The 130,421-nt window shown below is 36.9% G+C and overlaps 7 protein-coding genes and 5 pseudogenes across 9 annotated transcripts; 7 read left to right on the plus strand and 5 right to left on the minus strand.

Moving 5' to 3' along the window:
- Nucleotides 1–1,318: 1,318 nt before the first annotated feature.
- LOC143558811 (putative E3 ubiquitin-protein ligase RHC2A pseudogene) lies at nt 1,319–2,791 on the minus strand (annotated as a pseudogene).
- Nucleotides 2,792–34,427: 31,636 nt separating this feature from the next.
- On the plus strand, nt 34,428–36,564 carry LOC143558792 (protein phosphatase 2C 37-like; annotated as a pseudogene). The gene is made up of 4 exons (XR_013139806.1): nt 34,428–34,838; nt 34,992–35,297; nt 35,389–35,494; nt 36,127–36,564. The product of XR_013139806.1 is annotated as a protein phosphatase 2C 37-like (transcript).
- A 13,222-nt stretch (nt 36,565–49,786) lies between these two features.
- LOC143558812 (ultraviolet-B receptor UVR8-like) lies at nt 49,787–55,324 on the plus strand. The gene is made up of 11 exons (XM_077047568.1): nt 49,787–50,261; nt 51,074–51,147; nt 51,240–51,324; nt 51,408–51,561; nt 51,614–51,831; nt 51,899–52,126; nt 52,199–52,242; nt 53,690–53,872; nt 54,670–54,760; nt 54,863–54,903; nt 54,978–55,324. Exons 1-11 carry the CDS (start codon nt 50,051–50,053, stop codon nt 55,098–55,100), a joined length of 1,452 nt encoding a protein of 483 aa, XP_076903683.1. The 5' UTR covers nt 49,787–50,050; the 3' UTR covers nt 55,101–55,324.
- A 485-nt stretch (nt 55,325–55,809) lies between these two features.
- Nucleotides 55,810–58,110, plus strand: LOC143558807 (wall-associated receptor kinase-like 20 pseudogene; annotated as a pseudogene).
- Nucleotides 58,111–63,971: 5,861 nt separating this feature from the next.
- Nucleotides 63,972–65,460, plus strand: LOC143558793 (leucine-rich repeat extensin-like protein 6). The gene has a single exon (XM_077047553.1). It carries the CDS (start codon nt 64,140–64,142, stop codon nt 65,289–65,291), a length of 1,152 nt encoding a protein of 383 aa, XP_076903668.1. The 5' UTR covers nt 63,972–64,139; the 3' UTR covers nt 65,292–65,460.
- Nucleotides 65,461–72,091: 6,631 nt separating this feature from the next.
- LOC143558813 (mannose-1-phosphate guanylyltransferase 1-like) lies at nt 72,092–75,087 on the plus strand. Its single transcript, XM_077047569.1, has 5 exons — nt 72,092–72,188; nt 73,634–73,758; nt 73,839–73,901; nt 73,973–74,212; nt 74,277–75,087. The coding sequence occupies exons 2-5, from the start codon at nt 73,648–73,650 to the stop codon at nt 74,946–74,948; spliced, it is 1,086 nt and encodes a 361-aa protein (XP_076903684.1). The 5' UTR covers nt 72,092–72,188; nt 73,634–73,647; the 3' UTR covers nt 74,949–75,087.
- A 53-nt stretch (nt 75,088–75,140) lies between these two features.
- On the minus strand, nt 75,141–76,278 carry LOC143558814 (CASP-like protein 5B1; annotated as a pseudogene).
- Nucleotides 76,279–77,250: 972 nt separating this feature from the next.
- Nucleotides 77,251–82,472, minus strand: LOC143558815 (delta-1-pyrroline-5-carboxylate synthase-like). Its single transcript, XM_077047570.1, has 19 exons — nt 82,299–82,472; nt 81,682–81,753; nt 81,476–81,579; nt 81,288–81,390; nt 81,038–81,199; nt 80,670–80,947; nt 80,428–80,578; nt 80,187–80,351; nt 80,032–80,109; nt 79,868–79,957; nt 79,680–79,766; nt 79,525–79,611; nt 79,345–79,441; nt 79,158–79,261; nt 78,853–79,079; nt 78,687–78,755; nt 78,540–78,606; nt 77,650–77,720; nt 77,251–77,551 (listed from the first exon to the last, which is right to left on the minus strand). The coding sequence occupies exons 1-19, from the start codon at nt 82,356–82,358 to the stop codon at nt 77,470–77,472; spliced, it is 2,154 nt and encodes a 717-aa protein (XP_076903685.1). The 5' UTR covers nt 82,359–82,472; the 3' UTR covers nt 77,251–77,469.
- A 5,521-nt stretch (nt 82,473–87,993) lies between these two features.
- On the plus strand, nt 87,994–92,640 carry LOC143558808 (protein NRT1/ PTR FAMILY 5.6 pseudogene; annotated as a pseudogene). The gene is made up of 3 exons (XR_013139814.1): nt 87,994–88,209; nt 90,179–90,396; nt 91,280–92,640. The product of XR_013139814.1 is annotated as a protein NRT1/ PTR FAMILY 5.6 pseudogene (transcript).
- A 6,650-nt stretch (nt 92,641–99,290) lies between these two features.
- LOC143558816 (protein DA1-related 2-like) lies at nt 99,291–102,409 on the plus strand. Its single transcript, XM_077047572.1, has 12 exons — nt 99,291–99,711; nt 99,929–100,071; nt 100,278–100,365; nt 100,444–100,558; nt 100,639–100,759; nt 100,849–100,932; nt 101,044–101,163; nt 101,252–101,464; nt 101,547–101,609; nt 101,689–101,804; nt 101,894–101,952; nt 102,035–102,409. Exons 1-12 carry the CDS (start codon nt 99,687–99,689, stop codon nt 102,343–102,345), a joined length of 1,458 nt encoding a protein of 485 aa, XP_076903687.1. The 5' UTR covers nt 99,291–99,686; the 3' UTR covers nt 102,346–102,409.
- A 20-nt stretch (nt 102,410–102,429) lies between these two features.
- LOC143558818 (uncharacterized) lies at nt 102,430–116,899 on the minus strand. The gene is made up of 7 exons (XM_077047573.1): nt 116,643–116,899; nt 104,671–104,847; nt 104,440–104,589; nt 104,252–104,353; nt 104,077–104,147; nt 103,930–103,997; nt 102,430–102,905 (listed from the first exon to the last, which is right to left on the minus strand). The coding sequence occupies exons 1-7, from the start codon at nt 116,826–116,828 to the stop codon at nt 102,667–102,669; spliced, it is 993 nt and encodes a 330-aa protein (XP_076903688.1). The 5' UTR covers nt 116,829–116,899; the 3' UTR covers nt 102,430–102,666.
- A 7,977-nt stretch (nt 116,900–124,876) lies between these two features.
- LOC143558794 (ras-related protein Rab11C-like) lies at nt 124,877–126,344 on the minus strand. Its single transcript, XM_077047554.1, has 2 exons — nt 126,113–126,344; nt 124,877–125,590 (listed from the first exon to the last, which is right to left on the minus strand). The coding sequence occupies exons 1-2, from the start codon at nt 126,275–126,277 to the stop codon at nt 125,120–125,122; spliced, it is 636 nt and encodes a 211-aa protein (XP_076903669.1). The 5' UTR covers nt 126,278–126,344; the 3' UTR covers nt 124,877–125,119.
- Between the last annotated feature and the right edge of the window lie 4,077 nt (nt 126,345–130,421).

A 130,421-nucleotide genomic window follows, 5' to 3' on the forward strand; every position in this document is an offset into this window, starting at 1 on the left:
CAATTCTCTTTCAGGAAGACAAATGTAATTAAAGGACATGTGTGTTAGTGTTAAAATAATACTAAACTTTTAGAAATTCTTTAGTTTTGATAATTGAAAGTTCATTTTAAATTTAACTTTATTTTAATTATTTTATAATGTAATGAAATATTCAGTTTCGAATTTTCAATGCATGTTTAACAAATTCAGGTAATCGAGTGGATATAATCTAATAACATACCGTCTTATATTCGTGAAGTTTTTGAAAGCAGTCTCATACTCTTATGCCAATTGTTTGAGGTTATGGTTTTTCTATCCCTATGACTACGACCGATCCTACGTATGAACAACATAACTAAAATTAAACATATTTTCTTGTTATTTTATGCATGTATCGAACACAATTCATATATTTGTGGCACCCTCTTAAATACGAGGTTGTGTGTTAAAAATTTTCCAATTAATTTATTGCTAAAAAGGATAACTGAATTACACAAGTGACTTTAGCCATTAAATATTAATAAAAATACTCGTGTATAGTGTTATTCAACACGCGCATGTTGCTGGTCATCTGATTAACACGACATTCCACATTTCATATCAATAAAACAGCTGTTTCCAGTCATCTTCAAGACACAAAATTCCAACAAAATGCTATTCATACCCACATCAGTCTCATTTTCTTATCAATTTAAAGTTTTAGACCCTTTAATATTTTATATAAGGTCAAATATTTTTGTATTATTTTAAAAACTTGTTTAATTATTGAGGAGCTTTAACTCAATTGATATTGGAGAAGAAATAAAGATTCAGGCTAGAGACCGGAATATTTTAAAGTTCGAATCTTATTTTAATCGGGTCTTATCGCAGTGGATCTTCAGGCGTCAGGTTTTCTCCGAAACAAGAGATAATGAGCCTCAGCTACACAACACTGTCTGCAATCGCGAGCGCATAAAATCCACCTTTTGCTATGGGGGTTATCCCGAATAGTCGGGCTTTATTTGTTAATAATTGAAAATTTTACTAAAATAAAGTACTTAAATAATGATTGAAAACTAATGTTAGGTTCAAACATAACACACCACCACACAATGAGTTATTGTGTTTCCTTTATTTTCTCTTTTTGTTATTTATTTATGCAATATCCAATTGGCATATCCAACTTTGTTTCTTTATGTTGTTTTTTATGCAGACAACCCACCACCACACAATCCAAAAAAAAAATCTTCCCAAATAGTCATTCCACTAGGACTATGCTCCAAAACATAGTTGAATTTGGTATCACTTTTGTGCACCCAAATTAACAGAGATGAAAGCAATAACAAGAATCCAAACTAAATTCAATTTAATGTTTCCTTTCTTATATAAAAGAGAACAAAAACAATATCTTAACATATTGAACAAAAATTAAGCTAAACTAATGAAAAAAAAATTGCAGATAAAATAAATATTCATATGTTGTAATCTCATCAAGTTTTAATATTTACATAAAAAGAGCCTTTAATTCTTGACCCAACCAAGCCATTTCACCATCTCCGCGGCTCGTTGGGCGAGTCAAGCGCTACAGCCAAGCGTCTAGACGACACGGACCTACTTCGTTGACTACCCCGATCATCCGAACTTGAGCTCGAGCTCGAAGCCAAAGCCCGTCTCCTACTTCTCGAAAACCCACCTCCAAAACACGAAAACAAATTCCTTATAACCCGACCCAACCCGCTTCGTTCTCGAGAAACGTGACCTCTCGAGGCCCATTGAATCCGCCTCGGAACCCCATTATGATTAAACCCACCATCCATCTCCGTAAAAACAACGGGTAACTCCCTCTCACCGCCCTGCCTCCCACCCGTAAACCTCCCAACCGCAAACCCCCCACCCGGTAATCGCCATATAGTCAACCCGGCCGCCTCTTCGTGGCCTGATTCGCTATTGGTATCCGAATGAGCCCGGTTCGGGTTCGATTCATCGACGGGGAGTTCGTGTCGACAAACGGGGCACGAATTCCGCAACGCGAGCCACGGGTGGATGCAATCGGGATGATACAAATGTAAACAAGGCATTTCTTTAGCTTCACATCCTAATTCAAAAGGCTCTTTACACACAGCACAATATGATTCAATCAAAATATGATCCTCTTGAATCTCAATTACAGGCATTGAATCAACAGCCGCCTTTGACGCCGGTGGATTATTATTATTATTATTATCAATCCTACCCAACCCATTACCCTCTATTTGGGCCAATTGATCCAATAACCGGTCAAAACCCGACCCCAGTAAAAACTCAGACATACTCGGCGGTAACGGTCTTAAACCCGACCCGGCCCCATCGTCATAAAACAATTCAAACGCGTTACCGTTACCGTTATTATTGCCGTTGCCGGAATATTCTTCTCCGGCGGCGGAATATTCCGGCGTGCTGGGTACACGGAGAACAATAACGGGATTAAACGGCGAACGTTCACCTCCGTTACCGGTTCTTCTACCTCGACGGAGTAACGGCGGCGAAGGGCGGCGAAGGTGAAACTCCGGTCCGGTGAATCTGGTGGGGGCTATTGATTTGCTCAATAAAGCCGCCGTTGCAATCGGGGCAAGATACGGGTGAGTCTTGGATGTGGGTTCGGATCCTAATGAATCGGTTGCATCTGTAGCACCAGTAAGACGATGATGAAGATCCAAGCGTTGACATCTATGGATGAAAATGAAACAGAACAAGTGTTGATTGTTGAAATGAAATTGAAATGGTATTTGGAAAAATTGAGGGGTGATAAGAATAACCCAGAAAGGAATTTGTGGAGAGTGGAGAGTGAATGAATCTCTCTGGAGAGAGAGAGAGAGAGTGGGTGTGAGAAAGAGAAGGAGAAAATATATGAAGGGAAAGTGAACGCGTGAGAGAGAGATTGGCGTGACATTAACGCCAGACACATCGGACGACTTTATTGGACGGAGTCAAACTTATCATTTCATGGTTTTTTTTAATTACGTGTTTATACCTTTGTTTATTGTGTCTTTAACTTGTTTGACCTTGTTTGTTTGTAACCTTCTGTTTAGGGCCATCATGATGTAAAAGTTATAGCTGGTCTTATGGTGGATTCGGGCTTAGTGGCGTGCCTCTTTATCACTCAGGTGTATGTAAATAACTTACATGTAGTTATAATCGTCCATTGTTACTTTAACGTTCAATGATGACATCAGTTTTGAACATTAAAATCAGTATGGACAATTAAATTTTTAAAGATTCACAAAAGTATTAACCGTATTATGGTTAGTTTTCAACACTATAAAAATGTTGTAGCAAAAAATGGTAATAAAAGTTTTTGAGACTGTTTAGATCAAACAATAGTTAAAGGGACCGTTAATGTAATTTACTCTTTGCTTTTGCTACTTGGATCTACTTTTTATCTTTTTTATTTAACGGTCAATGGTTGTTGCTTCTTTTCGTGCTATCCAAACTTTGGTGGAAGACCGAATGCACCGTTACGTATTTTGTTTTTATTTAATAGGTGGATACAAAGATGACATCATTACCAAGATTTAAACATAATACACTACTTTATGTTAAGATTATAATTCATTCCAACCATATATTTACTTTTACTAAATCAGTCATATCATGTCTTTACGTTTATACTCATATAAAGCGTGTTCAACGTATAAAGAAAAACATATGGTCATAAGAAAGACCGACACAAAATAAAACGTTTAGGTCTCCGAGTTTACGTCGTGTGGGTTTTCAGTTTTATGTTTGACTTAGAATGTTCGGTCTTGAAAAAACCGACACAAAATAATAAATTTGGGTCTTCAACTTTTTACCTAAACCTTTTTGTTGCCAACCCTATATTTTTCTTTCAACCACTTTATAAAATAATAACCAGGTTTTAAAATTGTTCCAATTATGTCACTCATAAAATATTTTGCTCAAATTAGGTCACTAAAGTTTCCTTTGTGTCATAATCCTAAATATATTACCTTGATAGCCGATTATGTAGGTTTTTTTTATTTATTTATTTTCTAAATAGTTTGACATTACAAAATATTTTTAAAATAATTGAGAGAAAAAATAATTGCAAATAAAATCTCAAAATTGGAAAAAAAAATTGCAAAAAAAAAACAATATTATTATTATTATTAGTTTTGTAATTTTTCAGATATTTTTTCTTTTTAATTTTTCAAAATTTAATTTTTTTTTGTCATTTTGATTTTTTTATTAATGGGAGATTTAATTTTTTGAAAAAAAAAATATTATTATTTTACTAATTTTGTCAATACTTTGCAATTTTTCGAAATTATAACTCAAAATATAATAAAAACCAAAAAAAATAAAAAAGTTAAAATGTTTTCCCCATCATTCCCGTTCAATTCAAAAACGACGAAATGACACAATGTTGAAAACAAATAAAAAACACAATGTAAATAAAAAAAAGTAGATCGCAAAATATAAAAAAATGCTAAGCAAAATATAATATAATGTTAAGTACTATAATACAATTTTACTTTATTTAGAACGCGCGGAAAATTGTGGAAACATGTTAGTGTTTTTACTCTTTTTTTCATTTCTTTATTAAATTTTGAGTTATAGTTTTTTTTTATTAATTTTTCATTTTTTATGGTTTTTTGTGTGGCTACAAATTATTTTTATCATTTTCATTTTTGGCTCAATTTGTAGAATAACCTGACACTCGAGATCATGTTAGGGGAAATTCCAAAAATAAGTATTTTCATAAACATGTTTCTAGTTTCAAGTATTATTTGCAAAAGTATCAAAAAATAAGTATTTTTAACAAGTCGTGACGACTAGATTTTTGGTGTTTACAAAATGGTCATTACGACTATTTTAGGCTAAGAAAATTTCAGAGACGGATATTTTGAAGCAATAAACTTGTCGGGACGGCTGTTTTATATTAAAAATAGTTTAGACGAGTTGTTTATGAAATTTTTTGTACTTGTCTTGATAGTATATTATTATATTTCATTTTACACATAAAATTCATAAAAATAACTCATCCAAAGTATTTTTTTTATTTTTCTAAAACAGTCATCTCGACTAGTTTAGCCTAAAAGAGTCGTCCCAACCACTTTTGTAAATTACTCGTTGACACAAAGAGTTTAGTCGTCATGACTAGTTAAAAATACTTATTTCTGGTTATCTTTGAATATGATATCTAAACTAGAAACTTGTTTATGAAAATAGATTGTTTAGAAAATTTCCATTCATGTTATATGTGGTCAGTATTATAAACAGCATCTTTTAGTTAATAAATGTTACATAAAGGTTTAATGTTTTAATTCTATAGGCGTAGTGTACGTCAAACCCGGTATGACCTTTTATATATTACATAACGTATTATGTTTATTATATTATTGTTATTGTCTACTAATTAGGCCAATTGGGCTGAGGTTTGTGGAGGTAACCCCTAACCGGGCCTGGCATAATAAAGGTTAGGGTTCATGATGGTAGTCATGGAGTCCCTATATAAGAAGCCTAGATCACTCATTGAAAGGACCTTCTCTTGGACCCTTGGCTCCCACATATTTTTGTGTCTGTAAACAACAGTTCATTCTCTTAGCAGTCACCTCCACTCCCCCACTTTTATATGACAGATCCGAGCAATTGGAGAAGAAGATCAAGGCGGTGGTTCGTTCATCTTGAAGACCGGGAAACTTGGACTTGGATCCGACCCGGATCCATTCCATGTTTCTTCATTGACGCCATCCGTGGGACACAAACCCACGACCACGTCTTGTCACCTGCCCACGCGCCTGCGAGTGGCCAACTTGTGCTTTTTCATGAGTATCCACAGTAACAAAAGATATTTCTCATTTACTTGCAGCATAAAAAACCCCCAAATACGCATTAAGTCCAAAATTTCACCCGCATAAAGTACTTCACGCGGAAGAAACACTGGACTGGGGGACTTATAGAGGTAGGGTACCAAAAAGACCCAAATACCCTTAGGTACCACCCGCGGGTCAATCAGAGGCCCCTCATAAGGCACCCGCGGGACACATTGATCACCCGCATAATCATATGAGGAAGAAGCACCCTCACGATACATACGGAAGCATCCTGGCACCCTCAGAAGTCATTCGCGAGACAGAATCCGTCCGCGTAAATGACCATGAGGTAATGCCCCGGGACAACTGTCAACAACTAAATACCTTCTGGAAGGTTTACCAAGATGCTTTCTTGGCAATACGTGATCTCTCACCCAATAAATAAAGGACACCTGGCAAAGCCGTTATAACTGTGCACATGGGCAGGGTTATTTATCACCTTATCCCGTGAAGACACGTGTCCAGGTTGTTATACAAGCACATGCAACGTATAACTGAACCTATCATATGAGGACACGTGTCCAGGTGGTTATGAGAGCATCTTCTAAAAATGATAGCACACCATTCGGCTATAAATACATTCTCAACCATCATGATGTATTCATATTCACTCCCACTGTACTCTCACTATTTACTTAAGTATTGTATCTTCGTCGGAACTGTACTTATTATCACGCCGGAAGGTGGTTACGGAAGACCCTAGGGATGGCAATGGGTCGGGTTTAGGTATTCCCAAACCCATACCTGGTTATGAAAAGTCCGTCCCAAACCCGTCAGGTTTTAATCGGGTAATTACCTGTCGGGTTTCGGGTTTTCCTATCGGGTTTCGGGTTTCTTATCGGGTTTTGATAAAATACTCATGGGGTATACCCGACTCAAAACTCGCTAAGTTGTTATCGGGTTTTGACAAAATATAGCTAATGGATTAAAAAGATGGTTACCATTAACTTAAAATGTTTCAAATAATTGACATAAACAAGTTTTGGCAAATAATATATATGGAATATAGTATATATATAATATAATAAGTTATATCGGGTACATCGGGTATATAATCGAGTAAATGGGTTTTTGTTATCGGGTAATCGGGTCGGGTAATCGGGTATATTAGAAATCCCAAACCCGTCCCAAACCCGCAAAAAATTTCAAAACTAATCCCAAACCCGTCCCAAACCCTAATGGGTCGGGTATTACCCGTCCCATTTATGTCGGGTTTCAGGTTTTTCCATCGGGTTCGGGTTTCATTGCCATCCTAGAAGACTCCCCCTCTTGTCCTTCCCGTAACGAGTTCACGGTGTCTGTTTTGCAGGTTCACGTCACTGGACTTTGGGAATTATGTTCATATCGTATCGGCCGTTATCCGTATCCTACCATGTGGACTCATTGGATCTAAGACCCGTCAAGAGGAGTAGATCCGTGTTTCTTCAAATTCTTTAAAAATTATTTATTTAAATTAGCTTTAGACAGGTTGATAGTCGTAACGAATTGTTTAAGAAAAGCCATGGGCTATAATTGGTTGATGGTTTGGGCATGTGGTAAGTGGGAGCATATGATATTAGTGACTAATTTGGGAACTTTACCAACCACATAATAGCTATCTTTAAAAGCTTATTTGGATCACATCATCACAGGCTCATTTGGTAATTTTTATTTCATTTGTAGAAAGACATCCCTCACAAGTTAGAAAACTGCCTAATTAAAACCTCTTTTTTTATTTCATATATTAGAGACAAAACTCAATATCTTTCACGCTATAAAAATCAACTTTTTGAATTCTCCACGCCAACCATTTAGATAGAGAATTATTGGCACACCACATATTAGTTATTACATTAATCTTTGTTTATAAACCGGAAAGCATATCATTAGTTAGAAGGCAACATTCACAACTCATTCCGTATTCATAAGACCATATCCGTATAATTACACTAAAAATATACTATATTTTCTCTATTATTTTCAATTAAAAAATATCTTTTATACCTTAATTATTAATATTTCTCCCCACTTCATTCACGGACACTTATAATAAAATATTAAAAAATTAAAGGAAATGAACATTGTATTCTTAAACTATGACGAACGATTTTTTTTCTCCTCCACTCACAATCATACAAAACTCAACTCACTCAAATTTCTTTTAGGGATGGATCATGAATGCTCTTATGCACGACCTCCACGCTTAAAGCCGCAAACCTTTAACAAGGAATTTTATCTAATATTTGATAAATTCGGTTTTAGTTGTTTGTATTATTTTAAATCGATACACAAACATATATCATATTATTATTAATTACTCTACGACATAAATAACATCAAATACCATAAATTCATAAGAAACGTGTGTTTGCAAATATTATCAACGTGTTATCTATGTTTGTATAGTTAACAATAAAGTAACTGAACAGCTAAACATGCTTCAGTTGTGAAATTCATAATTGATAACTTCGTGGAAGGTCATTACCCCAAAATTATGACAAAATTGTTTGTAGAGGCTGAATATTACACTTATATCAAGACGCTAATTGTTGGTTGTTTTCTTGTCAATTCTCGAAGCTACATCAATAACGTTCGATTTATTAAATACAATAATAGCACTCGCATCAAGCCTTACATTTTGTTGTGATCCCTATAGCATCACAAACCTTTTTAATGTTTGTTTTATATAAAGATAACATATTATGAGTCGATTCCTTCAATTTTACGAATACACAAGTTGATTTACATTTATGAAACAGATTAATCGATTCCTTCAAGTAATAATTCACTTCAGTTTTACAAACAAACAAGTTGATTTACTTTTCATAACTTTCTTAATAATTTATAGTGTAATAATATACCGACTTTATTATAGATATACATGCACGTTAAGCAATTACGAAATCAATTAAATAAACTTTATAAAAGTATACGTGTTTTCTCTTAATGAAGAAGTTGACATGATATTTTTAAGAGGATTGATATGATAAAAGTTTTACACTATACAACATATCGTATGGAGAGAGTCGCGATCCAAGTTTGTCAATGACATTAAATTAAATTACTCATCAAAGTCAAAATTTGGTTCACCGTAAACCTGTTTTGCAAGAAAATAAAATTTGTATATTGCTTCTAGATGTTCAACGCTAGATATAATAACGATATAATAACTATATATTAATGTTTATTTGATTCAAGATATTTGACTATCAAATATTTTAAGCATAGAAACATTGATGTCGAAATATATTTAGATTTGACTGAGCTTTTATTTGATGTTCATCTTTTTTAACTATTTTTAACGGAAATTTTTTATGTGTCAGACCATCACACTTTCAAATTTTAGAGAGCCCCGTTGTCTACTCCTACCAAACTTTATTTAATCATATATTAAATTAATAGTTAAGATTTATTAGACTATATTATTATTAGACATTACTTGTAATAGTGCAAGATTCCACATCAAGATATTGTCTGCTTTGTCCTCGATGGATTGCCTTCACGGTTTTGTTTTCACCCAACAAGTTTTTCGCCCAGGCAAAACACACTTTGGTATGGAAGGTATCCACATTCTTATAAAGAATGTTTCATTTTCCTCCTCAACCGATGTACCAACAGACTCACATTAAGTTTCCAAGATAATCTCGATCGCCATATTGTATAACAACCTTAATCAATAAAGAATATGGTGTTTTGCCATTATCTTACATGGTATCAACCTTATATATTATTACTAGACACTATTAGTATGAGCTCATGGACCATCTTAGGTTTCAGTTGGTTGATTCATCCTCTCTTAACCTTTGATCGAGCTCACAAAATTGTGAGTGCGCCTTAGCGTCTTCATTTTCACGAAAGCTCAGATCGTTTGTTTTCGTGAAAGCCCCGAATTTTGGTCGAAAATCAGCGGGGAGGTCACAACTTGGGGTGGATGATTGACAGGTGTGGGATTAGAGTTTGAGATCAATATCATATGAGAATATCGGGATATTTTAATTGATTTTATTGTTCCATTTAGTTTTATATTAATTTGTAAAACCCCACGGTCCAAATGTAAAAGATAACAAATCTTTTTGGATGAAACGGGCAATGTGACCAAACCTAATTTTTGCAATTTACTCTTTACTTTAGTAGCGTTATCATGTTTCGAATCTTGAAGATATTCAATTATCAAGTTTTTCAAGAGTCGAATTCAAATGCTCAATTACAAAAAATAACTACAATAAAATCACAAATATATTGATTGTCTCGGTAGTTCATATAGGTACTCTTTGGACGATAAAAATATGCTCATGAAAAAGACGTTTTCGTATCAACTAATAAATTAATAATATAGTTAATCTATTTGAGAAAGTCTATGTTTAATATGAAACAGCTAAACAAATTTTAAAAGATTTGATTTATTACCGTACCGACCGTCTTTAACGGTTTGATGGTTCAGTATGTCTGACTGGTTAGAATGATTTAAAATAATACAAGGTTAGAATGTAGAAACAAAATAAAACAATAAAAGCTTACAGCAGTAAAAATAAATAAAAACGAAACAGAAAACAATAATTCTTGATTCTTATTTGGTATGTGGAATATTGGAGTCCTCTTTTCTTTTAATCATTCGGTTTCTTTTTTGTTTTTTTTTTATTTTTGATTTTTGTTTAAATACTTTAGTTTATCGAAATTATAATCTGGGTTTGTTTTGGATACTATAACTAACTTATTTGACACCTATCGAATTCGAGTCAATTCGTTGTCACGATGTTCGGGTTTTACCAGTTAAATAAATGTCATTTTAAACATATTATTATTCGTATCATATGCATACACAATACGAGTGCCGCTATTATACCAAATTCACGTCAACTTGCCACCTCAAGGCGTGTTTTTACCAATGATTGGGATCGACAACCGTCGGGTTTAACAACGCTCAAGTTTCGACCTACGACGCCTCATTAGTCCACCTCCATTTTTTTAACTGTTTTGTTTTGTTTTTGGTATTTGTTCTGGTAAAATAACGCATGTAACCAAAACCGGCCAAATTCATATCGACTTATTTTCTTAACGTTTGTTTTTTTACCACCGCCTGATTTTACCTAATTCACTATTTCTAATAAAAACCAATAGTTTTTTGTCACTTCACCTTAATTCCTATGGTTTAAAATCAATTAAATCTCTAAAATAATTCATTACCATTTATTTTTATTTGAACACTATACTATAAGGATGAAAATAGTAAATAAATACTTAAATTGTTTTTAACACTATTTTATAACAACGGTCTCTTTATAATGTAGGAAAATTGGTTTTAAATAATCCCAACTATACTCTATTGGTAAATATCAGTTCCAACTTTAACCTTGCCTGATGGCAGTCCCAACTAAAGGGGCATTTGTTTATCACAGGCCGCGACTAACAGATGTTAACTCCGTTAGTCTGATGCTTACGTGGCATGCCTAGTTGTCAAGAAACTGATTATCTGGCAGCTTACGTGGCAACCAGTCATAATAATAATAATAATAATAAATTATTAATAATAATAATTAAACGCTAACTCCCCACCATCTTTCCCACCACAACCCAACCACCATCATCATCTTCATCAGAAATTTCCACCTACAATAATCATCAAATCAACCTCCGAATCATACATCCAACACTAATTCATGGTTTAGATTGTGTCTCCTTCAAGATCAACATTCATTTCCCCTCTTTTAACCCTAATTCAAGGTCTACATCGGGTCTAGATCTGAGATTCAGTTGAAGGGGTAAGAGATGGAGGTGTTTCCTGCAGACAAGGCGGTGGCAGCGGAGTGCCAATGTGGTGGCGGTACAGAGATCGAGCGGAAGTTGCATGTACAGAAGCCGAGCAATAGTTGAAGGGGCCGGAGAACATGTTGGTTTCCGACAGTTTTTGTTTAGATCTCCACCGCCGGTGGCCGACGAGTAAGATAATGGTGGTGGTCATGGGGTCCGGTGGTGGTTGTAGGGATGAACATGGTGGTGGTCATGGGTTCCGATGTTGGTTGATGGGAATAGACATGGTGTTGGTCGTGTGTTCCGGCGATGGTTGCAGGGGTGGTGTGGTGGTGGTGGGTTGCAAAGAGTGGATCTAACGAAGATGATAATAAGTTTGTATTTGTGGTGGGTTCAACAAGATAGCCTACTTAGCATCAAATGCCACGTAGTGCTGCCAACTAGACCTTTTTTGACACGTATGCATGCCAACTCAGCAATGGACTAACGGAGTTAGTAAACCGTTAGTCGCGACCTGTTAAAAACAAATGCCCTTTAGTTGGGACTGTCACCAAGCAAGGTTAAAGTTGAGACTGATATTTACCAATAGGGTATAATCAAGATTATTTAAAACCAATTTTCCTATAATGTATGATAAATTCATTGTTTTTTGCATCTCTCTTAATTGTTAAATATTTTTCTCATCAATTATACATGTGTAATATACGAGTCTCAAGCTAGTATCTGATAAATATATAACTCAAGGTTTTGATTTTGATACTTCTAATAATCAAATATTACATTTGTAGGTTTTCGGTTGTCACCACAAAACTTTCGTTTTAATACTACAAATAACGTCCTATTTTGAAGTCCAACTAAAACTTTCTTTCTGTCCATTTGAAGCCCAGGCCACTATAAGCCCATCCGCCTATTGCCCTGCAAAAAGAATACAAAACCCAAGAAATATTTTCTAGTTATTGAGTTAATATACTTCTTAAACTAATTTAAAGTAAAACCCTTCAAAGATCTTATTAAAAAGAGATGGAGAGAACTTCGCTTTTGATTCTTCTTGTTATCAATTTTGGTATAATAGTTTATTTTTGCTTGTATGGTACAATACTTTCATTTGACTATCAATTTTAGTCCGTCTTGCTAATACCATCCACCGACATTAGTTAATACAACTTTGAGGGTTTTTTTGTATTTTCACATATCAATAGGGATGGCAATGAAACCCGAACCCGATGGGAAAACCCGAAACCCGACATAATTGGGACGGGTAATACCCGACCCATTAGGGTTTGGGACGGGTTTGGGATTAATTTTGAAAATTTTCACGGGTTTGGGACGGGTTTGGGATTTGTAATATACCCGATTACTTGACCCGATTACCCGATAACATAAACTCATTTACCCGATTATATACCCGATATACCCGACATAACTTTTTTTTATGTTTATATATAGTATACTCTAAATATTTTAAATATATTGTATGTTGAAACTTGTTTATAACAATTATTTGAAACATTTTATTTTTATGGTAATCATTATTTGTGATCGATTAGTTATATTTTGTCAAAACCCGATGGGTTTTAGGTCGAGTATACCCAATGGGTCTTTGACAAAACCCGATTAGAAACCCGAAATCCAATGGGAAAACCCGAAACCCGACGGGTAATTACCCGACTAAAACCCGACGGGTTTGGGATGAACTTTCATAACCAGGTATGGGTTTGGGAATACCTAAACCCGACCCAAACCCGACCCATTGCCATCCCTACATATCAAACACTACCTTTGTATTGATGTGTAATTTTTGAATTGTGTTTTGGGACATCGTTATGCTATTAATAGAAAGCTTGACTTATAAAAAAAAAATAAAAACTCAAATGATTTTCACTTTCAAAATTTAGAAAGAGAGTTATTATATGAACTTTGTTATATTACGTTAGTGTACATATTAGGTGCCATGTTCAAGATTTTTAAAATTTTTTCTGCATTTGTACAGTGTACACACGAGTATGAAGTTTTTCATAACAATTTTCCAAGATAAAAGAGTTAGATAATTTTGGAACCCTTGGAACCCAATTGTTTCATTGAATCAGGATTATCTAGGGCATCAATACAAAATTGATTAAGTATTGCATCAGTGAGAATATCCCATGTGGTGAAGCCTGAACTCCGATTCCAACCATTGAACCACCATAATGGTTCATCAGCGAAGGGTTCAACAGCATAGGGAAACCGCTCGTCGTAGATCGCATAAAGTATAAAATATTGTTTGACTTGAGAGATCCATAGAGCGAGATTAGATCTAGTAAAAAGAGGTAACCATGGATAGTCCCACAAGAGTTCTTCTAAAGCCATCTAGGCTAAATATGAATTATTTTTTGTTCATTATGTAAACATCAAAACATTAAATATGACAAAGTAAGACTTCAAAGTCAAACCAAACATAATTAAAAATAAATAAATAATGAAATATAAATATTAAACTTATTGCGTAAGATTTTAGGTAACTATCGTCAATCCAAATAGAAGTTTGTATGATCTTATCACTTTTTTACAAAATAAGAACTAATTAACCAAACCTCTTAAAATTTGTAAAAAAAACTTACGGATAACAAGATAACGGAATGCAGGTCCAACACACGGAACAAATCATGTTTCACATTAGCCGTTGAGATGTTTCGTTCATTACTTGTAGGCCATTTCTTTTTGTCATTTTCTAGCTAGTTCATTTGACAATAGTTGATTAACTATAAGGGCTGTTTGTTTACATCTGAATGGAACCATTTAGATGTAAACATCTGATTCATTCAGACTTCAGACTGTTTGGTTCCAAACAAAAAAACATCTGAATGGTTAAAATTAGGTCTTAATCATTCAGACTTGTTGTTGCTGAATGAGACAGAGGTTCATTCAGACCTGACTCATTCAGATCTGAATGAACCAAACAGCCCCTAAGTCCACCAACTTGGTACCAATTAATATTAAATAAACAGAGTTAATGATTTAAGTTTCGGAATAAGAAAAAGGTAATTCAAAACCTTAATTTGGGTATAATGCAAGTACTCATGTTGATATTATATAGTTCATAGTTGGCACTCTCTTGAAGTGGCACTTCTTTCATTCCAATTTATGATCATGCTTCCATTGTTTCATAAACGAGTTTGTCACTGCAAGTCCACTAAACAAACAAGTATAACCGACAACCATATCTCTCAGTAATTCTAGATGATAATTCTTTTTCAAATATATTTCTTTGTTCAATTATTTGGTATATATAGTAGGGTGTGATTATGATTTATGGGTCTTTTAGGGGATGCTCTAGTGTCTATGAAACATAACATTATCTTCCAAGAGCTTGGAATATATGATAGTTGCATGAGAAGACCATTAATGCTTATACACAAACGTACATATGTATAACCCTATGACATATAGGGGTAAAAGTTTTTAGTTAAGGATAGTGATTGCTTATCAACCCTTACCTTAAAAAACTCAAGTGCCATCCAATGAAACAGCCAAATTAGGGTAACCACTTTAATCTATTAAAAAACCATCGTATCTGGCCTTTTCGTATAACCCTTATGTTCTTCTTTTTAGATTCTCTTGTACCTTTCATGCATTTATAATCCCATCCACCTAGCTAGTCATAAGTCACAACTATATCAATAACTATCACTCCTCTATATTAATATGTACCATCCATTGACCAGTTTGAAAATGGAGCAATATTCACAATACTTGATGTCAATGAAGAGGAATAACAATATCATCATGAACAAGTTTTCGAGCCAATCGTGGGAAGAACAAGCGTTCGCCGAAGACGCTCGAGGACCGCTAGGCAGTTTCGTTTGGCCACCGAGGTCGTATTCGTGTAGCTTTTGTAGAAGAGAGTTTAGGTCAGCTCAAGCACTTGGTGGTCACATGAATGTTCATAGGAGAGAAAAGGCCAAGTTCAAGCAAAGTGTAACCAATCCTTCTAGGGTTTCTTCGACACCGACATTAGGTCAAGAAAGTCTTGATAGTAGTTCTGACATGAAGAGTCGTGTTTATGATGATGGGATTGTAGGGGTTGTTGAAACAAGTTTAGTTTTAGGGTTTGATTTGGATTCGTGTTCGAATACTGGTACCGGCAGCGATGATGGTGGTGGTGGTAAGAGACAAAAGAGGCATCATGTTGCACCACCAATCATTGGTGGGTTAGATCTTGAGTTGAGGCTAGCTACCTTTCATGCATGCTGATTCACTGCTAAACAAATAAGTATGATTGAAGCGTAGTTATAGAAATTTAACAGTCTCTAATGTCGTGCTTTTGATGATTTCTCATGTTAACAATTTGATCTTTTGAGAATATTGGAAACAAGTTGATTAATGAAGTAGTTGTGTTTATCGTATTTAGATTCTAGTTTCTAGTTTCTTGTCTTTTGGTTGTATTATGTGAGAAAAATGGTTACGTTTATGGCCCCATTTGCTTTAATATTAGTTAATGTCTTTGTCTCATGTGATCAAGGACACAATATAGAGTAGTTAGCATTTGATTAGTAAACTTTTTATATGACCTTTAGATATTTTAATTATCAGAATACATACGGATAATAAAACGAATACAACGCGCTCGAGTGGGACGATCGACTACCAAACAATTTGCATGTTGTTCAAGAGTTCATGGGCGGCTTGACAATTGTGAGGTGCAAGTATCTTGCACTTCATATCACAAAGTTACAACACATTTCATTTATATAGATATAATCCAAATTAAAACATAAAAATGATATATTGGTGACATCTATAAATGTGTAGAAATAATAAGTCATTATACGAGTACTTTTTAATATATATGGAGATAATAAAAGCTCTTTGTTTACATATATATATATATATATATATATAAATGATAATAAGTCATTCTTACAGATTAATGTCTAAAAGTTCTTGAAGAGGATTAGTTAGGAAAAAGCCACACTAAAAAGTGATTGAAATATTTTAAGATCTACCTAATTTCTGCATATTTTAACTGTAGATATATTAGAGAACATGTTCAATGTTCATGCTTAAAGTTTATTTATTTATTTTTTGAACGGTTGTGTAAAGTTTAATTAGTTACCATTCTAACTTTTAAGTGTAGATATTGAAGAGGTAGGTCTCAGCAGAGCCCAGTTGGACCCGCAAGACTCACCTTGAAGAGGGACGTCTGCGCAAGGACCAACTGCTTCCGCAGGACCCACCATGCCCAGAGATGAAGACCTTACGCGCAGTACGCCAGCTGTTCCCGCAGGGAAAGCCTCCCAATGGTGAAGTACCCCGCTTGTTCCCGCAGCTGCGGATACAAGCCATCAGGGAAGGCTACCCGCACTAATAGCAAGGCTACACGCACAAGGCACTAACTCTTGATACTTCAGTAATGTCACCTGAAGGAATGAGCAAGGCGGGAATACTCCCGCCCAAATGAGCCAGTCCGTATGCTTCTGGAAGATCTTTTGTACTATACCTGCCAAGGTATGGGCAAAATAGACGATCTGACCAAAACAGCCCATGAACCAATCACAGGGTGACAGCTCACCGACAACAGTACGAGGAGGAGCACCCTCTAGTACTGTTTGTCACTATTAGCCGCTGCCTACTCACCAACCCTCACTGTGGGACGTGCGTAGCCTACAGTTGGTGGAACAGTGCATAGCCGGCAGTAAAGGAACAGTATACAGCCGGCCTTGTCACTATCGGTCGCAGCCTATCCACCAACCAGCATGGCTTGTGCGTAGCCCACTGTTGGTAGAACAGGAATACTATTCAGCCGGCTGTACCTTCTTGGAAACCTACCTTCGGCTATAAATACTCCAACACCTTGGAATGGTAAGGACATTATCTGATATCTCATTATCTTATCTTCTCTAGCAATCTCTTAATATACACTTATATTCAGAGCAATCTAGTCTGATTCTCACACCGGAGGGTGGTCACAAGGAGGAACCCCCCTTCTCAGTGACGAGCTTACAGTGTCTGTTTTGCAGGTCACCTGAAGAACAACTTTCTTTGCTGGACCTCATCCTCGTGGGAAACATCTATTTAACCCCCAGATTATCCGTAATCTGCCCGGGGTCAATTAGTGTTTCTTCATTTGCGCCATCCGTGCATAAAAGCTAGAACTAATTCTTAGTTTTTTTCAAAATTTCTGAAGAAATGGTTAACGTTACTCCGGTCCCAAGGCCAGTAAGTGACCAAGAAACCCCGGTAACCACAACCCCAGCAACTGGGGGGAACACCGGCGGTTATACAAATTTTACGAACACTACCCCGGTTACTCAAGCCGGGACAAGTGCAGTAAACAATATTTCACTGGGGTTCACTGATGCCCAGTTGGAGAAACGGGCGAGGCTCCCTCGCCAAACACTCGATCAAGTTAAGGCGTGGGCCGAAGCACGTCAGAAAGAGTTCCAAGCTGAGTTGGATGAACGCTTGCGTTCACTTCAACAGGCTAACGAATTCGGCAGTACTCGCCAACATCTCAACATGAACAGTGAGTGCGAGTACTCGGACGATGAGCGGGAAGAATCCGATACCGATGCAAACCCTCGCCATAAGGCGAAAGGGAAGCGTAAGGAAACGGACTTCCAACCGACAAGGAATTTTGGAGAAACCTTTAAACCAACGAACGCGGGGAGAAACCCACGTGACTTCTCCAAAACCATTAGACCAACTGCTGCAAATGCAGGAAAGTCCAAGTTTGCAAGGGATATTGCGGAAGCAATCGCCCCGAGAAGTGCCAAACAAATGTCCAACATCGGCACTTATGATGGTCTATCCGACCCAGACGATCACTTGAACAGATTCATTACGGGGGCAACCGTCAGCAACTGGACGGAACCCACGTGGTGTTATATGTTCCAGATGACACTGGTTGGAGCGGCCAGGGCATGGTTCGATCGTTTACCGGTCCACCACATCTATGATTGGGCGGACTTTCAGAACAAGTTCAGCCAACACTTCAGCCAACAGAGGAAATATACTGAAGAACAGTGGACGATCCTCAACTGCGTTAGAGAGGAGGATGAATCTTTACCAGACTTCATCACTCGCTTCAACTCCAAAAAGCTGAGTCTGGGCAACATAAGTGAAGATCTTGTTCGCGTCGCTTTCATCCAGGGCGCCGAATACCCAGAGCTTATCCGCACGTTGACGGGTAAGGACGGCATGCCATCCACATGGGATGCCATCATGACGGCGGCCAAGCGCTTTGCCGAGACAGAGAAGCAACTGGGTAGGGATCTTCCCCAGAGTACACACCTCTACACGCAGAGGACCAGAGAAAACAATGTTCGGATCGCCCGGCAGAACAAAAAGAGGAAGCTAGGTATTTGGCAGTCAAGGGTAAACTTTGACACCTCATCCAGCTCTCGCCCTCTTGTTGGCGGAGGGGATAACACACACCCTTCAAGCCGAAAACACCGGTGGACGCCACTCACCAAAAGCGTCACGGAGATATTTGCCACCGAAAAACTACCATGGCCAAAAGCTCCAATGATCCGGCAGCGACCTAAGGCGGATCAAAGCAAATCCTGTGACTTCCACAGGACAAAGGGTCATAGTACGGAGGAGTGTACATCCTTGAAGGATATTGTTGAAACATTCGTCAAGGATGGAAGACTTGCACACCTTGTGGCATCAATCAAGAAGGGAGGAAGGAATGATAACCGGTACAGAGGCAACGGACGAAAGCCCGTTGACATCAGCATCAACATGGTTCATGGCAACATCAGAGGAAGAAAAAGGCGAACGACAGAACTATGCGCGTGGAAGGAAGCTGAGGTGCGCTTCCCGCGAGTGCCAGGAGGACCCAGCAAAGAAGGCCCTATCGTCATCAAAAGCCAGCTGGGGCACTACATCACTTCCCGCACTCTTGCTGACAACGGCGCCTCGTCAACGGTGATGTACAGGCAGTTCTTCGACAAGCTAGATGACGAAGACAAGAAACGCCTGGAAACGGTCTACGCCTCGATGGAAGGGTTCGACGGCAGCACAAACACCCCCCTGGGTATCCTATCTTTCCCCGTCACTCTTACGGACGGGAAACACTCCCGCACAGAAGAGGTGGACTTTGTCGTGATGAGGAAGCCACACCACACATACGACATTCTCTTCGGGAGAGACGGGATGGCAAGATTCAACGCCGTGGTATCTTCAGTCCACGGCATGATGGGATGGCCAACAGCTGAGGGTGTAGCGATGATCACCGGCATTCCCCAGGTATGTATCGCATCTGTCTCATCTAAACCCAAACCAAAGATGGCTAAACCAACCATCACCGAACCGGAAAGATGGGCCTTCAATGGAAAATACCCTGACCAGGCCGTTACCATTGGCCCAACAGTCGTTGATCCCACGCGCACCTTACTCAAACGCTTACTACAGAAAAACGCTAACATCTTCGCGTGGACACCAGCTGACATGACTGGTGTACCCCGAAGTAAGGCAGAGCATAAGCTCAAGTGCGACCCAGCTGTTACGCCAGTCGTACAAAAGCGCAGAGTAATGGGGCCAGAACAAACTAACGCGTGTAGAACCCAAGTCAAGGAACTCCTTGACGCAGGCATCGTACGCGTTAGCAGATATCAAACATGGGTTGCAAATCCCGTTATGGTACCGAAGAATAACAAACAATGGCGCATGTGCATAGATTTCAAGGACTTAAACAAAGCATGCCCCAAAGATTGTTATCCGTTACCCGAAATTGATCTTAAGGTGGATTCGTTAGCACCGTTTCGCCTTAAGTGCTTCCTGGATGCGTATAAGGGGTACCATCAAATCCACATGGCCGTTGATGATCAGGACAAAACCGCTTTTCGGACGCCCGATGGCACATTTTGTTACCAAATGATGCCATTTGGACTTAAGAATGCCGGGTCCACATACCAACGCCTGATGGACAACCAGTTTCAGGCCCAAATTGGGAGGAACTTGGAAGTCTACATGGATGACTTGGTCATCAAAAGCCCTGACGCAGAAGCGATGTTGAAAGACATCGAAGAAACTTTCAACACGCTCAGGAAGATAAACATGAAGCTCAACCCGAGCAAGTGTTCCTTTGGGATGGAAGAAGGGAAGTTCTTGGGGGTCATCGTCACTAAAGATGGCTTCAGAGCGAACCCTGAAAAGGTTGAAGCCATTATCAAAATGGAATCACCTACTACCATCAAACAGGCTCAGACACTGAATGGACGACTAGTCGCACTTAATCGCTTTTTGGCAAACCACGCGGATAAGTCGTTTCCTTTCGTGTCAACATTGAGAAACTGTTTAAAGAAAACGCACTTCCGCTGGACACCAGAAGCGGAAGCAGCTTTTCAGGAGATTCGGTCACGCTTGATCGAACTCCCAACGCTCACAGCACCAGAAGCGGGGGAGGAGTTAATCCTATACCTTTCCGCAACAGATAGAGCAACCGGGGCGGTCCTGCTAGTTGAACGGAAAGGCATCCAGATGCCAATCTATTATGTCAGCCGTATCCTAACAGACGTAGAAACCCGATACTCTACCCTCGAAAAATTAGTCTTAGCACTTGTACACGCTTCACGCAGGTTAAGACGATATTTCCAGGGTCACCCAATCACCATTCTCACCAACTTCAAACTTGCAAACGTTCTACGCAAACCCGAGTTATCGGGACGCCTAGCCAAATGGGCAATTGAGTTGGGGGAATACGCGATAAAGTATAAGCCAAGACCAGCCATAAAAGGCCAGGTTTTGGCCGACTTTATTGCGGAAGGGCCTGCATCGCGAGAAAAAGAGTGCCAGGAAGAGGCTCAACCCTCTCCAGCACAGGACATCAATGATGTCTGGCGACTCTACACTGATGGAGCAGCCAGTAACGAGGGTTCAGACGCAGGGTTGAAACTAACCAACCCAGCAGGCCAAGAATACACTTACGCTATTCGACTGGATTTTCCAAGTACGAATAACGAAGCCGAGTATGAAGCATTCTTGGCCGGGCTGAGAATTGCGCGTAAGATGGGAGTGAAATACTTGGAAGCCCACGTGGATTCCATGTTATTAGCCAACCAAATAAACGGGACGTACACGGCCGTGAACGACACAATGGCCCTGTACCTCGCACAAGCAAAAACCCTTATGCGCGATTTTAACGATTGCAAAGTCATACACGTCAAGCGTAGCGAAAACAAATCTGTGGATGCGTTAAGCAAGCTTACATCATTAGCCTTCACCCACTTGGGAAAGGACATCCGCATTGAACTCCTCGGGGCACCTTCAGTCCCGCACAAGGAAATTTGTGTCATCCAAACCGGCACAGAAACGTGGATGACACCAATAATAAATTACCTTGCGGCTGGTATACTACCAGAGTCGAAAACACAGGCAAGAAAACTACGCTGTAAAGCACTGAATTATCAACTCATCGATGACATCCTTTACAGACGTAACTTTCTTGGCCCACTCTTAAGATGTGTGGACAACCAAGATGCTGACTACCTCCTAAGGGAAGTACACGAAGGCATCTGTGGAGTACACGCAGGTCCACGCGCTGTTGTAGCTAAGCTAAACAACGCGGGATACTTTTGGCCGGGGATGCATACGGATGCGTTGGCATACATCAGAAAGTGTAGGTCTTGCCAGCTCTACGCACCCAACACGCATCGCCCGAAGAATGAACTTGTTCCAGTCACCTCTTCATGGCCATTTCAGAAGTGGGCCATCGATGTGACAGGCCCATTTCCTACAGCAGCAGGAAACGTTCAGTTCCTAGTGGTAGCCATCGACTACTTCACCAAGTGGATAGAAGCAAAACCCTTAGCCCAAACAACCGCGAAACATATCAAAAAATTTATTTGGGAATTTATTATTTGTCGTTTTGGACTTCCACAGAATTTGGTGAGCGATAACGGAACCAACTTTGCTGACAAGAAGCTACAAAAGTGGCTGGAAGAACTTCAAATCACTCACACCTTTACCTCAGTGGCGCACCCGCAGGGTAATGGTGAGGTAGAAAGTGCAAATAAGAGCATCGTCGAAGGCATAAAGAAAAGACTCTTGGAACACAGATCCGGCTGGGTGGACGAGCTTCCGCACGTCCTTTGGGCAAACAGAACGCTGAAAAAGGCCAGTACGGGAGAAACCCCGTTCAGCCTCACTTATGGCACTGAAGCCATGGTCCCGGTCGAAATTGGTTTACCCTCACCAAGGGTCTTGATTCAGCCAGTAGACAATGATGCGGAAAGACGGTTAGACCTTATGCTAACCAAGGAACGCAGAGACTTAGCCGCAGCGCGTGAAGAGAACTACAAGCGGCAAATGCAAAAGTACTACAACACGCGGGTAAAACTCTGCAACTTCAATGTAGGAGACTACATACTGCGTAACAACGAGGCTTCGAACCAACAACGCCCAGGAAAACTGGCCCCGGTCTGGGAAGGGCCATACTTTATCAAAGAAGTTCTGAGAAAGGGCGCATACCGGCTCGAAAGGCTCGATGGCACTCCCATCCCAAGAACATGGAATGGAGCTCAATTACGCAAATGTTACATGTAGATCAATTCAAAACTTGTAAAGAAAAGACCTAGAGCCACTTCTAATGGAAACGATTCTCCTTTCACATTGTGTTGATAGCCTTACCTTTATACTTATGAACTTCCCACACTGATATGCGGTATTCACCGCATAAATATGGGAAGAAGTAAGTCGTTACGTGTGGAAGGCGGCAAAACCCGCATAAACACATAAAACGGTAAAAATTTCAAAAGAAAAGATAAGGAAAACCTTCACGCAGGTCAGTTATAGGTAAAGTTTGGTCATCCCACTAAATGAAAGTGACGGTCCTACCCGCACAATCATGATAGAGGAAACTGAACATTAACCTATTAACAACCGCGCGTACAAAGGCTAACTTATTCAAAATACTTAGAAAATTTCTAAGGAAAAGATGAGGAAAACTTCCACGCAGGACAGATATAAGTAAAGTTTAGCCATCCTACTAAGTGAAAGTGACAGTCATACCCGCACAATCACGAAAGAGGAAGCGAAACTTAAACTTATAATCTGCCACGTTAAAAAGTTAACTTATCTAAGTACTAAAGAAATTGCTAAGTTAAATCAAAATATGCGTAAAATAAACAAGGTAAGGAATTAGCAAATAATCTTTATTCCATCGAAATTCAAATATTACAGATTGCTGGGTACATACCCGCATACAAAAGAAGCTATACAAAAATAAAAATCTACTCTAATGGTGGAAAGGGATCTTCAGGATCAAGCTTCAGGACCACTTCCACTTGGACCCGCACCATCAGTAGAGCGTGGCGGTTCAAGGAAAGCTTTAAGGATAGCTAGCCCATCATCAGCAGCAGCAACTTCGTTCACCTTCTCCACCACCGGATGCGGGAAGGCGGCATACTGGTTCACTGCTTGGTCATATAAAGCTTCAGTATCCACATCAAATAAAGGGAAGTTGGAAGGCGGGATGCATTTCTCAACGAACCCTAGACCAAGCAGGAAGCCGGCCTTTTCCCCATCCTCATGAGAAGCGTTGAGGGCTGCGCTCATGGCATCGTCGTATGATGTGTCCGTGAAGACTCGATGCACAACCTACAAGAAAAAATACAAGTATCAAAACCTTTTCTATTTACAAAGAAAAGCGTAAAGATATTATGAAATTACGCATACCTGAGACAACGCTTCTCGAAGAAGCCATTCCTTGGCAACCAGAGCCTCCTGGAGGGCGGCTTGAGCTTGGTTACGGGCGCGTTCGGCTTCACTTTTATTAAGGTTGGCAAGCAACACTTCCTTTGCAGCAGCCTCTTCAACGCCCTTTAGCTTCCGCTCAGTGTGGTTAAGCACGCCCCTCTGGTCCAAGATCTCTTGGAGCTTCTTGGCGTCTTCCATAGCCAAGGCATCATGAGCCTGCTGGAGCCTCTCTAGCTTGGCTTAAAGCTCCTCGTTCTCAATGCGTAGAGGCTCAGCAACAGCTTCAGCCTTGGTGGCCCTCTCAGTTGCGTTCCGTGCAGTTTCCTTGGCCAGCCGAAGCTGTTCGATAACAGCTTGGGCAGCCTTGGAACGGGCCTCGAGACGGGCCTGAACTTCAACTTCAAGGGCCTTGAAGGCCTTCTCCTTCTCCGCAGCAACGGCGGAGAGCCTCCTATTCTCCTCCCGGACAGCCCGCGCCTGAGCTACTTCTTGGATACGAGCTGCTTTTAACTTGTCGTTTTCACGACAAAGCAGCTCGACGCGCGGCTGCATCCGGGCCAGAAGAATCCGAAGCTCATTGGTTAGCCTACCCTCCTGGTAGCTAGCCATTGATTCCCCCAACGCACCACTGGGAGCTGCGTGACGAGCCCACTCCACGCACTCCACAGGCGTGCGAAGGGTTGTTCCTCGGCGGATGTTCCATCGTGGAACATACACTTCATTGGAATCCGACACTGCAAAAAACAAAAAGCAGTTAGGAAAAGATGATAAAAAAAAAAGAAAAAAAAAGGCCAAAAGAACCCTACGCACCTGTAGGGTCGACAACAGGCCGATAGCCGCCAAACCCATCACCTGAACCCAAGGGAAATCCATCCAAGAGGTCAGGCAGATGGGAAGGAGGCAGAGGTTGGCGAGAAGCCCCAAGCATACCTGAAGGATCGGCCGTCGTTGCCGATGACGGAGGAGGCATGGTGGAGGCCGCCGCGGTAGAAACCAACGTAGGTGAACTCACCGTAGGTGAACTCACAACCGTGGTCGCCGCTGCGGAAGAGCCCGCAGAAATAGTCACCGCCGGCTCAGTGAACGATTCAGTAAATATGGCACTGATAGCCGGCGGAGATGTCGTCACAGTTGGAACAGTTGGCTCATCCGGGTGAGCAACTGAACCAACTGAAGCAGGCGCAGACGCCTGGGTCATCGCCTCAGGTAGGTTGACCAAACCTACCGTCATGGGTCCGGAGGTGCTCCTCCCCGCTCCACCCTGGAATGCGGTAGCATCCACGCCTGCACAAAGAAGATATATAAGTATAATGATGGAAAGCTATGAAGTTAAAAGTAAAGGAAGTTTGTACTTACGGGTTTTCTTGAGCCTAAAAGTGCGAACAGGCGGGGACGAACCCGATGGAGCCGGCCTCTTTACGCCGCTCACCGTCGTCATCCTGGGCTGCCCGGAGGTGACAGTCGTCGCAGCCTCCGGAGCAGTGGTCTTATCACCACCAGGGTTCCCCGCCACCTCCTCGCTTTCGGTCTCTGAATCAGACCGATTCACCGGATCGGCAGTGGAGGCAACCTTCGCCTTCCCCTTCCCGCCGGCAGCCTTCTTTTTCCGCACCAAAGGAGGACCATCTGCGGATTCCTCATCAGAAGACAAGATTAGAGGAATTCCAGCAGAGGTTTCAGCATTTAGAGGTCGAGGGTTGAATAACTCCTTACCTGGCCGCCTGGCGCTCAGGATCTCGTGGCCTGGCGGGTAGACCTCCACGAACCGATCCGCCGTCTGTTCAAGGATGGGCAACTCATTCTCATCTAGAGCACGAGTACCCATCCGAGCGGGACCATCAGCCTCCCGCGGATGCAGGAGCGACTGCAAGTCATTCCCCTCTGAAATAAAAAAATAAACAGTTAGAAGAAAAACCTATATCAACAAAGAAGACAGAGCATACCGTAAGGGACAGAGTTCAAACCGTATTCGAGGACGATGGGAACCTGCGACGCCTCCTTCCACACCCGGCTCATCCCAAGCATCACCATCACAGACTCCGCAAAGCGGTATACCGGAGTCTGGACCCGGGAGATCTTGGCGAACCACTCCGCCTCCTGGTAGTTGAGGGCGTGAAGGGCGGGGAGTGCTCTCCCATTCTTAAAGGTCATCGCAAGGGGGACGACGCGAGCGGAGATATAAAAAAACTCACGCTTCCACGACCGAAGACTGCGCTCGGTAGCGCAGGTCTTCAACCCCTTGATCCGATTGACCAAGGTGTACCACCCCTGGATGCACCTCCAGGAGTAGAAGGTCATCAACCGATCTACGTGGGGCTCCACACCCAGAATGAGGCACACCCGCTCAAAGTGGCGGATCTTGGCGATCGCCATCGGGTGTACCTCCGTCAGATGCACGCCGTGCCTCTCCAAGACACGGTATACAAACTTCGTCAATAGGAATCTGAGATTCCCATAAACGAAGAATGCAGCGTACACCCCTATCTTGCCCTTGGGGGCATCGTACACCGTCTGGTGTGGCTCCGGAAACTCAGGCTCGAACGGCTCGAGCATGAACTTCCGGACGATGTACCGATAGAGGTCGGCCGGAAGAGCACACTGGCACTTGCCAGCAGTACTCTTGTCATCCTTATCGGAAGTGGAAGACAGATTCTCGACGAACACGTCAGACTCCTCGGCAAAAGAAGACATGTTTCGGATGTACAGAAACGATTTCAGAAGAATGCTCGACGGAATAGTGAGTATTCGCCGGAAATCGTTTAGAAGATGAAGAGAGAAGTGAAAGTGTGGATTACAAAGGACCCTCTCCCCCTTTATATACTCATCGCAATTAATGCGATGAATTTAATGCGGAAGAGAGAAATCGCAGGTGCAATGAAACTATGACACGTGGCAAAGAGCAAGCTGGCAACAGCTGTTGAAAGGACGCGTGCCATTAATTTCGCGGCCACGCGCCCGAAAAATTGCGCCCACGCACCTGAAAAAGCGCCTGGAATGACCATATACTGTCACGTCGCCATAACTTCCTGCACGTCTTGACACTGTCAGAAGAAACCGTCGGACGACGTTTCAATAGTTTGGACTGTTCTTACCCTTTCACCAACTTTTCGAATTTCAAAAAGATTCAAAAGTAAGCGGGAAAATACCCCTTACCTTGGCAACCAAGAAACTATAAGACAGGTGCGAGTACAGTGTTAAGGCAAAACCCTTCACATACTTGGCACCTGCAAGGAATTGAAGCCAAGAATACCTCGGCAACCAAGTAACCATAAGACGGGTGCGAGTACAGTGTCAAGGCAAAACCCTTCACATACTTAGCACCCGCAGGGAATTGAAGCCAGGAATACCTTGGAAGTAAAGTAACTATAAGACGAGTACGGGTACAGTATCAAGGCAAAACCCTTCACATACCTAGCACTCCGCAGGGAATTGAAACCAAGAAGGATCTTCTGGGCAGTGCTTGCGGAAACGGGAATAACATCCCCGCATAGCGGGAACGTCGAGAACTAGACTGTTTGAACCTCCAAGATGGAATTGGTTGTTTAAACATAATTGATCACTATGTTCAAAACTACCAAAACCTCATGGAGAATCTACACAAGTGGAACTCAACGCTCCTGACTTGCGAGGAGGTTACATACCTACCCGCATCACACCCAAAGATCAAGCAGAAAAGTCGGGAATTTCTGCGTGGCATTAGGAAAACCGCGGGAAGAATCCCCACGGAAAACCTTAAAACTAAAAACCCTTTTCAAAACCCCTTGCTAAAGTCCAAAAGTTCACCTCACTTATTAATAATTCATGAGAAGAACATTGGACTGGGGGGACTTGAAGAGGTAGGTCCCAGCAGAGCCCAGTTGGACCCGCAAGACTCACCTTGAAGAGGGACGTCTGCGCAAGGACCAACTGCTTCCGCAGGACCCACCATGCCCAGAGATGAAGACCTTACGCGCAGTACGCCAGCTGTTCCCGTAGGGAAAGACTCCCAATGGTGAAGTACCCCGCTTGTTCCCGCAGCTGCGGATACAAGCCATCAGGGAAGGCTACCCGCACTAATAGCAAGGCTACACGCACAAGGCACTAACTCTTGATACTTCAGTAATGTCACCTGAAGGAATGAGCAAGGCGGGAATACTCCCGCCCAAATGAGCCAGTCCGTATGCTTCTGGAAGATCTTTTGTACTATACCTGCCAAGGTATGGGCAAAATAGACGATCTGACCAAAACAGCCCATGAACCAATCACAGGGTGACAGCTCACCGACAACAGTACGAGGAGGAGCACCCTCTAGTACTGTTTGTCACTATTAGCCGCTGCCTACTCACCAACCCTCACTGTGGGACGTGCGTAGCCTACAGTTGGTGGAATGAAGATTCAAGAATGAAGATTCAAACTAAAATCTTATCATTTTCTATCATTTCTTTTATAAAAAAAACTCAAGAATGAAGATTCAAACTAAAATCTTATCATTTTCTTTCTTATCCCATGAAAAAAAAACTCAAGAATACAATGTAAAAGAATTGAAGCGACTGGATTGGCCGGTTACATACCATGGACCTCTAGTATCCAAGCTTCCACATCTAATTAATCATATATACTTCCAAATATATGATTGATTAATATATGCTTATTACAAAAATAAGCAGTCTTCTATCCAAATAAACTTGATCACTTAAGGGTGTCATGTGTAATGGTTTCACGCCCCAAAATACTGTATACGCCATTACGTGAGTGAGCAATACCCCTTCTTCGGTGAAGCCCCCCACTATAAGGTTGAGTGTATTTGCGTTTAATTACAAGGACCAATCGAATTCACACAAATAGCACTCGTGTTTCTAACTTTTTTTTATTATTTAATAATTGTCATGTGAAAGCATTAGGTTTGGTTACATATGGTTAGTGAAGCCACTCCTATATATCTACATGACAGTGATGTGATGTCATTCCCCCCACCCCCCACCCACCCACCCCACACACACATTTTAATGTAACCATTTCACATAGCCTAAGACCATATCCATTATTATCCAATGTATGAAGCGTTCTTCACTTAGGACGTGCCATATTAGCTCTCATTAGGAACATTTCTATCAAAAACTTAAAGGAAAAACGAATAAAATTAAAATGGAAAACGATAGAAAAAAAACAAAAATTAAAATGCGATACACTTGTTAATCTGTGAACTCTCGGCCCCGCTGCCCTCACAAACATGAACCCGAAAATGATTATAAACAAATCCGGACAATGTAGGCGCCAGTGACTTGCTCGTCCTTGAGTGCTTGTCCACTGTCCGTGGGCTCAAAACACACCCATTATGGGTTCTCTAAAGTATTAATTTGATACTTAGTTTGGATGAGGAATAAAAATAGCTTGATCAAATTAATTTAGCTAAATCTTTTTTATTTTAATATCAAGCCAGACCTATTAACCAGCTTTAATGTAATAATGTCCCCAAAAACACTAAATTGGGTAGGTTATGTTATCACCGAAGGTTGTTGCAGAGTGTGACATGATCATTTTAGTTTGTTGATCAGTTCAGTTCAGCCAAATATATAAGTAGTAATAATAAATTGATGTTATTTCTTAATGGGTATTGCAGAGAATGTCTATTTATGGTGAGAGTTTAATAATGTAAGGTGACCCATCAAATTTGTTCCATTCCTGGGTCTGAAAACCAATCTTTTCTACATGGGTTTTTAGGGATCTGTGGGCTACCTTCACTTCTTTATATGTCTTCATAGGTAAGATGGTTAGGGCTTCATAAATATCTAACAAAATAGATTTTTCGTACAATAAATTTATTGAAAATAAGAAATTTCATAGAAAGTATTAACAAGAAAATTAGGGGTTTTTAAAATCTTTAAATGAAAAAAATGGTTATTAAGTTGTATTTTCAACACATATAATAGACTCTTCATGTTATTACATGCTTATTAATGCATTTTGTTAATATTTTAACATTAAATCAATAATATCATGTTGGTGAGTGTAGTGTGTCTCATAAAGAGATAGTATGCATGTCGAGCAATGTTATTGAGATCGGACCGGACCGGCCGGACTGAGATTTGGTCTATTGACTAATCCGGTTCTATGTAGTTCGCTCGGATCCCAGAGAACCTGCTGGACCAGAAAACAGAACTGGTTGAACCGGTTTCATTATAAAAAATATTATTTTATTTTGAAAAAAAAATATTTTCAGGCCTAGCCACCATTTTTAGACGGTAGTTGTTCGGACAGTTGGACCGGTGAATCTGTTACCCGTCCGGTTCGTTGTTCGATCCGGTTATGGAAAGATTGATATCGAGCATTTGTATAATGATATTTTTATATTAATCAGACTGCATTAATTAAGGATAAAGTTTATCTCTAAAGGATTAAAGATAATGGTTGTGTTTATTTTGGCTTACATAACATGTTTAATTAGAATAGAAAGTCTTTTATAACATCAAACTGCCAATCTTATGTGTAACGCATTAATTACAACCCATCAACATGTACATTTATGATTTGTTAAGATTGTTTACAACTTGCTTACAATCTATCAACATGTTAAAACTGATCAACTTATTTACAACCCGTTTGACACAATTAGATTAATGGGTTGCATGGATTGTGTTAATTGAGGTAACATGATTTCAAGTGTTTCTGAGTTATGTTGATGATTATGAAATGAATGAAGTAAGAGTTGTATTATGGTTCATCAATTCAATATGTCAATCCGACACATCACAATGAAATACAATTAAATAACAAATTCCAAATGAGCTAGCTTTTGTAATTCAAACAAAATCATAACGTGCAATCTAAGTGTCCTTATAAGAAACTACCATATTACTCCTAATAGTCACATGTTTTGTTTTGTGTGGTTTATGGCTCAGTAAAGTGTTCCTACGGTCACATATTTGGATACCAATGGATAATCTTGGCCCAAAGGTTTTAATGTGAGCTAATTTGTCCCATTTGGCCCAAAGGATTTTATTTAAATTCGCTGATATATGTTGAAGTGAGCTTTTATGTACGATAGACTTGTCACGTAGGTTAATAGGATACTTGAATTTGGTATGATATGTTGGGAACCTCAAAATACAACTTTGAAGTTTCGTGAATGAAGTCTAGAGACTTATGTGTTAATTGTAAAGCTTGGAATTTGGTTAGTAAAACTCTAGAGACTAATTAGACCTATCACCTATACTTAATCAACTTATTTGTACACAACTAGACTACTAAATTTAAGTATAGTCTTAGTGTTTTATTAACATAAAATAAATTAAGAATTATTTAAATCTGTTATAAAACTTTTATAGACTCTTTAAAATGAATAATACATCCATTGATTGAATATAGTTTTAAGTATACCTATACTAAAGTATACTTACTTTATATAAATATTAACAAACCGGAAATTGTTATATATGCAATCAAGTTGATTAAATATTTTAAAATAAAAATGTTTATAACATTTATAAAAAAGAGTTAGACGTATTCATCCTATTTACAATATTCTTGAAATGACAGACTCTCTTGGCAAGTGTTTAACCTATAACATAGGTTTGTATAAATGGCCTAGATCATTGTAGATGGGATCTAGCCTCGGTCTATACATTATTTGGCCTTACTATTTAGACCTTACATTATCTAGCTTTGAAGTTTCAAACCTTGTTTAAAACATTGGGTGAGGGTTTAAAATCTTGTCATCGAAATTTTGTAAAATATTTATTTTCACTATATATTTCATAGAGGCCGTTATGAGATTATATTTGATAAAATTGACGTTTCTTCATCACGAATATGTGTGTCATAGTATTCTTTGTTTTATTAATTTCAAATTAACCAACATAATAGTTAGAGTATTAGTCTATCTGTCTAGACAACCCTATCTTGTTTACGAGAAAGATATGTTCTTTTGCCAAAACCTTTGAAAAAACTATATTTATATAGTTTAAAATATTTATATCAAGGTTTGACAATACCTTGTCTAAGATCCTTATCTTTGACAAGTTTAAAACTAACTCTAAGACAAACTTACGACTTCTAATGCGCGGAAAAAACCTTTACACTTATCGAGACACCAGACTTGAATAGGAGTTCAGGTCGCATATATTTCGAGAAAAAACTGAAAGTTAGTGTTCGCAAATGAAACCCCTAAATTCTCTATTTAAATGCTAATTCGGGACCGTAACTGACCGTTATCGTCAACCGATGATTAATCACTGGTATAAGTAAAAAATCTTGCCAATTGAGTATTTCTGGGCATCGCGGACCATTAAGCTAAATATCACTACTGCGTCATAAAACATTGGGTTTTTAAGGTTTTTAAATTTAATTGTGCCCCCGAAAAAATGTGCCCCGACCGGACGCCCACATAGCACACCCTTATAGCCTCCAATGTATATTTTTCTTCCCTTCCCAACATGACCAGTTCGATATCGCATATCAAACTTCCACCGCATGGGGCACCTAATGAAAAACATGATCCATTTATTCCAACTCTGAAGAGCAAGATTGGCAAATACCATGATGAACATTAACAGCATTAACATCTGTTAATAGAAAATTAACCGTCATCGAGATCATATTCTGAACGAGTATCCACACAAAACATCCACCGTCTATAGTTTAACTCAACCTAAGGCTAACCGAGCATTAATATAGTTTCGGACATGGTAACTTCCATCGAATTCACCGATAACCTTCCAAATCTCTCCCGTGTCCAATTCCAATCGTCTTCTTGTCGTTAAAAAATGAAGCTTCCTAACATACACTTCAAGCTTTGATATCAGATTATCTTGATGTCAGACAAACATTTTCTCCCTTAACACCGGACATATGATTTTGATCCGTCCCTACACATCATTTTACGATGTTTGAAGTGTTGGCTTGATTTATTTGGCTCGAAAAAAAAAAGTCAAGCCCGTTTTAGCCCGTGAGTTGAGAGTGGAAACCCAACTTATCCAAATTCTCATAAACCATTGATCTCTAGAATAGATTATTATGTAAATTCCGATTTCCAAGAAGTACTTTCAATCTTTGTGATATTATACTACGGAGGCACGGACTCGATATTATACTACAATGTTAGATCTTTCTATATAGTTGAATGTATTTAACTCCTACATTATATAATTGACACTTGAAGAAATACGATAAAATATTAAAGATCGGACTATTTCAGAAAATAAAATAATAAATAACAAGTTTTAACTTGTCCGTCATGATTAAAAAATATAATGGGGGAGATGTATCATGTATGTGTGCACACATTGTGTGTACGAGAGACAGAATTGGACCCTCAAATAATAAATAAGTGGTAGCTAGAAAGAAAAGAATAAGACTAAGGGGTGTGGGGGGTTTTAACGGGAGCTTCAGCGGAGCCAATAACCAATAATATTATGACGTGTGGCAGAGAGAGAAACTGGATAAGGGAGGTGTTGGAGCCCCTGGCCCCTGGTGTGGAGGGGCTCCAGCAGGAGCTCCAGCGAAATTTTTTTTTTTTTATAAATATATTCAAATAACATATTATTAAAAAACACATAAAATATTAAAAAAACACACATTAATAAAAAAACACATTAATATCTAAAATTCAAATTACAAAAAAAAAACATACTAAAGGTATATATTAAAAGTTTAAAAAAAACATAATTTGGAGGAGTCGGAATCAGACGAGTACCACGACATTTTTTTTGTGTTAATTTTGAGAGGATTTTAAGAGGAAATGTGTATAATTGTGAAATGGAGTATATTTTATAAAGGTATATATTAAAAGTTTAAGAAAATATATATTTTTTTAATTTTTAAGAGCCCAACGGCTCTTCTTGATAAAACCAAGATACCTTTCTCTCTCTCTTCTTCCGCTAACCGGCTCACGCCTGCCTTGTTTTTCCAGCTAGCGCCCCGTTAGCGCCCCCGCTAGCGCCCTGGTGGTGTGGTGTTAGCGCCTGGGGGCGCGAGCGGAGGGGCTCTAGCGCCCCCGTTGAAGCCCCACACCCCTCAGTCTAAAGAAGTAGAAACGTGTACGGATGGAGATGAAGTATGATCCACGTCAGAAAATAACCCACGTGTCGATTAGCAAATAAAGGCTTCTGATATTCCCAGAGGTCGTCAATCCACTGGTCCCACACGTAGCAGGTATTATATGATCTCTCTTCCCCATCTCCTTCCCACAAAAGTTATTATATAATTCAACCTCTGATAATAATCGATATTATTATTATGGCGGGTATGTGTTGCGGTGTGGTTGCTGATACAAATACTAGTACTAATAATGTTAATATTAATATTAATATTAATGCACCGTCGACTAGTGAACCTAGTGGCGGTGTACAGGCTAGGCGAAGAAGGATGGAGATACAACAGCTCCAATTATTTGCTTCATCAAGCATGATGGTTTCTATCCCTCGTAAGCGAAAAACCATGGAAAGTAGTTGTGTTGATATTAATATCGCGTCGAAAAGGCGCGTAAAATCGGATAATTCGAGATTCGGGTTGACGGTTGTGTGTGGGAGGAGACGAGATTTAGAAGACGCGGTTGCGGTAAAACCGTCGTTTTGTAGAGCGAGTGGTTCGGGTTCGGACGATCTGCACTTTTATGGCGTGTATGATGGCCATGGATGCTCACATGTATGTTATTGTCTTGTTCTGTGTATTCTGACTAGACGCTGCTGTATGTATATTTGAAAAGTTAGATATTAATTAATTGATTTTCCTTTCCGTACCTGACTTGTGTCTAGCGAGTTTTACAACACTGTATAATAATTTCTTTTGATTGTTTAGGTTGCAATGAAGTGTAAAGACCGGATGCACGAGATAGTGAAGGAGGAAGTCGAGAAGTCAATCGAATGGAAGGAGACGATGGTGAAGAGCTTCAGTCGAATGGATAATGATATAACCGAATAGAGCAACAGTTCTTCCGGCTCGAATTGTAGATGCGAGCTTAAAACTCCACAGTGTGATGCGGTCGGATCCACTGCTGTCGTTGCGGTTGTGGCTCCGGATAAGATTGTTGTTTCGAACTGTGGTGATTCGCGAGCTGTGCTTTGTAGGAACGGTGTTGCTATTCCTCTTTCAACTGATCATAAGGTACAAATATAGCGTAAAATCGTGTAACCAATATCTGATTTCCATTTGAATTATTTTAGACTGTTTATTGACAATTAATTTTTGTGTTTAGCCTGATCGACCTGATGAACTTAAACGAATCGAAGAAGCTGGTGGTCGTGTTATATATTGGGATGGTGCTAGGGTTCTCGGCGTTCTAGCCATGTCTCGAGCAATCGGTATGTTCTTATAACTCTAAATCGTGATTTATATTAATTTCACGATTTTTATCTATAATTAGCCTATTATGTAATTGTAATATTTGTACCTTAAGTTAATTTAATAAAAATAAACTCTAGTTGCGGTCGTGGTGTTATGTCAATTTGACCAAACAATATCAGCTCCTGTTATGTAATTGTAATATTTGTACCTTAAGTTAATTCAATAAAAATAAACTCTAGTTGCGGTCGTGGTGTTATGTCAATTTGACCAAACAATATCAGCTCCTGTTATGTAATTATAATATTTGTACCTTAAGTTAATTCAATAAAAATAAATTCTAGTTGCAGTCGTGGTGTTATGTTAATTGACCGAACAACACAAGTTCATACCCTGTTATGTAATTGTAATTTTTGTACCTTAGTTTAATTTAATTAATAAAAATAAACTCTAGTTGCAGTCGTGTTGTTATGTCAATTTGACCGAACAACACATATTCATACCAGATTACGTAATTGTAATCTTTGTACTTTAAAATTAATTTAATTAATAAAAAAAATAAACTCTAGTTGAAGTTGTGGAGGTATGTCAATTTGACCGAACAACATCAGATTCAGCAATTAATTGTTAATTTATTCTTGCTAATTTTCAGGAGACAATTATTTGAAGCCGTATGTGATACCGGAACCGGAAGTAACCGTAACGGAACGGATGGAAGACGACGAGTGCCTTATCATCGCGAGTGACGGACTATGGGATGTTGTATCAAATGATGTCGCATGCCGTGTGGCACGTATGTGCCTGAGGTCGGAGGAGGTTCCATCGCCACCACGGTCCGATGGTAGTCCACTTAATGTGGCAAGTGGTGAGAGCTCCGATAAGGCGTGTTCGGATGCCGCGATGCTGTTGACGAAATTAGCCTTGGCTAGACACAGCACGGATAACGTGAGCGTCTTGGTGGTTGATCTTAGGAGGGATTTATAACCATTATTAAGATTTATGATATGGTTATTTTTGTTTTTAGAAGTCTAATCATGTTTATTTGAGCACCGTTGATTGTATTATTTTTTAATGATCGTCTAAATGTATAGTTGCCTAGTAGGTGTAGAAACAATAGTAGTACGAATGTACAATAATTAAATTTTTATTATTATAATAAAATGATATAAGTAAAATAGAGGCATGTAAGATGGTAACAAGTTGCGCCGTTACTGCGCCACTAATTTTCTTTGAATGCCAAAACCGATCATTTTAAAACCAAAGTTGTCGTTCTTTGGCGTCATTGAGTTACTGTGTGCGACTTGCTGAACTCTTTTAAAAAATGTGCCTGCGTCGAAGATAAGAGACCCAAATCTGAATGCATATGCTATAGTAGTAAATACTACATCGGTGTCTTTACTACAGTATATATGTTTTTCATTCATTCATTAACATATTTTAATTCGTATGAATCAATTGTACGATAGTAATTAATTAAGCAATAACTTTTAAACATAAATGATAAAAACAACAAAATATATTTCTTCTGGTTAGTCTAGTTGTTGTGGAAGTTTAATCCACGCGTCAAGGCCACCTCATCGCCTAAGGGCAAGGGTGGTGAAGAGGCACAAGACATCGCATCAAGAGGGGCGATAGCTGGTTAAGGCTCGAACAGGAGGGGGACGGGGGTTTATAAAACCAAGAAGGGTGGCACAATGTGAATGATGGTGGCTGCCTGTCATGTATGTTCGTGAGTGTCATCTAACAGAGGGAAGGGAAGGAAACGAAATGAAAGAAAAAGAAGAAAACATGTTTCTAAGATTTTCTTAAGAAGAGAATAGGAGAGGAAACGAGGGATAAGAAAATTTAAGTCTATATCTATCCCTTCAAATTGAAGAGATTATAAAAGAAAATATTTATGTATAATATTAATTGCTTATCAATTTCTAAATTAGTGTAATTTTTTTCTTTTCATTAAACTCCTAAACATGAAACAAAATGACATATTTTCCCTTTTCTTTTCTTTTCTCTATTAATTTCTCTCACACTCTTTTTTTTTTCTTCTTAAATGAAACTTGAAAACATTATAAATAACACATAATCTTACCAATATTAAAGTAACACACGAAATCAAGTAATTAAATGAATTAATTTAAATTGATACACATCTCTGGTCAAATAACATATTTTTTTAAGAAGTGGTCATTCCTGAATCAAGTGACCAACTAACCAAGCAGTAGTGGTCCATGAAGACGGCTGAGGTGGAAGTACATAGGATCAATGGATAACGGTGAAGTCTTAGTCAAGTCTGGGAGACACAAGCCAGCATAATGTTAAGCCACGTCACCATTGGGTCCAATCCCACGGCCATCACTCTCTGTGTGCTGGTTTTCAATCCTCTCAAGTCTCACTCTACACTATTCACTTCTTTGCATATTTCGTCCTCCATATCAACTCCTTGTTGTTGAAAGTATTCATTTTACATGTTTCAACCTATGTTGTAATTGCTAGATATAGCTTTGTTGGTTATTAACGGGTTGTTTTATTTTTTAGTTAGTGTATATATGTTATACATTGGAATACAATTATCAGCTCTAGATATTTGGAGGAGTATGATTTTACCCAATTGTTTCTTTGGTTTTCAAAAGTCTACTAGCCTAATGATATGAAGGTGTGGTGTGATAAGATAAAGTCATTCTTGAAGGTGAAAGTTCAAGTCCCATTAGACCAATGTAACATATTAAACCAATGGTAACTATGAGTGTATAATTGATGGGAAATCTGCAAAACACTTATTTGTTTCATGTGGATGCAAATTTATCAGTAAATGGTGCGAGCTTCCGTCAATTTTTACGTTTGGTGTTAGAGATCTTCTTGAGGTGGATAAGTTCTATTTTGGTTTCAAGAAGAAAGACAATTTGGTTCACTCGGTGACTTACAGACTTTCAACTGTATTCGTTTATATTTATAAAGTTTTATTGGTGATTAAAAAAATACAATACTCTACATTATTCTATATAGTGTTATGTGATTAAAAACATATCGAATAAAAATTCCTTCCTGATCTTACCACAAAATCATATTCCAAGACAAATATTGTTCTTGATGGAAATGAACTACCTTTTGCATGTCAAAGACAGTGATATCCATTCAATCATGTTTGTTGTCTATGACGGTATAATAAAAAAAATGGTTTAACTTCAATATATTCTCTAAGTCCAGTATAAAAGAAAATGGTTGTCTTCAGCGTATTCATGAAGTCTGGTTTAAAAAACGAAGAAATAACATTTGTTTTAAAAAAACATATATTCTTTGAAGACAATGCTTGGTAATGAAGATATCTGTTTTCTGAGAAATAATGTGACTTTTTCGACAAAAAGTGTTAATCCGGCAACCTGTAAATAACAACGTTAGGATCCTGTTAGTCGTGTACTGTAGGGAACAAATACGTTAAATAATGGGACCTTCAGCAACCAATTTGTTATTAGAGACAACAACAACCAAAAGTTGATAGTGAGGATTAATAAAAACAATATTAAAAACACACACATTTATTGCACATTTTAATATTGCTAATCTACGAGTCCCGTGGTGTAAATTTATGTAACATTATTATTATTTTTTTGTTATTTCTTGGTGATATTTTTCTCAAATGAAAATATAGTAACTAAATAAAATTGTTGTTGTTAAAGAAATTACAAAACTATTTTATAATTTGAAATTTTATACTTGCTTGGAGATTTAAAACTATTTTACAATCTAATTTTCATGTTTGTGATATGATTTACCCTTTACTACAGATTCTATATTTATAATTTCTTGAAATATATACATTGGAAGAACATAAGTTTGCTTTCTATTATATTTTTGTTTCATATGTTATTAACAACATTTTTCATTTTATCTTCTTTCCTTTTTATACGTATCTATAAAATAAAAGCAAACTGAAACGACCCTTTGCTTCAATTATTACCTCGACATTAAACAAATAGATCATTCATTCTGATAATTATCTCTACATTCGACATTCGATTATTCTATCTAGAATTGATGTTTCGTAAAAGCTCCTCAATGATTGTGGAAGTGTATATTAGTTTATTCTGTATTAATTTAGCAGTCCTATTTTAAAAGCTATAGTTCAACATTTTGAGCCCATATGCTCTAAGTTGCTCAACCCATTTAGTAGCCCAAAATTATAAAAAGGAAAAAAAATGTCGAAAGATTTTAGCGGCTCATTTTGTAGCCCAATTATCAACTCGATTGCCTATTGCACCGACCCAAATCAACATGAATACAATGACTCGATTACGGATTAAACCGAACCTACTTAGAGTCGACATTCAATTAGGAATCTATATCGAAAAACCCGATCTAACCGACCCGAGAAACCTAAAACCTATTACACAACCCGAAGGACAACCCTATGATACACTCAGAGGACTCTTGTGATCCAAGGTAAAAGAATTGTTGCAAGAGTAACAAGACATGCTGCTAGGCATAGTTAGGGTTGTCCGTGTGTTCAACACTAACTAGTTCGTAGATTGTAACTCGCACATAATTAGCTCGACAAATTCAGTTTTAAGCAAAGTTGAATTACTTAAGACGGGAAGAGAAATCATAATAAATATTGTTACGAATTAGAAAATGTGAAGCACATGGTTGAGCATCTAGGGGCTTTTAGGGTTCTAAGGGTGATGCCCCTAGACCATGAGGATTTCAAGAAGGCAACGCCTCTAGTTAGGCCACATAAATTATTTTGTCTTATATAGAAACAAGTATTTTTGTCCCCGCGTTGCGGCGGAACAGGTTAACTGCAGTACATGTTCAAAAACAACAGTGTGTTGCGGCGGTACGCATCACAAAGTAGATTGGAATCAGTTCGATTGGTTATACTAAAAGTATTGTGGCAAAAGTTTCAATACCAAAGTTGATGGACCAATAAGTAAAGATTTAAGTTGAAAGGGTAAAGGTTGCCGGGAGATCAAAAAGTATATATATGCAACTTTTGTGACAAAAGTCTAATAAACCAATGTTTGTAATTAAAATAGAGGGGTAAAAAATCATATCTATTAAACTTACATGACAAAAGCTTAGTGAACTAAATTTGATTAATTAAAGTAGAGGCCAAAAAAATATATTTATTAAACTTGTGTGACAAACTTAAATGAACTTTAAGCAGGGTCGTCTCTGAAAATACTAAAAGAAATTAGGGCCCGGGACATGAAAATCAAAAGGCCCTAAAATACATACTCAAAAACTCTCATATAACAACAACAACAATAATAATAATAATTAAAACAAAAGTTCTTTTTAAATAATAATAAAAAAATAGCAAATTGATCTAACTAAAATACTTAAACGAATCGTAATGCTCGTTTAGCATTTTGGAAGCAAAAAACCCTCGACTAACTCTTTGTAATTCGTGATCTTCATAAACATATACATCTTTTTCTTTAATATTAAATCTTTGAGGTTGCTTTTGAAAAACGTATGCATTCTTTGCGATTTGTGTGTTTCTTAACGTTTCTTCTATTTTTCTCTTTTTATGTTTTTGACTACTGGACAAGTGTTTAGACTTAGAATACATAATATCTAAAAAAAAATATTATCATAACTAATTAACTATCAACTAATAAAAGTAAACATATATTAAAATTAACGAAAATGAAAATTGAATAATAAGTAGTTAATTAAAAAACTAAATAAATTAACATGTTATTAAATAACCTCCTTAGCTGTTTGCCTTCCTGGAAGAGTAGTACAACGATGGTCGAACAAACTGAAGATCTCAAAGTCGCCTCGTTGGTCGGAAGTACGGTATATGGTGGTCGCCGCCTGCCGGAAAAACAGAAGATCTCAAAGCCGCTTGTCCGAAGTCTGATGGTCGAAGGAAGAAACAAACCCTCGCCAGTAGCTACGCCGTTCAAACCCTAAATGTTCTAATTTCTACGCTATTTTGATCTTGTTAATATTAATTGGTATTATTATTTTTAATCAGGTGGGCTTTTAATAAAATGAGCCAATAATTCATACATATAATTTAAAAACTTATGGGCCCTCAAGGGGAGTGGGCCTGGGGCCTGAGCCCTCCGTGCCCTCCCCTTGGGCCGGGCCTGACTTTAAGTTAGAAAATCTTAGTGCATGTAGAGACTTGTATTATATGTAAAAAAGGTAGGTACATTTGAGGCACATTTGATGAATAGTAATAATGTGAGAGGAAGACATCTTGGTTTTTAATATATATATATATATATATATATATATATATATATGTATATTAGAGATGGTCAAAAAAACCGGTTGGGGAACCGGTTTGCCGGTTTAAACCGGAAACCGGTTTTTACGAAAACCGGTTTTTTAAAAACCGGTTTGACCGGTTTACAAACCGCCGGTTCGTATTTCGGTTACAAGTTTTAGATCCAAAACCGGTTAACGAACCGGTTAATGGAAAAACCGGTTTTTTTTAAAACCGGTTATTATGAAAAAAACCGGTTATTAACCGGTTATTTAAAAAAAAAAACCCGGTTAACCGGTTATTAACCGGTTCTAACCGGTTTCTAAACCGGTCCTAACCGGTTAGACCGGTTAGGGTTTTGACATACAAAAACCGGTTATTAACCGGTCCGGTTATTAACCGAACCGGTTTTTTTCCAGGCCAAAAAAAACCGGTCCGGTTAATAACCGAACCGGTTTTTTTAAAAAAACCGATTTGTGCACCTCTAATGTATATAATATCATTTGGATGGTTCATCGGATTTGCAAGACTGATAAAAGCTAGGTTGTATGAAAATGGCCATAATTGGAAACTAATTATTAGTAGTAAGCTGCTATTTATTATGAAACTGAGATAAACAATGGCAACTTGGCTCGGCACTGATAGGCAACTTTAGTGGTAAGCTACTGCTGACTAGTAGTAAATTGTAGCAACGATAAATGTGAGTAATAGAACCGTGAGCAGTGATAATAAATTTTCACCAATTAATTACAACTGAGTAGTTTCAATGATGTACGTAAACGTATAACTAATTAACCAACAACTGTCATACCTCTTTTACGAAATCGTTGCAACATTTCAACATAGTTACGTACATGTAAAAGGGAAACTTTGGTGTGTCTGAGTCTTTTCTGATTAATTAAGATTTCGTACTCTTGAAATACTTTAGTTTACTTGTAAATACACAAAGATTTAAGAAGCTATCCAAATTAACAAGGTGAATAAATAAGTCAATCAATGAGACCCAAATGAATAGACTTGTAGGAAAGTGAAATGATGGAATCTTACTCGTGGTTGGTAATTGAACAAGTTTCCAAGTATATAATATCTATCTTATTCTTTTATTGTGTTTTGTAATATACAACGAAACTAAACCAAACAAATTGAAGACATGATCATGTGGTTAGGATAACGACACCAAAACTAATATGCAACCTATGAATGATTGGAATCATCGTCACTTTCTTTACAACACGTTCACAAATACCAAACTGGACCCGTCACACCTTATCAAGAACCATGTTGTAGGTACCACAACCTGCGAACACTAGGCTAGCTTTGCACATGTACTATAAGACCGGGTACCGTACTATATATTGGGTCCATCACTATTGCGAATCAAACCACCTGATTCTAGGTCATGGGTACCACTTGTTTGTCCACAACTCTTGTCATAGCCACAAGATTGGTAAGTTCATGATCAACGACGTGGAAGAGTTGTAACCTTTGGCCAAATTTTGTTTTCAACATTCATGGTCTTGGGTTTTCCATATGAATGCTTATTTAAGATACAATAATTAACAACTTACGACAGTTTATGTTGAGTTTGTGGAGGCTTAGGCTCGGTTTGGGCCCGGTTACTGGAACCTGTGTTTTGGGTTAAATGAAAACTGGAGACATGGGTAGTCTTTGGGCTAACCATGTATCTCGTTATTGGGGTTTGTCGTTTATGTCTTCGTGTTCTCTAAGCTAGAAACCCTAATGTATCACTATGTATTGTAATCCTTATACTTGTAATTTCTCGTCAAGAGTGTTGAGAGGTAATAATAAATTATTGGATGCACCTCGTGTAGGTCACTTTATATTGAACCACGTAAGTCCTTGAGTTTCATGGCCGTTTACTCTTCGGGCGTTTAATTGTGTGTTTTTGCATTACTGATCCTAACTGCTTACGTGTGATAAATAAGCATTGGTATCATCAGGGCTGGCTCAACGTCCTCAGAGGACTAAATCTAACTAAAATGTGTATAGCGCTAGAGAATATACAATAATTATAGAACATGAATGATATGTGGTGATAATGGATAGCAAGCAATCCTCCTAGCTTGTGACCCATCAATGAGTTACTAATTCTAAAAGAACTCTACTTTCGCAATCTCATAATACATAACTCTTACTTAGACTGATGGCCTTATAAAGCTAGAGGCCTAAAGCCATGACCTCATTTAGCTTACCCACGAGACGGACTAGTATCATATTTCCATGTTTAAAAATTAAATATGTGAAGTATTGTAATTGTGTGTATCGGATTTTGAAAGTTCACCGGAACTCATTATTGCATATATATGATGCAAGCCTTGCATTTAATAAAATAAAAATAAAATTATGATGTGGTGAAATTGGTTGGTTCATGTCATGCCACCACCGATAACCTGAAAGTGTCTATACTCAATTGGGAAAGATAGGATAAGCATATTCTTGAGATGGCATATGAATCTTAAGGATCCCATGTTTTTAAAACATTTAATAAAATAATTTTAACTTTTCTTTAACGATGAATATCTTTTAATATTTGACGTATTTGTAAGTGTGTGACTTGAACCAAGACTTCTCATACATACCTAGGTGGTTAAATATTTTGCTATTGAACATTGAACAAGTCTTTTAATCTACTTACTTTTCTCTCTCAATAAATTATTTTATGTTCACTTGTGAAAGAAGTCTTATCCTTAGAATCAAGTTCATCACAAATATTAACTAAAAACACTTGTAATATTTAGGGTGTATTATTAGTTAAAAAACTTGTGGTCAAGAAACTTCACCACAATAAGTATCAAATTCAGTATATTCGAGGATCTTAAGAAGAAGAATATTTGTTTTGGATGCTAGTTAACAAGTAAAACATTTGTTTTGGGAATACAATAACTGCAAAGCATCAAATGATTGTACGGACGTGTTTGGTCACAAAAACCACCTAAAAAACAAGTGGTTTAAATAGTTTTAACATGGTTCCATACTTCCAAAGTTCAAATGAGATTGCAATTTGCAAGACAAGTTAGTCACGTTTCAGTAATTCAGTTTTAGTTGGTGGGCCGTAGGCAATAGAAATGGATATTTCGTGTCAAGTTGTGTCCAACGTAGGCCCATTGAAACATGTATGACCCAGTTCTTATCTGACCAAATCCAATAATCTTCGTGGGCCTTTTGGGTTGTGGTAATGTGGTTGGAACACTTTTGCACACTTTTGTACAAGGGATGATACCTTACCAATGTAACTAATTAACTATGATAGGTCGATATGAGTTTGATGTGTCATGACATGAAAAGGTGGTCATGTGCAGGTGCAATTATTATTTGTTAGATAATGTTGGAGGTTGATGTTCCATGAACATAAAGGTAGCAATAATGTAAAAAAGACAATTTATCTCAAAGATTTAAGAGGGTGAAATAGTAGTAACTATGTTTTTGAGTCTCTGTTAGATCTTATATTTTAATAAACTTATGTCATAAACTTATTAAAGACCGCTTGTTTTGTTTTTATATGATCTTATTGTTTAACAGGACAATGTCGTTTGTGTTAGGATATCATTCATGTAAAACACACACATAATGAAGCTGTAAATCTTAAATGAACACAAGATACAATGATTCACGTAGTTCGGTCTAGTTTATGTCCACAAGCTATAACAAAGCATTTATTATTGATATCCTCTCCACACTCACAATGAGGAATTACAAGTATAATATGAATATAAATGGATACAAATCGTGGTTTAACCTTTGTTGAACAACAAACCATAGACGAGCTATTAAAAATATTAAAGTCACTCTAGAACCTTCTCATGTCTTCAAAAATTTTATTTTTAAGGCAACTTTCGTATATATAAACAAGGATGTTTTAACTTTTAGCAATAGCCAAAAACCCTGTAAAACACTTGCCATCTCTATACCATCAAGGATCGTGTTGATGGTTGTTTCTCTGTTGTTGAATACCATAATATCACAAGCTTTTCAAATACACAACACGCCCTATTATATTGGTTAAGTGTTATAGTAAAAAAAATTATGTAGTTTAAATTTTGTATTAATAACTAATCAAAGTTCATACCACATTGACACTGTGACTTCAATGTACGTCCACTAAACACAATAAAACATGTCTTCAAGATTTTCAACTAACCGGGTTTAAAACCGAGAGTTAAACAGTTAAACCTCTACAAATCTAACACTTTGTTGGTGAGTTTATTAAGTTTTCCAGTTATTAATTTTTTTTTTTGGTTTAAGATTGGCTCCTTTTATATTTCATAGAAACATCCAAACGATTTACAATGACGTGGCAGGTAAGCGGGCAACAAGCTGCGCCGCAACCCCCTTTTGGATAGCAAACCCAATCCGACTAAAAACAAAGTTTTGATTCTTATGGGCTGATACGTTACTATACACAACTTTCTGAACCCTATTCAAAAGGTCCACGGCATCCGGAGCTAAGAAACCAAAAGTGTCAAAGGCGAAGGGGATAAACACGTGTTGATTATCCAAACAAGCTCTCTCGTGTTTAGCAACCTCGCCCGATGCCGCCTTCAATGCTGCCTGGTGTAACGATTCCGACGAAACCAGGGATACCCTAACCGGTAGACAATAGTTACGTTATATTTAATGTCGGGTACATGAATTACCATAGTAGTTATACGAGAATACATGGTTCACTGTATTGATTGTACGTGAATATATAATTCATCGTATTGATTATGCGATTAATCGATCGATAGTTATTGAAACCCGAACGAATCGAGGGTTCAATTATAGACGATATCTATAATATTTAGTGATGTTACGAAGCATTAATGCTTCGGGATAAGTAAAGTACGGCACAGAAAAAGAATTTCGATTTAATGGTACGTCGGTACGTTAAACGAAACCTTTAATACCAAACCGAGCAAGAGACGATCGATCAAGCCGAAAAAGATGCGCAATAATTAATAATATGATGTTTTAAGTTAATAAATGTCATGGTTTAAGTTTTTGAAGTTTTTAAATCGGTTTTATATAAATTTCATTTTTAAGCCGAAAAACGGCCGTTTTAGCCTCGTTTTAAGCCGAATTAAACACTTAACCGAAAAACGAACTGAACCAGATTATCCAAAACATTATCCAGATTACGGAAATCTGAATATGTGGCTAAGATTGAAGAAGTGGGTCCCACCCCACCCCTTTAGTTGTTCCGATCGGACCCCAAGGGGTTTACCCCCATTCATTGTTATTTTTTTAACAAATATATCAAGATTCTTCATCCCTTCTTCAACATTATGATCCAAAAACCCGAGAGTGTAGCAAGAAAAACACGGTAAGGATCGAGTTATTTACGTTTTCATCTTCGTTTCTTGAGTTTATTTGCAAGAAAATGAGGTTTCAAAGATGAAAACCGATTCTTGCATGATCAAGTGATGTATACGGGTTATACAAGGTATCTTGGTCCAAGAAAGGAGTTAAACGGACCAAAAACGGATTTTTACAGTTAAATATTTGTTTTTAAAGCAATAACCGAAACTATAGTGTAAGAGGCTTGATCGTGAGTGTAACTTGCTTGGTATTGTGGTATGTTGGTTGTAGGTTCTGTATTTAGTGGTAGATAAGGCGGAAAAACGAGTTTGTAGCTTGTAGTGGCGGAGATCGAAAGGTATATTCGGTTTATGTTCGGTTTTGGAGTTTTTGGACAGATTGTTGATGGTTTAGAGTTAGGTTATGAAATTTTACAGAAGTGTTAAATACATGAAAATATGAGTTATGTGAATTTTTGGTAATTTTTGGACAAAGGATGAATATTTGGTGAATTTAATGCTCGGTTTTGGCAAAAAATGATGAAAAATAGTTAAATATCATGAAAAATTCTGTAAAATTGCAGATAAGCTTTTGATAACATGTATAAGTCACACACAAAATTTTAGGTCAGTTGGAGAAGTCTAAGTAGGCTTTTCGGTTAAACGAGTTCTAGGGTTTTCTAGCTCGGTTTTAGTGAAAATGGCGTGTAAAAGAAGATTTTGGTTCTGGAAAATTACAGGGGACTATGTGGATGGCAGGGGACATCCAGGAAAAATTTGGGATTTTTCTAAGGTCGTTTGATATTTACGACATATTTAGTGTTTAAATGATGTTTAAAAATAGATAAATAAATTTTAAATATAAAAATTAATTCTGAAATATTTTTATAAATTTCCCCACTGTCAAAATGTTATTTGTCCAAAATCTCAAGATCCGAGGATGAACGGATATTTATTTGGAATAAAAGTGAACTTTTAAAGTTTAAAACACGTAAACCGGTAAAGTTCGCTTAAGCGAGCTGACTGGTGTATAAAACCCCTAAAAATGAACTATTTTCATATAATTGAGTTAAACAAGTACAAATAAATCATCCGAAAATAATTCGGATGATTTAGGTAATTTATTCCGATTTAACGGTTTCCGGTACTCTAAATACGGAAACGGGTCCCGCGGCCTATCGGGGCGTCTAAACCGAGCTCTAATTTCACAACTTTAATTAAATTATCAGTCAACAACTATTTTCGGGTCGTGTGAGACCAAACTCATTTTGAAACGTAAAAACGGATAACCGTGCTAGGCACGCAAAACGGGGAAAACAAACTAATAGTAAATTGACTACTGAACTCTAAACGATATCACAATCTGAGTCCGGAGAAGTGTTTCTGGGTTAACATTGCCCCCAGAACGGGTACAGTGCTGGGTTAACAGTGTCCCCAGATGTACCGGTTAACTTGGTTAAAGTTATATTAATAATGAGTGTATAGTAACGATCGTAGGGATCATATTACAGATTGGACGTGTTAACTGATAATGATTGTTGTTACCTGCTTGCATGTGCTAAGGTGAGTTTCACGAGCCTCTTTTTCTGAATTGTTTTTAAATATTTTCCCGGGGCGGAAAGCATGTTACTATTGAAATGTTTAAGTACATACTGAACGCATGGATTTGCGTGTATTTATAAATGTTTGATTGTATGGGAATCGTACGGAATGGGTACAGTACTGGGTTAACAGTGTCCCCAGACGTCCCTAGAAGTGTTTCTGGGTTAACTTTGCCCCCGGAATGGGTACAGTACTGGGTTAACAGTGTCCCCAGATGTCCCTATAAGTGTTTCTGGGTTAACATTGCCCCCGGAACGGGTACAGTACTGGGTTAACAGAGGTTTCACTTGTGGGCTCAACATAATTACATCGATAATATTATATTTTGATAATGATTTATCATGGTTTACTCGAATTGTGAAACTCACCAACTATTCGTAGTTGACCCGTTTTCTCACATGCTTTTCAGGTACAACTAAGATGAAGTGATTGCTTACGTGCTAAGTGCTTGATGTGTGTAAGATTTGCGTGCGGGATGTTAGGATACATTATATTACATAGAATTACGTATCGTATGGTATGATGTGTGTATCACCTAGACGGTAATGAAATACGAGTTAATGTAATTTGAAGTATATTAATGTATTCAGTTTTCTTTATAAACAATGTGGTTGATATCAGATGTGTCTGTTGCATCCCGTTTACGTTTCCGCTGCGGTTTCGGGGTGTTACACCTGGCCTGCTACAAATCCAGTGTCCCTAATCTCAACAAGAGGGGACACTCCTGTGAGGTCGACACAAGCGTGTTTTCCCCCTACCCACCCAAAAACAAGTATATCGGCCGGTCGTAATGTAGATCTTCCTTCTTGAGGATCCGTAAGAAAGTTTAAGGGGGCTTCCTTTTTAGCCGAAATTCTGGCTCGTTTAAGAACATCGCATAGAACATCCCTCACCAAATCATGCATGTACTTAAACCTAGGCAACTCTTTGCAGTGAACCGCATGCTCGCCAAAAGAATCCAAACAAATAAAATAAAAAACAGTTGGAGCTTCAGTGGACACGTGTCTCTATCTCACTGACTCAGAAAACTATTCTGATTCCAAGAGTACTAAACTCTAATTTCCCAAAGTTGAATTAATATTTAAAAATACACGTGTCACAATATAGATGGGCCAACCAAGAAACTACACTCATCATGAGCTTCAAAACCGACCTTCCAGAAACTTCCTGCAAATTCGTGGCTGAGAACTCACCGCATCCTTCGGCTCACATGCCGCCACGTGGACAGACACCAACGTGAACGTCAACGTGGCACACCCTTCCTCTCGAAATTGATACGCCTCTCTTCTTATTCCAATGCTTTAATTTAGAACAACAAACACTTTATTATTATTATTATTACACAAAATAATAATAATAATAATTACAATAATCTTCAGTCACACACATTGTTACCACAAACTCAGTCAATTTAGGTCTTGTTTCATCTGGTCAAGTTGAGCTAGGGTTTTGAGAAACTAGAAATGAATGCTGACGGGGATGGTGACGTGGATATGAAGTTGGAGATGAAGACTGAGAAATCGGTGTATATGTGGGGGTATTTGCCCGGCGCGTTGCCGCAACGCTCGCCGATATTGTCGCCGGTGGAAGTTAGGCTGCCGCAGTCGGCTGATTCCGGGAGGTTTTGGACGGATGTGTGCGGCGGCGGCTGCGGATTTGCGATGGCTATCTCAGGTTGTTCATATTTTTACTATTTTTTTATGAATTTTTACTTTTAACTGTTAGGGTTTGTAAGTGGAAGTTGAAAATTTTGTGTTTGATTTTAATCGCATTTGCAATTAGAAGTCAAAATGTAGTAAATCTGGATCTCTGGTCTCTGTTTTGATTTACGGAGCTTGAGCTTGACTCGGGAGTTGCTTCCTCATGCTCGGCTCGTTTATTATTTATCAATTAATTTGTATATGTTTTAAATTATTATATTTTTTTATTTTGAGATAAACCTTAACTAGTTAAGTTAAGCGGAAGCTCGACCCGAGCTCGTATGGTACCTTAAATGAGCCAAAATTCGGTTTGGCTCGAGCTCGGCTGTACAGTGTGAAATTAATACATAGAAGTCCATAAGAAGTAACGCATAGCATAAATATACACAAGGCTCGTTTAGTCTCAACGAGCCTAAATGAGCTTCTCATACTAGGCTCAAGCTTGGGCTCGTTAACTAAATGAGCTTTATTTGAGGTTCGGGCTCGAAAATTGTTGGCTCGTTTCAAGCTTTTTATCGATTTGGTTTCGAGTAGCTCATGGGTGGCTCGACTTGTTTGCACCCCGTTGTGCTGGTACCGACCGAACATACTCGATACCGGTATTGCGGTATCGGTATTTGTGTTTTCATGTTTTCGGTATTTTCAGTGGTACCAGTAACGAACCGAAAAAAGGGTATGGTATTCGGTATATGTTTCTTTTTGGTACTGGGACTTTTACCAATCTCATCCCTATTTGTAATGAACATATATAAAGGTTGATAATTGATGTAAACTTTTTATAACCAGACGCAGGGAAGCTGATTACATGGGGATCAACAGACGATCTTGGTCAAAGCTATGTGACATCTGGGAAACATGGGGTATTACAATACAGCTTCATCTACTTTAAACTATGTATCAAGTTTTATATATAAGAAGCTAACTTGCAGTTTTTTTACATGCTCTTGTTAAGGAAACACCAGAACCTTTCCCTCTTCCGAATGAAGTTTCATTAGTGAGAGCTGCAGCCGGTTGGGCACATTGTGTCTGTGTAACGGGTACCCCTACTTCTATCTGTATTCGAATCAGTAATTCTGATTATTGTATTCAATTATTTATAAACTTTGTATTTTGTCTGCAGTAGCAGGAGAGGTATACACATGGGGATGGAAAGAGTGTGTCCCTTCCGGGAAAGTTGTTGGTGACTCAAACACGAATCAAAATCAAGAGAAAGATCCATTTGAGAGACACAATGCGTTTTTAACAGAACAAGGTAATAATATTATTTTGATGATGTATGAGTTTATAGTAACTGTTCATTAACCAAAAATTTAATATTACAGTGAGCCCTCGGCAACAAGGATCAAGATCTACAGGTGTAGACGGTAAAGCCATTGGGGATGAAAGTACAAAAAGGAGACGCGTGTCATCAACCAAACAAGCGGTTGAAAGCTCATCATCTGGTGATGAACCTCTGTCAGCTTTACCATGTTTGGTTGCATTGAATCCAGGTGTCAGGATAGCTACAGTTGCAGCTGGTGGGCGACATACATTGGCATTATCAGGTACTTTTAGACCACACTAGTAATTATTTAGTATTTTGAATGCGTTGTAACATTTGTCAAATTTTAGATGTAGGGCAGGTGTGGGGATGGGGGTATGGAGGTGAGGGGCAGTTAGGTTTGGGATCCCGCATACGTATGGTGTCGTCACCGCACCCTATACCTTGTGTTGCCACACCATCAGCAGGAAAAGATAGATCCACATCGCTTCCACGGGGTACGATGGAGGGTTATCGAGTCCCTGGAAGTTATATTAAAGGAATTGCTTGTGGTGGACGACACAGCGCTGTAATTACAGGTAAGTTTTTAACTGATATTGTTATTTTTTTTTGTTAAACCTGGATTTTAATATTGTATAATCCGTCTACAGATGCAGGGGCGTTAATGACTTTTGGTTGGGGACTTTATGGACAGGTGAAGCTCTCTTGTTCTCAAAATATTTTGTTCTTGTTTCTTGGTTTTTTGTTTTTGTTTTGTGGGTGTCTTCTTACAGTTCTTTGAATCACATGTTTTACTTTTACCCTTCTATGGTGCATGATATATACTTATTAAAGTCTTTTGTTTCTTGACCTTCTTGAATGAATTGGTGGAGTTGCCAGGTGACGTATGTATCTGGTATCAAATCTTCATAGTTTGTTTTGTGCTTATTCATTATGTTCTCCTTGGTTTAAAAAAGTGTGAGGTATGCACATCATGTACGCGAGGCGTTGCCATATGTACACCATTAAGTTTTATTTACAACCAGAAGCTGTGTCTCCCTCATTTGTTTTATATCAACTAATTAACCTTTTTTTCAGGCAAAGTTTTAAATTTTTTCCATCCTTTTTGTTTTTTGAACATATCAGTGTCCTGCAAACCCTAATTTGACCAATATGGTTGTGTTTATATGCCATTGTCCTACGGACCTTAGTTTTGACCGACTTTGACCAATTTGGTTGTTTTTATACATCAATGTTTAGTGAAGCGTTTGTCGGCCGTTCGGCTGGAAGTTCTTTTTTGTCCGTTTATCTAATAGACAAAACAAACGAACATGAGCAAATTTTTTTGCTCATTTAGTTATACAAACGAACATGAACACATGTCTCATTCGTTCATTTATATTCATATGGTTATGTATGTTTTAAGTTTGTTCGGTTATGTTTGTTTAAGTTCGTTTGCTCGTTCATATGTTCATTAAACTTTTTTTAGGTCCAATACAGTTTAGTCTAGTTTTATGAATTTAGAATATTACTCATTACAATTTAGCATAGTCTTATAAATCTTTTAGGCCCAACAGATTGATGCACACGTATACCTTTTAAATTTTAATTGGTGTTAGCTTGGTTATATTTGTTTATATTCATTCTTTTCTGTTTGTTTATGCTCATGAACCGTTCACTTATACCATTAATAAATGAAACTTGACGAACATGAACACATTCATTTTCTATACGAACGGACATAAACAAGAAAACTTGTCCGTTTCCTTGTTCTTGTTTGATTGCTTCTTCTGTTCAAGTTATCGTTTAATTTGTTTACCTTCAATCCGAAATTTTGACCAACTTTTGCCCCAAAGGCACACGAGCCACCTTTCTGATCTCCTTGTGTGCCTCACACATTACACACACCTTTTTAAACCAAGATGTTTTCCATGTCGAGTTGTTCCAAAATTGGTGTACATTCAACTTAATTGATTTGCTCTGCAAAATCGACATGTAGGTAAGGTAGAAATGATGAAGAAAAGGGACACTGAATGTTCAAGATGAAGTTCTTTATTGAAGGCGATAAAACATACATTGTTTAAATCTATATTCTTTAGATTTCTGTTCGTTGCATTTGTTTTTCTAGTTTCATGTTGATGTGAATATTTCTCATTGTGTAGTGTGGGCAAGGAAGCACCGATGATGAGCTAAGCCCTACATGTGTGACATCGTTGTTGGGCATCCCCATAGAGGGCGTTTCTGCAGGCCTCTGGCATACAATCTGCATTTCAGGCGATTGTGACGTGTATGCTTTTGGCGGGAATCAGTTTGGTCAATTGGGTACTGGCACTGATCAAGCTGAGGTAATTATATATATCATTAATTTTAATTTTGAAGGTCGGTGAACATATAGAATTCAGTGTTCACAATGTCAAATCATTATGTACAAGCCATTAGAGCTAAGGTTGCATATAGCACCCTCATGAAGTTACACTCAATTTTAAGTGAGACTTACTACTTAAACCCTATGCTTTTCCAATTTCTTTTTCTGGGCCGACAAAAATTCGGTTTAGCATTTTTACATTATTTATTTTTGTTTTTCTCTTATAACTTTTAAACTATGTTCTATAAATTCCAATTATGCTATTACGACGTGCTTGTTTTTATCTACGTTTTGGTGTAAATTTCATTCAAAACATAGTTATGCGTGATAACATACAAGTTTTCGAAGCACAAACATACAAGCCAAAAAGCTGCTTCAAGGCTTCGTTTTTTCTTTCAGTTTTTGTTTTTTATTAAACCTTATAAACTATAATGTTTCATAAAATTTCTGATTTCCCATCACAACGTGCTCATTTTTATCAGCGATTTGACGTGCTTCTTTTAAATTACTGTCGCAGTGTGTTTTTTAATCTATGTGTTGATATATAAAACAGAGCCGCAACAACCTCGTACGATTCTCTTTACGTAAATTTCCACATCAATATCACCACCGCAACATTCGGCTGCCACCAACTTGTTTATTAATTTCCCTTATCCTCTGTTGAATTCTTCTAGTGTGCGTAATGTGTAGTTGTTAATCCGTTGTTTGCTTCCTATTCTCTCTTGAATTCTTCTAGTATGCATCATGTGTAGTTGTTAATCGGTTGTTTGTTTCCAGACATTGCCACGGCTTTTGGATGCTCCGAGTCTTGAAAACGAAAATGCAAGAATTGTATCATGTGGGGCCCGACACAGTGCTGTTGTAACAGGTATGTATTGTGGGATACTGGCTTGTTACAAACTTTGTTGACACTTGATTGGAATGTCAAATGGCTTAAATTTACTTTTTTTTTTTGCTTTTTTTTCTGAAGACGGTAAGGTGTTTTGCTGGGGATGGAACAAGTATGGTCAGGTACACACCTAAACAGAGTTCATTATTGATTTATTATCCTGGTAACAGTTTCTGACACGTTGTGAACATTGCAGCTCGGTCTGGGAGATGTAATAGACCGTAACATTCCGTCTCAAGTCGCACTAGATGGGTGTGTACCGAGAGTGGTTGCGTGTGGATGGTGGCACACACTTCTACTCGCAGAGTCACTTACCTGATGCTTTTAGAGAGCCAGAGCTAGAAAGTTTTGTTAGGTTAGTCGCTGCTCTATCATTGAGGACAAGAGTGCATGAATATGCATATGTATATACTATATAGTCTGCTTACATGTATGCATGAGATCATCATCATTCTTTAAAGTTTCCAAGGTTTATTTATTGTACTATTGGAACTGATTCTCAAATTATTGTACATATGTCAATAAAACTGGATTTAGACTTGCTGTGTTCCTTCATTCAAGTGACGGTTAAGTTACCGAGTACTGACTACATGAAGTGTCATGAATAACTTCTGTGTATAACTGCAACCAATAAGTTCAAAGCATCAAGTATATGTGTGTTATATATGCATATATGAAATATGTCTTATCTAATTGTTTGTATATGACAAAAGGTTTTCATTTATGTAGTAAACTAGTTTATTGTCTATTAACGAATGCATTCGGTAAGCTCGCAGTTTATTAGTTAATACTGTTCTGATATTATAAACTCAGATCACATGAACCAACAAGCCTTCTTGATGACGTTCGATTCAGTTCGGTTAATTTGGTTATAACACAAACCATAACCAAAACCGACACACAATTTTCAGCTAATCGGTTATTGCTTAACCTAGCGGTTGGCTGTTTGTTCGGTTTGGTTAATTCGGTTATTAGCTTATCCTACCACCACTATATCATTCGGTTATTTCATATATTATTTTGTGCATATGGAGATTAGTTCCAAACTGTTTGGAGATCATAACAGGCTTCCATCCCTAAATCATATTTTGGATCTCAACAACCCTTTGGAGCTGTGTCCATTATTTGAGGTGACACGTATATATGCTCACATGAAGGACTTGGTTAACAACATTTCATAATCCTACAAATACTCACAATAATATTACTTCTTGTCACCTCATTCTAACAGTAAGAATTTCGGTACTGATCATGGCGGTCTTGATAGCATACACCGGTTGTCATGTGGCTGCTATCCGCTGCCCGAGTTGCGGGACCACCCCAGTCCCGTACCCACTCAGCATCGCACCCACATGTGGCCACCCGTCCTATAAGATCAGGTGTGACACGGGTGTGTTGAAATTTGACACGCTCAATAACACTTACCCAATCATATCAATCTCCCCTAAAGATCTTCGGCTAGTGATTGCGCAATCACCCTTCTTACCGAACACATGCGTCACAGCTGATCTTCTCGCCCAGGGCATACAGCTGGACCCGAACTTACCCTTCACAATATCTTTGAACAACACTATAATCTTCTTCAACTGTACGGAAACAATGTCTTCACTTTCAATGGATTGCACTCTCACCAGTCCTTGTCGGGCCTTTGAAAACGCCTCACCTCGGATGTCCGTGTGTATGAAGTCCCCACGTTGTTGTTCTTATTATAAAGGAAGCTCTACAAACCTGTTTGCACTCCGTCTAACCATGGATCGATGCAGGGCTTACAAAAGCTTTGTTAATCTAAACAGCTCCTGGCCATTTAATAAGTGGCCGGAGCCTAGTGTTGAGTTGATGTGGGCTCCATCACCAGAGCCACCGTGTACGAAACAGGCTCATTGTGACTCGACCTCTACTTGCAGGGCGGCTCTTGATGGCTCGCGGAGGTGTGTTTGTAAGTCTGCATTTCTCTGGAATGCAGCCGCCGGCCAATGTGTTAAGGGTAGGTAAATAGATACAGCCTAGGTAAATTCTACGACGGCTGTGGACAGTAAAGATGTTTAGTTCTTAAATAATACATAACATTAGATATTACCAACACGTTTTGGACGCAATGGCTGTGGATGAGTAAGGAATCCACAGTCAAGCGTGCTTGTGACTTGTGAGCAAAAACGGACAGTATTGGTTAGTATAAGAGGACGAATGTTATAATGTTAATTGTTGAATATGTTTTTGCAGATCTCAATAAGGTTAGAAGAAAACGGACTGTCCTTGTTGCATCGACCGTATGCATTGGTGGGACGGTATTTTTAACGACTATTTCTGGGATGGTGATATTTATCCGCCGCCAAAAAATCAAAGCTGAACGAACACGCCTTGCTCGTGAGCGAGACAAGATTATCGTGGCAAGTGGTATTGGAACACTAGCGAAAATCTTCACAAGCAAAGAGATCAAAAGGGCAACTAATAACTTCTCATCAAGTGGTCTTCTTGGTGTTGGAGGGTTTGGAGAAGTATATAAAGGTGTGATGGAGGATGGCGCGATAGTGGCGGTTAAATGTGCGAAGTTAGGGAACACCAAAAGCATCGATCAAGTCCTAAACGAGGTTCGAATCCTATGCCAAGTCAACCACAAGAACCTAGTACACCTTCTAGCTTGTTGTGTGGAACTCGAACAACCATTTTTGGTATACGAGTATGTTCCAAATGGAAGCCTCTTTGATCACTTGCATGACCAAAATAAACAACCTTTAACATGGACTCAACGGTTAGGTATTGCTCGTGATACTGCTGAGGGGCTTGCGTACCTCCATTTCTCTGCATCGCCCCCAATCTACCACCGCTACGTGAAGTCAAGCAACATTTTACTCGACTACAACATGAAAGCGAAGGTCTCAGATTTTGGTTTATCAAGACTAGCTGAGGCGGATGTAACCCATGTGACGACTTGTGCACAAGGTACTTTCGGGTACTTAGATCCTGATTATTATTGGAACTATCAGCTGACTGATAAAAGTGATGTATATAGTTTTGGAGTATTATTGTTGGAAATGCTTACGTGTCAAAAGGCTATAGACTTTGGTAGACCAGCAGAAGACGTAAATTTGGTTGCATACATTAAACGACTAGTGAAGGAGGAAAGATTGGTGGATGTTATAGACCCGATGCTTAAGAAACACGCGTCTTCGTTGGATATTGATGCTATGAAAGCATTCGGGTTCCTTGCAATGAGTTGCTTGGAGGAAAGAAGAGAGAATCGGCCTTCTATGAAGGATATATCCGAGGAGATTGAGTATATCATGGGTATTGTAGCAACCACCGTGAATGATAAACTTCGAGAAAGCTAGATTTAAATCATCTAAGCATGATCTCTACATCATGCATTAAAAGTTGTGAATTATGTTAGTGAATAAATGAATAATGTAATTTTGGAAAACACAATGTTGTTAGAAACGAAAAAAAATTGTGTATATATGTTACCTATGATATTATACAAAACATGTGATGTTTCACAATCAAAAGTTGTATTATCATTCTAAAACATAAGCTATTTAACTTGACTTATTATATAAAAAAACTAAGTCTTACAAAAGGGATGTTCGGTAACCTACCCCAAGAATCGATCTTGATTATTTTTCGGTTTGATATGTCTTTACTAGATATTTGATCAACTTTAATAATTAGGATATTGTAAGTTTGTAGCATGTAAACCAGTCAACCTAATTCGAAGTAAGATTAGTGTTAGTAAGTTTAGAGTTTATGGGCCGCCTTTCTGATCATGGGCCCTCTACAAATCCATAATATTCGCCACCATGTGGCCCACCCAATCTTTGCCGTCGAAGGTCAACTTCTTCCATACTGATTACTGAGCCTCATGATATCAATTCGAAAAAGATATAAGATATGATTAACGTAAACAACGAATTATAATTACCATGAAATTAATTTTACTGTAATATAAAATGGTTATTAACTCTATAATTTTATTTTTTTTTTTCATATTTTATTATTTTGTTAACATCTACTAAGTTTTTATACTATTTTTAGTATTTTATGGTTAAAGTAGCACTAATATTGTAGTCACATATAACGAAGATCAAACATCAAATTTTTTATTTGTGATTTTACATTTTAGTGACATCTGAATAATTAGGTTTGGCTTCCGAACTAAGACTTACGTTAGTCATCGTTAATTGTCGCCCCAAAGAAGCACAAGCACGGCTATAACCGTCTACAAAGACCATACGGTGTTAGTTACTGATATGTTATTACTAAAACCATACGCATTGGGTCATAGACGTCTTACTATTCCAACTATCTAGTCTCTAAATGGCCTATTGTGACAATATTTGATGAACGCTTTCATATTGATCGTCACCAAATATAACTAATAACGTTTACAAATTTAATTTGATAATTATGTCACGGAAGTAATATCCGTGGTGGATGAGCGGTAAATATAATTTGTGATGCTACATTATCAATATCTAAATGCATATATTAAGGAACAATATAATTAGTTAATTACTGAGGATGGATTAATATAAACCAACTCACCCTCCGAAGTAGACTTCCACAGGGAGTATTGTAGTTCATAAACAAAAGTTGTTTTCTCTTTTAAAGTTTTATGCAATTTTATTGGCCGCGTTGACACCATTTGTTGACTTGATCAAAAGCATACGTCTAGGTTTTTGTCGAAATCATGTGCAGATAGTTGACTTAGAAAAGATTAGAAATGCTTACGTCATTCCATAATTAGTTAGATTGGGGGTATGAATTAATTTGACATTGGCCACCAAATACACGGTTTCGAGTTGGGTTTGAGGTTTGGGTTAGTTTAGGACCCTAGGTTGGAACTCAAACTCGTTTAACTAAACATTAACATGTTGTGTTCAAGTCGACCTTACGTCATTTTATAATTAGTTAGATCGGGGGTATGATTTAATTTGACATTGGTCACTAAAGAATTGGGTATTTATTGTTAAAATATGACGAGAGAACTAAATAATCTTTATGCTTTGTAGTTTAAACGTGGTGTTTTAATATAAGTTTGTTCTTTTTTAAATAGTGGTTTAGAATATTAACGTTCAAAAAAAATATATACTCTGGTTAAATTCGTTGTGCTTATGTCAACTTATGACATTCATTTCGTTTCAGGTTCATGTTTTGGACATAATGTTTGGGTTTGTGTGAAAAATGTTTGGCGTGTGCCAAGTTTAACCCACAAATTAGACTTACTTAACACATACATTTTAGATAAACGGATTTAAACACGCCCGTGCGTGAAAAAACCACAAAGTTACAAGAAAACTATTACTAATCAATCATTTTTTTGAAATCATTTATTTTTAATTTTAAGGTTAATTAGAAATATAAAAAAAAGTTTAAAATAAATGTAGTGATTAAAACGAGCCAAACCCATGCCATGGTTGGTTTGGCTCGGTATAATAATAATAATAATAGTGTACGTGTGTTTACTTTTTCAACAAAAATGTATGAACAAATATTATGCTTTTTGAAAGTTGCAATATGTACTTTGTCAATGCATGCATATATATTATATACCTAGCTTCTGAGAAGATCGGGGGAAAGAATTGATCAACTAATTTGGTGAGAAAGTCCTTTCGTACCTATTTCGATCCCAACCCAATACCTAATAACTTATTTAATCTCCAGCTTGATGCTTCAATATATTAGTTACATTAAATCTTCATTAAATCCACAATAAAAATTTATTACCATACACAATTAATCAAAACCCAATTTAGACTTTTGTCATTTAATTTTCTTTCATTACCTAACATGTAAACCAAAAGCAAGTAGAACTTAACCAGAAATGAATTGGGTTATAGGGTCATGCATGACTCAAGCTTGGTATATCAATGTCATACTCGCATAGTCGACAATTGTCCTTACATGCCTCTACAAAGGGCCGTATCGAAAACCCAAGAATACATATACATATGAAGATTTTCGAAAAAGGGCCAATGTGATAATAAGAATGATTTTCTATAACTAAAATTGTTCTCCGTTAGCAGCGTCAAAAACTTGATTTGTATTATCTAGTCTTAAACTTCTAAATGCTATATAGGGAGTTAAGGATTAGCCGACTAGGACATGTACAATTCGAGAGTGAACAACCGAGCATTTCAAACAAAAGTGTTGTTAATATGCAACCTAGTGAAAAGAAAGAGTAGCTCTATTTAAAGTCCAAACTATTTGAAATTACTTGTTATAAGTTAAAATATAGTAACTTTGGGTAGAAGATGTTCAAGATGGTGAATTTGTTAACTTGATCATCTATGCCTTTAGCGGTTCCATTGCTAATGACAACATATACGATTAGCGACGAGTGCCACAAAGGTACAATAAACTTCTCATTAGGTATCTAAACTAAAACTATTAGAAGGCTAATACGAAGGTCTTTTCACAAACCACCACAATATGCTTGATTTGACATTTATATCTAGCTAGGTTGAATCTCTCGTCCGGGGGTATCCAACTTTCTAAGCATTCAAAAGTTGACACAAATCACCATAGCTGATTTCTAGCCAATCATATCAGATCATGCACTAGATTCATGCCAATTACCTTAGATGTTGATCATTTACACATAATTTATATTTATCTCACGAACTTATATAAATAAACCTAACCAACTAACCAAGTAGATGAATCAACATAATATGAACCTTGATCTTCTTCTCCAATCTTATTGTAGTTAAAAATTGTACACTTCTCTTTGAAAGTCCTATATTTATAATCTTACCTCTTACCTTGACTTGGTGACCAAGAAATTACCATAATCATTATATTACAACTAGAAAACTAAACCAGCTTGACCAACTTGTCAACTTAGCTCTTTCCATATTCACAAACTTGTGAACACGGTCCGAAATTACCAACAATTACCCCTGTAATTTTAATACCGTAACTGTAACTTGATTTTTCTTGTTCTTTAGGTATTGACCTTCTCCGGTTCTTGATCCAGGTCTCTGGAACACTAATTTGAAATCAAAATTTGATCGATTAACCGAAAATAAAAACAACGGTCTTCTTGTCACTAAATTGGGCAACAAATATGGCTCAACTTTGGTTATGCGGTTTCCGGAATTAATAAAACAAGATCTGGCGTGGCTTTCTCAAGTAATCGGTCGGCAGCCCTTAGATCTTTCTTGGCGTCTCTGATTTGTTGACCCTAGATCTCATGTTGTAGATCTCTCCTTGGCAAACACGATCAACCCTAAATCTCTTCACGACGGCGACAGACTTCCATACGATGACTAGGTCTTGATATCAATCCTGGGAACATCGAGCTTGGGCCACGATTACACCAATGTCTGATACCACTTCATTACACAGGATCGATCAAACACGTTATTATTGTAGAGAAAACTGACTTAAAATTCCGTTACAATAATTATCTATTGATCAAATTCTAAATCCTTTAACCAAACCTTATATTTATAATTTAACTTTAACTTGGTGACCAAGACATTACTGTAATAACCATACTCCAATTAGGAGACTAAACCAGCTTGACCAACTTATCAACTTATGTTCTTTCATATTCACCAACTTGTGAACACGATCCGAAATTACCAACACCAACGAGAATATAAAGTAACGATTGACATATCGAGAGATAGTGGGTGATAATTTCCATGTATCATAATATAATAATACACAATACCCAATGGTTTAGTAGATCAAGCGACAAAGTAAGGAAATAACAATCTAGTGGATTTCGGTATACTACATGATTTGAAACTTATATTCAAAAACTGATTGTACATGTTTAAAAAGTAAAGATAAGACAACAATGAATCGAAGCATATGGTGGAGGACCTGTCGTGCTAAGTACGGTTAAATAGATAATGTGAGAAACTAATAACAACATAATGATTTATGACAAATTGAGTAATTGACAATAAAACAGTTTTAAGCAAAAGAGTACGATGTGATAAACGAAATCGTGACCAATATAGTGTTATGTTGTTAACAATAATGACTTTCTCCAAACCTAATATATGGAGCAACATCATGTAAATATACAATAAATGCATCAGATGTCATATGTCTAGTGGGACCGAAGTCAAGAATTCATGACTCAACCTACTTACAAATATTCGAGAAATCATTTTAGACCAATATGTGGTGAAGCTTATTGAGTGGCCCAGATGAAATAAATGAAGGTCCTAAACCAGTCTGATAATGAAGTCTTATATGATACGAATTGAATGGTTCATGTTAGTTGTTTTATAGTTAGTTTAGCTGTTAGTATCTAATATCTTTCTTATGTAATTTGTTTTCGGTCAGTTAGTAAAAACCAAAAAAATCTTTAAACACTTTATCTCAATTTATAGCATGTATCGATATAATTTACCAATATAAACATATCATGAGATATTAATACACATTCGACATTCTAAAAAAATAAAGTAACAAAAAAGGAGAAGGTTTGCGCGTCCCTTTGGCCGTGTCATCTCACATGACCAACCTGATCTTTACCTAAAAAAAAGCCATGACTTTATCTTTTTTTTTTCTATTTAAAACCACTTTATTACACGGCCAAAGGGACGCACAAACCTTCTCCTTTTTTGTTACTTTATTTTTTCTATTTAAAACCACTTTATTTGGCCGTGTCATCTCACATGACCAACCTGATCATAATTATTAACCATATATATATTCATGCATCTACAATTAGTAATTTATTTTTCTATTTTAAAACCACTTTAAGGATAAGTTTAAGATTGTTAAGGTTTCATTCTCCTTCAGAAATGTATGAATTGATCTTTCATGAATTAAGCTCCATGTTTTAAAAATGTTTGTTGATTATAAAAATGCATCATTAAACGACTGTCATTATGCAGACTTTTCTTTTTAAATATTGACCAAATTATTTAATTTCTGTCCACTCGGTATTTCTAACCACTAGTTAATTTAGTAATATTTCCAATTTCCATTTTCTACCAATGACAAGTGAGAAAAAGACTTTATAATATTTGTTATGACTTAGTCCTAGACGCTTTCCTACATCAAATAGTTTGTATAGATGTTCAAACGTTTGTAACTAATTTTATACTCTTCTATTTATAATTAGGAAGTATTCTTATCATATTTCAATGACTATTTCAAATGATTATAAAATAATTAAAAATATTACAATTCGGACATCTTATAATATAAACCGTCTTATATATGTATTAAGAACATTTTTGACTGTTAAAATAAGGCTCGTGGGTGTAGTTGTGTGTATTAATGTCATTATCGATGTTCAACCACCTTAGGTTTTATATCAACAACACAACCCTAAACTCCATTTAAATACTTTCATTCCTCTTCATTAATCACACCAAATCAAAATCTTAAAATGACCACTCTACTCTCACACCGCAAATTCGCCATTCTTGTTCTTCTATCTTTCTTCGCAACCCTCTCTCATCAAGCAACGCCTCCCCCAAACCCAAGACTCAAAAACGCCTATTTTGCGCTCCTAGCATGGAAACATTCAATAACCGAGGACCCTCGAGGCTTCACTTCAAATTGGTACGGTTATGATGTTTGTAACTACACCGGGGTGTTTTGTGCACCTGCTTTAGACGATCCAGATGTCACCACAGTCGCTGGTATCGATCTCAACCATGGAAATATCTCGGGATCCCTCCCAGAAGACATGGGATTACTCACTGACTTGGCACTGTTCCACATAAACACCAACAAGTTCTGTGGAACAGTACCAAAGTCTTTTGAGAAACTGCGTCTTCTTTATGAGCTTGACATAAGTAACAATCGCTTTTCTGGTGATTTCCCGTCAGTCGTGCTTTCACTTCCTTCTCTCAAATTTCTCGACATTCGTTTCAACCAATTTAATGGAAGCATTCCTTCGAAGCTGTACGACCTTAAACTCGACGCCATTTTCGTCAACAATAACTTATTCCAAATCACTTTTCCCAAAAACCTAGGAAACTCTCCGGTTTCGGTTATTGTTTTTGCTAACAACAAAATCAATGGTTGTTTACCTTCAAGCATCAAGAAAATGGCTAAAACATTAAATGAGATCATTCTACAAAATGTGAGTTTAAGTGGTTGTTTAACATCCGACATAGGATCATTAAAAAACCTAACAGTCTTTGATGTGAGTTTCAACTCACTTGTCGGGTTATTACCCGAAAGCATTGAAGAAATGAAGAGCTTGGAGCAGTTAAATATCGCACACAACAAGTTTTCAGGCGATATTCCGGATAGCATTTGCTCGTTACCACGGTTACAAAACTTCACATACTCGTATAATTACTTTGAGGGTGAGCCCAAGATTTGTTTGAAATTAAAGGACAAAGATGACAAAAAGAATTGTATTCCGGATAGACCGAAACAACGTGAAGAAAAGGAGTGCAAAGCGTTTTATACACGTCCAGTGAACTGTCGTGGCTGCGGTGATCCTCCGCCGCCACCTCCACCACCACCTAAGGAGCATTGGTTTCCACCTTATGGCTACTTCACATCGCCACCATTGAAACATTAAATAAAAAGTATATCAAATGACTTTTGAATATTGATTTAAATACGTATAGATGAATAAGAAATTTGGAATTAATTTCGTGTGAGATATGTTGATGTTAACGTGTTACTTTTCTTAATTGTTATAGACTTTTGTTTAAAGTCTGTTTTGTAATATTGACGGCGATTATTTTAGTTTATTGTGTATATTAAATATTTTGGTATAATAGTGGTGTTGTTTATTGGTCAATTTATGGTTTAATATATTCACCTGAATATTGTAGTTTCATACTTTCAATTGATATTATAGGCTGGCCGCTAATTGAACAAGGAAAGTTGGAAAATAGGTTAAAATGTCATTAAAAAAATATTGCTTTTAAAATTGGTAGCTAGAGTCTAGTTGACTCTTTGTTAATTAATCAACATCAATTAACTTAACTTGTTTAATGAATCATAATCAGCTATTTTTTTCTACACTGAATAATAATAATAATAATAATAATAATAATAATAATAATTTTAATATTATTATTTTTATTTTTTTGTATATAAAGATTGTTAGATGATAATGCATGGCAATAATTTAATACAAATTTAAAATAGTAAAATTAATTATTATTGTAATTTTCTTTGTCTTTTCGTTTCGTTTGACAAAAAAAATTATGCAAATATCTTAGCGGTTAATACCATTGTGATCGGTTTTGCAATCTAAACAAAATAAAATGTGATATCATTTGGAATTTCAAAATAAAAGGCTAGTGTAACAAAATATTCATGGATTGGAAAACTGACAAGTAATGGACTGTTTCTGAGTACTCAATATAAATTTATTTATTCAACTAAAAAAATATTATCTTAGAAAGAGTATTATCCAATACTAAACTAGTTTTAACTACTACATCTATTTAAAAATACAAAATCTGATAATTAATTTAAAAATACAAAAGTAGTTTACAAATAAACTTCTTAACGTTCATATTGAAGTCGAAGTAGATAAACACAATTTTGGAATTGCAAAGTGCCGGCTCAATTGGGTTATGGTCCTTATGGAAGTGGTCTGGATTCTGGACTAGAAAAATGTGTAAGAGCCAAACAAATATTTCTAATCCAATTATTCAATTAACAATGTTGTTTTTGTCTAAGGGGCTAACACAGTAACACTAACGCAGCTAAATGCTAATGGGAGGCCCATTTTACTTGTTCGTTTGCTGGATTCAGATACAAGGGCCCATTGGATCCGTCATGTCTTCTAGAGGTGCACAAATCGGGTTTTCTAAATATCCGGGTTCGGGTATAGAACCGGGTTCGGGTATGACCGAGTACCGGTATGACCGGGTATTGGTAATAATCGGGTAGGGTTCGGGTCGGGTATTGTCTCAAAAAATCATACCCTATGCATCGGGTTCGGGTCGGGTATAGAACCGGGTATTCTAAAACCGGGTATTTGAATACCCTATTATCGGGTATTGAAAAAACTCTATTTACGGGTATTTTGGGGTTTTTTTCCGGTATTTTTTTTATATAGATTGGATTTTTTAAAAGTTTACACTTTTTAGGGGTATTATTCGGGTATTTTTAAGGTATTTTTCGGGTATACATCGGGTATTTGAAATACCCAGTTTCGGGTATTGGAAAACCTTGGTTCCGGGTTCAGGTATTACCGGGTACAAATCGGGTTTTCGAGTATTACCGGGTACAAATCGGGTCCGGTTCGGGTTCGGGTTTTAGTGTCAAAATGCATACCCTATCCGTACCCTACGGGTAGGGTCGGGTTCGGGTTTGGGTATTAAAAACCCGGGTATTAGAAAAACCGGTTCCGGGTATTTATTTCGGGTCCGGTTCCGGGTTCGGGTTTTTTGTGCACCTCTAATGTCTTCGTTTAGACTTTGACATAGGGTGTTCACCGGTTTTTTTTAGAACGACTTTATTGTAATTAGGCTACTGCACTCTTTAAACTTGGAGAGCTCCTATGCCCCACTCTGGCCAGACTGCGTTATCTTAACCGGGCCCACGCTGGCTTTAGAGTTTGGTTTGGGCGTTTCCACGGGAAACCATACAGTCGACTGCCACTTGACAGTCGTTGTGCCACCACAAAATCAGAACTCTCCAACGTAACACACTGTGAGAAGAAAACCCGGATAGGCTCTGGGTGTTCGCCGGTTTTGGTTTTCTCGGTTTGAATATTTTTTAGCTTAAACATAGTTAAACCAAATTAAAGATTGGGAAAACCCAAAAACTTGAATTTTAATAAAACAAGTGTTCAGTTGGGATTTTGCGTTAATCATGTTCCTCGGTTTTAACCAAATTGAGTTTCTAGAACCGAAAAACCATTACCTAAATCGGTTCGATTTAAAACTGAATATATTATCTTGGTTCAAATTTAACCGGTTTTTGTTTAGTTATCTATATAATCAGTTGAAATGAATATTGATCACTCTAGATATTATCAAGATTGATGAAGGCTTTGGTTTCAGAATTAAAGTTTCGGGTCGACAAGATGGAGTGATGAGCGGGCACTCGGGTAGGTTTTTTTTAGTTAAAGTAGGCTTATTATTTTTTTTGTTTCGTTGTTGACTAAATTTCTAAACCTTTGCCCGAGTTAGTAATTAACCCTAGTTTCAGTCGTGCATGTAGGTCAAATTGACCGAACCATGTTAATTGGCGTGTCATTTATTTTCTCGTTTCTGCATGTTGAATTCGTTTGTGCATTGTGTGTTGGTTTTCCGATGCGCCACTTAATATCTAACAATACCAATACCATTAGATAAAAATAAGTAATAATAAACGTCCATTCGTTTATTTAAGTTTAAAAGTAAAGAAAACAAATATTCAAGTTTCAGAAATATACAATTAAATTAGTACGATCTTCCTTTATGTTGGTAATACGATTTGTACCCATCTTGACTTGACCATTTTATGTTTGCTTTCATTTCAAATTTGAGTTTATTCCTTTATCACTCTTTATGTAAGAAGTGAGAAACTAACCGATTTGGTTACTTGGATAAGGTTCATCGTCAAAAGAAAGTAAAGTCAACACTTATCCCGTTTTGACATTATGTTTTCTTTACTTGAATTCAATGTTCAAAGCTTGGCCGATTCCAACCATCTCCACCACTTCTAATAAACAAATTGTAAGAATGATATTATACAATAAAATATATTTATTTCTAACATTAAATAAAATATGTAAGTGGAAACTAGACATCATGAAGTGAATTGAGGATGTTGAGGAGTTGAGTCCATTATACACTACTTACTACTCGACATTGAGTCGTCAAAAACTCAGAATAAAACGAATTTAAATGAGCTCGAGTTCACGCTTGAGTTCATATTAGAACTTCAGAAAACTAGGCTTGAAGATTAAATGAGCCTACCATTTTTATATTTCTTTTTTGTTTAATATATTAAGTATGGATTACAAAATAATTAATATTATATATAGTTACGAATTTTTTTAAATGATATATATTACGTTTCTATAAAATTATAAATCTATATAAAGTTAATTATAAACACAAATGAATTATATATAACAAACAAGTTGGACCTAAATCAAACGTAAAAGTTGTTTTACGGGAGGATCTCAAGTTTTAGAAATAAAGTTTAAATGAGTTTGGCTCAAGCACGAGGTTTGATTCTAGTTAAACAAGTCGAGCTTGATTATTTGAATTAAACGTGCTTGAACTCGGTTTGGCTGCTTTTAAAATCATGAAGTGGCAGTTTGGGCGTTTGGCACAGAAACCTGGCTATGTTGTATCGATTCGAAGGACGGGGCTATTCCTCTTTTATTATATAAATAAACTATAAATATTGGGAGAAATGCATTATAATAGTGGAAAATAAAGACAATATTGCAAGCTGTCACACGTGGAACATGGCTTTCGCTATGCAAAAACTGGAGTTTTTTTTTATCAAAATGGGGTGCTGGGAAAATTTATTTACCAAAATAGGTTAAATGAAACATATTTATCAAAATAGGGTTTTTATTTATTTTTCATTTATTTTGTTATGGCCCCACGTCACTGCTAACTCCTCCCCTACCATAGTGGTCGCCGGCCATCACCATCAACCGCCGCGCCGGTAATATTTTAAAATTTCATATTTTATTCAAACTATTTAAATTTATTCGCTTCTAACATGAAATTATAATTGTGTTTTGTCCTTGGTTTGTTCCACTGAGTTTAAGCTACATTCAATTGAAAGATTCATCATAAATTAATTCAATTGCTTACATATGTGGTTAGAACCAAATTAAAAGATGGTGATGGCCGGCGACCACTCTGGTAGGGGAGGAGTTAGTAATGACTGTGGGGCCATAACAAAATAAATGAAAAATAAATAAAAACCCTATTTTGGTAAATATGTTTCATTTAATCTATTTTGGTAAATAAATTTTACCTCCACCCTATTTTGGTAAAAAACTCGCAAAAACTTTCAGCTTCCATCCATGTGTTATTTAGTTACAACCGATACCACTTTATCCTTCTTTGCAAACTAAAAACAGGTATTTTATTGTATGCTCTATTAATGGTATGCTCTATTTGTTACCAAGAGAAATATTGTATTGGTAAAAAGAAAAAAATTGTTTGTCTAACAAAAGAGAACAAAATGTTTTAACTAATGAAGTCGGGAAAATCTCTTTAATTGATTTGCTAACAAACTTTACCAGCAAATCTCTTGCATTATTTATGGTTCGAATATATTCCTTTTGCAATTTCAGTTTATTTTTTATACATGTAAATGTGTATACTAACATATTTTAAATCTACGTATGCACAACATTACTCATTTTCCTCTCTTTAACTTCATCTCACCCAAAGAAAATGGTTTAATTTTTTTAACTTTATCTCACCCTTACTAATTGTTAATTTTACATATTTTTCTTTGCATTTTAATCCGTTAAAAGCATAATCCAAGGCCTTTTTTTAACAAATTCAACACAAGTGGGGAGTAGTTTAATCCGTCTTTAAAATGTCATGTCCTTTTAACTTATGTTGAAGTTAGACTATACCCCATGACTTAATGTATGTTGAGAAGATATTTGGTGATGTTAAAACGTCATTAAAAATTATAATTATTATTTCTATCATTTTGTGACAATATAGAACACATAGTTACTTGAAATTGATTTTGATACCAAATGATGATTTATCATTAAAAAACATTGATTCAAAATATAAATCTTTTGACATAGGTCTTGTGTTTTGGTGGATGTGAAAGGGTGTGAGCCCCTTTCATGTGGGAGCCAAGGGCGTAAAACACTGTCACTCCCAGGTTGTGAATGAGCGAGATCAGAGATGTAAGAATCCTACCGAACATGATAGTCATGTAAATCTTTTTATTATTATTATTATTATTATTATTATTATTATAACCAATAATTTCATTTTAGCTTACATCACAATCACGTTCGTGAAATATGAAAGTTCTACCATTTACGCGTTACATGCGTAACAAACTCACCTATCACATTTTACAACTCACATACCTCATGTCCTTGTACTAAATCTATAACTTTTATTACATAATATAACCTTTTTATCTACAACTAAATAAATCGTCTAATCTAGATCTTTAAAGAAGTGACACCTACCACCAATCATTTCACACTTTTGAATATAATAAAATTTTATAGAAACACATGAATCACGTCTACCATAACTTAAGATGGTGTTTGGGATTCTTTATTGAGCCCTTTTTTTAGCTTTATTAACTTATGTAAGAAGTTAATTGTTTAAAAGATGTTTGATAACCTAAAAGTTCTTTTGGGTTTTAACTTCTCAGCAAGTGTAAAAAGAAAGGTTTCTTAAAGTTAAGAAATCCTAACTTTATGAACTTCTGGGATTGATGAGAAGGCATCTTGTAGCTCTCAATCATCCCTACCACCACCAAGCTCTCAACTACACCTTATCACCATCAATTTAGCACCCGCATCTCTCAACTACATCCCTACCATCATCAATTTAACATCTACAGCTCTCAACTACATCCCTACCATCATCAATTTAACCTTTGCAGCTATCCATATCACCATCAATTTAACCCTACCACCATCAATTTAACACCAATTTATCAACTATTGACTTATTGTTTATAAGTTAATCCAAACACTTTTCTTGAAAACTCCTTTTTAAAAAGTTAAATTTGATAAGTCCTTTTACAAGAAGTCCTTTTGGATTTGAAAAAGGAATCCCAAACACACCCTAACAATAAAATACTACACAACTTTTAAAGGCAATGGTTATTCATACACCCTTTTTGGTTATTCACACACCTTCTTAACACACACCATATCTATATATACACCCTATAAAGAGGGTATGAATAACATATCCCATTTTAAAACATATCAACACAATTATCTAAAAGTAAATATAAAAACATCAGACAACTTATTAACACATATAAAAAAAATCAATAGCAAAAATAATCAAGACGTTTTCAGAGATAATCTTTTATCTTCTACGAAAGAGAGAACGTTTATAGTTATCTCATATTTCCCAGACCTTACTTTTACCAATAAAATCTTAACCTTAACGAATACGTTTGTTTGTTTGATATAAAAATAACAGTAATATACATAAAAAGAATGTCCTAGAAACAGATTTGTTAAAATGGAAAAGAAAAAAAAGGTTGAGTGAAAGTTATATTCCTAATTATCCTTTATAAAAAAAAGGAAATAAAATAAAAATTCCAGGTCAGATAATTTGTAATTATGGAATTGGGCCAAATAATCTTATCACTCATTCATGTTTCACACACTGTGACGTGGGAATATACCATACGCATATACAGGCGTGTATATATGTATGTACAGATCACAATCACAATCACAATCACTGCAGAAGCTTCTTGTTGGTTGGAAAGAGAGTGGATTTAGGGATCCTCAATTGGGTTTGAATCTATTCCAAGTGTGATCAAGGTAAACCCTTTGTTTTATTGTTTGAATCTTGGATATGGTTTGATTAATAATGTGAATTGAATGAATTGAACAATGTGGGTTTGATTAACGGCAATTGGGTTATTGGATCGTTGTCTGTAATTGATGATTTTGATGTGTTTTAGTTAGATCTGGTGAATTATTGAGTTGATTATTATGTTACAGTCTTATGTTCAATTGGATTGATCTGTTTTGGGTTTAATTATCTGATTACAATTGAGAAAATAAGAGTCAGTGAACCGTTTTTAGCTAGCTTTTTCTCTCTTTTAGTAATGTACCATAAGTAGGGGTTCAAACGAGTCAAGTTGCGCGTGAGATAGTTGAGATCGGCTGGTTAAAAGCTCGATCTGACCAGGGGTCGAGCATTAAAATAGGCTTGTTTAATAAACAAGTCCAAGCTTTGCTTTTTGAGTTTGAGCCGGCTCACGAGCATAAACTAGTCTGTTCTTTATATAAATTTTGTTAGTTATATTAAATATAAAATATTATGATAATTGTTATTATATATAAATTTATGAAAAAAATAAGTAGAGAATATATATTATGTTATATGTAAAATATATAACTAAAATTTACACAAAATTATGTAGAAATATAAGTAAACTATTTAATAAATAACAAACGAGTCGAGCCCGAGCAAGCTCGAGCACTAGAAATAAGGCTTGAGCTTGAAAAACTACTCACGAGCAGCACTCGGCTCGGCTCGTGTACACTCCTACTAGCCAGTAGCCAGTTAAGGTACTCATCAATCATCTGGCTCTTGATTCAGCTCTTCATCTTCCATAATTATCGTTTATCAATAAGCAATGTGATAATACCGAATTTCATTTCTGCAGTGGTTTGTACAGCCTGCTTAGGAACCAACACTATGATATTCTTGTTTTGCAGTGTTGTCTATTAACAGCTGTCTAATTTGAGTGTCTAAAAACTTGATACATGACTGCAAAATTGTTCAAAGGTTCTATATTCTAATTTGCATCTGTGTTATAGTTAAAAATGGTAATGAATAAGATAAATAAAAAGTAAATGTTTCTTTCCATGTAATTGCATTCAGGCAATTGCGTATCTGGAATTTGATTATGTATCCACTATCCAGCAAGGCTATCTTGTTCATGTGGCAATACTTGTTGGGAAGTTCGATTGTTTCGTATTAACTCCGGCCTTAACTCTTCAATATTTCCTACCTAATTCATTCATGAATGATTTTCAAATCCTTATCATCTTCTTGAAATGCAATGTACGCGTGTCGAATTTGATAGACACCTGTCAATCGAAGCACCGTCATTTTTCAAATTCAGATTTATATAGCGTTGTTTTCATAGTGCAATATATGTTCTTCATCTGTCTCTTAGTTATCACTTTATATTGAAGGTATTTGAATCTCTTTCATATATATTCATATATTGCTTTCTTGTGTTTATCTACAGCAAAAGCTTACAATATGAAGGCACTTATTCTTGTTGGTGGATTTGGAACTCGGTTGAGACCATTAACTCTCAGCGTTCCAAAACCACTCGTTGATTTTGGCAACAAACCCATGATCCTTCACCAGGTACATAATCATATTCTGGAAATCTAACCTTGTATTAAAGAAATTATTAAACCAATCTCGTATGCATATGATCTGTTCAGATTGAGGCTCTTAAGGCTATAGGAGTTACAGAAGTGGTCCTTGCTATCAATTATCAGCCAGAGGTAATAAAGTTCAAACCTTTTGTTCTTTCTTTTAAACACAACAGAATTTGATAATCTTATGTTTTATGCAGGTTATGCTTAACTTTTTGAAAGATTTTGAGACCAAACTCGGTATTAAAATCTCATGTTCACAAGAGACTGAGCCACTCGGAACTGCAGGGCCCCTGGCCTTAGCTAGAGACAAGCTAATAGACGATTCTGGTGAACCGTTTTTTGTTCTCAACAGTGATGTCATCAGTGAATATCCCCTGAAGCAGATGATTGCATTCCACAAATCCCATGGTGGTGAAGCTTCTATAATGGTGACCAAGGTAAATTTGAGTTAAGTTTGTAATCAGTTTTGGATGTTATTCTAATTAAGTTATACATGTATAGGTGGATGAGCCTTCGAAATATGGTGTGGTGGTTATGGAAGAGTCAACCGGTCAAGTCGAAAAATTTGTTGAGAAACCGAAAGTGTTTGTTGGTAACAAGATTAACGCTGGGATTTATCTGTTAAACCCATCTGTTCTTGACCGAATCGAACTGAAACCGACTTCAATCGAAAAAGAAACGTTCCCGAAAATCGCGTCCGAGAAATTATTATATGCAATGGTTTTACCCGGGTTCTGGATGGACATTGGTCAACCCAAGGATTACATCACGGGTTTAAGGCTGTACCTCGACTCGTTAAGAAGGAATGACTCGTCTAAATTGGCTACCGGGTCCCACATTGTGGGCAACGTTTTGGTTCACGAAAGTGCAAAGATTGGTGACGGGTGTTTGATTGGGCCCGATGTTGCAATCGGGCCGGGCTGCGTTGTGGAGTCGGGTGTCAGGCTGTCAAGGTGTACCGTGATGCGTGGGGTTCGGATCAAGAAACACGCGTGCATATCAAGTAGTATTATTGGCTGGCATTCGACTGTCGGCCAGTGGGCCCGGGTTGAGAATATGACAATTCTTGGAGAAGATGTGCACGTGTGTGACGAGGTTTACAGTAACGGTGGTGTGGTGCTGCCACATAAGGAGATCAAAGCTAGTATCTTGAAGCCAGAGATAGTGATGTGAAGAACTGAAGATTGTGTCAATACATAGTTTCTATAATGTGTTTTTATTTATGTTTCTTTTATATGTTTTTTTTTCAGTTTTGTTCTGTAAGGTGTAAAAGACCTCATTAGACATTATAAGATGTGTTATGTCTGGTGTGTCGGTAAATTTAAATATTCGTTAATTCAGTAACAAAGAAGTTTTATACTTTTACACTCAACAAAACAATATTTACAATCAAAATCAAATAGTAGCCAACAGCCAAAACATTACATAAGAAGAAACAGCAAGAAGAAACCATGCAACAAAAGCTAAAACGACGGATACTTGAAACGTGTTACATGACAATGTGATTAGTGATCTAGTACATATATCTGTGTCTTTCATGAACACAACCATGACTCCAGCCGACGAGCAAGCAGCTGCAAGTGATAGAATTGCGGTCACCTGTTTACATATTACATCAATATCAAATTCCAGATTTTGAAATTCATTTTCTAGCAACAGTTTATATCAAAGTACTAACCCAGTCACCGATCAAAAGGAGGCTTAAGACGATGTGATTATGTAGGTCTTTCTTTAACCTTAGAGCATGAATATCAAGACAAGCTAGCCCAAAACTTCACAATACTTGAAGTCCCATTGCTGCAATCAAAAAGCTAAAACCAACCACAATTACTTCATATTATTATTACAAAATCCTATAACTGATATTAATATCTTGATGTTTTAAGCAAAAGCAATTACACAAAACAAGAACACAATCATACTCAAAATAATAACAGAAAAAGAGAGAGATAAACCAGAAGGAAGTAGCAGTGGAGAAGCCAGAAGCAGAAGACATGACAGCAAGTGAAGCAGCAGCAAATAAACACTGACCGGTCCTCAACACGAGCCCACTGACCTTCCGCGGACTACCAAACAACGATTTCATCTCTATCTATATGTTTGGATAATTGACTACTTGAAGAATGAAAGTTGGATGTTGCTACATGTTATGTATGATTGATTGGTATTTGTTACAACATTCCAAAGAACATGCAAAAACAATTGTTCCTGTTTGATTAATCAAAGTGGAAGATGACTAAACTAAAAACATGACGTTTTATTAATTTTTTAAGAGTTTAGAGACAACAGGTTTGGACCATCACCAACTTTACATAAACTTTTGACTTTTTAGCAGTCTCTTGCAAAACATTCAATTTTGTGACCATTGGTTTGTGGTTTAGGTTAGTTTGACCTTTTCTAAAAACTCCTGCGCCTTTTAAAAACAGACAGAGACCTGTAACTTGTTACTCAAGTTTTTAAAAACCGTACCGATAATTTAAGACGCAGTTTTTCATAGGTCTGTCCAAATAACTCGGGTTTCGAAGCTCGATCAAAAAAAGCTTGCTCGGAATTGGTTTGGTTTGTAAACAACCTGAGCCAAGCTGAGCTCGAACCAAGGTTTACTCGTTAGCTCGTTTGTTGACTCACTCGTCTACTCACTTTATTTAAGTCAAAACTTTTAACATTTTACAGCTCAAATAAATTGCATTTAATCTTTTAAAGCCAACTCATCTTCTAATTATCTAGTTTACTTTGCATCAAGACCAGTGGCGTAGCTTTAAATTTTTTCCTACGGGTTCGGAAAATTTTGAGGGACAGACGACCAATTGTTTATCACTTAGATTTAGGTTTTCTACGGGTTCAATGTTGAAATTTCTACAGGTGTGATGTCAAAATACACTAATATATAACACTAAAACAAAAACGAACGACCGATTGTTATCATTTATATTTGGGTTTTCTACGGGTTCGATGTTGAAATTTCTACGGGTGTGACGTCAAAATACACTAATATATAACACTAAAACAAAAACGGACGACAGATTGTTATCATTTATATTTGGGTTTCTATAGGTTCGATGTTGAAATTTTTATAGGTGAGATGTCAAAATACACTAATATATAACACTAAAACAAAAAATTGTACGGGTTCGGCCGAACCCGTTCCCCTAAAGCTGCCTACGCCCCGGATCAAGACCTTTTCGTAACAGTCTAGCCAAGCTGAAATCAAACAAAGCGATTTCGTCTAAACAAGTGAAACTGAGTTAGCTTGATTAAAAACTGAGTCGGTCTCTAGCTCAAGTTTTCAACCCAGTTTAAAACCTGAGCCGAGCAAAGTTGAGTCGAAATGAAATTTAAGGCAAGCTTAAGTTGGCTCGCCTTGGCTTGACCCGTGAACGACCCTACTTGGTTGGCCCACAATTTACTAGATACATTTTTCTTAACTAACATGATCACTATTTTACTTGCAAGTTTGAATCCTAGAAGTCAAAACTAAGAACAAGAATGGTACCAGGACAGAATATGGTATTACTGCTTCTAATTAAGTTCTAACACGAATAGCTAAAAAGCAATTAGACCGATACTAAACACCACCTTCTTCCCTCCCCAATCATAACAAATCACCCACCCATCCGGTCCGTTTAAGTCACGGACACATTTAATATACCAATACAACATTCGATAACGCAACAACAAGACCACCACTCATTACTTAAGCTTCGTGAGTCAGGTCACGATGAGTATACACAATGCCTTTATCATTATCCACCACTTGTCCACTTCCTCTAGCAATCCTAAAATTAAAATATAACGTTACATATTTACATCACTTCAGTTATTGTATTTAATTCTAGCAAATAGACAAAAGGTTAAAATATGAACAATAATATACCAGCGCGTTGTAAGCAATCCTTCAACACCTACCGGCCCACGAGCATGGATCCTGCTAGTACTTATACCAACCTGTTGAGTCAACCAAACATTAGTATGTATGTATGTATGTATTATTAACTAATAGGGGTGTAAACGAGCCAAGCCGCTCGTGACTACTCGAGATTAGCTCACTAAAAGCTTGAACTGAGCCGAGCTTAAACCAGCTCGATCTTAAAAATAAGCATGCTTACTAAACGAGCCCGGGCTTCACTTATCCAGCTCAAGCTGGCTCGCGAGCCTAAACAAGCCTATTACTTATACAATTTTTATTTATTAAATATATGTTTGAATGATAATAATAATAATAATAATAATAATAATAATAATAATAATAATTATTATTATTATATAAAACTATGACAAATATATAATATATATTATGTTGTATATAAAAATTATGATATAAATATATACATATAAAAGGAATAAAAATGTATATAAATTAGATAGTAATAATAAACAAGCCAAGCCCGAGCTCAAGCTTAAAAAAATTTGTTTAATAAAAAGCCCTGGCTTCACGTATCGAGCTAAAACTAGCTCACGAGCCAATACAAGCCTATTATTTATATGATTTTATTTAATATATTATATATGTGTTTGTATAAAAACTATTATATATATTTATAATAATTAAAAATGTTTATAAATTAATTAATATGTAAACAGCAAACGAGCTGAGCTCGAGCTTTGAAAACTACTCACTAACCAAGCTCAGTCTTTAGAGAAAGAACTAGAGCTCTTGTAAGTCAATCGAGATGAGCTCGAGCCTAGTCAAGCTTGAGCTCAGATTGGCTAATTTTAACCCCTAGACTGATAGGGTGTGATACCAGAAGAAATGTAATTACTTACCTCTGCACCAAGACCAAAGCGAAACCCGTCACTAAATCTTGTGCTTGCATTGTGAAGTACAGCAGCACTACAAAATAAAACCAAGCAGATGATTAAATTATGCATTATTAAAAGTTTGGTCAATATTATTATCCAGAAAACAAGAACCTGTCAACTTGACGAAGAAAGACGTCTGCAACTTCCCGATCTTGTGTTACAATACAATCAGTGTGCGCACTGCAAGTAAAATTAGTCATTACACATCACAACAATAATAGAATAATAATTACTATAACATATAAATAAATAGTTTTGAATAAAAAAGATATATTACCTTCCATGCTTGTGTATATGATCAATTGCAGCATGCACATCATCCACAATTTCAATGGTGCACGCCAGTGAACTGTACTCATGATGAAACGAAGGTGCGGTTGGAAGTTTAAGCAACGAGCTAGCGCGCGGACCACCGTTTATGCTAACACCTTTAGTTTGAAGCTCAATAAGAAGCTCATTAACACCACCATTATCCAACAGATCCTTATGGACAAGAAGCGTTTCCTGGTTTTAAAGAGAAAAATAGCTAAAAAACAAATATCATTAATAGGAGTGTGTACAATTTTCCAAAAAGAAAGATACCATTGCGTTACACGCGGCGGGATAATCTGTTTTTGCATCTGACACGATTTTCTTTGCCATTTCCATGTCAGCAGATTTGTCAACATAAACATGACAAACTCCATCTATAATGTTACAAAAGATTTACCACATCTTACTATATTTTATATTCCTATAAAAAGAAGTTTATAACATTTTTTCGTCTTACCAGCGTGACCTAGAACGGGAATTTTTGTTGAAGATTTGATTTGCGAGACGAGTTTATTGCTGCCTCTTGGAATCACGAGATCAATGACATCATCAAGCTGATGAAGATATACAATTGCATATTATTATTACCAATACTTAACGTAGAGGAGTGCTATTATAAATTTATAATACAACTTACCTTAAGCAATTCGGGAATCTCATCTCTAGATGTCACGAGTCCAATTAATCCTCCACCAACTGTTTCTGGTATGGCGGATGTAATAATCTATAGTGTCGGAAAAAATTAGCAAAATAAAAGGAAATATATTGATTAAATAATTTAAAAAAGGAGACCTTATGCAAGACTGCATTGGACCGTCTTGCTTCTTTTCCGCCTTTCAGTAAGAGCCCGTTCCCTGATCGTATTGCCAGTGACGCTATCTGTTCACATTGTAACAAAAATTAACACTTGCATATAATTGAAATATATAGTTGCAATTTGCAAGTGAAATGAATATTAAGATATTATTATACATATATACCTGAACTAGCGCATCTGGCCGAGACTCAAAGATAACAAGAAGGACGCCTAAAGGAGATGATGTCTTATCTAATATCAATCCATCTGCCAGCTGTATTAAACAGTAGTTATTAGAACAAAATAAACGAAATAAAAAAAGGAAAGCACGAAATGTCAATTCCTAACCTCCGTTTTCTTTAATACTTGTCCAATTGGTTCCTCCATATTTGCAAGCACACGCATAGCTTTTGCAAGATTAGATACCTATAAAAATATGCTGTGCGCGTTATGCAAAATAAATTAAAAAAAGGAAGATAATACAAGGCCAAAATGACTTTTACCTTCGCGGGCTTGAGAGCCAACCGAGAAATTAATGACATTTCATATCCCGCATCTCTAGCAGCTGCCAAGTCAGCTTCATTCTCATGCACAATCACTTTCACATTTGCTTCTAACGCATCCGCTACATCAAGTAAAATCTTACTTCTTTCTTTACCAGACATCGCCTGCATTAATCAAAACACGTCAATAACTAATCAAAACATATCATAAACACGCGCACAAACCAATTTATAATAATACCTGAAGCCTTCTAGAACTTTCTCGAGCATCAACCGCCATGTCACGCGAATTCAACTCTCCATTCGAGATCCACGTGTGCGCATCCTGATGAAACAACGTACCAATACGCTGGCCTTGTAGCACTTTCACAATATTATCCCCCGCAAACCCGCTTCCAAACATTTTAATAAAAAATTTAGTTATGAAAACAAAAAAATAGGATCATAATATCATAATAATGTCATGTCATATCATATGCATACCTGGTTATAATTACTGGAATACCCGCTTGTGAAGCATAAACCGCAGCTTTGACTTTAGCTGTCATTCCACCTCGTCCAAGCCTTGACTTATCACCAAAAGTAATTGTGTTCTCGAGTTTTTCCTTAATGTATGTATTGATCAACTTTGATTGTGGATCACTGGGAGGGCCACTGTAGAGACCGTCCACGTCACTTAATAAAACAAGAAGGTCGGCTTTTAACTCCAATGCTAAGAGAGCCGCCAAACTGTCGTTATCCCAGAAGATTCCGGAAGAATCCTACAATATACGTGTCGTTACAATAAAACATAAGTACACATTAATTATAATGAAACTTTTATATGGAAATGTTTATTAATGAAAACATACCTCATATGGAGCGCGACGAGTACTAACCGCATCGTTCTCATTAAATACGGGAATAACCTTATAAGACAATAACGAATCCACAGTTTCGGTGAGCTGTTGTCTAAACTCTGGACTTCTGAAGTCGTTATCAGTCACGAGAAGCTGAGCTGATGTCACATCCAGCTGCAAACACAATATTAAGCGTCTCATTAAAACAAAAGTTAAAGATGTCGTGACGTGAATTAAATCAAAATAAAGAAATAAATCGAACCTGACTGAACAATGTGTCGTAAAGTGCCATAAGACCGTTTTGTCCAACCGCTGCACACGCCTTTCCATCAAGCTCAACTTGCGGTTTTTGAAGATCCGCAAAGCTTCAAGACAATAAACATTTATTTATATTTTAAACCAGATAATATAGTTTATGTTGAAGTTACATCATGTAAATAATGAATAAACCTGCTGTGGACTAATTTTCGGTATCTAAGTCGCTGTCGACCAGCACCAACAGCACCTGATGAAACCAAGATAACTTCGAATCCTTGAGAATTTAGCGTTTGAAGCTGCATTTAGAATATAACATAAAGTACATAACTTAATAATAACAGAAATTCAAAACATTCTACAAAAAATCTTTTTTTAGAACGCGTTCTGCTAAAATATACCTGCTCACAGAGAGCTCCTAGTCGTCCAAGCGCGAGTCTTCCATCCTCCCGGGTGACGACAGCTGTCCCTACCTTTAAATAAAAGATTTTATCAGTTCATAAATCAATCAAATTTGGATAACAAGTAAATTATTCATAAATAATAATTTCCTAATTCATCAAGATATTCGGACAACCAGAAACCACAAGAAAAAGAAATTCATTGATTCTGCCATAAAAGATTAAGAATTGCATAAAAAGTAATATTATTTTTCAATCATCATCATCATCAAAAAAGCTACAAAAGCACTTGGTATAATATGATATTATAACATTTTATGTTAAATTTCACTATGTAACATAACTCATCAAAATTATAAAAACCCACAAGCAAACTATATAAATTCCCAAAGTTTAGATAGAATAGTGCACCGATTAATATACAGATGAATTACTCAATTAACAAAAACCCTTGCATGATTAATTACTCAATTATCAAAAACCACAAATCGATAAATGCAATATCAAATTGACACATCAGACAAATCGGGGATTAAAATTATTAATCATATGAATTTGAGAAATGAATTAATCAGACACAAGTGTCAATTGAAAAGGTGAAATTAAGAGTTAATTACCTTGATTACAATACGCTTGACATCTTTGAGAAACCGACGAGTTGGATCAATCGCAGCCATTGTGAAAGCAGAGGGAGATGAGGCTACACGTGACCGTAGGGTTTCAGTTTCAGTGTCTGCAAATTGTTATTTATGTGTGTGTGTGTGAGAGAGTATATATATATATATATATATATATATATATATATATATATATCAAGCGGCACACATGTTTTGCTAACTAGTAATAAGAGAGAGATTTTGACTAAAACTAAACTATGTGAGATAGGGGCAGGGGTGTGTGTGATTTGACACAATGGTCACGATTGCTGCTGTTTTAGTACCACCTTGTGACACGTCCGTTATTATATCATATAATCATATCATTATTATTCGAAACTACTAGCCTTTTTGTGAGTTTTTTTCTCTAATTTTTATGAAAACCAGTGGTTTTTACTAAGATATTTTTTTTGTTTAAAAAATATTTACTCAAATAGTGTGTGTTGTTATCTGTTTAAAGACCTTTTTAGTCTAATGGTATATAAGGATACAGAAAGGTTGAGTTTTTTAGCCAAATAAGTGTAGATAGAAAAATTATTTGTTAAATTAGTGTATTTTGAAAAGTATTTACTAATTTGATGCAGTTGGAAATTATGTTGGTCGATCTCTCTCTCCTAATTTTATTTGATTAAACCGAATTTATTAAATACTAAATAAAAGAACATTAAATGTTATTTACTAGTTGATATCAAACTTATATAAGGTTTATATATTATTAAATAATGAAGTAGTAGAATACTACTTAAGGCTATATATATATATGAAACAAGAAAACTTTATAAATTAAAATGTGTAACACTAATAAATTCAATATATATAAAACAGTAATCTAAAATATTTTTTTTGTTTAAGTAATTACTTTAGTAATGAAACGAGAAGTAAATATCTTTTTACAGTTTTATTGTTGATTTAATTTATTAAATAATCAAATAAATTATAAAAACAAATATATCCAATATTAATGATAACTAGGGGACTCCCCGCGTTACGCAATGGGTATTGCATCGGTGTCGATCCATTCGTTACAATACATGTACAATATCATCACTCGGTTTAGTAACTAAAGAAAGAAACAAAAAATATAAAGTCTCAGTATCAGTTCGGTTTATTACAACAGTGACACTCGATATATCAACTAAAAAAACCAAAAATAAAGGTCGTGAAACACTCAAAATGACATCGAAGCATGTTAAAATCATCGAAACCATAAAACACGAATACAAGGCTGGTTACGGTAATATCAATACCGGTAAAGATGTTCATAAAGTATCAATTTGGTTCATCATGGTTCCAATACGATAACTACACTCGCTATAACTTAAAATACAAAAGGTATACTCTATTGTTCTATTGTGAACATAACTCTATTTTCAACGAAATTTATACCGGAAGGTCGAGAAAAATATTAATAAACACAGTTAAGTATTCAGTTTAAAAAATATATATGGTGAACGTGAGTTATTAGTAAAAAAAAACAAGTTAATTAAACAAATTATGCAATATATGTTTTGGACGTTACTTTCAACTTACTGATATAACAACATTTATTCGTTTATATTAATTAACTTTAATAGCAAACACACCTAAACTTAATTATAAAAAGTTAATAACTAAATCCTTATTTTATATATAAGGATACTTTTCATGTTGGTAAATAATTCTTTCATCTATATTCTTTCGGGAAAAAACTCTAGAAAGGATTGTCACCTAAAAAGTTTGACGGTTCAAATCATGTAAGTTAAAAAAGATAAAAGCATCCTATAATTTTTCTTGTATTTTTTTTATTCGTGTAGCTCATTATGCTTTTCTTTGGTATTTTTCTTCCATCAATCCGCTACGTATCATCGGATTTTTGATTGATGAAAAGTAGACTTATTTATTTAAGATGTGAGGTTTAGATGTAACACAAAGTATGGGATAATATCATAACAATAAGAGTTCAATAGTTTATATGCGATTTAAATCGAAATAGGTGTAAGGGGGACTAACTTTTAAATTGGATACAGAGGTGGGTTGGTACTTGGTAGAGTAGGATTATATCCCTATAGATATTGGTATTGGATGAAAAACTAACTCAATGTATCCTCACTTAAACCTATCAGTACCATCCCTTCTCACCTTCTTATTATGATTGGCATTTTCAAAAGAAAGAGAGGTGGTTTCAGGCTTTCAGATGTGGCACGAGCGAATAGGTAACAACAGACAACATGTGTAAATTACAACAATAGTGTGATTAAAGATCATATTGCGTAATATGATGCAAGCATTCATGATACTTCTAATTTTGCACAATTCCGCTTCTTTTTCTCTCTTGACTCTTTTTTGGAAGCGAAAATATCCATATCTGTAATATGATCAAATTACTTGAAATGAACTATCAGACATGATTCCATTGAATATATTGTTGTTTAATGACAACTGACTGGAAATGTTGATGTTGTTACTGGAACCCACGACATACAAAAAAATACATGCCAAAAAGTTAAAAACCATAAATCTAGCAAGCCTATCCCTCAAGCATATACATTCGTAGAGTGTAGGTGATCACCTCTCATTAAAGTGACACTCCCGTCTTATTGAATTATTTCACCAAGCAACGTGTGTACAACCGATAACACTGCGCATTCGCAGAAATCCATGCATTAATTCATGTGTCGCGTATAAGATTTGTAAATCGGTCATTGTTGGTGTAAGCAAATATTCACGTGAGTACATTTGAATATTAGCGACACAAAAGAGATCAAGTGGCTCGCTTGAAACTCTTGAAGACATCATTGAGTTCTCATCTCACGCGTCAAGAACAACCTCGCAAGTTAGATGACACATTGTGGATATACACTTCTGCAACGTGGTGAATGACCCTTCACCTCTAGCATCTATGTCAAAAATGTGGTATCAATTTTATTCAAATAAAAATGTAGATAAACTCAAATGTTAAAATAAGATTAGACACTAACACTATCTCAATCTTAACAAATACAAACACTTGAACTGAGAAGAGAGAAATCATAAACAATACGTGATAATAACCATAATTGAAAACTTAGACCGATATATATGGGAAGATGAATCTTCGAGTTTTTATTGAGCTTGAACTAGAGACATCGATTTATAGGGGAGCAACTTGTGCTAAATCAAATCAAGCCTTGAATTGATTAATACATGATGTTAGCTAAGAGCTGTAGAGTCAATTTATGGGGGAGCAACTTGTACTAAACCAAATCAAGCCTTGAATTGATTGATACATGATGTTAACTAAGAGCTGTAGAATCCTCTGACACGGAGAATGAGCAGCATTTGGAGAGAATGATAGTTGAGCCCAAGTGTAAAAAAGAAAACCAACCCATATGCAAAATAAGTAGAACAAATTAGAAAAGAAGGATTATAAATTGACAAAAATAGGTAGATTTAACAATCCACTTATACGGTTATACCCTTAGGGGGTGTTTGGTACAGAGAAAAAGAATGGGAAGAAATGGAAATAGAAATGGGAGAGAAATGGAATTGGAGAGAAATAGAAATGGGTGGAGAATTGACAATCATTTCCTTTGTTTGGTACAATAGAGAAATGGGTGGAGAAACGGGAGCAGAGACGTGATTAGGGTTCCGCCTCAGCATCATCATGGTGGAGAAATGGTGGCTCAGAGACGCGTCGCAACACCGCGAACGGAGTAGAGCGTCATCATCATCGCCGCGCAACATCAACACCGCGATTTAGGGTTCCGCCTCGCAACACCGCCTCGCGATTTAGGGTTTCGTTTTGGCTCAGAGACGCGAACGGACGTGGCTGCGGCGTCGGCCGCCGTGCCGGACGTCGGCATCATCATCACCATCGCCGGTCGGAGCATCATCATCATCATACGCGAACGGAGTAGAGCAGAGACGCGATTTAGAAGCAGAGAGAATTCCATTTCTCTTCCAAATGGAGAGAATTGGATTTCTCTACTTTTTGCCTACACCCAATTCTCAGAGAAAACCAATTCTCCGCCCAATTCTCCGCCTAATTCTCCCAAACAAGAGAAACCTAATTCTACACCCTCAAATCTCTCTACCAAACACCCCCTTAAAAGATATAGTCTTTTCATGACATCCATAGTTCACAGAAATAATTTTCTAGGCGTATGTAACATTTCCTTGATTCTTCGTTGAAATAAACTTCTGTAAGATGCTTGTGAGCAGCCACACAATATCTATATATATATATTTCATTTTATGGATTTTCTGTATTCGTAAAGATAACAATTATGACATCACACGAACTATATGATTCCACAATGCGTGTTTATACGAACGATTACTCGATCACTTGTTATATGCCTCATTTGATTACATGCTTAAGTGTTTATTCATTTATGGTTTGGCCTCATCCTGAGTAAGTATGATCATACATCCCCTAATTATTGCGGCTTTATGTCAATTATATAGAATAGGGCCTCAGTTACATCCTCCTTGTAATATGGTTGTTACATATTAGAAATGAGTCTCAGTTATTTACATTACATATGCAATAGTTGTTACGATGTTCTGTTCACACATGTGAATTGTGACATTTGCCTCATTATATAAACAAAACAAAACTAGTGTATTGTTCATCAACATTCGTGTTGATCAAATCTATTTTTATGCATACTACAAGTTTGATGTTAGGTTGAATGAAGAATGAAGACTTTATCATCTAGTTAGACCGTTAGGATATTTAAACTGGACAATTTACTTTTATTGTATTGATATCTTTGTTTGATTGCAACGTGTTTTGGACAAGTAGTATTTGGGGTTTGAATTAATGAGATGAAATGTTTAATTATTGTCACTTTAATAGCATTATGTGTTCACGTGAAATCAACGTCGCGCCTCGGCATGTTCCGCCGCTTTTGGTCGGAGTGTGACACTGTACACGGAGGAGGAAGTATGCTAGCCGATTTACACTGCAGGCATACACGATACCCCAGGCGACGAGTTGCGGCGTTGGTAGACCGCGTTTGGCAATGTTGTTTTTGAGGTTAGGCATAGCAGCGGGAAGGCCACAACCATCAGGGACCTGTTGTACGGGTCCGCACACAATATTTTATTAGTTCAAATATAATATAATATAATATAATATAATATAACATAACATGATATTGTACAATACAATATATTATAATATAATACAATATAATATTATAATATACTATAATAATAAAAATATATTATACGAACCTATGATGTTGATCCCAGAAGCGATCGCGACGACGCTGGTGTTGCTGCCGTTTAGATAAATTTGTATATTTTGTTTTAAATGTACGAACTTTTGTTGTAATGGTTGTATAAATATCGTTTTATTTATATTATTTGGTTGAACTTTGAAATCGAGCCGATTGTTGATAATGACATTTTTACTTATAAAATGAATTATTTAAAATATATTAATAATAACAAAAAAACAAAAAAAAAGCAATATAAAAAATACTTTTTGTAAAAAACTAATTATTAATACAAAAACAAAAAAAACAAAGAAAATGACAATAAAATAAACATAAAAAGACAAAAAAAACTGACCATTATAAGAAAACACCTCTCAATACGCGACGTATAACATATACATAACGTACGTGTCAAGAAATAACCCCTTTAGGAATGTTAACTAAAGCCCTTCAATTTTCTAACCCCACATCAAAATCAGGAATCATCTCTCCTTCATTGATTTCCTTATAAAACACCACCACTCTCACCCTACTTTAGCATCCTTTGTTTTATTTTGAAGTGACAATGACAGATATGAGTGAAACTGGAGAAGAAGCCAAGTGGGTTTGTGATTCATCTTTGGATCATAAAGGGAGTCTTCCTCTTCGATCTTCTACTGGTACTTGGAAGGCATCATTCTTCATCATCGGTGAGCACATTTTGACATCGTTTAACGATTATCATTAAGCACAAACTTCATCATCGGTGAGCACATTTTGACATCGTTTAACGATTATCATTAAGCACAAACCTTCGTGGTTGTATGCAAGTTGAAATCACTTGTTGACTCGCAATGCGAGTAGGCATATCCACATTTTTTCCATTTGTTTTATCTTTACTCAAAATTAGCATCTTCGCTCGGTTTAAAATTTATAAGGAAAAGGTAAGGAGTCTAGACCCAATAAAATTGTTACTCTCTTAAAATAACAAATTATAAAGATGGTTCATGTAGAATGCTCATATCACACGGATATATTATTGTAAAAATATGTCCCATACACATTCTCATGTCCATCGAGTACCCGATTATTCATTACTCATCGGTTGTTGGAAATGCTCACTGGTATCATGGTTAAAATTAATCTATTATGATTTCCATTTACATTTCTATTTTTGTATATTTTTATTAATCAAGGAAATAGAAATAAAAAAAGGCTAAAAAGTCACTGGGTTATTAGATTATACCACTATCTAATAGCAAAGCCAAAGAAATAAAACACAAGGTTTATGGGTATAGTTCGGGTAATGTGTATATAAATGTGTAATAGCAAAACAAAAGATAAATAAAACAAAAGATGCCTATGAATGAAAAAGAAGTTGAGAATATCCAATATATGGTAAAGAAATTAAAACATTTATTTCTTACAAGAAAACTTGTGACCATATTCAATAACAATATTAGTAGTAACTATACATTTTTGCCATATTTTTATTTTCAATCTCAAACCTATTTTTATCCAGTGTAATCTTATATGTATTCTAAATTTTAATGCTACAAAACTATGCTTCTACAAAGTAATTTAAAATCTTACTTGAAAATAAATAAATATATATATCTCTTTAACATTTATTTCTGTAATAATAGATGCGGGGTAACATTAAGGTGGCTGGGAAACTTTGTGGTTCTCTGAATCATTTAGTGACTTTAACTTGGGACTAAAAAACATTTATTATAAGAGTTGACTTTCTACATTATATCTTTTTGTAAACTTTTGTATGAAAGTTGTAAACAAATTATTGCTTGCCTTGCTGATCATTCAATTCATGGTTTTTTTTATCCAACTATCAAGTTTATATATAATTTACTATAAAAATGATTATAATAAAGTGGCAGGCAAACAGACAATAAGCTGCGCACTTTAATGAAGCAAAATCTGAAACTTATGACTATTTTTCATAATTAATCATTTGTCACTTGATTTTAAACATACATATATATTTTTTTGAACTGCTGATTGTATTGCCGGGCTCAGTAACACGAGCCAGTGACCCATGTGGGGGCATTAAAGTTATACGAAGGGTTGAGAGCTAGGAGCCACTTTGGTTTCTGGGAGCTTGTGGTGGCTAGCCTGTAAGCAGGGATTAGGTGTTGGGTGCATTGAGTATGGTATGTTTCCTAGCAAGGTAATAGGATTTTTAACATGTATAAAACTATAATTATTCAAATGCGAAGTTTTTTTAAACACCATCCAAACACACAAAACACCCCAATCGACTATCGTAGTGAGGCAACACCCATCCAAATCAAGGTTTCAAGTGTCTTTCTAGCAACAAAGATACTATGGCTCGTCCAACCGAGTGGTGTCTTTGAAAACAAACATGCACACATAGACGAACAAAACATAGTCAAAAGCTTGTGCCCATAGCACACTACGCACCTTGCGCACATTTTGTTAAATTTGGTCAAACTTTGAAGAGGTCTGAAAGACATAAAACTTATCCAAAACATTCAAAAAATGGCATGGAACCAGCAAAACTAGCGTTAAACCGGCATAAAACATGTATAAACACCTAAAAGTGATATGTTTATACTTTGTGCTTTGAGTGCAGCTAGCGCCTTCAACTACACATGAGCACGATATACTAGACGTGACTAATTTTAATTTGTTTTGTTTAAGCGATCGAGTTAAGCGAGAGGCTTGGCTACTTTTCATTTTCATCAAATCTCATCACGTACCTAACAAAAGTGATGCACCAAGATCTCACAACCGCAGCCAAGGCTGTAAATTGCTGGGCCGGAGTCACCACCAGCATGCCTTTACTTGGTGGCTTCATCGCTGACGCCTATGCTGGCAGATTCCTCATGATATTGCTTTCTTCCTCCATCTATGTCGCGGTACGTACGTATAATCACCATTAACCACCACCCATCTAATTTAGGGGTGCTCATGGTTAAACCGAAAATTCTGTGTTGAATTTTTTCTATATTTTCTTTTTGGTTTTCGGTTTTACCAGTTGGGCTTGACATTTTTGGGTAAAACTTGGCCCATAATGGTTAACTTGAGCCTAAATGTTTTTGTTAACTAATAACTAATTAATTATTATACATCATTACATCTAAGCTAAAATATTTAGGTATCACTATCTATTAAGTTCTTATAGATTACTTAAAATTCAAAATGAAAATATACATAAATTTGGTTCGGTTCGGTTTGGTTTTTCGGTTTTAATTACATGCAGAACCAAAACCGTATCCGAAGTTTGGTTTTCACGAAAACATAAAACCAAACCGTCGGTTTTATTCAGGTTCAGTTACTTTCATTCTGCAGTTCATTTTTTCGGTCATGCCGGTTTTGGACTCAAACCGAACCAAAAACCAAAAATTTTGTTTAGAAATCTTTCTATATTTTTTTTTTGGGTTTCGGTTTTACCAATTGGGCTTAACATTTTTGGCTGGGTAAAAATTGGCCCATAATAAAGAACTTAAGTCTAAACCTTTTTGTTAATTAATTATTATACATCTAAGCTAAAATATTTGGGTATCACAAAATATATTAAATTCTTATAGATTACTTAAAATTCAAAATGAAAATACATAAATTTGGTTCTGTTCAGTTTTTCGGTTTTAATTACACACAGAACCAAAACCATATCCGAAGTATGGTTTTCACGAAAACATAAAACCAAACCGTCAGTTTTATTCAGGTTCAATTACTTTAATTCTGGCTTTGTAGTTCATTTTTTTGGTTTCATGCTCACCCTTCTGTTTTATATCACAGGGTTTAACAATACTTACCATGACTCAATTCATACCACCCTTAAAACCATGTGGAGTCAGTGACAACAACTGCATCAACCCAACAAAGCTTCACAAACTCGCCTTCTTCACCGCAATGTACTTCCTCTCTATCGGAACAGGCGGCCACAAACCGTCACTAGAATCCTTCGGAGCCGACCAGTTTGACGACAATGATTCAAGCGAACGAAAAGGAAAGATGTCGTATTTTAATTATTGGAATGTAGCATTGTGTGCTGGACTTGTTCTAGGAGTAACTGTCATGGCTTATGTTCAAGACAACTTCGGTTGGGGAACAGCAAACCTTATTTTAACTGTGTTCATGTTCTTAACTACCGTTATATTCTACCTCGGACGACCGTTTTATAGGTACCGTGTGCCACAAGGTAGTCCGTTAACACCATTAGTACAAGTTCTAGTTGCAGCCGTGCGAAAACGAAATCTACCTTATCCTTCGGACCAAGATTCGTTTTATGAATCGGAAAACACTAATACGAGGTTACTGTCTCATACTAATAAGCTTAGGTTTCTTGATAAAGCGTGTATTATTGAAAACGAAGTTGTATCTGAAGGGGAAAAACCGTCTCCTTGGAAACTATCGACGATTACCAAAGTTGAAGAGACAAAACTCGTGGTGAAAGTGGTCCCGATATGGTTTGTTTCGTTGTTATTTGGTGTGTGTATTGCGCAAGGCGGGACATTCTACGTGAAGCAAAGTAGCACGATGAATCGAAATATTAACGGTTTCATGATACCACCCGCGAGTATTCACGCGATTGCGGCGTTGGTATGTTGTTGTGTATTATATTTTATTATAAAATACTAGTCCCGATACGAAGGAGAGTAAAGGGAAAAGAAAGGGGGATTCCGATCCTCCAGCGAGTGGGGATCGGAATGGTGTTTTCTCTTATGGGTATGGTTGTTGCGGCATTGGTTGAGAAAAAGAGGTTAATGGTTGCGGAGAGAGAATATAATCGGGTTTTATCAATGAGTGTGTTTTGGTTAATGCCTCAGTATTTTATTCAGGGGATTGGGGACGCGTTTACGCTTGTGGGTTTGCAAGAATATTTTTATGAGCAAGTGCCCGACTCTATGAGGAGTATTGGGATAGCTTTATATTCGAGTGTGCTCGGTGTTGCGAATTTTTATAGTAGTTTTCTGATAATTGTTGTTGGTCGTGTGACTGGGTGGTTTGGGTCGAGTTGGTTCGGGAAGGATATAAATAGCAGTCGGCTCGATAAGTTCTACTGGCTATTGGCGATTATGAGTGCGGTTAACTTTGGGGTTTATATTCTGCTGACGAGAAAATATGACTACAAAAATGTGCAAAGAAGTTGTAACTAGTAAGTGATGAATAGCACCTAGACTTTGTGTCATGTTTAATAATAAACGTGTAACAGATATTTGCCTTCAAGTACAAAAAGAATCATTTCAATATAAATGTATATAATAAACATGAACTTGAAAAGGTTACACAATAATTGAATAATTGTTAGCATTGAATTTCATGGCTAACAAAAGCAAAGGACCAACATGTAAATCTTTGGTCGAATGAATCAAACTGGATCAAAATTAATGACAACAAAATTGTGACTCATAACTTTTCTCAATTTAGAGGTGTATTTGGTAATGAATCATCTTCAAAAAAATTAAAACTCACATAGAACAACTTTGACCATTTGTAGTGGGACGTTTCCCACCTTAAAACTCTAGGAACGCTACCCCCTCACAGTTTTGAGCCAACTTTTGGCCTCAAGCGTTTTGTAAGAAATGCTACCTACTAAGACCATATGTAGTCAAAACTTGGCACACCCGAGCATTTTACGCCATGTGGCGCCTAATCAGCTTTTGGGCATTTTGCAAAAAGTTGGGGTAGTGAAAAATGCCCCCAAAACGCCTCTCTCTCTCTATCTCACAATACCCTCAAAACTCGTGCCACACGAGTGTTGTGTACAAAACGTTTATGCTAAAATGCCTAAGGATAAAAGGCGCGGGGGGGGGGGGGGGTGCCCCCAGAGTTTTGTGGCCAAAACACCACAACTAGGGGCGACTACGAATGGTCTAAATCCGCCAACAATCAAGGTACTTTTTTTTTCACAAACTCCAACCAATCAAATATTTAAGTTATTTATAGTTAATTTAATTTATGGCAATTGAATAATTATTGTAAAAGTGTTTTTCCATTACACCACTTTTGTAAAATTTTTCATTGTTGACCGGGACATCACATACAACAAAACACCCCAATGTAGGCATGTTCAAAACGGTTTGGGACTAGGAACCGGAACCGATTCCTAACCGGTTCCTATATTCAAAACCCCCTTTTAAACCGGTTCCAGGCTCGAATCGGTTAGGGAACCGAACCGGTTCTCCTACCCTCGGACCCCTAACCTATCTAACCGGTTCTTACCGGTTCCTAACCCGGTTCCTGTACCGTAACCGGTTCCAACCCATGACACCAAATACAGTGGGGTGCTTGGGGGAGCCAAAAAACGGCTATTTTTGACCCCAACGGTCAAAAAACGGCCAAAAAAACGATTTCCAACGGCTATATTCGATCCAACGGCTAGAACCGGTTAGGAACCGGTTCCAGAACCGGTTCCGGTTCCTACCCGCCCCCACTCAGAAATGCAAGAACCGGTCACGGATCATCGGGTTGAATCAGATAGGGTCCGGTTTCTATAAAAAACGGGTAGGAACCGGTTCGGGTCCGGTTCGGGTCCACCGGTTCGGTTCCAGGAACCGGTTTCGTTGAACATCTCTACCCCAATGTGCGAAGTTTTACATGGTCTAAGGATGTAATTTCTTAGATCATCTAATAAGAACCTGTTTTTTATTTTTTATTTAGTGTGAATAATTTCTTAACATGCATTGTATTTTATTTATTTGGTTTGATTCGACCCAAGCATCGAAAAAACCAACCCTATAGAAAAAAAAAAGAGTTTCATATACCACCTCAGATTGTTAGACTTCACAAAATTCACCTAAAGTTAATTAGTGTAAGTATCAGTTTGGAAAAATCGATTTAGTTTAGAGAAACAAGTAGAATGTTGAACAAGATTATTTGATATTTTTACCATCCTTAGGCCACCCATAGTGGTAGCGGTATCCTAAGCGTTTTCTTCCATAACGTCTGGGAACACCGCCCCTAGGCGTTATGGGGGTGGCGTTTTGGGAGAGCGTTTTCTACATAACGCGAATGTGGCATGAGTTTTGATAAAATTGTGTGTGGGGAGAGGAGAGAGGGAGAATAAATGCAATTATTGTAAGAGAGAGATGACGTTTTGCCCACTACGCCACTTTTTTACAAAACTCTCAATTGATGACGGGGATGCCGCATGGTGCAAATTGTCTAAGGGTGAGGCGTTTTGACTACACATGGTCTTAACATTTGCAAATATTCTTGCTCATGTCATTATTTTGATACTTGAATGTTACTCCCTTCGTTCCATTAAAAGTGTTCATATTTTCTTTTTTGTTTGTCCCATTGCAAATGTTCACATTCAAAATTTATTAGTTAATTTTCAAGTTTACTCTTATACACACACAACTAGCATTACTAAACAATATTTATGGACTCAATTTCCAAAAACATTACTGTCATTTGGTAAACAAAAAAAGTAATCATTCAATTTATCTTAAACTTTTTGTTTTTCAAACTATGACACTTAAAGAGAGACGGAATGAGTAGTATTTTTATTACATGGATACGCTCTTATGTCAAATGAGGAAACAAACCTAAGAAATTTTTTAAAGAATAATCTACCTTGTTGTATACACAAGTATTCTAATAGAACGTTAAATTGTTGACAATATTCGTTTTGAAAGTGTTATGATCAGCCACAAACTTTCCTTGCATGTTAAATCCAACGGGGTTTTTTCTAGTATTTTTATTTTGATTCTTTATCCTCAGTGGTAGAATATTTGCAAATCTTTCTTGGTAAAAGGTTAACAAAAGTGAAAATATGTTGTAAATATATATTGTAACAATCACAAGATTTCGTTTCCAGTACTCTCCTATTAGTATTTAGTGGTTCATGTGGACACTTTTTTTCAAGTTAGTTTTTTTTTGTTATTTTATTATTATAATTTATTTGGAAACATATTTTGTTTTTCTTTCATAACTTATAGAACGCAACCTTTTAAAAAATTCCGAGTAAAGTTATGACGTGCTTATTTTTATCTAACTATGCTTCCATATAATCAAGCATGGATGAGCAATCCACTAAAGTTTTTTTTAGTTTCTTTTAATTTATTTACTTTAGTACATAGGGTTTTTACCGTTGCGACTTGGTTATTTCTTTTTACAATGGTGTTTTACGTTTTGGTCTACATTTTGATATGTCGCATTTTAGCGTGCCACAATGCTTGAGTTATCACGGCGATACGCACAGCTCTTAAAATTTCCACAGTTTTAGAAGTATATAAATACCATATGTTGATATGTATATGCAATTGTATTCTAGAAAGCAAAAAATCCATGCAAAACATGATAAAAAGTTAGTTGTAATTATTAAGATTTGATAAATCATAGTAATTAGAAAAACAAAAAGGTGATTATGAGGTCACAAGCACATGTGAATGTGATATGTGGGTGTTTTTATGCTCGTATGACACATGACACAACTCAAAAGGTGTTCAATTTTTGCTTTTGAAGAATCAACTCTTGGACAATGCTCAACTTTTTTTTATCACCCTTTTCATTAATTTAAACGAACGGAAAACAGTTTTTTTAGTATAGTGGCATATTCTTAATCAGCCAATATTTGTTCAAAAGTTTGTTCCAAAGTAGCGGTATTTGTAAATCGTTAACCTATTGAAGCGTTCGAACCAAAACAAATAGACTGGTTTGACATCCAAATAGATTGATTTGAGCATTTTGCTAGTTATGGTTCGGTATGTTTCAATGCTTACAAATGACTATTTAGCTTTTACTTTTCAGAGTAAATTGTAATGTTGGCTCATATGGTTTACGTTTCATAGTTCATTCAGCCCTAAATAAAATTTTTGAAAGAGTGGTACCCTTACGTTTAATTTTGTTAGCGGTTTCGGCCCCTGAGACAATAAATGTTAAAGTTTTTTTTTTTTTTCTGTTTTATTCTTCTTTTATCACTTTTATTTTATAGAATTAACAAACAAATTATTAGTTAATGAACCAACAAAATTAAAATAAGGAAACTTACCCAGGGTAACTTAATGGCAAAAGACGATCCAATATGTCTGCGATCGCAGATAACGCTAGGTAGCCCAAACTCACTGCCTCCTATTCCAAAGAAAACCCGTCGCCCAAAGGCATACTTCGATAAAACTTGATTCATACTCGAATTTGATACTTTACGGTCTCCGGCCTAAATCTTCATTTTCCATTCAATGCCATTTGAGATAAAGCTCACCCACAATAATACATATAAAGTTATATTCTTCAATAAAAGCTTTAACAAAAATATTCTGAAATTGAAGAAAACAGTAAAAGTAAAAAACTATAATAATACCTTGGATCAAGCAAAGTTGCGGACATAGAAATATGAAATAAGAAAAAAAGAAAAAAAGGAAATGACAGCTAAAGGAAGAGTAGACTTTTTTTATTCGAATGAATTCCAAGAAACCCAACGAGTAGATATTCTTAGCTTTATGTTAAGCATAATATCCCTATAGATCGTTCAAACCTAAAAGTGAGCCACAAATGACATGGTTTTTGAACCACTTTCATTTAAAACCTTTATCTTGGTCAGTTGGTTGCTTTTTTATAATATAACAACAAAGGGTTTGATTTTTTTTTATCTAAAAACATATTCATTACAGGTCCATTTTCGAAATTATGAGAACCATATAAACATAAACAGTGTGTCTTTTATATCAAGTGTGACGTAAGGTGAGTTATGTAACTGTTTACATAACATTACAACATTATGTTGACTACATTATCCATTTTCATCTTAATTTTGTTATAAGAGTATGCCTTTAGATTTTAATCTAAGCTATAATACTATAACTCAATTTTTGATAATAATTTACATCAACAATTTAACCAATTGCACTTTTAACTTTCACTAGTATTGTTGAGGACAATCTCATTTATGGGTGTTCAATATCGAATAATCAAATAAGGTATGTTTCTCCGTTTTGCACATAACATGATAAATATGTGAGTGAGATTGCTTGTTTTTTTGAACGACATAGATTATATTAAAAAACGATGAATTCGGCAAGAAGCCGAAAACAAAATAAACAACTTACAATAAACATTTATAAAACCTCAATTTTACATGAACAAACAATTTAAGTAAAGATAGTATTAAACTATTAAATGAATTCAAATAGCCGTACTGAAATTTTTGATAACTAGGAATACTTCATTGTTCCAAAACAAAGTCAATAGTTCTAGCATTTTCGGTGTGTCACATAGAATCCCAAGCCAACATAAACTCAATTTCCACTATGTAAAGTCAACACACTACATAAAATTTATAAGGAATGTTATTATAAACCAGAAGCTACTGCCTACTAGGGACAATAAACTAACTTTTTTTTAAACAGAAATCCACATACATTCTAAATCTACATCTCTTGAATAACACTTGATACCATTGAATCAAAGACCCTTTAATACTACAACTTGCGTTGACTTTAAATGTCCATTACAAAGGTTACAACCATATTACATGCCGTCACCCTTGTTTTTTTAATAGTAACCATTTTATTAAAAGTTAAAACACAAATGTAAAAAAAAGGTATAAAAAACATGTTTTATTCGTGTAATGTGTTTAAATTTTGAAAGGAGATCAAAAGGATGAGCTGGAGGATTATCTCCCCCCACGATGAGACAAGAGCCCATTCCAAACACGGAGTGAATTTTGGGTCTCAACCTTACTTTTATATTTTATTAAGACACCTCTTCACCTCCAAATTCATGGGTTACCTCTTCACCTCCTAAAAGAGATACAATCCGCTACCTGTCTCTGTTCTTCTATGACCAAACTAAATTAAAACTCTCAAGAGCATGGCAATATGCTACATGACTATCTTTTGCTGCCCTCAATGCACAAAGCTAAAAAAGAAATCTTAAATGTTTATCCACTACTAATCTAGTATTGAATAGACCTTCCATATCCAAATACTCCTTGGATAATATTATTAAGATGGACTATGAGGAAGATAATAGATTAATTGATATTCCGTTTTGACTATGGAGCTTCATACGCGTCTAACATTTCTCACTAAAAGAATCGAGGAACAATTTCTTGGTGAGTAATGGAAGGCAACAATAATTTCACCATAAACTTAGTTCATCCGTCCTAGATCCCCATGATCATTTTGCAAGAAGACCCAAATTAGCGTCACTAAAGCATGACACAGTCTCAAGCCAGCCAATTTATTTTGTGTTAGTTATTACTCCCTCCTCGCAAAAATTTCCTCCTAAGAGAATTCAAAGACTAAGGGGGTGTTTGGGATTGCGTATTTTCATCAACATATGACTTTTTAACTTTTTTAAAAAGTAATAAGGTGTATGGGATTGCTTATACTATGAGAGGAAAAATTCCATAAGTTTTTTTTTTTGTAACTTATTAACTTATTGAAAAGTTATAATGAGGTAAAATAAGGAATTCCAAACACCCCTAAATAACCTTGTAGACTATAAATTAATAAGTCCGTAAAATACTCTGTTGTAACGTTGCCTTTCAAACATTAAAGCATAACATCAAACACCATCTTTTATTGATGCCCAAAAACAATATTCTTACTTCAATAAGAAACCAAAAGATTCGTCAAACGTATATAACATGAGACTTATAAATTATAATGAGCCGTTGACATAAAAAGTAAGAAAAAGCAAAAGCACGGGTAAAACATGTACATTTATAAAATTCCAAGGACCATTCTGCAATTAGTTATTCTCTTTCACCGGCAAAATTAACTTTCAAATACTATTTAAATAAATAGAGACAGCAATCAGATACAGAGATGCTAAGCTTCAAGCTCAATTCTCCCAATAGAGATGATGAAATATACTATAATAATAATATTAATAATAATAATAATAATAATATTGATTGCTGGATTTGTTTTGTAAAAAAACCAACCGTTAACTTTCTTGATTGATTTTGAAATCAAGATTCTTCTCCAGTTATCTTTCTTTCGATTTCGATTTCGATTTCGATTAATTGTTTTCTGAAGCGAAGAATCTCTCCCCATGAAAACTATCGCTTTCTTTCTTTTACCCCATCAGAGATTCTCCATTTCTTTAATCATATTACTTTTTTTTTCTTAAAAACATAACCTTTATCACCAATGATGCCTGCCATTGTTCTTCTGCATACCTATCTATCTACCTATCTCTTTCTCTTTCAAAGTCCTTTTCATCTATACATACCTCTTAAACCCTACCAATCATGTCGTCTTCTTCGGGGATTTACGGTATACTTTCTTATTCGGTTTTATTAACAACACCAGCCAAGTGTTCGGCGATATGCCTCAATGAATCTTAAACTTAAATTCTTTGTCTTTTTTGTTCCAAGTGTTTGACAAGCTTATGGGTTTTGTTCATTACAGAATATTAGCTGATAAAGTTTGAATCTTGTTACCGTTTTTCATATGTGAAGTGTAGATTATCAAATTTATTGGTTTAATGCAGAGAGGAAATCATGGTTGATGAGATGGTTGAGTAGGCTTTTCAGAGGTGGTTCCAGTAATTACGGGCTCGTTGGTGGAACGCATCGCGGTCAACAATTTAACGGAGACGAAAATATGGTTTTACGCGCTCCTGTTACATCCTTGGTAAGTATTAGATATGGGATTGCTTTATATTGAAAAATTGAAAGAAGAACAAAACATCAAAAATAAACTTTGCTTAACTTTTAATATGCTAATTTGTAACAAAAAGTTGGAAAAGTTTATTTTGTACATAGTGCTAAAAAGGAGGCACCTTTCTTGATCTGAAAACCCCACTTTGATTGATATTAAACACTTTGAAATTTCAGCAGGATAATCGATCAAGAACCGATAAAGAAAAGGAAGAGTTGGATCGAGCAATTGCACTTTCTTTGGCTGAAGGTTTGAAGAAACCAAATGGTAAGTTGTTTGCTATTCTAACCCTGTTCTTGTATTTGAAAATCGAGTTTATATAAGCGTTTTTGTGTTTACTTTTAGGATACGGGTGGCGACCTAATAATGATGAAGAAGATCTTGCAAAATCAGTTCAGGATGATCCTCATTCTTCATATCCTCCTTGTGTTCCTAGAGAGTATCAACCAATGGGATATAGGTACTTAGAAGTTAGAACAATCCTTTATTAATATGCATTTTTCTACCAAAATGGGTACCAAATATTATAATAATTTGCAGAGTATGCGGTGGCTGCAATCGCAACATCGGTTATGGAAATTACCTAGGATGCATGGGAACCTTTTTTCACCCCGAATGTTTCTGTTGCCACGCGTGTCGGTACCCGATCACAGAACAAGAGGTAGTTATTTTTAGGTATTTGGTTGGTGACTTAGTTTTTGGAAGTCAAGTTGGATGCTTATTAATATTCCTTTTTCCTGTTGATTCAAGTTCTCTTTATCAGGGAAATATGCATACCACAAGATTTGTTTCAAAGAGCTAACACATCCAAAGTGTGAAGTCTGCTTTCAATTTGTAATAATCTATGAAACCCTTGTTAACTTTCAATTACTTTTGACAGTCAAACATGGTTATAACTTTATAATATGCTAATTTGTGAATCTAAGTATCTAACTTTTTATAAAGATTCCGACAAATGGAGCTGGGTTGATCGAGTATCGATGCCATCCGTTTTGGTCCCAGAAATACTGTCCCGTACACGAGCATGATAATACCGCGCGCTGCTGTAGTTGTGAACGGTTAGAGGTATCTTTTTTGTAATCTTTTAACTAATCTTTGACGTCTATTAAATCCGATAATCAAATGTTTTGATGTGTTTGTTACTTTGTTGAAGTCTGTGAATGTAATATTCATATCCTTGGGTGACGGGCGGAGCTTATGTATGGAGTGTATGGAATCTGCAATAATGGATACCGGTGACTGCCAACCGCTTTATCATAGTATTAGGGACTACTATGAAGGAATGAATATGAAACTTGATCAACAAATTCCCATGTTACTTGTTGAAAGGCACGCCCTTAATGATGCGATTGTCGGTGAAAAACATGTAATTGTGTAACATCACTTTATTTGTTGTGTTATCACTTTTAGCTTCAAGTTTCATGACTGTGATCAGGTTATTTTTTCAGGGATTTCATCACATGCCCGAGACACGGGGTCTTTGTCTTTCAGAAGAGCAGACTGTTGCAAGTGTAAGTTTTATGTTTCTTTTGTTCTTCACTTGGTGTGTTTGATCTGAATGATGATATTATTTGTTTTTGTGAGTTTCAGATACTGAAAAGGCCGAAAATTGGTGGGCACGGGTTAATAGGAATGAGGACTCAACCTCAGAAATTGACTCGGCGATGTGAAGTTACCGCCATTCTCGTTCTTTACGGTCTACCGAGGTAAAAGATACACACTTCTTTTATATGTTTTATTGAACCTTGGAGACCAGTTTCTGAACCAAATGTCATGAAATCAAATCATGTTTCAGGTTACTTACCGGTGCCATTCTTGCTCACGAGTTGATGCACGGCTGGTTACGTCTTAAAGGTAACTAGAAAACACGTATTGTAGACAGTAAACACTAAAAAACTTGATTAATGATTATTTTTTATGTGCATAATTTGGACAGGATATAGAAACCTAAATCCTGAGGTAGAAGAAGGTATATGCCAAGTGCTTTCATACATGTGGCTAGAATCAGAGATCATGCCAGGGTCAACCTCCACGTCAGCAGCCACGTCATCGTCTTCTTCAGCTTCAAAGAAAAGCGGAAAATCCCGACTGGAGAACAAACTGGGTGAGTTTTTCATGCATCAGATAGCTAATGATGCTTCACCGGCATATGGAGGCGGGTTTAGAGCTGCTAATGCAGCTGTTAATATGTACGGCTTGCGCCGGACACTTGACCACATTCGCTTAACCGGAAGCATTCCGCTTTGATTGACCAGCACTTATTTACTATTGAGTTAACCATTAAAGAACCCAAGTTTTTGTTCGGGAATACACGAGGATGATATATGACAGTGACAAACGACAACGAGTCTTTTATTTTTATAAATTTCAAAGTGATTTCTTTCTGTGATTGGTATTGGGATAATGTATTTGGAAATTAATATGAATTATTATATCTATGGTGCTAAAATCCATTTCATTAAAAACTGAAAACATTTTACTGCTTCCCTTCTAATCTGTACAAGGGAAATAATGTTTTTACAGACATTACACGTTTCGAAAATGATAACAATGGCTATTTATTAGCATTTAGCAAGCGTCTATACCTGATAAAACTAGTTTAAGTTTTTCATAGGTCATAAACACAATGCCAATACTGGGTACCACCTTATAATATTCAGGCAAAATGCCTCTGTATAAGCCCCGTGGGCCTTCGGCCCGTAGTATGTGTCGGAACGTACCAAAAACTCCTGTTTTATAAACTGGGGCCCGGCCACCTGCTCCTTCCAATTGCATCCGTCGCCTCACAAGATCTAAAGGGAATGATACTGTAACAAAGGTTGCTCGTCAAATACCGAATTTACCCTTCAATAAAGACAACACCACCAATATCTTTGTAACCAAATTTACATAATTTTCCACATTCAGTTGGGAGTCACGGTGAGAAGCATACCTCAGACAAAAGAGGAACGCCTCTCACAATGTTTTGACTCCTTAAACAAAGTTGGTTAGCCTGTAGTCAACCTACAATAACCAACTGAGATTTTGAAGAACCGTGTTAGATGTAAGATGAAGTTATCCAAACAAGATCTGATGCTGAAATACTTAAATATAGATTTATGATAATAAGTAAAATAATGTTAAATTGCTTCCAAATAAAAACTTAGTCAACAAGCTTGGTTCCCTGCCCCTCCGAAGGACAGATTAATTAAGTTATCAAAAACCAACATTTTCTGAAAGATTCTGCTTACTGATTACATATTTAGAATATAAGCTGTAATGTGTGCTATAAGTTAAGCCTGTAAACGAATCAATCGTTCAGTTAGCTGTCCATGAACTGTTTGGCACGACGTTCGTTTATGTCCTCAGATAAAAGAACGGACATGAACAACATTGTTTGTTCATTTAGTTGAACGAGCGAAGATGAACACATGTCTGGTTCGTTCATTTGTGTTCACCCTTTGTTGATGCTAATTTGTTTATTTAAGTTCGTAAATGTTTGTTCTTTTACACGCTTGTGTACATATAAAATTAATTTTTTTAGGTCCATCATCACCTAGTCTTGTTTTATGAAATTAAAATACCCCCCATTACAATTTAGTCTGTTTTTATCAAATTTTAGGTCCACAAAATTGATGTTCGCATTTACTTTTAATTGGTTTTAACTTAGTTATGTTCATTTGTTTACGTTCGTGAACCGTTCGATTATACAGCTAAAGAATGAACATAAATGAGCATGAACACATTCATTTTCTTAACAAACAAGCACGGACAAAAAAAAAACCCTGTTTGTTTAATTTTTCGTGTTTGTTTACAGGCTTCATCTATAAGGATTAGATTTTAATCACAAACCCGTTGATGAAGCAATGCCTGAAAGACTGCCACAAGCCAGACTCACCATAACAGTAGAATCATTCGGTCTGTTACAACATTAACATCATAATTAGAAAATTCAAATATCTATGATGATTGATGAAGATATATAAGACAATTAGTTGCCTCTGCAATTGCCAGTAAGATCTAACAGTATCATAAACTGAGAAGCTAATTGCTAGGTTGGGACCAACACCCTGTAAAAATTGAAATCATGTAGTTAGTAGAAAGAAAGGTATACGCGACAAAATAGAATAAGAGATGAACTAGCATAAGTTATTATTAAACAATGGTACAATACCAATAAACAAGCACCGAGTCCCTTGTAGAGTCCAAACACGCCTTCTTCTTTGCTGATGGTATGCAAAGCGTGCCATATACCTCTATAGTAATGTACATTTATCTGCAACATCAAAAGGTGAATACAGAATTTTAAATAACAGAAAGTCAAATCATTTGTTTAACAGAAAGGAAAATATGAATATTTACTTGTGCTGAAAGGCGTGTTCTAACAAGATCCAAAGGATATGTTGCAGAAGCAGCGGTTATGCCAGCAAAGCCACCGCCTGCAAGTCTAACAAACACATCTGCACCAAGATTTGTTTCATGGCCTTCGGTTCCCAACATCAACTGTAATAACTGCCAGATTGAAATAATCAGTTTGAATGATGATCAAAGTAAATGCATGTAGAAATTTTAGCTAAGCGCATTTGTACCAACATTCTTATATCTTTCAAAAGAGTAAAAGCTAATGGACGAGTAAGGCAACCGATGAACAATTGTGACAAGATTGCCCTTCCAAAATGCACGAAAACCTTCTTCACTAGCAACACGTGAAGCTTCACGCCATATACTAGCCCTTTTTAATGTAGAAACATTAGAGTGCATGCCTTGCACCTGCGGAATCAATAAAATCCGTTTTTATTAACAAAGCTAACAATATTAAGATATTAATTTCATTTTAAAAAGTGCAACATCATATATAGGGTTGTAAACAAACCGAACCGAACGAAACCTTGTTCATGTTCGTTCGTTTAGCATTAAACTTGTTCACAAATGGTTTATGAACGCTAACAGAACGGAAAATATTGTTCATGTTCGTTCGCTAAGGAATTGAAGTTATTCACGAACGCAAACGAACATGTACTGTTTAAGGGGAAAAAAGTAATCTTAACATAATCACCTTAATTAAATATAAAGTTAAAAATTTTATAACAATAATAATCTTAAAACATAATCATCACCCAATCGACGGTTTTATTGTGATAATTAATGGAATTGGTACCAGGTATTGAACACGAACTCAAAACCCAGACACGTTAATTTGGCTAACACCCAAACACGAATATTATTATTGAGAAACTTCACAAAACTCAATTACCCAATTACCTGATTACTGTTACAATCTCTAACCCCAAAGCACGGGTATTTATAATCTAACCTATCACGTTTAGACTACAACTAGGATTGCTAAATAATATGACATAATAATTATACTAACAATTAAATCTAAGCACATTTAATTGTTTATAATTATCCACTCCTTAAATCTCGTTACTTAACCTTGCACGCCAAGCAACGGCCTTTAACCGAAATTCCCAACAATCACCCCCGGAATTTCGAACTCGAAACCGACAAGTCTTCAACTCCAAGTAATTCCCGCATCTCCTTGAATTTGATTCTCCCAAGAGCCTTCGTCAAGATATCGGCACATTGCTTAACACCACTAACATGCTTGACACTTACTTCGTCACGATCAACACATTCTCGAATGTAGTGAAACCGAGATTTAATGTGTTTGGTCCTTCCATGGAAAACCGGATTCTTCACGAGTGCTATTGCTGATGTATTATCGATACGTAACACCACTGCTTGAATTTCCTTGTCGAATAACTCACTTATCAAGTCTCTTAGCCAAACCGCCTGACACGCGGCTGCGCTTGCCGCCATGTACTCTGCTTCACACGATGAGAGTGCAACCGTACATTGTTTCTGAGAACACCAAGTAATTGGTGAAGACCCAAGATAAAACACTTGCCCCGTAGCGCTTCTGCCATCGTCTTGGTCAATGTTATGGCTACTATCACTATAACCAACTAACACGTTTTTCCCACGAGTGTAAGAAATACCAAAACTGAGGGTACCTTGAGTATAATGAATAATTTGCTTTATAAGAGTTGCATGAGATTGCTTCGGGTTTTGCATGTACCGGCTTACGACTCCGACCGAATACGCCAAGTCGGGACGAGTTTGTAACAGGTACAGGAGACACCCGACAATCTTTCGATATCTCGTAGCATCAGAATCTTCTTCGTCTTCAAATTTAGAAACTTTTATACTCGGATCCAATCTCGCTTTTAATATGCTCCGAGTCATATCCAATATCGTGCGGTTTCGCCTTTCGACAACACAGTTTTGTTGACGTGTATATGGAGCGGTTAAATGCCGAATAAACCCCTTGTTTTTAGAGAACCGATTGAAATCACGAGAAGTAAATTCTCCCCCTCGATCGGTTCGAAACGTCTTGATTTTCTCACTATTTTCCGCTTCCACCATGACTTTAAATCGCTTGAAGGTGTCGAACGCTTCACTTTTTTCCTTCAACAGAAAAGTCCACATGAAACGAGAAAAATCATCTATCAAGACGAACACGTACCTATTTCCGACTATGGTACTAGGAATAATGGGCCTGCATAAATCTCCATGGATTAGTTCCAAGGCTCGGGTTGCTCTAAAATTCGCCGACTTCGGAAACGGTTTCCTCGTTTGCTTCCCGACTAAGCACGAGTCACAAATTTGATTTTCTTGATCAACATTTGGCATTCCAACGACCATATTATTTTTCACCATTTGTTTCATAGACTCGAAATTTAGGTGTCCTAGTCTCGCGTGCCAAAGCCAATTCTCATTATCAATCCGGGCTTGTAAACACACGGGTTTCCCCGTCTTTAACTTAATCGTATAAAGACGATTCTTGGATCGAGTAACCCTCATCAACAATTTTCCTTGATCATCATACATTAACAAGTAATCGTCTTTCATACGAATATCACAACCACTTTCTGTTGCTTGCCCAAGACTAATAATATTACTTTGTAAACTAGGAATATAATAAATGTCGGTCAATAATTGTTGCTCCCCCGTTTTACCGACTAGCAATATCGACCCTTTCCCGCAAATATCAACATAAGACCCATCTCCAAATTTAACTTTGCCACCAACACGCTTATTTAACTCAGAGAAAAAAGATAAATTACCCGTCATATGGTTGCTCGCACCGTTATCCAAATACCACAAGTCTTGTTCGTTCGAACCACCCTCGTAATCTTTTGGTATAACCTTTCGTTCATTCAAGTACACTTTTTCTTGAACGCACTGCACCATATAGAGGGACGGGTCTTTTTCTTTTGCTTCGGCCAAATGTGCTTGTCTTTCTTTCCTTCGTAACGGACACCTCGAAACGAAGTGACCAAATTCATCACAACGAAAGCATTGAACTTCCGAGTAATCCTTTTTACCCTTTCGTTTATCCCCTTCGTTGGACCCTCCTTGTGAACCACGGTTCTGACTCTCACGTCCACCACCACGTCCTCGATTCGAACCTTTCCCGCGCCCCCTACTCGATTCGCGTGAAAACTGCTTCGAACTCGAAGAGGATTCAGAATTATTAAACAAAAGTTTACCTTCTTCAGAACACAACACGTGTCCTTTTATACGCTCCTCATAAGTCTTTAGCCTCCCGACAACATCCTCAAAACCGACTGTTTTAAGGTCTAACACTTGCTCGAGGGATGCTACAACTTGGATAAACCGGCTCGGCAGGCTTGTGAAGAATTTCTGGACTAGCTTCCTTTCTTCTTACGGTTGTCCAAGTGTGGCTGTTTTAGAAGAGATCGCGGTTATTCTCGAGGCATACTCATCAATGGTTTCGGTTTCTTTCATCATACCGTCAAATTCACGTATTAACGTATGAAGTCTAGCATCCTTCACACGTTCCGCGCCCATATTTCTTGACTTTATGGCATCCCACATCTCTTTTGCCAATTTAAAATTACCGATTTGAAGTATCTGTTCCTCGGGAATCGACTGAAACAGAAGCGCCTTCACGATGTTATTTTGCTTCGCATCATTAGAGCCCGGGTCAATCACATCCCAAACTCCATGAATCCCAAAAATAACCTCCATATGCATACTCCAAATCGTGTAGTTTGTTTTCGTCAAACGCGGACACTGAAACGACCCGGAGATCGTCTCCTTTTTCGCTTGGTTCGCGTCACCCATCTTGATTCTCCTGCTATAGGTTACCGAAAAATTCCGTGACCTTGATTCAATTGTTCTAACACGTGATTTGATTTATGTGCACAACCAAACCACCTTAAAATATTCAATTGAATAAATCTTTACCACCAAACGCTCGCACACCTCGTGGCGAAATAAAAGCTAAGCAGGCAGGCAGGTGCGTGTGGAACCATGGCTGGGGTAAACATGAATAAAAAATCAGCTTCAATATGGAGACTACATGCTGCGTAAAGAACGAGATCCCGAAACAGGTGCGTGTCGGCTCGATGGCACTCCTGTCCCAACATGGAAGGGAGTTCAATTACACAGTTTGCATGTAATCAATTCCAATTTGTACAGAAAAGGCCAAGAGCCACTTCTAATGGAAATGATTCTCTTTCAAACGTCGAAGCTGATGATTTACATTTATACTTTTGTACACACTAATATGCCGGTTTTCACCGCATAATTACAAAAAACGTCATTGCATGGGAAGGCGGTCCTACCCGCACGAACCCAAAAAGCATGATAAACCTTCACGCAGGTCAGTTGAAGGGGAAAAAAAGTTACCATATGAAAGTGCTGGTCTATCCGCATGAATCATTCGAGGGAACTGCACCAACCTATCAACAACCGCGCGTGGGACGGTTCAAAATTCTTAAGAGGAAAAGGTAAACCTATACGCAGGTCAGATATGGGTAAAGTTATGCCATCCTACTAAGTGCAAGTGACGGGTCTACCCGCACAATCACGAAAGAGGAAGCAAAACTTCACACCTATTATCAGCCACGTTCAAAGGTTAACTTATCCTCAACAGGCAAACCTTCACGCAGGTCAGTTGAAGGAGGAGTTCAATTATTCCATTAAATGAAAGTGCCGGTCTATCCGCATGAATCATGAAAGAAAAATGAACACTAACCTATCAACAACCGCGCGTCGAACGGTTAAAACTATCCAACACTGGTGACGGCATTCACATTACGTGAAGTCGTTGCGTGGGAAGGCGGTCTTACCCGCACGAACCCAATAACATGGCAAACCTTCACGCAGGTCAGTTGAAGGAGAAGAGTTCAATTATTCCATTAAATGAAAGTGCCGGTCTATCCACACGAATCATGAAAGGAAGATGAACACTAACCTATCGACAACTGCGCGTCGAACGGTTCAAAACAAAATTCTTAAAAAGGTAAGAAAAACCTACACGCAGGTCAGGTATGGGTAAAGTTTTGCCATCCTACTAAGTGCAAGTGACGGTTCTACCCGCGCAATCACGAAAGAGGAAGCAAAACTTCACACCTATTATCAACCACGTTCAAAGGTTAACTTATCCTCAAAAAGTAAGAAAAACCTACACGCAGGTTAGATAAAAGTTAAAGTTTAGCCATCCTACCAAGTGCAAGTGACGGTTCTACCCGCACAATCACGAAGGAGGAAGCGAAACTTTAACCCACTATCAACCACGTTCAAAGGTTCTTATTCTAAACACTTGGAAAATTGCTATTTTAAACTAAGTATGCAAGTCATAAGTTTATAAAGCAAAGAATCCAATGAAAGGAATAACAATCGTATATTTCAATGATATATTACAACAGTGGCCGGGTAACTACCCGCCTAAAAGAAATCTATACAAAGCTAAGTCTACCCTAGCAGTGGGAAGGGATCTTCAGGATCAGGCTTCAGGGCCACCTCCGCTTGGACCAGCACCGTCAGAGAGCGGCTGCCCAAGGAAAGCCTTAAGGATGTTTAGCCCATCATCAGCAGCAGCAGCTTCATTCACCTTCTCCACCACTGGATGCGGGAAGGCAGCGTACTGGTTCACAGCTTGGTCATAAGCAGCTTCAGTATTAACATTGAATAAAGGGAAGTTGGAGGGCGGAAAGCCTCTCTCAGCAAACCCAAGACCAAGCAGGAAGCCAGTCTTCTCCCCATCCTCATGAGAAGCGTTGAGGGCTGCGCTCATCGCATCGTCATAAGAGGTCTCTGAAAGGACCCGACGCACAACCTACAAAAGAATACAAGTTAGAACATTTTCTAATTACGAGCGGAAAGCGTAAAGAAAAAGATAAAGATACCTGAGGCAACGCTTCTCGAAGCAGCCATTGGAGGGTAGCTTGACTTTCTTTGTAAGCACGTTCGGCTCCGCTTTTATCAAGGTTGGCAAGTTGAACTTCCTTGGCGGCAGCCTCTTCGACGCTTTTGAGTTTCCTTTCAGTGCGGTCAAGCACCCCCCTCTGGTCAAGGATCTCCTGCAGCTTCTTGGCATCTTCCATTGCCAAGGCGTCATGAGCATGCTGAAGAGCCTTTAATTTGCATTTAAGCTGCTCATTCTCTTCGCGAAGCGGCTCAGCAACAGCTTCAGCCTTGGCAGCCCTCTCAGTTGAGTTTCGCGCAGTCTCCTTAGCCAGCCGAAGCTGTTCATTCACAGCTTGGGCAGCCTTGGAGCGGGCCTCGAGTCGCGCCTGGACTTCAACCTCGAGGGCCTTGAATGCTCTCTCCTTCTCGGCGGCGGCAGCGGCCAACTGCCGGTTCTCCTCCCGCAGAGCCCGCGTCTCAGATATTTCTTTGGCGCGAGCTGCTTTTAACTTGTCGTTTTCACGACAAAGCAGCTCGACGCGGGGCTGCATCCGGGCTTGGAGAACCCGAAGCTCATTGGTTAGCCTACCCTCCTGGTAGCTAGCCATGGCTTCCCCCAACGCACCATGAGGAGCAGCGTGGCGAGCCCAATCCGCACTCCACAGGGGTGCGAAGGGTTGTTCCTCGGCGTATGTTCCATCTTGGAACATACACTTCATTGGAATCCGACACTGCAAAAGAAACAAAGGCAGTTAGGAAAAGATGACAAAAATATACAAAGGAAAAAGAACCCTACGTACCTGTAGGGTCAATAACAGGCCGATAGCCGCCAAACCCATCACCTGAACCTAAAGGAAATCCATCCAACAGGTCAGGCAGATGGGAAGGTGGCATAGATCGGCGGGAAGCCCGGCGCGTACCTGATGGTCCGGCCGTCGGTGCCGGTGGCGCAGGTATAGTGGCAGCCGCTGTGGTAGCCATTGTTGGCGTCGCCTCCTCAGCAACAGTAACCGCCGGCTCCGTGAAAGATGCTGTAAAAATTGCACTCACGGCCGGCGGAGACACCTTCTCAGCTGGAACAGCCTCAGGAAGGCTGGAACCAACGGAAGCAGGCGCAGACGCCTGGGTCGACGCCTCGGGAAGGCTGACCGAGCCTTCCCTCATTGGCGGGGGAATACTTGCTCCAACTCCACCATGGAATGCGTCAACATCCACACCTGCACAAGCAAAAGTGTTAGAAAAATTTATTTGAAACAACAAATCTAGACAAGAATTATGGGGGGTACTTACGGGGTTTCTTGAGCTTGAACGTACGGACGAGCGGGGGCGAACCCGATGGAGCCGGCCTCTTGACACCGGTAACCGTCGTCGTCGCTGCCTCCCCGGAGGTAACAGCTACAGCCTCCGGAGCGGTGGTCTCCTCACCACCGGGCTTCCCCGCCACCTCTGCACTATCTGACTCCGAGTCAGATAGGACTACCGGGTCGGCCGTAGAGGCCACCTTCTCCTTGCCTTTCCCGACGGCAGCCTTTTTCTTCCGCACCAGTGGAGGACCTTCTGCGGATTCCTCAGAAGAAGAAATGTCAACTCCAGCAGCAGGCACAGCATTGAGAGGTTCAGGGTAGAAGATAGGCTTACCTGGCCGTCGGTGGCTCAGGATCTCTTGGCCTGGCGGGTAAACCTCCACGAACCGACCCGCGGTCTGCTCTAAGATGGGCAACTCGTTCTCGTCCAGAGCACGAGTACCCATCCGCGCGGGACCATCTTCCTCCCGCGGGTTCAGGAGCGACTGAAGATCGTTCCCCTCTGAAATCAACAAGAAAGTTAGAAAAAATCGAAGTCAGCAAAATGAAACAAGACGTACCATAAGGGACAGAGTTCGAACCATATTCAAGGACGATCGGAACCTTATCCGCATTCGCCGCCTTCCACACCCGGCTCATCCCCAGCATCACCATCGCCGACTCCGGAAAACGGAAAACCGGGGACTGGACCCGGGATATCTTCGAGAACCATTCCGCCTCCTCGTAGTTGAGGGCGGGAAGGTTCGGAAGCGCCTGGCCATTCTTGAACTTCATGGCGATGGGGATGGCGCGAGCGGATATGAAGAAGAACTCTCTTCTCCATGAGCGAAGACTCCGCTCGGTGGTACAAATCTTTAAACCCTTGATACGGGTTGTAAGAGTGTACCACCCCTGGATGCACCTCCAAGTGTAGAAGGTCATCAGACGGTCAACGAGGGGCTCAAGGCCCAGTATCCGGCACACCCACTCAAAGTGCCGGACCTTGGCAATGGCCATGGGGTGCACCTCTGTCAGGTGCACACCGTGCCTCTCCAGGACACGGTACACAAACTTTGTCAACGGAAACCTAAGGTTTCCGTAGACAAAGAATGCAGCATAAACCCCGATCTTGCCACTAGGGGCATCGTACACAGTATGGTGGGGTTCAGGAAACTCAGGCTCGAGAGACTCGAGCATGAACTTCCTGACGATATACTGGTACAGATCGACAGGAAGAGAGCACTGGCATTCGCCAGCAGTCTTCTGGTCATCAGCATCATGAGAAGACATGGTGGAAGAAAGATGAAAAGAGATTTCAGGGTAATGCTTTACTGAACAGAAAAATTCGCCGGAAATTACTTGAGAAGAAGAGATGAAAGTGAAAAGTGTGAATTGCAAATAACCCTCTCCCCCTTTATATAGTAATCGCAATTAATGCGATGAATTTAATACGGAAGAGAGAGAAATCAAAGGTGCAATGAAACTATGACGCGTGGCAAAAGCAAGCTGGCAACATCTGTCACAAGGACGTATGCCAGAGATTTCGCGGCTACGCGCCCGAAATCCCGTGCCCACGCGCCTGAAAAAGCAACTGGAATGACCATGTTCTGTCACGTCACCATAACTCCCTGCACGTCCTGACACAGTCAGAAGAAACCGTCGCACGACGTTTCAGAGGTTTGGACTTATCTTTTCACCAACTCTTCGAATTTCAAAATTCAAAATTCGAAAATATTAAAAAGTAAGCGGGAAAATACCCCTTACCCCTTGGCAAGCAAGTAACCGTAAGACGGATGCGGGTACAGTGTAAAGGCAAAACCCTTCACATACCTAGCACCCGCAGGGAATTGAAGCCAAATAAACCTTGGCAAACAAATAACAGTAAGACGGCTGTGGGTACAGTGTTAAGGCAAAACCCTTCACATACCTAACACCCGCAGGGAATTGAAGCCAAGAAAACCTTGGTGAACAAGTAACCGTAAGACGGATGCGGGTACAGTGTTAAGGCAAAACCCTTCACATACCTAGCACCCGCAGGGAATTGAAGCCAAGTACCTCGGCAACCAAGTAACTATAAGACGGGTGCGGGTACAGTGTAAAGGCAAAACCCTTCACATACCTAACACCCGCAGGGAATTGACGCCAGGAATACCTTGGAAGTAAAGTAACCGTAAGACGAGCACAGGTACAGTGTTAAGGCAAAACCCTTCACATACCTAGCGCTCCGCTGGGAATTGAAACCAAGAAGGATCTTCTGGGCAATGCTTGCGGAAACGGAAATAACATCCCCGCATAGCGGGAACGTCGAGAACTACGTTGTTTGAAGCTCCAAGATGGAATTGGTGGTCTTAACATAATTGATCACTATGTTCAAAACTACCAAAACCTCATGGAAAATACATACAACTGGGACTCAATGCTCCTGACTTGCGAGGAGGTTACAGACCTACCCGCATCATACCCAAAGACCAAGCAGGAAACTCGGGCATTTCTGCAAGTGACAAGGACTTCCGCGGAAAGAATCCCCATGGAAAACCTTACAAAACCCCTTTTCAAAACCCTTTGCTCAAGTCCAAAAGTTCACCTCATTTTATTAAACACTCATGAGAAGAACATTGGACTGGGGGGACTTGAAGAGGTAGGTCCCAGCAGAGCCCAGTTGGACCCGCAAGACTCACCTTAAACAGGGACGTCTGCGCAGAGACCAACTGGATCCGCAGGACCAACCATGCTCAGAGACGTAACGTCCTTACGCGCAGTACGCAAGCTGGTCCCGCAGGAAATGCCTCCCAATGGTGAAGGACTCCGCCTGTCCCCGCAGCCTCGGATACAAGCCATTAGGGAAGGCCACCCGCGCAGCATGGCTACACGCACAAGGCACTTAACTCTCCCCAGTGTCACCTGAAGGAATGAGCAAATGCGGGAGGGGGAAAACTCCCGCCTAAATGAGCCAGTCCGTATGATGGAGGATCTTTTGTGTGATACATGACGAGGTACAGACAAAAGATCTGACCAAGAATGCGACAGCTCACTGACAGCAGCATGGCAGACAGCACGCCACAGCACTGTGACCAATAGCCGCCGCCTACCCACCAACTCCTGCCATACCACGTGCCTAGCCTGTAGTTGGCAGAAGAGGAAGAGTGCACGACACGCCTGCTCTGTGTCAGCCGCTACCTATCCACCACTCACAGGCAAGGCACGTGCATAGGTTACAGTTGGTAGCGTGTTGGGCCGGCTAAACCCCTTGGAAACCTACCTTCGGCTATAAATACCCCAATGGTATGATCATCTTAGAACATCTTATCTTATCATATATACCTGATATCTGCTCTAGCAATCTCTTAATATACTTTTATATTTAAAGAGCAATCTAGTCTGATTCTCACGCCGGAGGGTGGTCACAAGGAGGAACCCCCCCTTCTCAGTGACGAGCTCACGGTGTCTATTTTGCAGGTTATCAGAAGAACCATCTTCCAAGGGTCTAACCCCTCGTGGGAAACAGCTCTCCAACCCCCATGTTACCAGTAATCTGCCCGGGGTCTGGTTAGTGTTTCTTCAACAACCAAACCACCTTAAAATATTCAATTGAATAAATCTTTACCACCAAACCCTTTCACCAAAACAATAAAATTGACATTCTGTCAATCTTTTTGTTTGCACAGTGAAACCAAAAAACTGATATAGATAAAGTGGAAAAGTAACGGCACCACCACTTGAATCACGTGAATGGTTGCAGATTTGCAGGTCTTCAATTAAAGTTATAAAAAACTTAATAACCTCAAAAGCTTCTTTGTTTGTCTTTTGCTTTCGTAGCCCCTGCCCACTAATTTATTTTTTGACTTTATAACCTTTCTTTTTGTGTTCCCAAAGCTCAGACTCCAAACACAAAATTTCCTCACGTCACCAGAAATCAGCAGGTCCGAACAAACGTCAATCGAACACCGATTTCAATAATCTTCGCCGGAATTCCTCACGTCACAGGTTTTCCGATGAACGCAGACAGTGTCTTGAAGGCCGATGGTAGTTCCCTCACGTCACAGGATACTCCGACCTTCAATTGCACAGGTCCGAAGAACACAGGTCCGTCAACGAACCCAATCGATCGCTACTGCTTCCCCCTCACGTCACGGGTTTGGATGCTGCTACTGTCGAATCGATTGAACGCCGGTTGCAGGGATTGAACGACAATAAAATTATCGGTCGGAGATCTTCACGTCACAGGTTTCTCCGGCTTCAACACAGGTCCTTCTTAGGCTCTGATACCAATTAATGGAATTAGTACCAGGTATTGAACACGAACTCAAAACCCAGACACGTTAATTTGGCTAACACCCAAACACGAACATTATTATTGAGAAACTTCACAAAACTCAATTACCCAATTACCTGATTACTGTTACAATCTTTAACCCCAAAGCACGGGTATTTATAATCTAACCTATCACGTTTAGACTACAACTAGGATTGCTAAATAATATGACATAATAATTATACTAACAATTAAATCTAAGCACATTTAGTTATTTATAATTATCCACTCCTTAAATCTCGTTACTTAACCTTGCACGCCAAGTAACGGCCTTTAACCGAAATTCCCAACAATGTCAACGAAGCACGAGTTAGATTTGTTGTTAGTTAAAACAAAACTTTATTAAACATACCATTAACGAAATGAACTTGAACATAAACGATAAAATTATAAAAGTTAAATGTTAGGTTGGTTATTACAAATAAAATATTATAAAAATACAACACACATTACCGAACATTCACGAACACAAATAACTGAATAAGTGAACTTTGACTCTGTTCGTGTTGGTTCATTTAACTAAAACAACAAAACTTGTAGTTCATGTTCGTTCATTTATTAAACGAATGAAAGTAAACGAACCTAATCATATATAAGAAAAATCATATTTTCAATTAAATGAGAGAATTACTCGTTTACTCTGTTTGCTTACTACTCAAACTAATACTTTTGTACAGTTCAAATACCTAATTTGAATAATAAGAATTCGGATACACAATTTAATTTGAATTGATAATAAATGAAACCTGAAAGAGGATAGTGAGGCGAGCAAAAGGAGCAGTGCAGGTTTTGCTAATGGCGCCGGCGACACCACCGGCGATGAGTTGAGAAACGGCTCCGATCTGCGATCGGTGATGTTGGTGGTGAGCCACCAGTTTATGAGCCGATCCACCACCGCCTTCAACAACCCTAACCCTAGCCTCTGTTTGCATATTATCAATTTGATTGTAAGATCAGAAACTGAAATTAAATTATCAGCGGATGATAAATTTCTAAGTGATTGAATTGACTTCTAAATGATGATGATGAGAATTAATTGATTGATGAGTTACGAAGAATTATTTTTGTTGTTATTTTATGATTATTTTCTAAGAAACAAAGAAAAGCAAGTTCATGGTTTTCTGCGTGCCAAATGCGTGGTTTTTGACGAAGAGACAGTCTCACAGTTATCCTATTCCTACCGTTATTACTTTCTTTTTTTAACTGCGTGATTTTTTTATTAAATAAATACGTATAGAAGTAACGGTTAAATATTTAAACATTAAAGTTGTATAGATATTTTTGTATTGTTTGTCTTACTTTATAGTTCTAACTTCTAACGAGTCGTTTAAAACATGGCATACATGAATTAGAAAATTTAAACAAATCAACCATGAATTAGAAAGGATTTTAATAAAACATGAATAAACAAAATAAGTTAATAAATTAGAAAATAAATAAATATTTAATCTTTTACTTTTCTCAAAAAAATTAATATTGGCCTTCGACTCTTTGTATTTGTAGATCTCAACACAACTTACCCTCGGATTCATGACTCTCGGTTGATCTCACCTTGTAAAAATACCCGTTTAGCCTCTGGTTGAACTCATGTTTTTTCCCTAGGTGTGTTCATAAACATCAAAAACTGAATGCATCACTGATGTTTACGAAAGTCGGTGGGTTTGGTCGGTTTTAAGTTTATACCATGTACCCTGTTGATTTTATCGCTCACCTTGCATTAAAGTTTCTTAAAGACCTGATCCATCTTCAGTTAGCGTCTGATGATCCATTTCGTTCATCAAGTTATTGATCAGAATTTTTTTCATCGACGGAGCCTCGTAAAAAGAACAGGTAGGGTCTAATCCATTTTAAGAAAAAAAAGAGAGACATATTTTACACTAATTGGACTTATTTGAGTGGGGTCTTAAGCCTGCTACACTCCACATGCATCCGCCATTTGAGAAGAAAATGAAGAATCAAATATAGCATGAACTAGACGTGCACAAAAAAACCGGTTCCGGAACCTAACTGGTGGAACCGGAACCGGTTCCAGTTCCAACCCGGTGTTTGGGTATTTTTGTACCCGAAAATCGTACCCGGTTCTCCTATTTGTATGTCAGTACCAGTTCTAACCCGGTTCCTACCCGGTTCTTAATTGGAACCGGTTTGGTTCGTACCCGGAATAACCGGTTCCGACGGGTTTTTTTTGAAGGGTCAAACAAAAGTCAAACTAGCCGTTGGAACCGGTTCCAACGGTAATATAGCCGTTGGAACCGGTTTTTTTAGACACCAATTAGCCGTTGGAACCGGTTCCAACGGTAATATAGCCGTTGGAACCGGTTTTTGAGACAATAGATCCGTTGGAACCGGTTCCAACGGTAATATAGCCGTTGGAACCGGTTTTTGATGCCCAAACCTATATATAACTTGTTTCCATTACTTGTTTCACCACCAAACTCAAAAACAAACTACAATACTACTCCTTTAGCAAACCCGTTCCTTTACCCGACCATCCAACTAAATATTATTATGGCACCCATCAAAAAAACTAACAACAAGGCTAAGAAGAGTGTTTTTGTTGCCCCCGTTCCTGTTACAGAGGACCCAAGGGTTGTTACGGTAGTCAACCATAACCGCAACCAAGACATATGGAAGAATTGGGATTTGATTGTGGATGACGAAGGTTATCAAAAGGCTCGTTGCAAACTATGTGGTTCAATATTAAAGCACGTTTCCAACTCTACTTTGAGAAAGCACATCGAGAAGCCATATTGCAAGGCGTTGAAAGGGATTGGCGCGACCGATCAAATTGACTTGGGTAAAGATGGTACACTATTTCGTTACAACACGACTCAAGTTCAAGATAGAATGGCAAAGTTCGTTATTCAACGAGGTTTGCCGTTTAACCACTTTGATGACCCGGAGTTGACGTCGTTGATTCGCGAAACTCTACAACCGAGATACACACATGTAAGTCGTACTACCTTAAGACGTCATTGTATCAGGTTGTGGGAGTGTGCTAAAAAAGAGTTAATCGAGTCTTTTCATTCTTTAGAAGCCATGGTTAGTTTAACTACCGATGTTTGGTCGGCATCACACTGGTTGCCCGAATCATACATATGTGTCACCGCTCATTGGGTTGATCCGGTGACATGGCAATTGATGAAACGCACCATCGCTTTTGAAAACTTCCCGTTCCCACATACCGCCGAAAAATTGTTTGAATTACTTGATGAAGTTATAACGACTTACAACTTGAGAAATAAAATATTTTCGATTTCGTTTGACAACGCTTCAAACAATACTAAGGCGGCTGAAAAATTTATCATTAAATATTCACCACCTTGTTTCGGGGATTTTTTTCATGTCCGATGTGTTGCACATATCATCAACTTGGTTGTTCAAATAGGTCTTGACAATGAACACATTTGTAATGATTTAAAATACTTTAGACTTATGTTACAAGATGTCTTCAAAAGTGGTAAAAGAAGACATCTTGAATATAAGAACTATTGCAAGTCGGTTGAAAGAAAGTATTTGGGGCCGAATTGGGACGTTCCAGCCCGTTGGAACTCAACTTGTCATATGTTAAAGTGTGCTTTTGCCCAACGCTAAACTTTACAAGCTTTTCATAACAATCTTGTTGAAGAACGCGAGGCCGATATGTTTCCGGAAAGTGTTTGGGTCCAAGTCGGTTATTTGTTGGAGTATCTTGATGTGTTCAAAAAGTCAACAACAAAATTATCGGGAGTCTATTACCCTACTAGTTGTTGGGTTTTGCAAGAATTGTACTATATGTCTTGTGTTTTTAAAAGCTTTGCGGAGAAGAACAAACTCTTCGAAAATATTGTTGCGGTGATGAAAGAAAAGTTCATAAAATATTTTGAAATCATACCGCCGGTCTTTACTTGTGCCGCCGCATTAAACCCCTATTGGAATGTTAATGGGGTTGAAACAACGATTGAGGAAATATTCGACAACTTAGGTATGCACGAGATTGACCCGAAGTTGTCGACGGAAGCGAAGGACAAGTTCAACAAAAACCTTCAAGACCTTTATGACCATTATTTTCAAATGTATGGTCCAAGCACGAGATCGTCTTTTGTGAAAAAAACAACAACTGGTAGGCCGTGCAATAACCCACTTATAAACTTGATGAATGGGATTCGTGAATCGGCATCTAAGAGGCAAAGAGGAAACACACCAAGTAGCGAACTTGGTCGATATAGTGGAGCAAACTATGTTGAGGGCGCAACGGTCGACGAAATTCGCAATATTGATTTGTTGGCTTGGTGGAAAGGTAAACAAAACGAATTTCCCATTCTATCCGCCATAGCTCGTGATTTGCTTGCCGTACAAGCCTCAACGGTTGCTTCCGAATCGGTTAGTTTTAAGATCAGAATGAAAGGTAGAGACTATTCAATGCCAAAAGCGTATTATAGATTAGCAACGAGGAGTCATCATCCGATTCTTTAGTTAGTTTGTTGCAAATCATTATAACAAAATATCTAGTGCCAATTTCAAATACATATATATTATTATTATTAATAAATTTTGTTTTCAAATTACTTATAACCCAATTACGTATATAACTAAAAGTCCTAAATATCAATTGCTTTAATTATTTTAAATTTTCTATGTGTTAAGAATTTAAAATATTTGTCACTTTAATAAATCCATTTGTTTTATTATCCTTTCCTGTTTTAATTTATTTAAATACATATATTTATATTTTGAAAACCCCTTCAAAAATATATATATACACCAACAATCTACTTAATATCTATTCAATTAGATTATCATATCAATTTATTATTTATTAAATTATATTAAATATAATTTATATGTAAATCATGATTTTTCGTTTATTAACGGTTCATCGGTTTATCAATTTTCTAACAATCGACATTTATTATTTTATTGTTTCGAATTTTAGTATATTACAATACTACCTCCCTTAAAAGAATTTCGTCCTCGAAATTGCATAATGGAAACGAGTAAATTCAAATATAACGAAGACCGAACCGAATGTAAACTTCATAAATTCAGATATGCGAATACAAGACACTAAAACTTCGGATTTCCTGAAATGACAGATAAACAGAGATTGAACTTGAGAAATCAAAATTTATACAAAATCAAACCGATTTAGCCGGATTACGGGGTACTATGATGTAAACAATAAAAAAAAATATTGGAACGGGGTCGCAAACATGAGTTTTGCATTCAAAGTGGTTTTACATTAATAAAGTCGTATAAACCTATAACTATATAATGGCAAACTTATGACAAGGTCAGATTGGCGTATTCAAAGAAATATTAATATGCAAAATAAGATTGTAGTAGCACTCATGCGTACGTATAAATTCACGGTTACATTTGCAATCGTTAATTTACTTTACAGTGTCTTTACGGATTCAGAAAGACATTAATCTACATCATAGGAATTCAATAGCACACATATGTAACTGTAAATTCACCATTACGTTGATCAAGTGTAATCGTCAATTTACTTTACAGTAGTGTCCTAATTGTCCACCCATAATGCATCTCAAAGTCCTAGCTATGATTACAAAGAAATAACGTTGCGATGACAAACAAATTATGAAAGATGTCGGTTACTTAAAGGTGTTTACTAACACCAAGTCTCATATTTATTTAGATTATAGGTCCTGCGGAATATGTCTCGAGGCATACGAGGTAGCAAGGTCTAAATCGAGTGTAAAGAGGGTTAGTCAAAGTCATGATCTCTTTGGTGGCTTCAAACAATTCTTCGGAAGTCACTTCTTAAGTCATAGAGCGCAAGCGGTGGAGAAGACAGAATAACTTAACTCATTGTACTTGACTAATTTATAAGGTTAAAAAGACGCCTATTGCTAACAACGACGGGTTTCTTACTGACATTGGGAAAATCACAAAATGATGAATAATGACAGGAAACATGAAACCCTAACCCCACGTCTACCCATTTCCTCACAGGTTTTACTTTTAGGTTTAAGTTTTCTACAAGAAAGAGCCTTTGCTCTGATACCATAACTGTAACACCCCAACCCGGAACAGGCTAACGTGTTACTATTACTGATATCAAATCAACGCCACAATCCAAAATACAACAAAAATTAATGCAACCTACGTCATATTATTAAACCAAAATGAATTAACTTTTAGAAGCTTGAACTTCATTTTTTTTTATCTCTCATCACTAAATTCCCAGAATCCCGGATTACCTGAAAACAAAATAAGAAAAACAAAACAAGAAAACACGGCTGAGCCAAAAATTGCCCAGTAACGGAAAGAACAATAGTATAGGTAAGGACAGACGTAAGAGAATAAATATACGAACTTCAATTCAAACTCGAAACCAACCCTTTTTACCTAAACATATACTTAATAAAATTCGGATGTATGATCCAACACTTGGCCAGAACATGGTCAAACGCATGCGGAAATATATCAGAACTATAACAAAAACACCCAGAGCCAGAAACATATAACTTGTAACATATAATGTGTGACGTGTAACATATATCGTGTAACATTTAACTGAACTATAATTAAATGCGAAACATAATCCGATATACGATCGGGACGTAATCTGAATATACTCAAATTTAATCAAATGCATATACACATATCAAAACGGACCAGAAATATAGCGAAACAAAATATAATTACTAAAATACACGACGATGATGTTAAAATAAATAGGTCGTGTAATACGGAAGCACCCAGAGCCTAAACAGAGGGGTACACAGCTAGCTAGTCCATGCACCAAGGAGACGGTGTAGGTGGCGTGCACACATTGTTCCATCTCAAACAGAAGTCAGGAGTCAGGAGTCGGAGCTAAGATCGATCTATACGCCTCTAAGTGGCCAAGGTACTACATGAGTACTTTCAGAGACGCCGTGAACTTTGATTACGCACTGTCACGATAAGTGCCATGTCGTTGACGCCCCAACGACAAGTCAGAAATGCTCGGGTAACAGAGTACTGAACTAAAGTCGTATAACTAAAATATATTATATAAAATAACTGAACTCAAAATATAACTGACGTGTAACAAAAATCCGTACTACAAAGTAACGGATCAGAATTTATATTATAAGTAAACGAAAACAGAAACCGCACTACGAAGTAACGGAATATAATTAATAATACGTGTGAAAGAAACCAGAAACCGTACTACCAAGTAACAAAATATAATTTATACTATGAGTGACAGAAACCAGAATCCGTTTCCTCGAAGTAACGGAATATAATTAATACTAAAAGTAACAAAAACAGAAACCGTACCTTAGTAGTCGATGAGCAAGCAAGTAAAGCCGAGTCGCGCTAAGTCATACTAACTCCTACATTTTATTTATAATTTGCATTAAATTTACAAAACCTAATTTCGTTGTTTTAATAACTGATCAGGCGAGAGGAAAATTTATTGATTACTTGTCAATTGTCCATCTTACCATTTATCTGAAAGTCTAATCTAGATTCCATTTATGAAACTTATTCCACACATAACTATTATATATATAAATATATATATATATATGTATATATATATATATTCTTGTTAACACCTACTGATGCTAGCATTGATCAAACGTGCACATTAAGAGTTTGCATGACAACTACTTTCAAAACATTTGTTTTCCTCTTTTATCTTTCTTATTCATCTTACCATTTAATTTATATATACATAAAAATAAGGATGCATGAGGTGTGGGTGTGCAGGTTAGACCTCAAAACAACCTACATTCACCAATTTAGTATTTCCAAAATCCCTCTTATTCCATGAAGAGTTTTAAAACGTATGACATAGAATGAAAGCTTTCCCTTACTCGATTAATCAATTCCAATTTATATAATTGCATAAATTAACTATTCTAAATTTTGAATTTATTTATAGCTAGCTAGATTACATACACCAAACTTACAAAACAATTCATATTAATTCAGTTATGATTTATATTTTTCAGCTCAAGCTTCACCTAACTATAAGATGATAGCAATCTTATTATAACAAATTATGTGAATATGCACTAAAGCAATTTCAACAAACAGAATCGTAATTTATTTGTTTTACCACTTTCTTCGTACACAAAATCTCAGATTTATTATATAGGTTAAGTCGCCGGAATAAATCGAACTCACGGAAGCATGTTAACAGAAAGCGTAACAGCAGAGGGTCGGAAGTCCTTACCTAAATGGGTCGGCATAAGATATAAACGACGACAGACTTTGACTTAAATGGCATCGGCAGGAAGTAATGGTGTGTGTCTGTGTGACCATCAGCAGCGTCCGCGAGTGTTTGTTGTTACAGGTGTGATGGTGTGTCGCTGGCTGCTGTTGGAACTCACCGTTATTAAATGCAAAGCAAGGCATATATGAGGAAGAAGAAACGAGGAGTTTTAAGATCAGAATGAAAGGTAGAGACTATTCAATGCCAAAAGCGTATTATAGATTAGCAACGAGGAGTCATCATCCGATTCTTTAGTTAGTTTGTTGCAAATCATTATAACAAAATATCTAGTGCCAATTTCAAATACATATATATTATTATTATTAATAAATTTTGTTTTCAAATTACTTATAACCCAATTACGTATATAACTAAAAGTCCTAAATATCAATTGCTTTAATTATTTTAAATTTTCTATGTGTTAAGAATTTAAAATATTTGTCACTTTAATAAATCCATTTGTTTTATTATCCTTTCCTGTTTTAATTTATTTAAATACATATATTTATATTTTGAAAACCCCTTCAAAAATATATATATACACCAACAATCTACTTAATATCTATTCAATTAGATTATCATATCAATTTATTATTTATTAAATTATATTAAATATAATTTATATGTAAATCATGATTTTTCGTTTATTAACGGTTCATCGGTTTATCAATTTTCTAACAATCGACATTTATTATTTTATTGTTTCGAATTTTAGTATATTACAACCGGCCTATAACTTGATTTGAACATCCCTAATTTTGCCCAAACAATATTATATGAAGGTCAAAACAAAAACAGCATACAAAACTTTCTTGTACCTAACTCTTTATACTTACAAAAATCAAAAGCCAATGCGCTAATCAATCCTTCTCCCTCTTTAATCCTCTCTTTGGTTTTCTTGTGTTACACAAAACGCTCAAACTCGCAACCCACACCACGAATTCACCACCAAAACATCGCGTCAATTGCCTTTTTAAGTACCAAAACATGCTAACAAAGAACATACACTTAACGACCACAACAATTCCCCTTGGAAGCATTACTCTCAACTTTAATGGCAGTGCCAGTAGGAACAAAAGCGGTTGCTTCTTGAGTAGCCAAGGCTTTCTTGCTCACAATATGATATATATCAAGCAAAATCGACTGGAACGCCTTCTCAACGTTATGCGCATCAAGTGCAGAAGTTTCTAGAAACGAAAGCCCTTCTTTCTCCGCCAATGCTTGTGCATCATGCTCTGACACCGCTCTAAGATGGTTCAAGTCACACTTGTTTCCAGTCAACATAAGGACAATGTTGGCATCTGCATGGTCCCTTAGCTCACGAAGCCACCTCGTCACGTTTTCAAATGATTGCTTCTTTGTTATATCGTAAACCAAAAACGCGCCTACTGCTCCTCGGTAATAAGCACTTGTGATCGCTCGGTATCTCTCCTGACCGGCTGTGTCCCATATTTGAGCCTTCACTGTCTTCCCCTCAACCTACACAATATTGCACACAAACTTTCATAACACAAGGGAACATTTATTAAACATATTTTAGGCACTACAAAAGTTGCATCTTTTTTGTAACAAGACTAAGAACTATTGTTAAAGCAAATCCCGACCTTTATGTATTACTGTTCAAGACATACTCTAGTGATTGATAATATAAGTTATATATAAGAGGGATACAAGGGAAGCGATAAAACACACAGTTAAAGGTGTAAGCTGATATCATTCTGAGCATTGTTACAATATATAGTCGCTATTTATAGAGACAATACAACATCTACCTATCATACTATTATTACTAGTGATCCCCTAGGCAAGTACAATAGTTGTCCCCTCTAGTACCATGGGATGTGTTTTGTATTAGGTCGTGCACTTGTGTTTTGTCCTCTCTAGTTCCTTACTAGTGAAGGTTTTTTTTAATATAATTCTTGCCGTTCGAATAACAAACAAATAATTATGATAACAATGTGAATCAATATAAATCGAGATTCGTAGAGAAGAAAACCGAACCTGAAGAGTCCTTGTAGCGAATTCGACTCCAATGGTGGATTTAGATTCCAAACAAAACTCATTTCGGGTAAATCTAGAAAGAATGTTGGATTTTCCGACACCCGAATCTCCAATCAAGACAATCTTGAACAAGTAATCGTACTCGTGATCCACCTTATATGCCATTCCTTGTATGTGTCACAGACCTACAAATTTTTGGGTAAACAGGAAACTTTAATCACCCAATATATATAAAAAAACAATTGTGAGTTCTAGTTGTGTGTTTTTTGTACGGAAACGAAATTCAAGATGCTAACCATGCAAGACTGATCGATGAAGACAATGCAGTAAAAGAAAGAAATATTAGATTTTAAGTTTTAAGAATGTTTCATAGAAATTAAGAATACGAATTCAATACGATGAAACAGAATAACCGAATAAATAGGATCTATGAAGTTTGATTTGAACGAGAAATAACTACAATTGAAAGTTGTCACTAAGTACCCCTTCAAATATGTTGAAATTGCATAAGACCATCGAAACAAATAATATGATTGTAATCGAAAGAGTAAACCGCTAACGTCGTCCTAGAGGTTTGCTCACTTTCGACAATGGGGTTTTTATTTTCAACGTCTTGACGTAAAATTTATTCGAATGGTTAATAATCTACAAGTCGTCGAAATCGAGTTTACAAAATTCAAGACACCCACAATAGTGTGCGAGTTTTGTACACAAGTTATACTATTATTAATTATTTTTTATTAATTTATTTCTGTCACAAACATAACTCATATGAAACTTAATGGAGAGATTGAAAGATAATTGCATTTCTTGCTTGCTTTCACAATTGGATTTGTAGAAATACCTTGCGTTCACTCTTATTGCTCTATTTCTCCAAGACACAATTGATAATGACAATAGATTCCCAACAAAGTTACACTCTTTGAATGGTTGGATATCAAAAAGTGTTTAAGCATACTCGATCTACATTCTATCTCATTTTCTGAGGCAAGATTAATTGTTGTGTTAGTAACAACAATGAACTTAAAACGAAGATGAAGCCGAAAAGTTATTTGATTTTGAATACACATATGTATACCAATAGTAATTATGATTGAACAACGGTTAAGTTCCATCAATGAAATACAGAGGAACAAATTGACGCGGGATCAAAGCAAACAAGATTCAATACTTGGGTGATGGGTAAAACACAAGGAAAAGGATCTAAGTGAATCAGACTTGATAGTGAATCCGGCGTCTTATCGATTCACATGTCGCACCAGATTTAAAAATTGGATGACATCATAATTAATTTGAAATCATTCAAATTATATAAAATTAAGATGCTATCAAATTAAAAAGTATAATAAAACTATGTTGCTATGTTATACTGTACTTATATTTAAAAAAAGGTGAAACCAAAAATGCATTGGTTTCTGTAAAAATAAAATATGAATACATTTTATTTTTAAAATAAAAAGATAAAAAAATTAAAGTATTATAAATGGTATTTAATTATAGGGAAAATACCATAAAAACCAATGTACTTTCTGTTTTTGCTCACAAAAGTCTCTCAACATTTTTTTCATATTAAAATCCCTGTACATGTTAATTTTGAACAGAATTGTGAATTTTTTAAAAACTAATTACATTGATGGCTCTTGTGGTTTAATCATATGACAACTTTAGTCCATAAATTAAAAATATTACAAGTTTGAACCCGTTAAACATAACATCGTTGATCCCTGAAATATGTTAATTATTCTAATTAATTCCCTAACTATTACTTCCCTAACTATTCTAGTTAAATAAATATGTAGCAAAACAACCTTTATATTATTAATTAAATAAAACAAACTAAGATATGGCCACTTATATCAAACAGTTATATAAAATCTTATTGAAATACAAATAGACAACTACAATAATGAGTTAAAACGCATTACGACCCATCTTGTTCATCAATTGATTTCAAGCAAGACCGGAGGAAAATAACCACCAACAGGCCCCACCCAACAAAACCGGTATTCAAGTCAAGATATGTTGTCGCCAGCCCCGGTCATGCCCACTGACTTGTTAAAGGGTTTAAGGTGCTCTCAGGTGGGTTTCCGACATTGGTAATGGTCGGGGTGGTCTCAGTAATCACCAATCAATGCAGATCTGGCGATGGTGATTTAAGTAACCACCGGTGATGTTTGAGATAATGGTGTTCATTTCGACCAAGAATCCCATATCTGTGGCGTTAATGTTTGGATGCGTCGGTGCGGTAGGAGGAGTGGGTGTCTTATGTGGTAGTGTTGGGTCGCCAGGAACTTGTAGTCGCCTGAGGTGTTGCCTGATTTGCAGAGAGACGGTAGAATGAACAAGCTGGGGCCAACGGTGGGTTTACAATATGCTGGCCCAGTTTTTATACATATTACATGGAGCTATAGATTAAATATAGTTTGTTTGTATTATGATAAGGGTATTTTGATACATATTTATGTAACTAGAAAAGTTAATCCCATCTATTTTAGGGAACAAGAATGTTATGTTCATGCAAATAACGTGTTTAAATTTGTAATGTTTTGATTTTGGGGACTAAAGTTGTCATATGATTAAACCACAAGAGCCATCAATGTAATTAGTTTTTTAAAAAATCACAATTTCGTTCAAAAATAACATGTAGAGGGATTTTAACGTGAAAAAAAAATGTTGAGAGACTTTTATGAACAAAAACAGAAAGTACATTGGTTTTTTATGACATTTTCCCTTAATTATATGTAGAAAGAAAACAGTGCGTAATATATGCGAGAAGAAATGATAAGGGCTTAAAAATATAAATTCTGAATGTTAATCTTACAAAATTTATACATTTTATTTTTAAAATAAAAAGATAAAAAAATTAAAGTATTATAAATAGTATTTAATTATATGTAGAAAGAAAACAGTACGTAATATATGCGTGAAGAATTGATAAGGGCTTAAAAATATAAATTCTGAATGTTAATCCTACAAAATTTTTCTAAAATATAAAAGATGGCCAATAAATGAAATTTTTGCCAAACCTCGGTGTAACCACAAACCAGGTCACTAGTTCAACCGCGCCGAACCGGCTGACCCCACCAGAAATGGCCCAATGTTGTTGAACCAAATCGGCCTCATACCTAGGTCTCGATCTGACGAACATGATAATAATATATATCATCTCTAATTAATAATCAACCCATAATCAAAGTAAGAGGAAGCACAAACAGGTGACAACGCTGGTGAGATAGGCAGGGGTGGCTCGTGAGTCAGCGAAAACAAGTTAGGGCTTTAAGCCCCCACACAGTTAAGGCCTCCAAGTCTAAAAATCATTATATATAGATATGTTATAATGGGTATAGTAAACTCGAAGTAATGTATTGGTGTGCTAATAAACTTGGTTGTTACTAAAATATAGTTTATGAGTTTAAAGCTTGTAATAGTCAATTTTTTTTACTTACAATTGTTGTGAAAATGCCCCAAAATCTTGTTTTGATTTAGGCCTCCACATTCGTTGAGCCGGCCCTGGAGATAGGAGCTATGACTTGGCGGCACCATGGCACTTTTTTTTTCAATAATAATAATAATAAGGAAAATTGGAATTTAATAATCCCAACTTAATGCAGTTGGCCAATAATAATCCCAACTTTGAAAATAGCTGTCACTGGTCCCAACTTTCACACTATTTGTTTTCATTGAACCTTCGTTAAAAAAACTTAACGGCGTTAAGTTTTTTTCAAATTTCAAACTGATGTTTTAGGGCTTTTGATCAGAATGAGGATACGAGTCGATTGATGTAAAACGTAACTTGAAACGGCGCTTTAAACAGCTTGAAATTTGTTAATTAATAGTTTAAACACCGGAATTGAAGCATCCTTTAGTTGTTTGGACCACTATTTGGAGGTATGTTTAAATCAATCGACTCGTATCCTCATTCCGATCAAAAGCGCTAAAATATCAGTTTGAAATTTGAAAAAAACTTTAACGCCGTTAAGTTTTTTTTTAATGAAGGTTCAGTGAAAATAAATAGTGTGAAAGTTGGGACCAGTAACAACTATTTTTAAAGTTGAGATTATTATTGGCCAACTGCATTAAGTTGGGATTATTAAAATCCAATTTTCCTAATAATAATAATAATAGTTGATAAATAACAATTTATTTCTTTAATAAACTTGTCAATACATAAGACCTTCATTAAAAAAAACAAGCTAGGATGAAACACACTATAACAGAAGATATAAAGACGAGATGAAACCACGTTACTCAACTAGTGAGTAAAACGAAGCTATTAACTTAGATAAAAAGAAAAATAGACGCCTGGCTG

Source organism: Bidens hawaiensis, unplaced genomic scaffold (assembly GCF_021521415.1).
Source record: "Bidens hawaiensis isolate Kalapana, Puna unplaced genomic scaffold, B.hawaiensis_p1.1 tig00019660_1, whole genome shotgun sequence".
Taxonomy (NCBI): domain Eukaryota; kingdom Viridiplantae; phylum Streptophyta; class Magnoliopsida; order Asterales; family Asteraceae; genus Bidens; species Bidens hawaiensis.

Coding starts and splice junctions, on each gene's coding strand:
- LOC143558813 (XM_077047569.1), top strand. CDS start 73,648: ATGAAGGCACTTATTCTTGTTGGTGGATTTGGAACTCGGTTGAGACCA. Junction 73,759..73,838: donor AACCCATGATCCTTCACCAG/GTACATAATCAT, acceptor TGATCTGTTCAG/ATTGAGGCTCTTAAGGCTAT. Junction 74,213..74,276: donor CTTCTATAATGGTGACCAAG/GTAAATTTGAGT, acceptor ATACATGTATAG/GTGGATGAGCCTTCGAAATA.
- LOC143558812 (XM_077047568.1), top strand. CDS start 50,051: ATGAATGCTGACGGGGATGGTGACGTGGATATGAAGTTGGAGATGAAG. Junction 54,761..54,862: donor ACACAGTGCTGTTGTAACAG/GTATGTATTGTG, acceptor TTTTTTCTGAAG/ACGGTAAGGTGTTTTGCTGG. Junction 54,904..54,977: donor GATGGAACAAGTATGGTCAG/GTACACACCTAA, acceptor TGAACATTGCAG/CTCGGTCTGGGAGATGTAAT.
- LOC143558815 (XM_077047570.1), bottom strand. CDS start 82,358: ATGGCTGCGATTGATCCAACTCGTCGGTTTCTCAAAGATGTCAAGCGT. Junction 79,958..80,031: donor AAGTATTAAAGAAAACGGAG/GTTAGGAATTGA, acceptor TGTTTAATACAG/CTGGCAGATGGATTGATATT. Junction 79,612..79,679: donor CCAATGCAGTCTTGCATAAG/GTCTCCTTTTTT, acceptor CCGACACTATAG/ATTATTACATCCGCCATACC.
- LOC143558794 (XM_077047554.1), bottom strand. CDS start 126,277: ATGGCATATAAGGTGGATCACGAGTACGATTACTTGTTCAAGATTGTC. Junction 125,591..126,112: donor TCGCTACAAGGACTCTTCAG/GTTCGGTTTTCT, acceptor AATATTGTGTAG/GTTGAGGGGAAGACAGTGAA.
- LOC143558818 (XM_077047573.1), bottom strand. CDS start 116,828: ATGCAAACAGAGGCTAGGGTTAGGGTTGTTGAAGGCGGTGGTGGATCG. Junction 104,148..104,251: donor GACTCGGTGCTTGTTTATTG/GTATTGTACCAT, acceptor CAATTTTTACAG/GGTGTTGGTCCCAACCTAGC. Junction 103,998..104,076: donor TCTTACTGGCAATTGCAGAG/GCAACTAATTGT, acceptor ATGTTGTAACAG/ACCGAATGATTCTACTGTTA.
- LOC143558816 (XM_077047572.1), top strand. CDS start 99,687: ATGTCGTCTTCTTCGGGGATTTACG. Junction 99,712..99,928: donor GTCTTCTTCGGGGATTTACG/GTATACTTTCTT, acceptor GGTTTAATGCAG/AGAGGAAATCATGGTTGATG. Junction 100,559..100,638: donor TATCAACCAATGGGATATAG/GTACTTAGAAGT, acceptor AATAATTTGCAG/AGTATGCGGTGGCTGCAATC.
- LOC143558793 (XM_077047553.1), top strand. CDS start 64,140: ATGACCACTCTACTCTCACACCGCAAATTCGCCATTCTTGTTCTTCTA.